The 144,179-nt window shown below is 34.7% G+C and overlaps 1 long non-coding RNA gene across 1 annotated transcript; it reads left to right on the forward strand.

Annotated features, from left to right (window-relative positions):
- The first annotated feature begins 9,335 nt into the window (after positions 1 to 9,335).
- On the forward strand, positions 9,336 to 115,218 carry LOC129529876 (uncharacterized). Its single transcript, XR_010133661.1, has 5 exons — positions 9,336 to 9,626; positions 11,081 to 11,130; positions 35,264 to 35,456; positions 113,263 to 113,370; positions 114,383 to 115,218. It is a non-coding gene; the product is annotated as an uncharacterized lncRNA (long non-coding RNA).
- Positions 115,219 to 144,179: the final 28,961 nt, after the last annotated feature.

The raw sequence follows: 144,179 nt of genomic DNA on the forward strand, positions 1-144,179 counted from the left end.
TCATGAGATTAGTTCTCATAAAGTTATTACATATATATATAAAAGAGGCAAAAATATAAATACTATTTTGAACATTTGTCCTTTTTACATATCTAAATCATTATTGATTTTGACTGGCTTTAATTTTATTGTTTAAAACTGTCATGATATATTTTAGCACTTCTCTTCTACGGGACATTTAATTTTCCAGTATTCTTACCTATTTATAAAAATGCTGCAATGAAATGTTATTACACATATCCAGGGTACTTGTTTGAATACTTAATGGCAAATCCTAGAGATTTACTTCTGTTATAAAAGAGATAACACTGTTTTTTTTTTTTTTTTTTGAGACAGATTCTCACTCTGTTGCCCAAGCTGGAGTGCAGTGGCAGTGATCTCTACACTCTGCAGCCTCGGCCTCAAAAACTCAAGCAATCCTTTGACCTCAGCCTCCCAAGTAGCTAGGACTACAGGCACGTGTCACCATGCCTGGGTAAATATACATATACTTTTTTTTTTTTTTTTTTTTTTTTTTTTTGAGAAGGAGTTTCACTCTTTTTGCCCAGGCTGCAATGCAATGGCGCAATCTCGGCTCACTGCAACCTCCGCCTCCCAGGTTCAAGTGATTCTCCTGCCTCAGCCTTCCGAGTAGCTGGGATTGCAGGCATGAACCACCACGGCTGGCTAATTTTGTATTTTTAGTAGAGTCGGGGTTTCGCCATATTGGCCAGGCTGGTCTTGAACTCCTGACCTCAGGTGATCTGCCCGCTTCAGCCTCCCAAAGTGCTAGGATTACGGGCGCTAGCCACCGTTCCCAGCCAAGTATACACAGTGTTTTAATGATTTAATATATACATACGTTTTCCTGGCCAGGCGTGGTAGCTCACGCCTGTAATCCCAGCACTTTGGGAGGCCAAGGTGAGTGGATCACCTGAGGTCAGGAGTGCCCAGACCAGCCTGGTCAGCATGGCGAAACCCCATTTCTACTAAAAATACAAAAATTAGCTGGGCATGGTGGCGGGCGCCTGTAACCCCAGCTACTCTGAAGGCTAAGGTAGGAGAATCACTTGATCCTGGGAAGCAAGGTTGCAGTGAGCCGAGATCAGCACCACTGCACTCCAGCCTGGGTGACAGAGGGAGGCTTTGTCTCAAGAAAAATAATAAATAAATAAATAAATAAATAAATAAATAAATAAATAAAATAAAATATACATACATTTTGCCAAAAGACGCTGGAATAAAGTTCCAAAGGAGTATAAATATTTATAGATGTGCATTAGACAAGACTCCCCATATAACAGTGCTAGGAATACTCATCAATATTACATATTGTCCTTTTTTTAAATAATGGTTTATCAACTATTCTGGATAAGATCTTGTAACACAAAAATGCATTGCAAATATTTTTTCTTGTTGTATGGTTTTTATTTTCTCACCTTTAGTGGTGTCTTTCTATAAACAAAATTTGTTTATAAGTTATTCTTGTATTTTTTAGAGACAGGGTCCCACTCTGTCAGCCAGACTGGAGTACAGTGGCACAGTCACAGCTTGCTGTAGCCTCGAGCTCCTGGGCTCAAAAAATCCTCCTGCCTTGGCCTCCCAATGTGCTTACAAGCATGAACTACCATACATGGCCTTATAACTATTTTAAGAGCTTAACAGAGGTATAATTGGTATACAACAAAATGAGTGTATCTAAAGTCTACTATTTGATAAGTCTTGGCATATGCATATACTCAGGAAAATACTTCCAAAATTAAAATAATGAATATGTTCATTACCCCTAGAAGTTTCTTTACGACTATTTGTAATCTTTCTTGCCATTGTTCCCAAACCCCCAGTTCAGCACATCTACAGGCAGACACTAATTTCCTTTCTGCACTATAGACTAGTTTGTATTTTCTAGAATTTTCAATAAATAACATCATAAAATAGACATCCATGTTTTTTGTCTTGCTTCTTTCTCTCACAAGAATTATACTGAAATTTTTCCATGCTGTGTATATTAATAATCTACTCCTTTTTAGTGCTGAATGGTATTACATGAATGAACATATCGGAGGTTGTTAATCCATTTCCTTGTTGATGGATATTTGAATTATTTCCAATTTAATTATTATAAATAAATGTTTTAGGAATATTTGTGTACATGTTCTTTATGAACTTATGCTTGGGTAAATATCTAAAAATAGAATGACTGGAAAAATATAGTAAGTAGATGATTCAATGTTAATAATCTGCTGTCTTGTTTTTCATCAGGGTTGTACCACTTGCCTTCTCATCAGAAGTTAAAGAGAATTCCAAGTCCTCAGCACATTTTATAGTGAGTTTTTTTTTAATGTTGAGTACTCTAAGCCATATGCAGTGGTATGTCATTGTGGTTTTAGTTTGCATTTCTCTAACGACTAAAAGATGTTGAGGATCTTTTTATGTATTTATTTACAATCACCTGCAGTATTCAAATATTTTGCTCCTTTCTTTATTGGATTTTTTTTTATTATTGGCTATAATAGGCTGATAATGGCGGCCCAAATATGTCTATATTCTAATCTGTAGGACCTATGAATATGTGATTTACATGGTGAAAAGAATATTGCAGAAGTTATGAAATTAAAGATCTTAAAATGGGAGATTATTCTGGATTATCTGGGTGCTCCTAATGTAATTACAAATGTTCTAAAAAGTGAGTGGCAGGAGAATCAGAATGTGAGAGAACAGATGTAAAGACAGAATCAAAGGGCAGAGAAGATTTTTTTTTGTTTCTAGCTTTGAAGATGGAGGAAGGCACCAAGAAACAAGGAATGTTGGCAGCTTCCAGAACTGGGAAAGGCAAGAGAATGGATTCTGTTTTTGAGCTTCCAATAGGAACCAGCCCTGGTGAAATCTTGATTTTATTCCAGTGAAACTGATTTCAAGTTTTTGGTTGTCAGAATTTAAGAGCATACATTTGTTTGTTTTAAGTCACTAAATTTGCAGTAATTTGTTACAGCAGTAAGAAGAAACTAATACAGATTATGAAACAAGGAATAGGTTGCTGCCCTAAAAAATACATAAGACATGGAACTTATTTTTGGATTAGACAAATTGGAAGAAGCTGGAACAATTTTAGGAGTATCACATTAACAGCCTAGATTGCTTTCAACAGACTCTGAATACAAGTTTGGAAGTAAATGACTCTGCTAGGAAGGCCTCAGAAAGAAGGGTGGAACATGGTAGTAAAAAAATTATCTTAGATAATATTTAAATAATAAACACATTGTAAAAACATGCACATTAAAGGTGCTTCTGCTAAGGGATCAGAAGGATGTTAGGAACATGGAAGCAAAAACATATATGGTCTGAGAGAATACATAAGTCACCTTTAACAGGCTATTTATAAAAGTAAATATATCAAAGGGGTGTTAGGGAGGACTTAGATGAATATGAGGAATATGTTACTAGAAAATGGAAAATAGATACTTCTTGATCTGTAGCGGTAAAATGTTTAGCTTAATTGTTTTCTGTAATTGTGTAAAAAGCAAACTTTGTAGATAACGAATTCTGATATTTAGCTCAGGAAATTTCTAAGTAATGTGTTAAAGATGGAATTGATTATTTCTGGCTGATTATAGTAAGATAAAAGTGGAAAGAGATGAATTAAAGAAATAATTATTAAGCAAAAAAAAAGAAGCAAGACTTGATGATTTAGGAAATCATTTACTATCCTATCCATTTGGTAAAAAATTAGGAGATTCACTGTTAAGAAAACCTGCTTCTGAGAGAAAGCCAAGGGTGTGGCTGGACAACCTTTTGTGCAAGATGGAAGGATGGAAGCAGAGGTCAGAGAGAACAAAAGATGCCTAACTATTGGTTTTGAAGATGAAATAAGGAACATGAGCCAAACAATGCAGGTGGCCTCTACAGACTGGAAAAAGAAAGGAATTTAGACCTTAGTGCTGCCTGAAGGAACACAGTCCTGCCTATACTTTTACTTTACAGCCAGTGAAATTGATTTTGGATTTCTCTACTGCAGAACTGTAAACATTTTTTTAATTGTTTTAAGTCACTAAGTTTACAGCAATTTGTCAGAGTGGAAATAGGAAATTAATCCACTAGTTTTGGAAAACTATTTGTTCTGAATACAAGCTTTTTATCCAATATATGCTTTACAAATGTTTTCTTCTGTCTAAGGCTAGACTCTTTTCTTGCTTTCAACAGCATGTTTTGAAGACCAGGTATTTTTAATTTTGATTAAATCCAACTCAACATACTTGTTTTTTGAATAAGTCCTGTTTTTGATGTAATTTTAAGAAACACTAACCTAACTCAAAATTATGAATGTACTACCTTTAAAACTATATAATTTGGGTGGTTACATTTAGGTCTATGAACCACTTTTAGTTAATTTTTGAAAAAGATAGTATCAATATATAAGACAGTATGAGGGAAAATACCATGACTAGTATATCCCTTTCCCCATTATTTAGTACTTAAACATTTTTTTCTAAACAATGTTTCCAAATTTCCCATGAAAAAGTCTTATACATCTTTTGCTAGAACATACATTTTATGACTTTTCAATGTATTGCAACTTGTTTTATGGCTCAGAATATGGACTATCTTAAAAAGGCTTGAGTGCTTATGAAAATCATATGTATTCTGCTTTTTTTTTTTTTTGAGGTGATTATTCCATAAATGCCATTAGGTTAGGCTTTGGTTGATAGCATTATTCAAACTTTCTGTATCCTTACTTATTTTCTGTATATTCCATCGACTAAAAGTATTTAAATCTCTTATAACTTTTATTTCACTTATTATATGTATTCTGAATTTCTGTTATTAGGTTTGTTAACACTTATAATTATATTGATAGATTCACATTTTATCATTAAGAAACAACCCTTTATATCCCTGATATTTGTTGCTCTGAAATCTTAGTCTGATATTAATATAGTCATTCCAGTTTTTTTGACTAGTGTTAGCATTTAATATATTTTATAATTATTTTACTTTTAATCTATTTGTATCTTTAAATTTATTTATTACCAGAAAAGTAGAGTTCTTTCTTTTTTACTTAATGTGCTATGCACTACTTTACCACTTTTATTTGAGTTATTACATCGTGTTTATTCTGTGGTTTCATTGATTGTGTTTTGATTGTGTTCAGGTTTAAATCTATCACCTTACTATTTCTTTTCTGCGTGCAACATTTTTGCCTTATTGAGATTATTTGAATATTTATTTTATTATTTTTGTATGGCCACTATAACATATAAAAACAAATAGTGGCTTAAAACAGAACAAATTCATTATATGACAGTTATGAAGGTTAGTAGTTGAAATTGTGTAGCAGTTGGCTAAAATGAAAGTGCTACCATAGCTGCGTTCCTTTCTGGAAGCTCTTAGAAGCCATTTTCTTGACTTTTTTTTTAACTTCTAAAGTCTTCCCTCAGTTTTTGGCTCATGACCCCTTCCATCTTCAAAGCCACAAATAGTTGATTCTTTCTCATATCATATCACTCTGGCTGGCATTGACTTGCTGCTGCTTCTCTCTTCCATATTTACGGACCATAATAACTGCAATGGGACACCCAGATATCTAGAATAATTGCCATGTCTTAAGGTCAAGTGATTAGCAATCTTGATTTTATATGACACTTTAATTTTCCTCCATCGTGTAACATAACATATTCACGACTTCCCAAGTTTAGGACATGGGCAGCTTAAAAAGGATATTACTTGGCCTACCACAGATTCCATAGTTTCTTATTTTTGGCTTATGCTGTAAACCTGTTTGTTTTGTTATAAAGTCATAACCTTGGATTTATAGTGTATATATTTAACTTACAGTTCGCCATCAAGTGATATTATATCACTACATAGAGATTATAATAAACTCATAATAACAGAATTCAATTTACCCCTTTGGGACCTTTGTATAACTGTTGATATCCATATATTTACTATTTAATTTTTATTTTTATATTTGTTAAAAACCTCATCTACATTGTTATATTTTGTTTAAACTTTCAATTTTTTTTATTTTTAATTTCTGTGAATACATAGTAGGCATATATATTTATGGGATACATGAAATATTTTCATACAGGCATACAAATAATTTTTAGCTCCCACAATAAGCGAGAACATGTGCTGTTTGCCTTTCTGTGCCTGGCTTATATTATTTCCCATAATGTCCTCCAGTTCCAACCATTATGTTGCAAATGACAGGAGCTCATTCATTTTTAGGCCTGAATAGTTCTCCATTGTGTATCATATCTTTTGATTGGAGAGTTTAGTTCATTAATTTTAAATGTTATTATTGATAAGTAAAGACTTACTTCTGCTATTTTGTTTGTTATTTGTCTTCTGTTTGTTTTGTGATTTTCTCCTCCTTCTTTCCTTCCTTCTTGCCCTCCTTTTAGTGAAGGTGATTTTCTCTGGTGGTATGTTTTAATTTCTGGGTTTTTTTTAAATTTTTTTTTGTGTGTATCTGTTGTATATTTTTCGATTTGAGGTAACCATGAAGCTTGCAAATAATATCTTATAACTCATTATCTTAAACTGATGAAAACTTAACACTGATTGCATAAACACACAAGCAAGCGAAGAGAAAACTAATAAAAACTCTACTCTTTAACTTCTTCCCCTTAACTTGATTTAACCTTTTGTTGTTGCTATTTATATCTTATTGTATTGTCTATGTCTTAAAAAGTCGTTGTAGTTATTATGTTTTATTGACTATCTTGCTGTCTTTCTACTCAAAAAATAAGCAGTTTACACAACACTTTTCCAATATTATAAAATTCTGTCTTTTTCTGTGTACTTACTATTACCAGCGATTTTTATACCTTCTGATAATTTATTAGGCTCATTAATGTCTTTTTCTTTCAATTTGAAAAACTCCATTTAGCATTTCTTGTAGGACAGGACTGGGATTGATAACATCTCTCAGCTTTTGCTTGTGTGGAAAAGTGTTTATTTCTTCTTTATGTTTGAAGTATATTTTCACCAGATATAATAGTCTAGCATAAAAGTTTTTTTTTTCTGTAGCACTTTATGTCATCCCAATGTTTCCTCATCTGTAAGTTTTCCACTGAAAAGTCTAGTGCCAAATGTATTGAGCTCCGTTGTATTTTTTTAAAATTTATCTTGCTATTTGTGGGATCGTTTCTTTATTCTTGAAATGTGGGAGTTTGATTATTGAATGTCTTGAGACAGTCTTCTTCAGGTTGAATCTGCTTGGTGTTCTATAACCTTCTGGTATCTGTATATTGACATCATTCTCTAGGTTTGGGAAGTCTTTGTTATTATTCCTTTGAACAAACTTTCTACTGTATCTCTTTCTACCTCCTCTTTAAGGCCAATAACTTATATTTGCCCTTTTGATGCTATTTTCTAGATCTTATGGGCATGATTCGTTCTTTCTTATGCTTTTTTTTTTCTGCCTCGTCTTACTGTGTATTTTAAAACGGCCTATCTTTAAGTCCTCTAATTCTTTCTTCTGCCTAATCCATTCTCTTTTTAAGTGACTCATGTATTCTTCCCTATGTCAACTGCATTTTTTATCTCCAGAATTTCTGCTTGATTCTTCTTAATTATCTCAATCTCTAGTTTAAATTTATCTGATAGTATTATGAATTCTCTCTCTCTGTTATTCCAAACTTCATTGAGCTTCCTCAAGACAGCTATATCAAATTCTTTGTCTGAAAAGTCACATATCTCTGTTTCTCTAGGATTGGTCCCTGATAAATTATTACATTTATTTAGTAAGGTCATGCTTTCCTGGATAGTCTTGAAGTTTTTGGAGGTTTATTTGTGACTGGAATTTGAAGAGTTATGTATTTATTGTAGTCTTTGAAATCTGAGCCCATTTGTACCCATCCTTCTTGGGAAGGCATTATAAGTTTTCTAAGGGACTTCGGTGTTGTGATCTAAGTTTTTGGTCATGCAGCCATATCTGCATTAGGGGGCACCCCAAGCCCATTAATGCTATTGCTCATAGAGGTACTGCCTTGGTGGTCTTGGATAAGATTCAGAGGAACTCTCTCGATTACCAGACAGAGACTTTTGATCTCTTCATCATATAGAGTCTTTCTCTATGTGCTGAGCTCCCTGAATCTGGGGAAGTGGTGACAGTGGTCCCCTGTAGCTACCACCACTGGGACTGCACTGAGTCAAAGTGGAAGCCAGCACAGCTCTGGGTCTTGCTCAAGGCCCGCAGTAACCACTGCCTGGCTACTGCTTATGTTCCCTCAAGGCCCTGGGGCTCTACAATCAGCAGTCAATGAAGTCATCGCCACTTGTGTCCTTCACTTCAGGGTAACATGTTCTCTCCAGGTTCAGGAAGGTCCAGAGTTGCCATTCAAAAGCCAGGGCCTGGAGTCAGAAATCTTAGGAATCTACGTAGAGCTTAATTCAACTGTAGCTGAGCTGGCACTCAACCATAAGACAAAGTTCTCATTCTTCCCTCCCTTTTCCACAAGCAGAAGAGTCTATTCCCAAAGACACCACTGTCCCAGGCCTGTGGCAAGTAGTGCCAGGCTACCACTGAGCTTTACTCAAGGACCAAGTACTCCTCAGTCAGATTGTGGTGAATGCTACCAGGCCTGGGACTTTCTCTTCAAAGTAATGGGCTCCCCTCTGGCCCAGTCCAGGTACAGAAATGCCATCTAAGAGCCAAGGCCTGGAATGCAAGACCCCAAGAGGCTGCTTGTCGCTCTACCCCAATGTGGCCAAGCTGGTACCTAAGCTGCAAAACAAAGTCCCCTTTTCTGTTCTTTCTCTTTTTCTCAAAAAGAAGCAATCTCTCCCTGTAGCCACCATACCTGGTAATGTGCTGAATCACACCTGAAGCCAGCACTTCTCTGAGTCTCATTCAAGTCCCATGAGAAGTAATGCCTAGTTACCACTACTGATTATTTGGGGCCCAAAAGCTTTTTACTTGGCAGGTGATGAATCCTGCCAGAACTTAGCCCTTCCTTTCGAAGCAGTGGGTTCCCTTCTGGCCCAAGATGTGTAGAGAAATGTTTTCCAGGAGATAAGGCTTGGAATGGGGAACTCAGGTCTCTGGTGCCCTATCCCACTGTGGCTGAGTTAGTATCTAAATTGCCATACAAAGTCTTTTTTAGTCTTCCTTCACTTTTTCTCAAGCTGAAGGAAGGTCTCTCCCAAAGCTGTGAGTTGCTGCCTGGGGTTGTGGGAGGGGTGACACAAGTACTCCCTTTGCTACCCCAGCTGGTGTGTCACCAAGTCACATGTCCTCCAAGTCCACTGGCTGTAAGCCCAGCACAGCACCAACTATTGCCCCCAAACTGCTGCTCTTTCAAAGGACTCCAGAGCAATTTAGCCCTTTTGATGAGCCTTGCCAGAACTCAGGTTCTGACCGCTGGAATGGGCAATTTCCCTCTGGCTAAGGCTGGTCTATATGTTCCTTCTGTAAGTGCCAGTTGATTTCTACCCAGTGTTGCTTTCTGCTGTGACAGGGCAGCACTGAGCTGCAATGCAAAGCTCCACAGTCACTAGGCTCTCCTTCCCCCAAGAAAACAGATTCTCTCTCCATGCCATGCAGCTGCTGCCAGAGAATGAAGGATGGTGTTAGCAATTCAAGACTGTCTTTTCTACCCTCTTCCGTTCTGCTTTCAGTGATATGAAGTTAAAACCAGGTACTGTGATTGTTCATCTGATTTTTGGTTTTTATGAAAGTGCTTTTTCTGTGTAGATAGTTGTTCGACTGGATGTGCGTGTGGATAGGGCAATTAAGGAGGGCTTCTGTTCAGCCAGCTTGCTCGAACTTCTTCTTCTCTATTTTTTTAAAGTGATGTAAATAATGAGAAGAATTTGTCTGTGCAAATTTATATATCCATCTGGTAAAATTTTATTATTGCCTGAAAAACTTCCTTCAACATATCATGTAGAGTGGATCTACTGGTAAGTTATTTAAGCTTTTGTCTGCATGGAAAGATTTTTACTTTGCCTTCATTTTCAAAAGATATTTTACCAATTATGGAATTCTGGATGGAGAATTGTTTTGCATGCTTTTTTGTTTGTTTTCTTTCAGTACTTGGGAAATGTTGCCCAACTCTCTTCAGACTTGCATTGTTTAAGATATTTGTTCCTCTGTCCATAACATGCCTTTTTGTTTTGACTGATTTCAAGATTGTGTTTTTATCATTGGTTTTCAATGATTTCATTATGACGTTCTTTGGTGTAGCTTTGTTTATAATTCTTGTGCTTGGAGTTTGTCGAGTTTCTTGGATCTTGTGAATGGCACTTTTATTCAAACTTGTAAACATTCTGGCCCATGTTAGATATTTCCTGTTTTCTGTTCTTCCTTCTTTTCATCTTTCATCTTCTATGAATTCTATTTGCGTATGTATTAGGCAGCTTGAATTTGTCTCACCATTCACTGGTGCTCTGCATATGTATTCTATAATTCTATTTATTCTCTGTTTATAGATAGATAGATTTTTTTCTATTGCTATATCTTCAAGTTTACTAATATTTTCCTCTGGAAAGTGTAATTTCCATTCTGCGTTTTTTTTTTCAGCATTATATTTTACACTTCTACAACTCTGACTTAAAATATATCTTTCATATCTCCACCTAAATTTTGAGTATGGAGAAAACATTTATGGGGGGGAAGGAATGCCTATGACTATGATAGCTTTTTAGATATCCCTGTATAGCAGTTATACCGTTTGTGCCACTTTTGAGTGTCTTTCAAGTTGTTTGTTGTTCTCCTTATTAGTTATTTCTATTTTTGGCATGCATAGTAATTTTTGCTTAGCTACCAAGCATTTTTTTATCTTGTTGAGTACTGGATATTTACATATTTCTATAAATACTGGCTTGCAATCTAGTTTAACTACTTAGAAAATGTTTACTGGGAAGGGGAGTCCCGTTTGTAAGAACTGTTTGATAGGAGTAGTGTAGTGTTTCATCCAAGATTAATTATACCCCACTACTGACTCAAGACCTTCTGAATACCCTACCCAATGCCCTGTGAATTATGAGAAATTCACTGTGGTTTCTGAGAACAGACACTATTTTTGGCCATGTGTTGGTACCTAATCTATTCAGGTGGTTGTTATTCTGACCTAGGATGTTTTCCTTACAGGTACGGACTTATCTGTACTCAGCCAACTGTAGAAGAACAACCCTTCAGAGGTATCGAGAAATTTTTCCCTTTGTAGAATTTTTTTTCCTTAGCATTCTGTTCTGAACTCTCTTGATGTTTAATCTCCCTGGACTCTCAGCTTCATCTCCTAACTGCAAGTTTTATTAGGACATTCCTGAATTTCTCCCTCCAATGTCCTGCTGCCAGGAAACTCATACAAGGAAGTGAATTAAAACAAACCCAGCGCTCACTTTATTTGTTCCCAGAATCTCAGGGACCATGGTCTTCATTGTCTGATGTCCATTGCCTTTAAACTATTTCATATGTTTTATTCATTATTTTTTTTAGAAAGGAGTGTACATCTGATCCCTATTACTAAATGTTGATTAAAAGATCAAGATTTTTTTAATTTATTTTCAATTATTTATTTTTATTATTTATTTTTAAAATTTTATTATTTTTAAAATTTAATATCTTGTTAAAGATATCTTTGTTTACTTAAACTACATTAGAGATACTACTAAAATATTCAAAATATTTTTGAGAGAAATAAGTAATCTAAATAAAAGGAAGGATAATGACAACGGTCATTAACTGGAGGACTCTAGCTAAAAACAAAAATTATAAAACTTTTTGAGGAAAACATATCAACTATCTTTAAGATATTGGTAAAAACATATAGCCTTACCACTGGCTTTTCAAATAACTTGTTAATACTCTACTCTTACACATCATGTTGCTAGCTTTTTCTCTGCTTTCAGCCGGCAATCCAAACAACTATTTCTTTAAAAGGCCTTACCTAAATATGTTAGCATACAAATTGTCATTTAAATCTGTTTATTTCTTTAACACTAACTCTACTTGATAATAATATACTTGTTATTTATATGGTTTTCTCTTGTTTACTCACTGACAGGAGGTTCTGTGAAGTCAAGACTAAGATATATCTTCTTTACCATGGTGTCCCAGAGACCTAAAACAATTCCTGGAATAAAGTACCACTTTTAATTATGAGTCCAATCATTTATTAAATACTCAGTACTGAGTAATACTTTTACATTTTTGATACATCTTGAGCTTTCCTTTGAGCTGTTTTCCATTTTCAGCCCATAAGTGCCTTCCTACCAGGCACTTTTCTTTCTCTAGCTTGGCTTTATTTGCCAATATATGTTGATGATTTCCAACTTATTACTGCCAACTCATCATTTTTTTAAAGACCATAAAAACATATCTGTTTATTTGAAATTTTAATTTGAAATATTGGTTATTCTACTAAATATTAGAATTAAATATGACTAAAATTAATCTAATTATCTTTCATTCCCTTACCATAAACTTCGTTTACCTCTTGTAATCTGTTGCTTTCAGTGTATGAAATATATTGCTTCTTAGGTGTCATTCAGAAATCATATCACTCTGGCCTACCCTTTCTTTGACCACCTCCATACAATCAATCATAGACAATATGATGTTTCTGAGGAACAAATATGATTGGCCACAACTCTTCTCAAAACTTTGCTCATCCTTTTCTATAGCTTAAAGGCCAACTCAATCTGTAGTGTTAGAACTAACAGTCTGCTCCTCATTGTCTATCTGGCTGCTTTTTTTCTGCTGTTCCCCTTTTTTTCTATTCCACAGACATATAGAATTACTCTCCCAATTACAGAAAAAAATTGATGATGTTTTTTCTCTTAAAATGTTGACCATAATGTTTGTAGTGTCTATGATGCTCAACTTGTACTCCCAATACTACCACTTGTCTTCTCCAATCAGTTCTTTATCTCAGGAGGCTAAGACTGTAGTTTGTACCAATGAGTTCTTTTGCACTTTATCTTGTTGGATTTGGCCAATAGGAGATATTTTCAGGAGAACAGAGAAGTGGAGGAAAGATAATTCAGGATATTGTTTCTCCTGATTATCTTTCCGACAGGTTAACTTCAGTGGTCTGTGTCTTTCCTACAGCTCCTGAGAGTTGGTCCTCTTCATACAGCTACTCTGGATTTAGATAAGTGGTCCCTCCTCTTGCCCAGAGGTGCCCAGTGGTACCTATCATGTAAACTCAGGAGTGCTGTATTCTTCCTATTTTGTTTTCTTTGGTGAATATTTCTTTTATTAAACTTTCTGAAATGTACTCCTTCTAGGATCCTGACTAATCTCAGTACTAACATGCACGTAATTGTCAAATAATTTTAAGTGGAAGCAGCAAGTTTAAAAAGTGGTAAAAGTTATGAATCTAAATAATCCTGAACATATTGTAGGTCCTGGGAGCCAAGTTTGGTTGTACAAATTCCCAAAATATTTTGAATATATAGAATTCTACATACTTATTTAAAAATTAACCTACTTTGTTAAAAGTTTAAGTGTGAAGCTCCTTTTCTACTAAGAATAAGGCAAATCTTTCCTTAATTTGGAATTATATAATGTTAATGTCATTTTTTATCTATATCATTAAGCCACAGTGCCCTAATTAAATATACTATTAGATGATTGACAAAATAAATTATCAGAGAAAATAGAAACAAAGATATGAGATAGAAACTGTTACTCAACACTATCAAATTTCAAAATATATTACAAAAATTTATGGTTTCATAGATATTATTTAGGAAAAATATAATAAGTATTTTAATAGATTTGTTATATATCAAATGAAATTTTATAGTAAAATGCAGTTTGACTAGCCATAAATTGTTTAATTTAATGTAAAATGTGGGAATTAATTTGTATCCATTTTAGAAAAGATACCGGCATGATTATTATAGTTCCCATTAAATTCATTACCTGTACATTACAATCCTAAAGATAAATTTAAAATACAATGCATGATTAATATTATTACTACTAATACACTATTAACACATTGCATTTTAAGTTAATCTTTTGATGTAAAAGTTAACACAAAGAAATGTTAATAAAAATGGTCACTGTCTCATTAATAAAGCATACATTTTACCAAAATAAGATACAGCAAAATGTTATTTATAGAAAACTAAGTATATATTTTTTGTGAAGACTTACATTCATCTGTGTAAAGAGTACTCTGCTTACATAATACTAAGGATTTATTTCTTTATGGTTCATATTTTCAATGGGGTTTAGTCTCTCTTGTATAATTTTATCGTAGCTTTTCTTCTGTTTTCTCCTTTTGCAGTAACACATAAAATTAGGTCTGTTTCCACAGGGTTGTAAAGATAATTTCAAGTCTTTTCCTTTCAAATTGATTTTTACCTTAGCTGTTTTTCTTGTTTAATAAGGTGATGAAATCATATTAATAATATATTTACCAAACTGAGACCTGCATGTACATGTTAATGTTGTTTCTAGCTAAAGTAGAATAAATTTAGGCAATGTAGAGTCAAACATAGTTAAGTAATTATTACCATATTGTATTGTGATATTTTTCTTCAGAGGACATTTCTCCCTTTACAAGTTGGTGATAAATGTTTCCCGCGTTTTTTGCTCTCTAGTTTCTTTGCAGTGACTCATTGCTCTTAGAATATTTAGAAAAATTATCTTTCAGTCAAACTATCAAAGACATTACACCACGTCTTGCTGTACCTTATTTTAAGTGGCAATTATGAGACATTATCACACAGCAATATCAAATAACAATTAACATCCTACAGGTTCCTATTACACTTTTAGCATTGTGTCTTGATTTTCATTCTCATTGCATCCTTTGAAAGAAAATAGACGCAACTTTTTTTATTACTTAGAGTGGTATGAATATACTGAGTAAGGTACAAATAAATTTATATACAAAGGAAAAGAGAGTGTGTTTTATAGTTTTGTTATATTTTTAAAAAGTGTTTTCAGGATATCTGAAAATATGCATAAACCTGTAAAATTCAAGCCCAGTATATTCTCTAGTGTAGTCCACTGTACTGTAGAAAATAGCAGCGTCAAAATGCAATAAAAATATTAAATCATATAAAAAGAATTAACCTATAATGTAGTAAGCTCAGTAATGAAAATATGGAATGAACATAGAAACAGGTTGTAACTCCCTATCCCCCAAGATGCAAAATTAAATTGAAAGATAATATTATTTTCTTTGACCCAAATATATTCTTCGTTACTCTTATCTAAATTCTCTTCATTATAATTTTAAGGGTAAAATACTTTATGGCAGAGAACAGATATTCTTTGGTTCTTTGTTTTGTTCACGTTTTTCTTTATGTAAATAATATTTTTGTAATCATGAGAGTAAGATATAGGGGCATCATTTTAATTATTTTTTTCTTTTTGTTAGATATTTTTATTCAATTCTGCAAAACTGAGAGGAGAGAATGTATCATTAAACCCAGTTGGACGAGCATATTTTTTGACATGACAGCACTAAAAAGCAAACAAATACCATGAAACAGAGACAAGCAAGCAAACCCAGTATAATAGAAATAAAAGCATACTGAAAAGTCAATAAAACCTTAGAAAATATAAAGAAGATAGACAAAATAGCTTAACGTATCAATTTAAAATGTGTTTAAAAATGAAAATTAACTGTTCTCACATTCTAAATAAAAAGCAATGCCCTGTTGAGATTCCTGACAGATAATTAAAGTTTTGGGTAATTTTAAACAATAATCTGAAAAAGAAGTAACTGGTTAAGTAGAAGGTTAATCCCCAGATTCACTCTTCCAAGCCTATTATCAAGTGACTGGGCCTCACAAATGTAATGTTTACTTCCTGGTTCTAAAAGAGACAGGTGCTAGAACATAAATACCAGACACAACTGAGAATGAAAGTGAGGTGCCACACTGAAAACAGGTAGATTATATGCAAATTGGCAGGATGAATTTGAACAACCTCAATTTGTTTTTTTGTTTCTATTAGATTGCTATCAGAATACTAGAATCTAAGTTTGCAATCCCCCAGAAAGGATACTGAAAATTGCCTTCTTGAGAAACTAATTTGACCAGGAGAAAAAAATGTATATATATATATCTGTGTGTGTGTATATATAATATGTGTATATATACATATATGTATACACATACATATGTGTATATACATTTTCATATATCACATGTCTTACATGCATTTTCATGTATCATATTTTCATATATCACATGTATGTCTATATATATGTGTATATATATATGAATTTTAGTAAATTCTCCAAAAAAGACCCAGTTTTCTGACTTATCAGTCTCTATGGTAAGAATGACCAATGCTCAGAGAGCTTCCAAACAACTTATTAGTACCTCATTCATAAACATTCACAATTACCACAAAAAAGAATAAAATTCCTAGAAATACAGCTAACAAGGAAAGTGAGGGACCTCTACAAGAGAAACTACAAACCACTGCTCAAAGAAATTAGAGACAACACAAACAAATGGAAAAATATTCCATGCTCATGGATAGGAAGAATCAATATCGTGAAAATGCCCATACTACCCAAAGGAATTTATAGATTCAATTCTATTCCCATTAAACTACCATTGACAGTCTTTGCAGAACTAGAAAAAAAAAACTATTTTAAAATTCGTATGTAACCAAAAAAGAGGCTCAATAACCAAGGAAATCCTAACAAAAAGAACAAAGCCAGAAGCATCATGCTACCCAACTTCAAACTCTACTGTAAGGCTATAGTAACCAAAACACCTTGATACTGGTACAAGAACAGACACATAGACCAATGGAACCGAATAGAAAACCCAGGAATAAGACCGCACACCTACAATCATCTTATCTTTGACAAACCTGACAAAAACAAGCAATAGGGAAAGAACTCCTTATATAATAAATGGTTCTGGGAAAATTGGCTAGCCATATGCAGAAAACTGAAACCGGGCCCCTTCCTTATGTCATACACAAAAATCAACTCAACATGGGTTAAAGACTGAAATGTAAAACCTAAAACTATAAAAACCCTGGAAAAAATCCTAGGCAATACCATTCAGGACATAGGCATGGGCAAATATTTTATGATGAAGATGCCAAAAGCAATTGCAACAAAAGCAAAATTTGACAAATGGGATCTAATTAAGAGCTTCTGCATAGCAAAATAAGCTATCAACAGAGTAAACAGACAACCTGCACAATGGGGGGAAATTTTTGCAAACTATGCATTTGACATATCCAGGATCTATAAGCAACTAAAACAAATTTACAAGAACAAAACGAACAACCCTAGTAAAAAGTGCAATAAGGACATGAACAGGCACTTCTCAAAAAAAAGACATATGCAAATATCAACATCACTGATCATTAGTAACATGCAAATCAAAACCACAATGAGATACCATCTCACACCAGTCAGAATGGCTACTATTAAAAAGTCAAAAGACGCTTTTCATTCATGCTCTGTAAGCCAGCTAGCAGTCCATGGTCAGTACTCGTTTATCAGGAAGGAATGCTCTGTAAGCTCGCCAGCTGTCATGTGGAAATCCTGAAAACGGAGGGGAACCTGGTAGTGGTGTCATGAGGTTGGTGAAGTTGAAGTCGCTGTAGGAGTCTTACATTCTTTGTTTTCCAGGGCTGGATTCTGTTTAACTATTAGGAAAAATATTCTGTTAATGGTTAGTGAGGAAGAGGGTACCCTGAGGTGCAACTGACCTCTTGTCCTGTCATGGATGGGAAACTTTTGAAAGTTATTCTGTGGTCTCCTTGGCCAAGAGGGATCTGTTCAGTCAGTCAGAGGGATAAGAATTTTACTTTTATGTTATAAATCTAGGATATTTTCAGAGTCAGCCTATACCAGACATGTGATATATGAAAATGCATGTAAGACTATGTATCAGACTAATTCCTGAGATTCAGCAAAGGATAACTTTCATTGATGCAATGAAGGAATTCCAGATAATGGGGGTAATAACATTTCTGAGGGAGCTGAGTGAATTGCAGGTGACATTTAGTTACATGCATTGTGTGAATTTTGTGGCTAACTAGGTATCAATGCTTAAATAGCCCTGAAACCACCATTGCAAAATTGTAATTGGGACAGTGAAAGAGATATTACCTATACAACTCTGTCTTGCTTCTAAACTCCAAGCTGTCCTTTTTTATTCCTGGGCGTAGGACAAACTAACTTTGGGAGGAACTTAGTTTATAGTGTAAAACAAAGATGATAACAGCTTTTTCCCAAGACAAACCTCCTTCTTGCCTGGGGACTAGACTGCCTTTGTAGGACTAACAAATTAGCCACAAGATTAGAAATTATGTTTTAGGAATCACGCAGCTACCAAGGGAGGCTGTAAACTGGCTCATCTGATCTTGTGTGCCTCCCAACTGCCCCCCACCCCCCGCCCCAGGAACTGACTCAGCACAGGAGGACAGGTTCATCTCCCTGTGATTTCATCTCTGACCGGACCAATCTGCACTCCTGGCTCACTGGCTTCTCTCCACCCACCAAGTTGTCCTTAAAATCTCTGACTCCCAAATGCTCGGGGAGACTGATTTGAGTAAAAATGAAACTCTGGTCTCCCGCACAGCCAGCTCTGCATGAATTACTCTTTCTGTATTGCAGCTCCCCTGTCTTGATAAATCAGCTCTGTCTAGGCAGCAGGCAAGGTGAACCCATTGGACAGTTACAACCCCAGAGCTAATTATTTCCCTGAATGGAAGTACCTATATGATGTGATTTGAATATTTGTCTCCTCCAAATCTCATTTTGAAATATAATCCCCATTGTTGGAGGTGGGGTCTGGTGGGAGGTGTTTGGATCATGAGATGGATACCTCATAAATGGCTTAGCACCATTTCCTTGGTGATGAGTCAGTTCACGCGAGATCTGGTTGTTTAAAGTGTGTGGCACCCCTTCCCTCTCTTTCTTGCTCACACTCTCACCATGTGAGACACCTGCTTCCCTTTAACGTTCCACCATGACTGTAAGCTATCTGAGACCCTCACCAGAAACAAATGCCAGCCAGCACAGTGTTTCTTCTACCGTCTGCAGAAATCTGAGCCAATTAAATCTCTTTTCTTTATAAATTACCCAGTCTCAGGTATTTCTTTATAGCAACACAAGAATGGCCTAATAAACCATGCACATTCACATCATTTTATGATCAAGGAAAGTTGTACCTTAAAGACATGACATATGAATTATACCATGAATGCTATGTTATTTCTTAACCTGCACGCTTTTTAATTAATTTATTTATATTTATATTTTTACTTTATAAAAGTCAGGATCTTGCTATGTTGCTCAGGTTGGTCTCGAACTCTTGTGCTCAAATGAACCACCTGCCTTAGCCTCCTAAAGTGTTGAAATTACAGTCATGAGCCACCATGCCTTGTCCCTGCACACTTTTTTAAACCTAAATAAAATTGTGCTGGGTGAAGCTCATGAATTTGAATTTTACTCAGTCCCCAGGAACTCTACTAGTAGAGTGAACACTTTAGAATAGAACATTAATCTCAATAAATAAGTAGCAGCCCTGACAAATTTGGAAGTTGTCATCCTATCCTTACAAAAAAGACCAAGCTGAACAAACCAAAGTAAATGACTTCTTGGACTCATCAGAGATGGGAGCTTGCAAAGCAAACCACCACACCCAAACTTGGAGAGACTGCCAAAGGAAAAAAAGTAAAAACACAGCCAACATCTGCTTACCTGGAAGTAGATCTGCTCCGGCAGCTTCTGAGTTTTTGAGCTGCTGGAACAATAAACTGGTAACACTTTAATAGTGATTTCGATGAATTGCTGGAGGCTGAGTATAAAATAGCTTCAGGGTTGGAGCCTTATTTATTTTCCCCACACCAAAATGAATACAGTGAATGAATGATACCTCCAGGAACATTACCAGATTCTCATCATAAAAAGCCAAGAAAGAGTCCCTGTTACCTCTGGCATAGGAAAGAAGAAAATGACCATGATGAAATGCATCCAGAGAGTTAGCCATAAGAAAACAGGGGGAAAGACTTTATCGGGAGAAGAAATATTACCAAAACCCAGATCTTCTTGCTCTCCTGTGTAACCTAAGGAGAGAAATTGGAGATAAGAAATGCTTGAGAATATCACAGCCTAGGGACACTTACCTACTAAAACATTGAGATAAACACATATAATTATCTTATAAAATCATTGAATATTTCCCCTTCCCTACACTTTACCACCATATAAACAGGGCTCCACTATAGTGGATTATAGTTTTAAAAGATGCAAAATAGCAAGAACAATACTTGACAGAAGTTCTTAGGAAAACCCATACACAAGGGAGACAAAAATACTAGACATTAGAATAATTTTAAGCACTTACAGCTACAGAAAATATGAAATAGAACACAACTTCTAGCCATATTAGCATAAAATCACAGTAAAGATCTATTTTTCTCAGTTCCTATTACTCAATACATCATGCTTATCTTTAAACAAAAATGCTAAAGGAAAGACAAAAATACTGTCTGAATAGACAAAGCAAGAATCCCAACCAAACTCAAACATGAAACATTATAGAATTATCTCACAGTAATATAAAATACCTATGGTTAACCTGTTGAAGGCTTTAATGGAAAAAGTAGACAGCATGCAAGAATAGATAGACAAGTAAGCAAAGGGATGGAAATGATAAGACAGAATCAAAAGGAAATGCTAGAAATCAAAAACACTGAAATGGAAACTAATTATGCTTTTGATGGGCTCATCAGTAAACTGGCAGACCAGAGAAAAATATTAGTAAGAATCATAGAAATCTCCCGACCTGAACTGCGCAGAGAAAAAGGAATGAAGAAAAGCTGAATGTGAGACAATTTCAAAGGGCATAACTTGTGCAAAAATAGAAAACCAGAAGAGAGAAAAGAGCAGAAGAATAGCTTGAGATAATAGTGGTCAAAAAATTGAAAAAATCAATTACACTAAAAAAAGTCAATTACAGACAAAAAAAAAAAAAAAAAAAACCAGATCAGAAAGCTCAGAGAACACAATGCAGGATAAGTCCTCAAGCATCTATACCTAGGTATAGCATATAAAAAGTAGAAAATCAAAGACAAGGAGGAAAATCTCAAAAATAAAAAACCTAGATGGAGCAGGGGCAGAGGACACATCTTACATGTAAAGAAACAAGGATAAGAATTACATTGTACTTTTTCTTAGAACCGTGCACACAAGGAGAGAATAGAGTAAAATATTTATGTGGAAAGAAAAAAAAAACTCTATGAGCCTAGAATTCTATATCAGGCAAAATTATCCTGTAAATGTGAATAGAAAAGCCTTTCTTAAACAAACAAAAATCAGGAAAATCTATTGCCAGCAGGCATGCCCAGAAAGAAATGTTAAAAGAAGTTCTTCAGGCAGCAACAATCAAAGTCAGAAACTCAGATTGACATAAAGAAAGAGTGTTGAGAAGGGATAAATAAAGGCTGAGTAAAATAATTTACTTATTCTGTCTTTAATTGATCTACATGATAATTGTTTTTAAAGTAATACTAAAACAGTTATTCACACAGCTTTGTGTGATTATAACATAAGAATAAATGAATGACAACAGTGTTGTAATGTATGGGAGGGAAGTATTGAGAATGATCTGCGTTAAGACAACTGCAGTATATGTGAAGTGGAATAGTGTTATTTTAAGAGAGGTTTAGATTAGTTTAAGATGCTTTTGAAAACTCTAGAAAAAAACTAAAAATATTACAAAGTAATTTATATTATTGATATAACTGAATAGGGGTTAAAATGAAACTATATAATATACCCAATTAAAACCAGAGAAGGTAGAAAAAGAAGGAAAAAAAAAACAAAGAATAAGTGAAATGAATGGAAAACAGTTGTAAATGTGATTGATATTAATCAAATGTATCAATGCTCACTTTGATAGTAATATGACTTAACTGCTGAAAAATAAAATAAAATAAATTGATAGTATTGGCATTTATCCATATGTAAGGCAATTAATGTAGCTCTATAGTTCATACAATAAAATACAAATATCTGTATGTGATATAAATTTAAAAACCAAAGAAAGCCAGGCACGGTGGCTCATGCCTGTAATCCCAGCACTTTGGGAGCCTGAGGCAGGTGGATCAACTGAAATCGGGAGTTCAAGACGAGCCTAATCAACATGGAGAAACCCCGTCTCTACTAAGTAAATTACAAAATTAGCCGGGCACGGTGGCGCATGCCTGTAATCCCAGCTACTCGAGAGTCTGAGGCAAGAGAATTGCTTGAACCCAGGAGGTGGAGGGTGCAGTGAGCCGAGATTGCGCCATTGCACTCCAGCCTGGGCAACAGAGTGAGACTCCAGCTCCAAAAAAAAAAAAGGCAAACAAGAAAGAGTAAAGACATTGTTTTTAGAAAAAGTACAATAAGTGCAATCTAGGGATCACGGAGCACAACCTTACCAGGATCAGTGGATATCTCATTCACCACCAATAAAAATGTAAAATAATGCAGACATTCTAGAAAATAATTTGACAGTTTCCTTTTGTTTTGCTCCATTTGTTCCAGCCTTGGCCACTTGGAGCTCTTTCGGTAGGCACATGTATTTGCTTGACATATCATTTTCTTTTCTTTTTTGACAGAGCCTCACTCTTTTTGCCCAGGCAGAAGTGCAGTGGCTCAATCTCAGCTCACTGCAACCTCCACCTCCCGGGTTCAAGCAATTCTGCTGCCTCAGCTGCCCAAGTAGCTGGGATTACAGGCACACACTACCACACCTGGCTAATTTTTGTATTTTTAGACAAGGTTTCGCCATGTTGACCAGGGTGGTCTCAAGCTCCTGACCTCAAGTGATCCACCCACTTCAGCCTCCCAAAGGGGTGGTATTACATGAGTAAGCCACCACAGCTGGCTGACATACCATTTTCATTACATTTTGCTCATATGTATTGCATGAGAAAATTTATAAGACAGTGGTTTCTTAATAGGCCCTAAAGGGCAAATTACTTAAATAATTTTCACTTCAAAATAATTTAATCTAAGTTTAAAGAATTACTATATATATACTTATAGCAAATGTAAGACATACAGATGAAGACATAGATGGGCATTTAGATATAGATAGATGATAGATAGGTAGATAGATAGATATCGATCTAGATATACAAAATATATAATATACGTGTGTGTGTGTGTGTGTGTGTGTGTGTGTGTATAAAGGATGCTTTTCCAATGTTAAATGATAGACATATCAGTTAGCACTTGAAGAAGTACTCAAGGACGGTGTGGTAGCCAAGATAGGAAAATGCTTGGTCAAAATAGGAGAATGCTTGATATGTGTTCAGAATAGTGAAAAACTGAAGTTTTTTGATAAGGGGTAGAGCAATAGGTGACAACGTCACAAAGATAATGAGAGAATAGATGTCTTGCAGGAACTTTTGCTTTTATTTTAAGTGTGAAGCCTTTAAGGAGGTTGGAACAATGGTATGGCATTATAAGACCTGCCTTTCTAAAAGATCACTTTGTCTGCCTTTGGATAGGAGAGAGTAATATGACAAGGTCAAAAGGTGACCAGTTAGGCTATTGTAAAAATTATGAGAAATTATGGTGCTTAAGCAAAAGTAATGAAGACTGTGAGAAGTGATCAAATTCTACAAACATATTTCAAGTAGAGTCCACAGAATATATGGAGAGATTCAACATATTCAATTAGAGTCCACAGAATATATTGAGAGATTGTATGAAGTAGAAAGAATGGGTCAACTATAGCATTTGGGTTCCATTTGTGCAACCAAACTAATTAAATAACCATAACTATTTAGTAAAAATGAGGAAATCTGACAGGTTTTGGGGGAATGTGCAGAGCATCTAAGTGGAGATCCATATTAAATCATTAGGTTTACCTGTATGGAGTTTAGGAGAGGAGACTTGACTAAGGATGTATATCTAGGAGTTTTCATTGTGTAGATGGCATTGAATCTGATGAGACCACCAATCAGGGAGAGAGAGAGAGAGACCTATTTAGAGTTCAGAGTTAGAATCATTCGTAGGCACTATAAAAATAATAACAATGAGGGTTCATACTATCTTATCGATAATCTTCTTTTCCTACTTTTTACAACTATTAAATGACTCTGGTTGACAGGTTGTTGTGTACAGATTTAGAGTTGTTAGAAAGTAAAAGTGTGGAGAAGTGCAAGCTTAAAAAATACAAATATAACACATCCTTTGGGTATCTCAAAACATTATGGAACAATTCTTGTCAAATATTATATTGCTTTTCAAAGGCTCTTTTTTATACTTGAGAGTGCTGAAAATTAGTCTTTATGCTATTATGTACACACCTGTTTAAAATAGCAATACTTTCAGGTTTTCTATCAGAATCAAGTGTTTAAATCAACACTTTATAGGGAAAGTGTTGGTAGGGCAGGGGGAGAAAAGTTAACGTTGCGTGTGGAATAATGTATTGGTAAAAGTAACTAATGTTTGTTATGTCTGTAATTATGTGTAGTTTTTTTTCAATTTTCTTTGGATATTCTTTGGCCTTTATAGGAAAGTTTGTTGTTACTTTTCTGATGGAATTTTTTTTCAATATTAGATCAGATGTTTAAAGAGATTTAGATTTGAGGAAATGGCCTTTTCTGTATGCCACATCTAGTTTGCATTTATATGAGGAGATCTGCAACTTTCAATCTTGTAAAACACAAAGTTCCTCTTGGAAAGAGCAAGATATTAGAACTTTAAAAATTATTTTTAGCCTATTCAAATTTTCTTATAAAATTATCAGTTTTATAAGTGAATTACATTTATAACCCCTAACTTCTTGTCATTATATAACTCAATGATTTAGAAAGCTTGAAGAATTTCTTAAAAGAAAGAAATGTGATTAAAAATATATATTTGTATCATCAAGCATGAAAAAAAATTCTGTGGAAAACATGGATTTGGCATGATGTGAATTAAATATCTACATAACATTTGTATTTATTTAATTGGTTAATTATTTATGATCTCAGGTATAAAGTTGAATTATGCATAGTTTTTGTTTTATGAGAACAATTCCAATATTTTTAATGCCTGGACATTTACTCATGCAGATATGTAAACACTGTCAAACAAAAGTAGAGTATATCCAAAAATGTATTACATAGGTAATAACATCTTATTTATTTGCTTGTTCTCTTTCCTTCCACCAATTTTTTATTTTGTTTTTATTTTTGAGTTTTAATATTCTCATTCTTTAAAAAATATTTATCATACACTCACATACATTTATAAAGTTTTATCGTATCTTTTTTTTCCCCCTTAGTGACTGAGTTTTACTCTGTTGCCAAGGTTGGTGTACAGTGGCACAATCATAGCTCACTGTAACAAAACTTCCTGGGCTCAAGCAATCATCCTGCCCCAGCCTCCCAAGTACCTAGGACTACAGGTACACGCCACCACACTCGGCTAATTTTTAAATTTTTATAGAGAAGGGAATCTTACTTGCTCTGGCTGATATCAAACTCCTGGCCTCAAGTGATTCTCCTGCCTAGGCCTCATGTAGGCCACCATACCCCCCAACCCCATTATCTATTTCTGTCTATATACTTATCAATTTGTATTACTTGCTGAATTTTATGAAACACTCTCATATTATATTTTTATTTCTGGGGCTTGCTTTTTTGACTTCATGATATGATATTAAAATTTTATTCTTGTCATAGCTTATAGTTGAGATTCATTCCCTATCATGACATAGTATTTCATTTTGTGGCTATTACACAATTTACTGATCCATTCTTAAATCTATGATTACTTTCATTGCTTTTCTTTTTCTTTTCTTTCTACTAAATGGTTCTGTAGACATTTTACTATGGTTATCCTAGTAACTGTGTTCTGAAATTCATGTTGAATTTGTTATAGCTAGTAGATTGCTGGCTTATTAAGTATGTGATATTCAAATTCAAACACTAATGTCAAAAGCCAGAAATAGCAAAAGGAGACTAAAATTCATTATGAAGCCTTAATAACTTAGATAGTATGATATTAGTATAAGAATAGATAAATAAAACAACGGAACTGAATAGATAACCTAAAGGGGTACATGAATATATGTTTATCTGAATTATGAAAAACAAAGTTGCAGTGGCAATGGAATCATCTTTTCATTAAGTTGTGCTGGATCACTGGTTACCTACTGGAAAAAATTACTTAGAAATTTACCTCATAGCACACTAAGTCTACATAAATTTTAAATCTAAATGTGAAAGCCAAATGATAAAGTGCTTTGAAAAAAAAACAGACTATAATATTTTCATGACCATGGAAGTTAGGCAAAAGTTTCTTAACCAAGGTGTGAAGGATAAAAGTGATAAAACTAATAACCTCTATTTATCAGTAAGCACCTTTAATGGATTGAAAAGCAAGCCAAAATGAGAAAAGTTGTAAAAGAAATTTTATATCCGTATCACACAAATCAATTATAAAAATTAACAGCCAACTAAATACTTACTTTATAAATACACAAAAGACCCATTCAGATATTTTAAACAATGTTTTAAAAACCAGTGATATTAATGAGAACATGTTCACATTCGTTAGTTATTGAAAAATTGCCAACTAAACCACAAAAACTTATTCCTACATATTAATCAGAACGTCATTTCGTGTATCTCTGTGTATCTCTGCAGGGATGGCCTGCTTCTTTTGTCCTTCTCTAGTACCTGACCTTCTTTCTATAATCCATGATTGACAGCAGAGTTAAGTCATATAACAGTTTTCTAACCAAAAATACATTTTAAGCTTCTACATAGCACCAAGCTGAGCATATATCAAACGTTTTCTGATGTATTAATATGGAAATTTCCACGATTATGAAATAGGTTTGAATTTGTCTCCTAAAACTAAGAGCTCATACCTGGGTTGCCAGAAGACAGTCTTCTTATTTCTGGTTAATTTTTTTTTATATATAATATAATAACGTCATGCCGCACATTCTTAAGTAAAAATATGTAGGCCCCGTGTTGTTTTTTAGAGACTTGCCAACTCCTACACTGTATTATCATAGTCATCGGGATTTTTGTTGTTATATGTTCCATAACTGTTTTCTCAAACCATTTCCAGATGATTTTACTGGAAATTTTTTTAAAACTGGCAATAAATTTTGGCATAAAAATTTTAATCTTTTCTGACACTCATTCTATTCTTCATTTAAATCAGAGATCTAAAATTATGCTCTGACAAAGTACATGTAAAATTAAATGAATATTCTAGTGTATTAATACTATTTTATAAATAAAGTAGGATCAACGGTATATTGATATGAATGATTATTGATGTGTTTGCAATAGTTCTTGGATTTCATCTGAGGAACTACTCCCTTCAGTAGGTGATATAAATAATAATGTATATTAAATATAGGAGCAAGGATATTAATCAACAAGTCAAAGTCCTGTTAATTAATTAGTTATAAACTAGCTTACAAATTAATTTATAGATAAATATTTTCTTTGGGGGAGGCAAGCCAAACACATTCTCTATTATTAGATAAAAATTTTCTTAAAAAATGAGAGAATGTTTGTGTTAATGCTTTAATACTGTATAATCAAAACACATAGTTAATAATCATGAGATTCTGTGCTTATTTATGGTAAATTCACTCTGCTCTACACAAGCACATGATATTTTCCTATATCTATGGCCAACTCTATGTCTTAGTATTCCATATTACTTTGTCTTATTGTTTTCTTTTAAAACGTGTTAGAAATATCATATATGACAGTATCTTTTCTTACATTTTATGTTATGGTATAATGCATTTTTAAAGCTTAATTATAGACTTTCTTCTTTGTTTCCATATGTCAATGGGGGAAAATTTCCTTGCTAAAAAAAAATACTCTGGCACTTGCTAAAACAGTAGGGAAAACTTTAGTCAAGACTACTGCGATAGGGATATTGCAATAGGAAATAAAGGTGAGGCTCAGCTTTGAATACGGCAAAAAAAAAAAAACAATGTGACTGACAAGCAGGATGCAGGATGAGGGAATCAATGGATGGAAATTACTAAAAGGAGACATCAAGGAGAGAGGATTTTTGATAAACCCACTTAGAATCTTTGCTTAAAGCAGGCCAGGATGATCAGATATCAACAGTGACGATTTCTTGTTAAACTGGCTTAGGATTCTTGCTATCAATGAATTTGACAAAGATGAAGACAGAAGCCCAAGGTTGAGACCTAGTGGAGCAGAGGGCTCACAGTTACCTGACTAAATTTTGGTCAAAGAGGAAGTCTTTGTCACAGTGAAGGCAGAGTTCTTTCAACCACACTAATATACTTTTAACAACGAGGCCTAGAGTTTTACTCTTCAGCACCAGGCCTGGAGGTATTCCGTCAGAAATAGCATGATGCTGTTGAATACAAGAAACTATAGTAAGGTTAAGATCTTCTGATCCAATAATTTGCCTTTTCTGACTGCATGTGTGAGACATACTGCTTATAAAAAATACGCAGAATAAAATCTTATGTTAGATCTCCCTGGTTTAAAAATCTTTGTTATTCATTTAGTAAACAAATGCAATGTTTTCCTATGCATGGATTAAAATGATCACCTTGGTGTACTTTTCAAGTATCCATGGAGAATAGTTTACACATTTCAGAAGATACTCTACTAAGCAGATGACAGAATAATAAGTAGTCTTTTTTCTCTCTTAAATTTCTGTAGTGTTTTAACTTAATGGGTTGTGTCTTTCAAGATAATTTTCCCTCCCTGAAGTCAGTGATTATTTGGTTATGTATTTTAAGAGTGAAAAGAGATATCTCGAAACATAAAGCTACAACTAGATCTATCATTTTCTAGTGGAAATATAGGCTTTACATCCTTTTTGTAACCAAGAATTTTGTATAAAGTTGTTAGTATCTGCTGCTTGATTTCATTAAAACTTAACTTGATCAATTGCTTTCTTAGCCTGGGAAAAAATTATATCCACTCTCTAGAATATCTAACTCTTAAATTGGTATTTTATCAAGTAGATATAAAAAAGAGAAAGACAAAAACGGTTATTTTTTTTTTTTTTTTTTGAGACGGAGTCTTGCTTTGTCGCCCAGGCTGGAGTGCAGTGGCGCGATCTCGGCTCACTGCAAGCTCCACCTCCCGGGTTCACGCCATTCTCCTGCCTCAGCCTCCCGAGTAGCTGGGACTACAGGCGCCCACTACCACGCCCGGCTAATTTTTTGTATTTTTAGTAGAGACGGGGTTTCACCGTGTTAGCCAGGATGGTCTCGATCTCCTGACCTCGTGATCCGCCCGCCTCGGCCTCCCAAAGTGCTGGGATTACAGGCGTGAGCCACCGCGCCCGGCCCAAAAACGGTTATTTTTAAAAATAAATAATCTGTTTCGATACATTAATTGAAGCACAACATTTCTGTGTAAGAAGCATGAAAAAGGATGACAATAAAATACATTATCCTTGGCTTAATATGATAATAACCTACAAAGCACAGAAAGCAAACATGTTCATATGATCAAGGTGATCATATAGTGTAATATTTTCTTTATTAGTACCTATTATTTAAATAATCAAAGGAAATATTTTATCTTAAAGACAGCATTTTAAGTTTACCTGTTTATCTCATTTTGCATTATGAAGCACGTTAGAATTTATTTTGTATTTATGTTGTAATTTAATCAATTTGCCAAGAGTTAAATGGAGATGTTTTGCAAATGACCTTGTCAAAATATTCAACTATATCTAATTACGGACAAACTGTATGAAACAGAGATTAACAACCTTACCCAAATAATTATTTTCATTTAATTATAAGAGAATAATGTTTCTTAAAAAGGCAGTATTGAAGAATACCTTGAATATAAATTACATAATATACTAATACTTTGCCTTTATCCTTGATTATAAGTCTCTCTGAACTTTTTACACCCATTATTTTAAGAACTAATTATCATTAATTGATATATTAATTTATTAAGCATTTATTTATTCATCATTTATCATGTGCAAAGCTCCTAATCTTGGGACATTCACATAAATGTTAAAATGTTTAGTGGGTCTGTATTTCACAACTGTATGAAAAATAATGTATCATTTAAAGTCTCTCCAAAACATATTCCCTTTTCCAGCTATGCCTCAGGTTGTCTGCTGATACTTTATAACTTTTATAAATTGCTACAGGGGGCCTTGGTATTATCCAAAATTGGCATTCTCTCAATAAACTACTAATTGCAAGAGTGGCCCATCTGGTGCAGCCACTGTGAAAATGCGGGCTGCAGCGGGGGGTTAGGTGCTACTCAGAGCCAGCGGGAACTGAGAAAAGTCAGGAGCCCTGCCCTCTACTGAGTTGGTGGAGCAGAAACCCTGCACTCCTGGGCGCAGCTGCAGCTGCCCAGTGGTGGCTCTGGACCAGGGCATAACTGCCCTCTTAGAGACCCTGGAAGCACCCTGCTCTGGTGCACTCGGAAGTCCCTGCTCCTGCTCACTGGCCTCTCCCCACTCTCAGTGCTTGCTCTGGGGGCACAGTGATGTTGTGGCTCAGCCTGAGTGCTGTTGCAACCTGGCAGGGTGTGTGCATGCTCAGGTTGGTGCTGACATGCCAGCCCCCTGCCTTATTGGCCCTCTCTGGACTTGGGCATTGACAAGCATGGGAGGGAGCCTCAGGTGGGGCTGAGAGTGGTTTGGCATGGGCCTTCAGGCGCTTCTTGACACAAACGCATGGGCACCGTGGATGGCATGTTTATGGTGGCAGGAGGCAGACAGGGTTCTGGGTCGAAAGGGACAGGTTTGTGGTAAAACTGCACCTTCAAACCAGGGACAGCCTGAAGCCTTGGGTCCAAGCTGCCAGTTCCAGGTTGAGTCCATGGCCCAGAGTGAGAACTTATGGTGCTTTTTCCAGGCCCACCCATGATCACCCATGTATCAATCCACATGCACTTCCTCCCTTCTGAGCCCATAAAAGCCCCCGACTCAGCCAGACTAGGACAGACATTGGGATACCCTGCTTGCAGAAAGGAGCTACCCACTGAGGGTCTCCTCTCTGCTGAGAACTGGACACTCACTGGGACGACTTGCCTGTGGAAAGAAGCTACCCACTATGGATATGCTCTCCACCGAAAGCTGGACACTCATCAGAACAACCTGCCTGTGGAAAAGAGCTACCCACTGTGAGTTTCCTCTCTGCTGAGAGCTGGACACTTACTGGCATGACCTGCCTGCGGAAAGGAGCTACCCACTACAGGTCTCCTGAAAGCTGTTTCATCACTCAGTGATGTTCCTCTCTACCTTGTTCACTCTCCAGTTGTTTGCACACCTCAATCTTCCTGGATGCAGGCTAAGAATTCGGGTTCCACTGAATGGCAGGACTGAAAGAGTTGTAACACAAACAGGGCTGAAACATGCCCTCTCACCCCCAACTGCTCTCCATCTTGCAGGCAATAAGAAGGAGAGAAGACCTTTTGGAGAGCCCACACCTAGAGGATCCTAAAGCCAAGGTTGTGATGCCCTCTTCAGTGCTCTGTGGTTCCTGGTGTTTCCAAGCTTTTAGGAACCATCACATTCCCCTTGTCCAGATGCAGATGCAGATGCCTGCAGCAGATGCAGATGCAGATGCCTGCAGCAGAAGCCTCATGCAGTACATCTTGTCCAGCCACAACCTTCAGAAGCCTCATGCAGTACATCTTCTCCAGCCACAACCTTGCAAAGAGCCTGCACCTGTGCTGGCACCCGGAGCTGGCCTGCCCTGCTGCAGCAGTGACATGCCTGGCTGTGTGCAGTGGCCAGACCCTGCACTTGCTCGGCCACACACCCCTTGCCACACTGTGCCTAGCTCCACCTTGGCAGGTATGGAATCTGGGTCAGTAGTTCAAGCTGAGCGCAGTCTGCTTGGCTGTGTGGGAGGAACAAGCCCAGCAGGTGTGAGCAACACTCAGGCAGAAGGTGCCACCAGCCACAAAAGTTCCCAGCTGGTGAAGCTACACTCCAAGGATCCTGTGACACTAATATATGTCCATATCAGCAGTAGAGGTGCTACTTTTCAATATCATGAGTATTTCCTTCTGATGGATTACATCTCCAAATTTTTTAGGTACTACTTTTTATGCAGAATACCTGCTGCATAACCTGCTCCCCCTTGAACCAACTTCATAATTTTCTGGCTTAGTCATAAACCCTAATAAATAGCAAAAGATAGATGTAATTTGCTTGTTTTTAGATTATGTGAAGTTGCAAGACTTTATTTATTTTCAAAATGTTGTTGACACTATTAAATTATACTAGCTACTAAATATTTTACGAAATTACTTCTGAAGAGCTGCAAAATTTTAATATGTAAAGTTGTTAATGGAAGTAATATTGTTTTTCATAAATTAATAATTTTAAAAATATTATTTTGAGCTCAGGATGAATGTTTGTTTCTTCATTTAACAATTACAGTGTGCCTTTCTGTGCTTCTCTCTTCTTTTCTCAAGACTGTTTAGAACATATAAAACTCTTGCGGAAAAATACTTATTAATCTCAAGGTGCATTATTACTTATCTATTGGATAAAGCACAAACTTGAGAATATTGTTTATGCCTCTGCAAGTTTCGGTTTGTGTGTGACCTTTGTAACAACTCATTCTTGGAGGCTGCTTGGATAAATTACAGATAAATTACTAAATTTTCAATTTGATTTTTTACATATGCAAAATTGCATATATACATTCAATGCAATACATAGAACTGCAGAATTATGTCATACCAATGATTGTCTTTCTCATAATTTTTCAGATATATTTCCTTAAAGAGAAAATTAAAATATGAAATTTAGACTTATAAGATGGTTTAATTTGTAGAAATATTAAATTGGGGAGATATTTAAAATATGAATATTGCTGCTATTTTCTAGAATCACATTGCACCAGTTAATTTGATAACCAAGGTGTTGAAGATACATTAAGAATTGAAATATAACCCCAAAATACAACCTCCAAAAACATAAATATAAATACCTGATACTTGGAAGCACTGAATAAACTAGAGTTCTCTTGCAGCCAAACTTGGGCACATTTATGCCTATCTCCAAAGATGTCTAGAAGTCTTGTATTGGCTCTTGGTCAACATAGGATGAAACAGGATAATTTCATAGTCTTAGTCTTGACCTAGCACCGAGTTTAGAGGAAAGGTAGTTTTTTAGGTTTAAAAAAGGTAGAATACAGGAACAGCATGCCAGAGGTCTCACAATTCCCAGGCAAAGCTACCAATACTTCTAGACACACACACACACATATACACGCACACCAGAACCACAAGAAGTAAGCTTAAATGGGTGCAGTCCACATTATAACTTGCTAGTCAAATAACCCCCTCAGAGATATATGACTAGCTTGTACTTGTTGATTCAGCTATAGGTCATCAATTATAAATTAGTACACTGAACAATGTCGACAAAAAGTAGAGTATTATATACAACATAAATTCCTGACAGTCCCATATTGATCCATATTTTCATTCCTGTAAATGAATTCAGTACAGCTAATTAAGACTCTTTCATTTTCCTTAAATTAAATAGAAAGCAGTTCAAACAAGGGTCAAATCCTAAAGATCTCTGTAGCTGAAAAAATATTATACTTCATTATGTAACCATTTTCTTACAATAAGAAAAAAATAGCAACATAACTTCAAAGAGAAAAGTAGGAGAATATATCACCCTTTGTAGATAAAGATTTCTTAAACTGAACATAAGAGCACAATTGTAAAGAAAGTTTCAATTTAAGTTATATTAAAATTGTAAACTTCTAATTATCAAAATATTCTTTTAAGCATTTGATAAGATTTCTACACATTGTGTGCCTGTATCAAACTATCTCATGTTCCCCATACACACCTACTATGTATCCACAAATTTTTAAATCAATTTTAACCTCCCACAAAAATACATTGATAAGGAAAGACATAATGTAAAAATGTATTGTCAATACATAACTTAAAAGATACATATGTACAATAAATAAATACTAATAGAAACTGTGAAAAAGACAGAAAAAATAAATGTGGAAGAGTCTTAAACATATTTCCTGTAAACGATATCCAAATGGTCACTAAACCTATGAAAAAATGTTCAAAATATGCTTAAAATTTGGTAATTAAGCTAATATATACTATTTTAATTATATACTATAATCTGCCTTCAATAGTTGGAAAATATTATGAGAAAAACAGTACCAAGTGTTGTCAATAGTGTTCACTAACTAAACCTTTCATACACTGCAGATGGAAGTAGAAATTGACAAAAATATTTTGAAAATTGATTAGCAGTATCACTAAAGTTGAATGTTGACATAGTTTATGACGTAGGGGTTCTATTTATAGGTCTGTACCCCAGGGAAATGTACACATAAGTACACCAAATTATCTTTACAGTTGGCAGCATTACTCAAAATATTCCAAACCTAGAAACAGTCCATATATCCATAAATGCTATAATAGATACTTAAAACTACACTATATTCTGACAAAGAGAGTATTACACAGTAATGGAACAAACAAGCTAGTAAGTACAACATCAAAAGAGATCCTAGAGACAAAATGTTAACCAAAAGAATTAAAAAAAAAACTTTAGTCCTTTGATGATAATAATTTTTCTAGAACAATATTAACAGTTTATGGAAATGAAAAATAATTTTATCAGTCAATAAAAAAAATTGCCCTTGTGTCTCCATAGTCATATGTTTAATTTAATGCTATTCATTAAGTTAATAACCTATCTTCATTATTAGATTTTATTCTTAATGGGTACTGACAGTTTCTAATATATAAAATATACCTTATAAAAATTATTATAATTTGACATGAATATTTATAATTTGATAAATATTCTTTTATCTCCAAAAGCAATTCTAATGGAAAAATTTCCAAAATATTTCAGGAAATATTATCATCAAAGGACTAAAGTATTATTCTCATCTAGACATATATTTAAGGATATTTGTTAAAATAAAAAGAGAGGGGAGGAGTGCAATTCTTTCTGATCAGAAAGCATGCATCAATTTTGTAGCAACTGTCCCACATAAGAAGAAAACATTTTATCAATAAAAATATTTCTGTATACCACAATTTTATTTCATGAAATTGATTTTATCAAATTTTCATAAATACGCTGTTTTTATTGCTTTGATAAAATACATTTAGTCTGATTTTATTTTGATGGTTATGAATAACTTTATGAGTAAAACATTCTTCCAATTGAAAGCAAATTTCAAAAGGAATAGAAATTGTAAAGAAAATTCTGTTGTGTCATTATTAGTAGAATTGTGTTGTGGAAAGGATTAACTGAATGAGTGCATTTTGTCAAGAGCTATGGATAATTAGAGATTTTATCAAACTTTCTAGCTAATAACTTGGCCTGCCACAGTCTCATGGATCTGGCAGAAGACATGAAACTCCTGGGTCAGAAGAAAAGGATTTTATGACTCACAGTACAACAGGCAGCTCTTACTTCGTCTTCACATCAGTTACCTTTCTCATCTAAGTCCCGCAAGGGTGATGCTGAGGTCATCCCAGATGGATGCTAAACACAAAACATGTGAGTGTCATAGCTGAGGAACCCTAAGCTTAAGAAAACCCTAATTTGATAACAATGCTCCTAGCTTACCTGCTAGACTCTTGCCCTGAAAACACATTTTTTTTTTTTTTTTTTTTTTTTTTTTTTTTTTTTTTTTTACTATGTCTATCAGGAAACAAAGCTACACTCTGCCCTGGTAGTGTTTTCTTATAGGAAAACACTACTGCTATCTTTCAGGATTGCTTGCTACACAAATGTTCTTTGAAAGATAGCCCTGGAACAAACACAGAAACAAGACTTGCAGAAATGACACGATGAAGTGTTTCCCAGCATATGTTTGTACAGTGTTCTTCCTGCTGAGATGTGACACCAAGTTTTAGGAATATTCTCTCCTTTTTCCAGTGTCCCAGGTACAATGACTGAAGCTAAGTTCATAAACATTACCTCATATATCATCCAAGTTGAGCTAATAATGGCCCTCTGCCCAAATTTGCTCTATGCTTTGGTAAACAGGGAGAACTGTACACCACAAAAACTAATATGCAACTGTACACCACAAAAACTAATATGTATATTAGGAAGTTGCAAGTACCATTTTTAAGTCAAATATCAAAGGTTAACATACAGGCATAAGAATGAAAGAGATAGGCAGGGTAGAGAATAAATAAGAGATAAAAACAGGAAACTAGGACTTGAGCCTTGAGCATTGGCCCCAAATAGGTTCTGAGTCCCAACTGCTTGCTTGACTTTGAGTATAACTTCCCGATGAGGTTCTCCTTTTTGCCTAAATTAACTCAAATACATTATTTTATTACATATGCATATGAAAAAAGAGATAACTAAGACAAACATAGTATCATTTATCCTTGGAACATTTTCGAGCTCCTTATCTGTGCTAGACATGAGAATAGGTGCTGAGATGGGAAGACTATTCCCTCTTTCAAGTGCCTCAAAGTCTAGATGTTACTTGCAGGACAATGTGGCCAGTTCTGTGAGAGAGATGTAGTCAGATTGTATTTGGAACAAAGAACAAGGATAATTAACACAAACTGGAATTGGATATTGAATTCCAGGTTTAATATGTTAATTGAGAATTTGTGGGTTGAACCATTTCACTAGGCATGCTTGGCCTTTGGAATAGTTTGTAATTAATTATTTTATTATAATACTAGCTTAGTGTCAGAAGAATTATATATAATTCAACACCCTTTATAGAAAGTAAAATTAATCTGAGATTACAGAAAAGTTTAAATACTAAACTGAGTACATTATTTATCCTAATATAAGAAACTGTGTTTTATCATTTTACTAATTTAGTTTACACTTCCAAATGTATTCAGTCTTTATACCCATTTACGGGTGTGTGTATTGAGGTTTTTTTTACAATTTTACACGTCAAGAGTTTTGTCCTTCATGGAGCCAATTCCCAGGCTCCTGAGCTATTAAAAAAGAAAATTCCTCATGGGAATTAAACCAGGTAGGGTTGGTCTTATCTAGAGGCAAACTTAGACGCTATTAAATGTGTATCAGTGAATAGACAAAGGGTTAACTAGGATAGTTAGCCAGGTAACAACAAGACGAACGGGTACATTAGACTTTTTGATGGCATTAACTCAAGTGGCACTTGAATATCAAGTTGGAGGTGGCCGAGGTCCCATGAAACTCTTGGAAAACAGATGATGCTTGAACATTTTCTTGATTCCGCCACCTTCATATAAGTGACATTTCCTTTTCTGAGAATTACCTGTTAAGACATTTTGCCTTTTTTCTTATCATATTTCTTTATATTTTTATATTGTTTTACAAATGTCTTTCAATATACTTATTAATGACCCCTTTACATTTATGTCTTGCAGTATATTCTAATTGTAAATTTGTTACTTTTTAAAAAACCACATTTAATATCTCTTGATGTATAGAATTTTGAAAATATAATTTAATAAAACATATCTACATTTTTCTTTATGGTTTTTGCTTTCCATTTATATGTATATATTATTTATAAAATCTGTTTAATTTGAGATCTTAAAAATATACACTGATACTTAACTTAAAATGTTTTAAAATTCTAAAATGCCAACTTTTATATAGAGGATTTCTGTATAAATGTATGTCTCAGTTCTAGTCTTTTTATTCTATTATTTTGATCTATCTCACCAAACATGACCACCCTATTATAGTGCTATAATTTTAAAATGTAAATTAATATGTATGAGAAACCATTTTTTCTACATTTTTATTCTATTTAAGTTTTGATGAAATCGTTGCTATTTATCTTCTCACATTATTTTTACATAAAGTTTTAGATACAATGTATCAATTTGTATCAAAAATTGGGATTTTAAAAACTGACATTGATTTAAATGCATATGTTGATTTGGTGAACATTAATATTTTTATGTTATTATATACCTTTTGCATAAACATGGATTATTTCTCCATTTATTAAAGATGTCTTTATTGTCTTTCTTTCTTTTTTTTTTTTTTTTTTTGAGACGGAATCTTGCTCTGTCACCCAGGCTAGAGTGCAGTGGAGCCATCTCGGCTCACTGCAAGCTCTGCCTCCTGGGTTCCTGCCATTCTCCTGCCTCAGCCTCCCGAGTAGCTGGAACTACAGGCGCCCACCACCACGCCCAGCTAATTTTTTTTTTTTTTTGTATTTTTAGAAGAGATGGGGTTTTACCGTGTTAGCCAGGATGGTCTTTCAATAGCTTTGTCATATTTTTCGTAAAACCCTGCAAATCTTTAAATACATTTAATCATATATACTTTTTCTAACTTTAATTTTAAATTGTATCTTTAAAATTCACTTATTAAACTCTTCTGCTCATCTTGACATAGATATTTCAAATTTGAACATACGTTACTTTGATAAAACTAAAAATCATTTTAAAGGTTTAAACAAGTTATATCTTAATACCATTAAATTATAAATGGTGATGAAATCCATGGCTATGACATGTGGTCTCACGTAAAGAATAAATATAAATCTCATAATTGAGCCCCTAATCCAGCCTGTGGTGTTTTTGTTTTTGTTGTTGTTATTGCTGTGGTTTGTTGTTTTCCTTTATTTGCCTGGTGTCTGTTTTACTTTTGATTTTATTTTCCGAACTGAATTTTTACTCAACTTTTTCTAACAGTACAATGAATACTTTGTGCAGTGTGTGATATATGTTTCAAATTATAACAGATATATGGCTTTAATCTAAATTATGACACTATTTTATCACTCTTTTTTAAGGTAAAGCTCTTCCACAAATCTAGTTGATCTGGTGAGTGACAGAAATTCAAATACTTAGGCTTCTAGAATTCCATAAATATTCTCTTTCTGCCAATGGAATTATGTTCTGCCATATTTTCATAAAATTTTTGCTGCTTCAAGGCTGAGACACACCACTAAAATTAAAAAGATGGTGATTTTTTCTTTATATTCTTAAATACTGTAAATTTAAAAAATGATAGTTTACTTTATGTATACCAAAACAATGTCTTAAAATTAAAAATTACCATAAAAACAAGCACACATATACATATACATGCATATTTGTGTATGTATATATATGTGTATGTATATATATGTAGAAATATATTCCTTTTTGTTACATCTATGGGGATTAATAAATAATGCTGCTGTTGATAAGCCATGTAAATATTTATTTTCTATGGTCATATATTTATTTAAAATGCTCTCCTTAAAATAAGCATTCATGATAAGGTAGTTGGTAAATTTTTAATGCTGTACGATTTGACTGTTATTGACAATTCTTTCATCAATGTGCATTGGCAGTGCCTTCTGTCTTCTGCCTTCAATGTTCAACACTCTGAGGTATGTTGAATCACAAAGAGGTACAAATGGAACTGCATTATCTCCATATTGATGCACATTGGGCTGTGGTTGAAGGTAAAGGTGAAACCATGTGTTCCAGCAAGAAGCCAGATGCCCCTGTGAGAGCAGATGTATTTGTTCCTACACATTTGGGGACATTTGCCAATTCATAAATATAACGTTAATTAGATTAAACACAACACTTGAACTAAAATTCTTATAGTACAATACTGCAAACTCCAGAGCCTGCAACTCAATAACTGTAATGATCAAACTTCTACTTGAATAATGTTTTCTTAGTACATTTTCATTTGAAATTCTGACTGCAAATCCAAAACTTAGAAACTACTTTTCCTTTGAGGAGGTCAAGTGGATTTTTGTTTAATCTCAGAATGATTTTAAGAATCGTTAGTGAGACAATCAAGTTGTATATTAATATAAATGTTCAGGGTACACTATAAAACATCAAGAAGTAAGAACACAATTTACTCAGTATTTCAAGGTAATACTGCTAGGATACAAGGGAATTGGGTTTCTCATTGTTCTTGTACAGTATCCTAATCTCTTAAGACTATATATATGTATATATAAAAATATATCTGTGTATATATACTGTAAAATTAGTGACTGTTTGCTTTGACTTCTCCTAGAACATGTATACATACCATAAAGTTCAGATTTGCAGTTATTTTTTTTTTTTACATTTTTCTTATCTCCCCAAGAGCCAAATAATTATATCTTGGGATATGTAGCTAAGTTAGTGCAGAAGGTAACTGGGAGACTGGGGAATTGTCTTCCTACACATGCAAATTCCAGGGAGACATCTAGTGAAAGTACTTGGGGCTCTGTTGTTCCTGAGGATATTTTATTTACGTTTTACCTACAAAAGAACTGGAGTCAGAAAGAGATCCCTTCTGGAGAGTGGGGGTATAGGTGTCTCCTATACCTTAATAAACAGAAAAAAATTGTTTCCTCTTTTCTAGCCTGTGGAGTGTCTTGCAACTTGCCTTGGACAATTGACTAGTCTCTCATCACATCGCCATAGGAGTAACTCCCAGGGCAAAGGGAAACAGATGCACTCATCATTTACTGTGTAGTATTTAAAAACAGCCCTGTCTCTGACCCAGAACACCTAATGGACCCATTTAGGATAAAAAAATAGAAATACAGAAAATTAAAAAAACAACACAAATAAATATTTGGGTTCAAATAATTTCAACAAAGGGATTATAATTTACTGAGTGTCAGTCATTCAAAGATATTCAAATAGAATTTGAATAATGGTAATAATTACAAAAATAATATAATATCCCCAAATTTTAGTATTTATGCCAAGAACTGTGCTATACTTATTATTAGAACCTTTTATCATATGTACAACAAATCTCTATTTCGCAGAAGCAGTAACTTTTAATTTTTGGATCTAACGTGAGTCTTCAACTCCCTCAAAATGTTTTAGCTAAACATTCTTTTACATAGTGCACTACAGCTTTTTTTCTATAATGATATTCTATCTCTTCTCTTTGCTAATACTTACCAAAGTTTACCGTTATTTCATTAAAAGGTTGATTTTTAATTGAACGTCAATACCTCCCCCAAAATAATGCAAGGTCCAATAAGTAAAAACCTTATATGACTTTTATAACATTTTATTTTCATAGCTAGCACTGTGGCTTTGTCCATTCTACACTCATTATCCTTTTTGAATGAATGAATGAATATATAAACGAGACCTACAGGTATTAAATAACCTTCTCATATTCCCACAACTACCAAGAGACAAAGCAGGAATGCGAGCCTGTCTCACTACAAAGCCTGCTTCTTCATCATTTTACAAAATGGTTTTGCCCAAACATTTTGTAATCTTGGGTTTCAAATATGAGTACCATCTTAAACTCTTACTCTTTTGGCTTTCTTAGGGAGTCTAAATGACTCCCTCACTTTTTTTCTGGCAGTTTTCTATGCTAGCTATGATGTAAAAGTGTCCCATACCACCTCAGCTACTCACACATACATTTCAAGATTTTCTCCACTGGGATAGCTGACTGGAACATCAGAGGCATTCTTTGAGAATTGCAGTAGAGTTGAAGTTTTCTTCATTGGCAGTGAAGTGACAAACTGGTAATTTACATGTCTTCTGTTTTTTTCTTTCTTTTTCCTTTTTTTAAATTTCCATTTTATTGCCAAGTTTTTACTCTAAGACAGTGCAGGGGTAACATATGCTGGGCCTTGCATGTGACTTTCCCTTGGGTGTTTTCTGTTTGATTTTGCATGATGACATGGAGTTCTGGCAATGAATGACAGTGGTCCTTGGAAATATGAGAAAATGGTACAAATACTTTGCAACTAACTAAAAATCTGTGGTGTTGACATCTGCTTAATATAGGTAGTAATTTCACAAGTTGGTAGCAGACCACCTCTAAGCAGCAAGGGCATGGTGCTGCCTCTTTAAATAATTATGAAGTGTAGTGGCAAGGATATAAACTTGGAGGTTATCCAAATAGAGTCATAAAATGTGCTAATTGGTATTGAGGATTAGAATGCAGTAAAACAAAATTTACAGTGCTATTTTACAATGGAATTAACTTTTCTACTCCAAAGCCTAAAAATGCCCCTGAATATTAGGAGAAAAACGTTACTAGGTTTCAATTATTCTTGCAACTTTAAAATATTATAGGTTGTATTCATATTTAGGAATGTTATATAAGTGACTTTTAATTCACATATTTAGTTAACAGATACAAAGGAATAGTATCATTGTACAATTATTAACTATTTGAGGATTCTATCTAAATATGGAATAGTGACTTATGAAAACACTCAGAAATTACATTGAACCACTGTCATATAAATCAAAATACTGGCATAATAAATATTACAACTTTTATGTGTACATGCATACATTTTTGTCCCCCATAAAAAATGACAAAAAGATTTTAACAGATCAATAAATAGTGAATGTAATGTTAATATAATTGTAATTATATTTGTTTGCACTACATCATAGAAAAGTCTATGAGCTGAGGTTTTAAAATTATTATTAGGGTAAATTAACAAAAAACGAGAGTTAATTTTATTGTTTCACAACACATACAATTTTGAATCCATGAAATCCTGTGTTTAAAGGGAAGTTGAGAAAGATGTTTAATTAAGTATAATTTTTAAAAAGATAAGCTAAATTAAAACTGATGATAGAAAATCAATATGATTTTCATGGAATTCTACTAGATACTAATGAGAATTTAATACTTCAAATTGTCATACTAAAAATCTAATTTTACATTTGAATTAGCAATAAAAATCAAGATGATTAAAATTATAAAATCTGTGCTTCTGTAAAAAATTGAATATATTACTTCAGAAGTAATAGTAATGGGATACTTTATTCATAAATCTTAAAAGAAATACTTATTTTCAGACTGTTAGAGTTTCTGATACATAATAAACATTATATAAAACTAATTATTCATTCATTAGTAGATGGAAATTTGGGTTGTGTTCACTTTTGAGCTACTGTGAATAATGGTGCCATTAATATTTGTGAGAATATTTTTATATGGACCTATGTTTTCATTTCACTTGAGTATATAACTACGAGTGGAATTGATGGTTCATGTGGTATCTCCATATTTCACATTTTGAGAAAGTGCCAAATTGTTTTCCATTTCACAATTTTACCTTATAAAGGTTACCAGAAATTTATGAGGGCATCAAATTTTCCACATTCTCACTGGTTATCATTTGTATTTGAGTTTTAGTCATCATAGTGAGCATGAAATGATAATGTATTGTTGTTATGATTTGCATTTGCCCAATAAATAATGATGTTCATGTGATTGTCAGCTATTTATGTATTTTATTTGAGAAATGACTATTCAAACCTTTTGCTCATTTTTAAATGAGTTATTTGGCTTTTTATTATCCAGTTATAGAGTCCTTAACCTATTCTGGATAACAGTTTCTCATCAGATATCTGATTTGCAAATATTTTCTTCCACTCTATGGTTGATTTTTCACTTTCTTTATAGTATCATTTACAGCAAAAAGGTTTTAAATTTTTGATAACGTCTCTACTTTTTTCTTTGTCGTTATGACTTTGGTATCATGTCTAAGAAATCATTGCCTAATTCAAGTTCACAAATGTTTACTGCTATGCTTTCTCCTGAGAGTTTTATACATTTAGATCTCTGATCCATTTTGAGTTTATTTTTGTGCATTGTGTAAGGTATAGTTCCCACATCAGTCTTTTGCTTGTGATACCAGTTGTCCCAAGACCAGCACCTGAAAATACTACTATTTCTCCAATTGAATTTTCTTGTGAAACCAAAAGACTGGCAGCTGGTGTACATCTTTTTTCTTCAAGGCTCAAGGGTTAGCTTTTTAGAGAGAAGGGCAATCCTAATCATAAACCTGACGGAATTTGTACAAAACCTTAAAGGTAACCAATCTCTGCCTGCGTTAAATCATAGTACTTACTTTTCTTCCTTACTAATACATGACTTTTGTGGCATATTTTTTCCAGATTAGGGCACTTTTGTTTGCATTAAATACTCATTCAGGCAAATATCCTATCTTCTCAATGACTTTCTTAATGACATATGGAAACTCGTCTGTTACTCTTGGTTAGCAGGAACTGCTTCTCCTGTTATATTGACATTTTTTTCAGCCAAACCTCTTTCTAAAATTATCAAACCATCCTCTGGGATTAAATTCTCCAGCTTTAGATTCATCTTCTTTTGCTTTAACTTGTCACAGAATGACTTTGCTTTTTCTGGAATTATACTAGAGTTTATAGGTATACATTTCTTATAGCAATACTGCATCCACATTATAGCTGCAATTTTAATACAAAATAAAAAGGTATTTAGCAAAAAGAGCAAGATTTTTGTGTCTGCTAGCATAGCTGCAATGACAGCTACAAAAATTGTTTTCTTTTCCTTTTTTTTTTTTAAGTAGTCCTTATGTTGAATTCATTTCTCTTGAAAAGGTGGGCAAGTGCGTTTGTAGGCTTCAATCTACAGTACATATTAAGGAATTCAACCTTTTTTTTGTAATGTCATGACTTTTCTCTGCTTCTTGGGAGCACTTTCATCATCGCTCGTGGCACTTTATCTAGTTCTCATGGTGTTATTCAAGGTTTACAGTACTGGATTAAATAGGATGAAAGATACGTGAGAACTGTGAGAGATCACTTTTTATTGTGATAGATAATTTACTAGAGAGAGACTGATCATGCAGAGATGATTAGTGTCACGTGGTGTTTAAAGTGAATCGTCAGAGCACTTGAGCTCACTGCAGTAGCAACAGAAGTGACTATAAAATCATAGTAGTACAGGATGTACTGTAGTTAATTTATGCAGTTATAATTCAATACTGCATCTTTATGCTTGTTTACATTTCTTCTCAACCAAGAATGGTACCATGCATGATCTGTGTTTGTGTGTATAATTTTTAATAAATTATAACTTTATATAATATCTATATTTTATATTACATAAGAAAATAGACTAGTATTTACATATATTTTATGCATTCATGACATCTCAAACTTCTCAATTTTTTTGATATTTCTATGACACATGATTTTTCTATAAAAATTTTTCAAACAGCTGAAATCTCCAAAAATTTTTCTACACTTTTAAAATTTGCATATAAGTAAACCTAAATATAATAAGCTCAAGCCCCCACCTTTTGTTGCCATAGCCATAATCTCTTCCCTAATTTTTTTGATTGGCCTGTCATAAATCCTGCGAAGGCCTGCACAACATCTGGACACAGGTTTCTTTAGCAGAAGTTTATTGTTTTGGGCGTGATGGCTTTCACAGCTTTCCTGTAACAATGGCCTCTTCAACTGTGTAATGTTTCCTGAATTTCAGGTTCAAGAGTCAACTGTATACTGTATTTTGCTGTATTTTAAGTTCAACAATATAAATATAAATATATATTGCAATACTAATGCAAGTAAATATGTAATTTATTTTAAAATCATTTAAGAAAAAAGATATGTATGTATTAAAATACTGTATCTGTGATTAGTGACATAATTTTTATTGTGTGATATTTCTAAGGTTCTTTTTCCTCCATGTGTGTATATGTGTGTGAGCGTGTGCACACACATGCATATGTGTATGTAATCAAACTACTGTCTGGTGTCACTTGGTTTTAACCTGAATAAATTATTTCAGTATTCCTTATCTCTAACACTTCTAATACCAGGCTATTTCACCTTTCGATTAATTAGGGATTTCTTTATTTTGGCTTCATTTTTGAAGATAGTTTGGTAGATGAAGTATTCTTGCTAGGCATTGTTTTTTGTTAGTTTGTTTGATTGTTTTGAACTTTTTAGCACTTTGAGTATGTTATCCCTTTGCCTATTGGTCTCAATTATTTATGTGGAAATATCAGCTATGGATTTTATTTAGCACTCCTTGTATGTGGTGACTAATTTTTCTCTTTCTGCTTTCAAGATTTTCTCTTTGGCTTTTAACATTTTGACTACAGTATAATGTAGATGTTGACATATTTGCATGTGCCTTATTGAAGGCCATTGGTCTTCTTGGATGTGCAGATTAATATTTTTTATTCTATTAGAGGGTTTAGAGAAATTAATTTGAATTTTTTTCTCTAATCTTTTCTTTCTGTCTTTCCTTTTGGCGTACCATGTGTGTTGGTTCCCTTAACAGTGTTTTACATTAATCAGAGGATGTATTCATCTTTCTTAACTTGTTTACTCTGTTCTTTGGATTGTATAGTTGTTCTATATCATATTTGGTGACTTTCCTGTCAGTTCTAAACTAATTTTAAGACACTATCAAAATTTTTATTTTTGTTATCATACTTTTCAATGGTAAAATTTTCATTCCGTTCTTTCTTATAATTTATGTTTGTATTTATATTCTTTTTTACATAAGATATTGTCATCATATATTTTTACTTATACATGGTCTATTTTAGTTTTCTGATTATACTAATATGTATAAAGTCTACTTTAAAAATCTTCTTCTACCAAGCTCAACATCTGGGCCTCATCTAAAGCAACTTTTATTACCTGCTTTTTTCTGTGTATGAATCACACTTTCCTCCTTTTCATAATTTTTTGGTTGTTAAAAATCTTTACATTTTTATATTTTGTATCATTACTGTTCTGGATACTTCTCCTCCCCCTCCCCATGAAGGTTAATGTTTTTGCTGCTACAGTTTTTGTTTGCTTTGCCTTTTATTTATTTGCTTAATGGTTTTGCATAACTCAGTATGCAAAATTTGTTCTTCCACAAATACGAAGTCCTTGATACCTCTGTTTAAATTCTGTTTTTGTTTTATGTTTTACCTAGCAGTCACTGTGGGTCAATGTAAGATACATATTGATGAAGGGTTATATCTAAGACCCTTTGGTTCATTCTTTCCATTTTATTTTTACTAGTTGTACTGTATCTACACTGTTAGAGTATATAGCCATCATATTCTTTATTGTATTCCCCATAACCTTTAATTTTCTTAGATCTGTGGGAAAATGTGTATTTAATTCTCACTATTAGTATTTTGTGCTTAAGTATTTCCAGGCCTTATATGTTTCTCTAGTAGATTAGTGATGAAAGACCCATGGAAAGAATACTTCCTGAGCTCTTGTATGGTCATCACATATATTTTTAGTAATGTTTATACACAAAGCTTATCATGAGGATTAAAATTCTTGTTCTACATTAATTTATCCACGGATGTATAAATAGTGCTACATTGTCTTGTAGCACAAAATATTGCTATGAAAAACTATAATGAATTAAATTTACTTATCTTTTAATGGCCTGACTGTAATCCCCGAACATCGAAAATAATTGTCTTTTTTATTATTTAAGAGTATTTTAGATAATTAAAATAATAATTTTTAAAACTTAAGTTTTCAAAACTAATTTTTATACAAATATTAATATTTTTATCACAAAATATTCAGACTGATTTTCCCCTCATATGTTCTTCCAATTGGTAGTTTCAGGTTCTTCTCATTTCAGTAAAATTTTTCAATTGTTGCCTTTATGTTTGCTCATATTGTATTGCTTTTGGCATCTTTGTTTTTCCAGAGGTGTGTGATCTTCTCTATGATTCCCACCTCCTAGTATTCATTTTCTTATTTAATCCTATCTGCTTGAGTATGGGTGAGGTTTGTGATGTACATCTAACAAATACATGGCAAAGGTGATGAGATATCATTCCCATCATTTTATTTATTATATTATATTAATTGTATTGTATTATATTTCTATTCTATTCTATTGCAATAAGGATGAAATGTCATTACATTATATAAGGAACCCTCTTACTAGTAGATTTACCTTGGAATCTTTGAAGAAGCAAGTTTCTTTGAATCCTACAGCCACAAGGAAATAAATTCTACAAACAGCTTGAGTGAGCTTGGAAACAGACCCTTTCCCAGCCAATCCTTTAATTGAGAAACTAGCTACATCTAATACCTTGATTGGATTCTTGCACAAGTCCTGCACAGGACCAGCTGAGCAATGCCCACACTTCTGACACAAAAAAAAACTGTAAGATAGTAAGTGTATGTTGTTTCAATTCTCTAAATTTGTTATGCAGTATAGATTACTTTCGGCAGGATAGGTAAGAAGCTTTTATTAAACATATGCTGTGTTAATTCTGCCTGCCTTCAGTAACTTCGTCTTTTTAAAAAATGTTTTAAATATCTAGAAACATCTTATATATATATATATATATATATCTTAAATCATTATTCATTGTTTCATTATTTGCTATTGCATTTCTTATAACTTGGTGTTTATTTATGAAATATATCTATTACTTTAGATATAAATATTTTCTCTTCTAACAATTCTTGCAAAAATCTTTCATTTTTTCAAATGATCTCATTAATCCTTTTTTCTAATTATGATTTATACTGTTTTGATTTTTCATAGCTTCTATGAATTATTTTATGTAATTAATTATTTTTAACTTGCTTTAAAATATCAAAACAAAGTTCTGTTTATTTGCAGGCATCTTATTTGGCATGTATTTATGGTCTGAATTGACATTAGTCTGCACTTATTTCATTTTTTAAAATAATGTTTATGGGATTCATTTCAATCTATGTTGCTCAGGATGAACTAAGAGTTTTCCAGTACTTTTGAAATAGTATTTAGGGCAGCTTTTCTAATTTCAAAAATCTACAACTCTCTCTTCTATTGTTTTCTCGAAGTGTTGATGAATACAGTGTTCTCTTCTCTGAGTTCACTGACTGTATCACTTATAAATTTTCATCTTGACGTTCTCCTTTTAATGCTTCTATTGTGCTGTCTTGCTCAATCTATATTCTATTTTTAGCAGTTTCTCCTCCATGTAGATCTTTGTCCTGGAAGGGAGGCTTAGTTGGTTAGGTAGATTCTGTGCTCCTGTGGTCCTCTGCTCATCTGCACCTGTTCTCATTGGGAAATCCTTGCCCAAGTTTTGCTGCCATTCCCAGATTGGTGTGCCAAAGTTTCCTGTGGGTATGTGTTGAAATATATGTCATTTTAGGACATTCAGGACTGTTGAAAATTCCTTTCTCTTGCTTTATCTTTGACTTCTTCCTGCGCAGTTGCTGATCACACACAGTACACAGAGCTGTCAGTTTGCCCACTGACTCTTGACTCTTATTTTTGGCTTTGTGGTCATTATGTTCCTGATACATGTTTTCCGTTTCTGTGAAAGTTTGTGTCTGAGCATGTTTCACTTGCTATCTTAGTTTCTCTGTCTGTTACACATTTGATCTAACAAATTACTTCAAACTTGGTGACTTAAAACAAGAGAAATTTATTATCTCACAGATATGAAAGGAAAGCCACAAATCCAAAATCAATGTGTGAGTGAGGTTGTGTTCCCTCCAGAGGCTCTATGGAAAATTGAATTGTTTGCCTTTTCCAGCTTCTGGTCACTGTCTGTGTTCCTTGACTTGTGACTGCTCACCAACCTCATTTTACAGAATCTTCTAAATTATGTTATTTGAGAACATAAATCATATGTTATGATTTTTACTCTTTTGCAGGTTTAATAGCTTCAACATATTCATCACTCAGGGGATAATGTTTAATAAATAATCATTAAGCTCTACGAATGTAATTGTCAATGAGTTCTTATAAAATATCGAGCTAGAACCCATGGAGTTTTCAAATTAAGAAAGAATGCCTTATTTCTGTGTCATAGTTGTTTCTCTTATTAACCTAATTTCCTAAATTCCTTGGATATGAATATCAATCAATACAGTTCATATGGTTTCAAAAATTGTGGGTAGTGGGAATTAGGGTGCATGTCATGCTTAAGTACAGGCCTATGCAAAATTCCTAAGGGCTTCCTCATCTATTCCTCTAGGAATATGGAGAGTTTCTAAATGAGACAAGGTACAAGTAGAGCTCACAGTCATTCATAAATTACCCTACTTTATCAAAGTGAATATCGATTTTCCTGTGTTTATATTTGAACTCGATCCCAAAGTTATCATGGCTGTTTGAAAACTTAAAATATTATATTGTATTTGCTAGTGTAGCTTCAATACATTTGAAATGTTAGTCTCTGGTTTTCAGGGTATAGCGAACAGATATAATTTATTTAACTTTCTCCCATTTTTCCCACCTGCCTATAAAAAAATGGGAAGGGAGGCTCCAAGAGTTTCTTCTTAAAGTGAATGTGTTACAAAGATCATTTGGATTAGAGACTATGATTTTGAAATTAATATCGTATAAATATTTTGTGTCATACACTTCTTTATATCAGATTTCCTGCCAAGATGGCTAGTAAAATATTCTATAAGAGAAACACTGTATGTTAATTACATAATGATTATTACAAACATAAACATGCATTGCTTATACTTAGTTTTATTAATCTTTTCTTTTTTTTCCTGTGTTTTATTCATGAGCTAGGTTATCGCTAAGGGCAATAAATACTAACAGAATAAAAGTAATTAATTGAAGGTATTATCTTGAATACATATAATGTCTTTGTCTAAGTAAATGTTTAAAGTGAATCTTATCAAATTCATTTTAATTAATTTAATATTTATGTACTTCCATTGTGCTATAAGTACCTACAAAACACTTGATAAGAAAAAAGTAACAGATTTGGCACTTGTTCTTGTGGTATCAAAATTATGTAACTATTTGAGGCTATTACCTCTATTGCTTGTACATATGTCTAATTTACTAAAGGAAATAATTAAAATCAATAGGTAATATAATACACCCAATTCTTAAGGAATATATTTTAGGAATAACAAACAAAAATCAGTAGCAATTTATGTATGTCAAGACCAAACAAACTTAAAAGAAATCAAGAAAGCAACCTCAACTACAATAGCTATAAAAATAAAAAATACCTGGAAATAAATGTAACCTAAGTAGTAAAAGATCTCTGCAAGGAAAACTATGAAACACCAATGAAAGAAATTTAAAAAGATGCAAAAAAATGGAAAGTTATCCCATGCTCATGGATTTGAAAAATTAATGTTATTAAATAATGTCAATACTGGCCAGGCACCGTGGCTCACACCTGTAATTCCAGCACTTTGGGAGGCCAAGGTGGGTGGATCTCCTGACGTCAGGAGTTTGAGACCAGCCTGGCTAACATTGCGAAACCCCATGTCTACTAAAAACACAAAAATTAGCCAGACATGGTGGTGGGTGCCTGTAATCCCAGCTACTTGAGCAGCTGAGGCAGGAGAATCGCTTGAACCTAGGAGGCGGAGGTTGCAGTGAGTCAAGATTGCAGCATTTGCACTCCAGCCTGGGTGACAAGAGTGAAACTCCTTCTCAAAAGAAAAAAAAGTCAATACTACACAAAATGATCTAGCATCAGTGGGATCCCTGCTGTATTATCAATTATAATTTTTAATATTAATATTCAATATTCTTCACAGAAATAAAAAAGCCAAATTTCACATGAAACCACAAAAGACCCCAAATAGACATAGCAATCATATGCAAAAAAAAAAAAAAAAAAAAAAAAAGCTAGAGGCATCACACTACCTGACTTCAAAATATACTAAAAAGCTATGGTAACCAAAACAGCATGGCATTGACATTAAAAGAGATACACAGAGAAGCAGAACATAATGGAGAACCTAGAAATAAACCCACATATTCACAGCCAGCTCATTTTCAACAAAGACACCAAAAACATACTTAAGCAAAAGCGTAGTATTTTCAATAAATGATGCTTAAAAAAACTGGATAACCATATGCCAAAAAAAAATGAAGCAAGACACCTATCTCTCATCATACACAAAAATTAACTTAAAATGGATGAAACACTTAAATATAGGACTTGAAACTATTAAAGTACTAGAAGAAAACATTGGTAAAACATTTTAGGATATTGTAAGTAAAGAATTTGTGTAAGACCTCAAAAGGACAGACAAAAAAATAGACAAATGACATTACTTTGAGCTAAAATGCTCAGGACAGCAAAGGAAACAATCAATAATGTTAAGAAACAACATCACAGAATGGGAGAAAATGTTTGCAAGTTACCCATCTGAAGTGGCATTAATAACTAGAATATATAAGGAATTCAACCAACTCACTAGGAAGTAATAATAATAATAATTCTGTTTTAAAATGGGTAAAGTGTATGAATAGATATTTCTTAAAAGAAAACATACAAATAGTCAGCAGGTATATGAAAACTGTTCAACATCACTCATCATCAGGAAAATGCAGGTCAAAATCACAGTGAGATATTATTTCACTTCAGTTGAAATGGCTTTTATCAAAATGTTTTATGTAATAGATATCTCAATTAGCCTGATTTGGTAATTATGAAGTGCACTCACATATCAAAATATCACAATTACCCCAAATTATGTGCAATTATTATGCATCAATGAAAAACTATATTCTGTTAATATTAGATGGTTAAATGCAGCAGATGAGAAGCTATTTAAGAGTATATATAGGTTTTCCCATTCCTACTCTTGATGTATTTCTAACATTAATGGAGAAATGACAGAGGTAGAGAATTGTTAGGCAATACAAACTGTGTTACTTCAGTGACATTTTCAAATGCATTAGTTGTGGGTAAATTTATTAAATGACCTAATATTTGTATTAGTCCATTCTCACACTGCTGATAAGACATATTTGAGACTGGGCAATTTACAAAAGAATGAGAGGTTTAATGGACTTAAGTTCCACATGGCTGGGGAGGCTTCACAATCATGGTGGAAGGCAAGGAGGAACAAGTCCCATCTTACATGGATGACAGCAGGCAAAGAGAGAGAGCTTGTAAAGGGAAACTCCCCTTATTTAAAACCACCAGACCTGGTGAGACTTATTTACTATCATGAGAACAGCACAGGACAGACCCACCCCCATTAGTCAATTATCCCCCACTGGATCCCTCCCACAACACATAGAAATTCAAGATGAGATTTGAGTGGGAACACAGCCAAACCGTACAAGTATTCAATGTCAGTTATCACTGCCTCATAAGCAAAATAGGGATATTTTTGGAACTTGATAGAGCTATAGAATTCTAATTATTTACAATGTATCTTATTATTTCCTTGTTTTTAGGAACAAAACACATTTAATTTTTTAGCTGAAAGTTTGCTAGTTAGAAGTAATAATCACTAACACAAGAGTAATGGCAGTAACATAATCACTTGAAAAATAAAGAAGATTTGGAGAACTAAGTGAAAACAAAGTGTTATTAACTCAGAGAGAAAATGATTTTAATATCCCTGTAGTGAGCATATGGTTTAATTATATGCCTTTGAATCATTCAGATGCTGATACTACAATCTCACAATAAATAAAATATAGATGTATTTTATTTTATATTTATTTAGGTTTTACTTAAAATATGGATATAGAAAATCAAGTTCTGAAAAAAAATCCCAAATGTGTCTCAGTATAATAAATTTATTCCAACTTAAGAAAATATAAAATATTGTTCAAGATTATGACAGACACAGGTGGTATTTAATTCCAGTTAAATTATTCTCTCTATAAGAAATAAAGTCTTCCAAAGCTAAATTTCCCATAGGGTTTTCTTGAAAGAAGATTTGTACAAGGTATATATAGTTAAAAATATTACTAGTTGAACGTGTAAAGTAATGATTTATTTGCTGAGAAAAAAACACATTAGTTTTTATTATGACTTAAATGGTGAAATGAGATTTGGAAGCCCTTTGCGTTTCTATTAGACAGATTGATATAAAGTTGGTTATGAAGTAACTTATTCATATTTTAATCTCATTTTCATATACTTAATTGTACCTTAAAGTTACAATCTAGTACTATTGATAAATCTGGCAATTTAGTCAATTGTGGAGAGTATTATTTTTAACCATTCTAAATGAAAACGCAGATCTTGGAGTTAGACCAAATCTAAAACCTATTCCATTACTTTAAGGGACATCTATATTGTCACATTCGGAATTTATCTATACATCTTACAAAACCGTCTTTGAGGGAATTGCTTTTTTCCAACTTAAGCTACAGGATTCTAGTGGGGACTGCTAATTAGTTTACATTACATCTCTGGACACATGAGTAGCCGTATGATTTGATTGGGGCCACCCAAAATTCTTATCCAGTACCTTTCAATTCTTATCCATACTAAACTAAAGAAAAAAGAATTCATCCACTTGTTAGTGAAGCTGGAAAAATGTAAGTCTGGCAGCCATCAGTGCCCATGATTCAGGCTTAGGTTAAAAAGACAGCATGATAAAAACCAAACCAGGGGAAAACAGAAAAGAAATGAAAATAAGAGAATCATATTTTATTTATTTATTTATCTATTTATTTACTTATTTATTTATTTTGAGACAAAGTCTTGCTCTGTCACCCAGGCTGTAGAGCAGTGGCATGATCTTGGCTCACTGCAAGCTCTGCCTTCCGGGTTCAAGAAAGTCTCCTACCTCAGCCTCCCGAGTAGCTGGGATTACAGGTGCATGCCACCATGCCCGGCTAATTTCTGTAGTTTTTTAGTGGAGACAGGGTTTCACCATGTTGGCCAGGCTAGTCTTGAACTCCTTGCCTTGTGATCCGCCCACCTCAGCCTCCCAAAGTTCTGGGATTACAGGCGTGAGCCACCGTTCCCTGCCAAGAATCATATTTTAATTCCACTGAGCAAAGGAATCTATGCCCCTACCCTTCCTCCCATTGATTATGCAAGTTAATAATTGTTTCCGAATGTATTTTTTGTTTTAAGTTGGTTAAAGTTTAGTTTCTTTCTCTTTACAACATGTGACTTCTGACAAAAAACTTAATGTCTCACTCTTTCACTTATACAATTATTGTAATATTTGAATCAGTAAACCTGTTTTCCTTTTTTTTCATCTGTTTCGGCTCTCAGAAAACTTGATTCTTTGAAGTAACAGAAAATTTGGCTCAAACTGGCCCAAATAATTGGAGTGTCTTTGGATCACTGCAGATTCCAGAGGAGGGCTGCTTCAAATAGATAATCCAGCAGCTCAATTACATCATTGAAATTCCATTTTCTTCTTTTTTCTACTCCAATCTTCATAGGGTCAGTTTCATCCAAAAAAAAAAATCTTGTTACTGGTTGTAGCATTCTTTTTTTTCATGTGCAGTAGAGAAAAAAAATGTATCATCATCTGTGAATTTTCTTAATAAAGGTCTGAAAGTCCTATCTCTACTTTTGTAATTCATTTTTCTCATATTAAGTTATTCTGTATACATAAAATATCCTTTTCACATGAATTAAAAAAAATAGTTAAAAATCAGTTTTCCGGCCGGGCGCGGTGGCTCACGCCTGTAATCCCAGCACTTTGGGAGGCCGAGGCGGGCGGATCACGAGGTCAGGAGATCGAGACCATCCTGGCTAACACAGTGAAACCCCGTCTCTACTAAAAAATACAAAAAATTAGCCTGGCGTGGTGGCGGGTGCCTGTAGTCCCAGCTACGCGGGAGGCTGAGGCAGGAGAATGGCGGGAATCCGGGAGGCGGAGCTTGCAGTGAGCCGAGATCGGGCCACTGCACTCCAGCCTGGGCGACAGAGCGAGACTCCGTCTCAAAAAAAAAAAAAAAAAAAAAAAAAAAAAAATCAGTTTTCCACCACAGATTATTTCTTTAGGTCACAAACTAAATTCAGAAAACCAAGCTCTGAGGTAGAGTGGATGAGATGTGCTGTTGTTTTGTCCTTCATCATCTGCCTCACTTACGTGCTTTCATAATTTTTTGAAGGGGGAGTAAAATACTGTAATAATGGAAATTTTTTAGCCTTTAAAACATGTAACTTTTTGTTAGTTACCTCAATTGCTATAGCAGTCAACAATATGCTCAATAAATTGCCAAATCATCTGGTCAAAAATATAAAATTGCCAGTTGACTTTTTCTTTGTTTCTAAAGCATTAGTATGCTTTTCTCAATTGTTTAAGTTATCTCAATATTTTGATATCATATTTAGTTCAATGTGTGGTGAAGAGAAAGATGCATCATCCAAATAACCCTTTAAGAGAGACTTGCTGTTCCAGCTATCAGCAGACTGCTTTCAGATCTCAGCTCTTCAGGCCTTGCCTCAGGTAAAGAAAATTACCTTGTAGAAGGGCACACCCTCATCCAATGACCAATTAAGGTGGATACATAAAGGGTTAATAATTTCGGTGAAACATGGGACATCTCTAATGGCCACATATTTTTCAAAGCTGTCTGTGATGTTGGCTGAATCTGCACTGAGCCTGTACTGATCAAGGGAACCATAACAAAAGTTTGGATAGAAAAATATTTACTGATATGTGAACTTTCTCCCAAAATACATGATTTAAATAGCTGGTAAAGACTCCTGGAGATAATGAAAACTGACTACATAAAAACATGATGGTTCTTGGGCCAGTTTCTGTACTCCATTCACTTTCCAAATTCAGAATCTACTGACAGAAAAGGAGCTAGGTCCCCTGGAAGAAGAATGCAGCACCACCATTGAGAGTATGCCACTAATGAATACCCAGTGCTTGCACAAACATATCTATGGTTATTTACTTGAGTGCCTTCACAGGGCAAAATAAAATAAATATTTGGAGGCCTGTTGGACACACAGACAGACCTAATCATTGCTTTAGTATTAGTGGCACATACTAAGTATGGCAATCCCAATTATACATTTAGGGATTGTAAAAATGACCACCAGGTAGGCTGATGGCTTTAGTAGATCCACAATAAGCTGAAGCTTAAGCAGAAATCAATTGAGTCATGAATCCACCTAGTGGTCAATTTCACAATCCCTAAATAATAATTGGTATTGGCATACTTAGTATTTGCCATATCTCCCAAATTGATGACTTGATCTGTTGGGTAAGATCTCTCACAGTCCAGAAAGTAAAATGAAGGCATGGAAAACGCTACTCTGCCAATATAGTAAATAGAAACCAATAATGCATCCTGGGACAGACAACATAAATTAATACGGATTTGAAGGATTTAGAGATGATGGTTTCCATCATATCTCCATTTGATTCACAGGTCTGGCCCATCCAGAAACCAGATGGATCCTGGAGGTTATCACCAACTCAGACAGGCAGCAGCACTCACTGCTGGGATAGCTAGGTATTGTTTGCTAGAACAGATTGTTAAGGACTTGGGTGTGGAAAAGCAGCTTTGATTTGGTGAGTGCATTTGTTTGTATTATTATCAGAAAGGAGAATAATTAGAAACAATTCTTATTTACATGGAATATGTAATAATGCAGATGTACAGTTTTGTCCCAGGGCTGTATTATCTCTTTCGATCTCCATCATTTTAGAGTACCAAGAAATCTGGACAATATGGTTATTCCACACAGTGTCAGATTGAACAACTATATCATATTACTAAAGTTGAGTAATCAAGAAATACCAGCTGGGCACAGTGGCTCATGTCTGTAATCCCAGCACTTTGGGAGGCTGAGGTGGGCGGGTCACAAGCTCAGGAGTTCGAGACCAGCCTGACCAACATAGAGAAACCCCGTCTCTACTAAAAATACAAAATTAGCCATGAGTGGTGACACAGGCTTGTAATCCCAGCACTTTGGGAGGCCGAGGAAGGAGTATCGCTTGAACCCGGGTGGTGGAGGTTGCGTGAGCCAGGATGCACCACTGCACTCCAGCCTGGGCAACAAGAATGAAACTCGGTCTCAAAAAAAAAAAAAAAAAAGAAAAAGAAAAGAAAGAAATACATAGCACAATAGAGGCCCTAGTAATGCAAATTAATTCACAGAGAGTGAGATAAACTATATGAAGATCAGCATCCTGACACATCGCATTTAGTGGAAGTAAACAGCATTTTTTTCAAGCTCCATAATCATATAGATGATAAACAGACATCCTTAAATTTGAATGTAATGCACATATATTTGAAAAATTAAGTTTCAAGAGAGAATGCTTTGTAAGGGAGCAAAAATAACTTGAAATAACAATATTTGCATAATTTGCTATTGTTGTTCTAAACAGAACATTAAGATCTGATCTCTTTGGTTCTTAAATGAGTCTCTATTGAATTACACATTCTAATGACTTAGAAACATAGATTCTTTTAGCAGTTGAATTTGATTGCTTGTGGTATTAATCAATGTATGAAATCAACTTTAAATTTTATATAATTAGAATTGCTTGAAGGAATAGCATTGTTAGAATTAAAGATTTTCCAAAAAGAAAATAATTAAACTGTTAAAATATTTGGCAAAAAAATTAACATAGTGAATTATTCTAACTTTGCTGGTATTATATGATTTGATGACAGCTTTTGTGCATGATAGAAATAATAGACTAATATATGTAGAATATACACTTTTAAAAACGTAATTATTGTCAGTTTGATTAGCTAGGCTAATCTCAGAAAACAATAAGGTTGATAATTTAAATGAAAACAATTCCCAAATAATTAATATTTTGCTTTCCAAAGTAGCTTTTCCTTGCAGATTTAACATTCCAATTATTCTTTCTACCCTTAAGGTAAAATTAAAACTAATTTATAATTGAGTTCAAATGACTTCACCATTAACCTATTTTTAACTTATTTATTTGAAAATATTTTTCTGTTTATTTTATTTTTACCTATCTTCAAACATACAGCATATCCCACTTTTTGCCATACTTATTAACACAAAAATGTATTTTTATCTTACTGTTAAAAAATGTTCTAATGACCTCAATATTCTTCCATTATTCCATTGGTGGGCAAAACTATCATTTTTTAAAAAAACTTTACACGTAACTAAAAAGAAAGCAAGTAAATTATAAGATTAAAATTTCAAGAGTATTTTTTTTCAATTATATGAAAATATTCAAGTTTAAGTATTTCCTCTTAAAAGCGAATGCTACTGGGATTATTTTCTTTTCTTTTCTTTTTTTTTTTTTTTTTTGAGATGGAGTCTCGCTCTGTCACCCAGACTGGAGTGCAATGGCACCATCTCAGCTCACTGTAACCTCCACCTCCTGGGTTCAAGCGATTCTCTTGCTTCAGCCTCCCCGAGTAGCTGGGATAACAGGTGCCCACCACCACACCTGGCTAATTTTTGTATTTTTAGTAGAGACGGAGTTTCACCATGCTGGCCGGGCTGGTCTCAAACTCCTGACCTTGTGATCTGCCTGCCTTGGCCTCCCAAAGTGCTGGGATTACAGCTATGAGCCAGCACATCTGGCCACTACTGGGATTTTTTATGCATTATATTTTTCAGAATATACTTTGGCAATTTCTTATAGAATTGAGAGCATCAAAAGTATTTTTTTGAAGAGTGTTTACCACATATTACATATTATAAAAATGTAAAGTAATATAAATGTGCATTCTAATTGCTATATAGTTTTCTAAATTGATAGCAATTAAGTAAAACATATTTTCATTATCTAATTTGAGTTGTACTTAATGTGTGATCTTTAAATTATGAAGCATTTATTTGAAAAGAGAAGAGACATAATCTAAGAAATTTTTCTGAACACATGAAATGCTTTTCTTAATAATTTATTTTAAGAAAGGGAAACAACAAAAACAAAAACAAAAAAAAACCCTACAAATACAGAGTTAAGATCAGATTTCCTTTACGGTTTCCTAGAAACTCCAAGGGTCTATAATTGAAACTGTTAGTGGTATTAATTTTATTGTATTTATATATATAATTATATATGGTACAATAAATTTTTATATATATATAAAATGCCCAATGAATTTTATATATATATATAAAATGCCAATAAAATAAATAAGAAAATTTATTTTCTTAAATAATTTAATTTCAAGAAAATATAACTTTACAAAAATAATGGCAATTCTAGTGTTTCATAGTCTTTAATTTTCTTCTATTTTCCTACTGTAGGTGGATTAAAACTCCAATTAAGTACTTTGCAGTGTGTAGTGCAAAAAGTCATGGGTGAACGGATTTTTAAAAATTTTCATTTTGTCTACAATTAATTATGACTTTTATTTACAAATTTATTATTTTTGCACTTCAAGAAAATCATTTTAGAATTTTTATGTTTTGCATGATATAAATTTTGTTTATTTTTATTATGGGACAACAATAATTTGTAAGTATCGTATCACTCCCATTTGTGGATGGCTGATTACTTTTTTTTTTTTGAGGCTGAGTTTCGCTTTTGTGGCCCAGGCTGGAATGCAATGGCAGGAGCTCCACTCACTGCAACCTCCATCTCCCGGGCTCCAGCAATTCTCCTGCCTCAGCCTCCCGAGTAGCTGGGATTACAGGCGCCTGCCACCAAGCCTGGCTAATTTTTGTATTTTTAGTGGAGACAGAATTTCACCATGTTGGCCAGGCTAGACTTGAACTCCTGGCCTCAAGTGATCTGCCGGTCTCCAAAGTGCTGAGATTACAAGTGTGAGCCACCATGCCTGGCCAGCTGACTACTTTCTAAAGAAACAATGTAACCTGGATCTATTCTCAACTAATTTTAACCTGTTGTACTTAAGAAGCAGGGGAAAGGACAACCCTACAAACCTGGAACAAGGTTTTTAGCAAAAGTGAGCTTACAGCTAGCTATCTTTTTAAAGTACTTGTTGGAAACTCAGAATTTAAACAACTATTGAATGTTGTCATTGGGCATTTTATATATATATATATATATATAAAATTTATTGTACCATATATAATTATATATATAAATACAATAAAATTAATACCACTAACAGTTTCAATTATAGACCCTTGGAGTTTCTAGGAAATCGTAAAGGAAATCTGATCTTAACTCTGTATTTGTAGGGTTTTTTTTTTGTTTTTGTTTTTGTTGTTTCCCTTTCTTCACATTCTAATAGAACACCTTCCATTATAACAAAAGCACCCTTTGAACAATCTTTCTATTATAATTTGGACCATTATGACTCATAAAGATGCTACTAATTGACCTACAAATTAAGCAAAATAAAATATTTTCAAATAACGATCTGCAAATAGTTTAAAAATCATATTTTATATTTATTTCCTTAAAAGTGAGTAAACTGAAGTTTGGTTTCCTAGAATAAAATAATTTAGAAAGAAAAATGTGAGGTATCTGTGATATAGTAATCATCTTTTTGTTTCATTTGAATTGCATGTCATAATTATTTAAATACTTCAATTCAACTATATGCCTAAAATAACTTTCAGTCAAATTAAATACACAGATTATCAGATATATATTGCTAAAAATAGCAGTTTTAAAAACAATAATGTACAGGCTTTGTGGGAAAGCAGGAAATTTGTTTTTCAAAGGTATTTATGTTTATCATAAATATTCTGCCAGTTTGAAAAAATTAGAATTCTAATCAGAAAAACAAGGTAAATATTTTAGAAATTGAATAATTAAAGTTGACTGCAGTAATGAGCTAGCCTTTACCCTTGTAGAGCAAATTAAATGAAAGGAGAATACACAGCTTCTTGCATTTTGGTGCTACATTAAGTATTTCCTTATACTCTTTGAGAGCAGCTTGAAATCAAATAAATAGGTCACTTGCTGTGTGGCTGAGCTTCTGGTTCTCAAGCCACTAGGTTTTCTGACAACATCATCCTGTCAAATGTTGTCTTTTTATTGACAAGTATATTGATTTTCTGATTAATGTACAACTCCTTCTCTGGCATTTGCTACAGGAGACACAATTTTAATGTTTGTATGATCAATAGCTCCATCAACACTAAGAACTCCTACTGTTAGTTTGAATGGCTTTAACTGTAGGGAATTGTGTGTTTCTTGATAAATAGAGGAAATACATTGTAAATATTATCAAAGCAAATAAAATGGATGTTCTATATGGGGTTCTATTATATCTTACTCCCAAAGTAAAGGGAAAATATTAAAAACAAAACAAAATTTTTAAAGTAATTCTGTATAAAGGAAGCAACCTAGCAGCTGTTATTTGTTTGGGATTTAAGAGAATATATGAACAGAAAGTATTTATATAATTTTCTTCTAGTCCTTTAAATGCAGAATGTGTAAATACATGTTACAAAAAATATTGTAAATGTGTAAATGATCATAGTAGGTTTCATCTGAGTAATGGAATTCAATGATGGTAACAGCATTTTCAGATGTATAACATCTACATATTAAATGAGGTACATCAGAGTGATTGTCTAAAACATTATAAAGTTGTATTTAAAATTGTAATAGATGCTACAATTACCTGAATTTAACTGAATATATATTTTTCTTTATCATGTTTAAAACTAAATAAGTCATCAAATCAAATGGGAATTTATTCCAGGTAAGCAAGATTGGTAAATCAGTGTAATTGATATTATCAGTAGGTTAAAGAGTAAAGTGTCATATGATCCTATCAATGGATGCTGAAAAAGTACTTGAGAAAATTCAATTATCTCTTTATGTAAATAACATGGAAGGAAAACTATGTCTTTAATTTTCAATATTTCGAGAAGACCTCAGATACCGTTATTTATCAATTAAATATATTTAAGTGTATATACATACTGGGGTAAAATCAGGGCCAAGATAGCCATGACAATCATACTACAGGAGACAAAAATATATGAATAATAAGAACTCAGATAAGTTCTGAGTTTATTGTTTGCTTATAATAATAAGCAAAAACACAGTTTAGAGAGAAAAAGGAATTACTGTTGGAGAAAATGAGAGAATATTTTCTTATCCCTTTCATTACTGACAATTATGTTATCTGGAAGGGTCCAAAAAGTGTTTTTTTATATAAAATGAGTAGTTGTTATTTACTTTTAACATAAAAGACCTTAAGCAAAATAATTAATATGCTTTTAATCCAAATGTCTTGAATATTTTAACTTTTATGATTTCTTTCTGTTTTATTAACCATTGAATATCCAGCAGTTAGAACAGCACTTAGTATATAATATTAGCTTAAAAAGATCATTGTTAATCTGGAACAAATTTCTTCAATTAATGAAATTAATTAGTAATAAATTTTTTTTCCCATTCAAAAATGTTAGACATCAGGAGAAAAAGTATTCATGTAAGCGAAAAGCTGGGGAGGAAAATGGCTACTATTTTTTCCCCCTGTCTCCTGAGGTATTGTCGGTAAGCAATTCTCTAATTAGATTTCATCTAAGGCTTTTCTGTTCTGGCAATGATTTAACTGAGTTAGCTGGGTTACTGTGGTAGAAAGACTCTAAATTTGCCCTTAGTTATTTTTGTATTCTGATATTCATGGCTTCATCTCCTTCTCTTGGATAGTGGGTGATGCTTGTGATTTATTTCTTACCAAAGAAAAACACAAAAAGGTGATGGAATGTCCCTTTTGAGAATAAATTATGTAAGATTGTAACTTCTCGCTATCCAATTCTGTTGATGCTCTTCCTTGCTGGTTGCCAAAATGTAAGTTGCCACATACAGAGACCCTTGTTTCAGTAAGGTGAAGGACGCTTCTTTCCACCCCAGTGGACATCAGTTTAACAGGAACAGACTCCTGCCAACATCTTCATGAGCTTAGAAGCAGATCATCTCCTGCATGAGTCTCAGATGACACACCCCTTTTTGACACCTTGATTTGTACCCTTGTGAGAAACCTAAAGTAGTCACATTTCTGATCCAGAAAATTGTGAGTTACTAAATGTGTGCTGTTTTTAGTTACTACTTTTGTGTTAATATTGGTACACAGCAATAACTACCTAGGTGTGTGAGACTAGTCAAACTTTCATTTCTTATTGTCAATTTATTTTACAATTAGATTATTGATAAAGATCCAAATTTAATGAGGGAAGAATTAATTTACTTAGTTAAAATATATGCCACAGATATGTTTTCATACTCTTTAAAGTTTCAGATTACAAGTCTCTCAATCGTGTTTAAATTAAAAAAAAAAATGTTTAAACAATACCAGAGAGCTATCCAATTTGGTCTAAAAATCTATTTTAACATTGTACAAACAAAACAATGAATCAACAGTTTTCTTCCATTTAAGCTTTTGAAAAGATCAAGGGACTGAACATAATTAGTGTTCCGTTATATTTACACATGAAAGTGAATGTTTCTCATTTCCCTTCAAAGAAAATTATTAATAAAGCAAGTTGAACCTCAAATGTCATTATACCTTATGAAGGAAAAATGAAAGCTTTAGAAGCTCGACATACTAGCAAGTTTGTTTTTAAAATAAGTATGCGTGTATGTACAAATTTGAAATACGTATGTGTATGTACAAACATATAAATGCATACATATTTGTATACATATTTATATGCTTCCAGGAAAATCAATAGTATATATCAAACACAAATCCCAAGCATATATAGGACAAAAATAGCATAGTTTGTATTATGCTTTTCATTACAAGCCTGCCTTAAGAAAATATTAGGAATACATATTTATAGAAAAAAAGTTTATTCTAATTAACTTGTTTGAATTTCTTGTATTATTAATTGATGCCCTTATCTTATAAATATAACATGTTCCTCATAGAACTATGTTAGATTCTTTTTTGTGTGGGTAACATTTTCTCATTTACTCTGTCAGATAAAATCTGAATTACACTAGTGGCAGCAATGTGAGAACTAAATTTCATGAGCAAAGAGGAGCTTCTTTGTCAGAGTCAAAATATTGAACAAGCAAATTACAACTGCCTTAATAATGGATGAATGGAAAATATTAGCAAGAGTTTGTGGGTGATGAATTAAAAGAATAGCTGAAATGGGCACACATGGAAAGTCAGTGTGAGAAAACATTACACTGGTGCCATCTGCTTAGAAATATTCAGATATTTTTAACAATTCTCATCCTAATTTTTCTATATTTTCTCCTCAGTGTAAATAGCATTTACAAGTTCCTGAAAGAGCATAATCTGAAAGTGAAATTGAAAAGAAGTTTGTGTTTTATCTAAAGTTAGTAATGATTATTATAAAAATTATGCATTTTATTACTGTAAATATTGTTTATATGGAATCAAGTACCAATAGTTCCTCATAAGAGATGCTAGATTTTTGAACTTTCTTTTTTTTAAATTTTATTACAACATCCAAGTGTGAGAAAAGTGAATAAAATATTTTTATTTATACTTTTTAAATTTTATTTTTCCCATTTATCATAAAATTGTCATGTCATAAAATTGCAAAATTAAGCATATTGTAAGTTTAAGTGTTAGCAAATAAGATAATCAGTAGTGTCTTTTGCCCTATTGATAAATCATACATATGAGTTTTTAAAATATTTTAGATTAATATTTTATAAAATTCTGTGTCTTCATTATTAAGATTATTAAGATATGAAAAAATTACACTGCATTTCACTTAGTTAATTGTGATTTCATTAAAAAATTCAGAGTATAACTTTTCTAAAGAATCTGATCTTGTTTCAAGTAGTATAACAAAAATAATACTTTCGGTAATTTGTGAAATACGTATTAACCCTATATTCACAGAAACAAATAAATTAGATAGGAATTAGGTTACAATAATTACAATCAATCATTACTAAAATCGTAACTTTGATATATTTTAGAATAATTTTAATTGATTTAATAGATAAGGTAAGGATATAAACAGAAGCAATCCTATTTTATATGAAGAAACTGGGATAAAAATAAAATTATTTATTAAATGAATTAAGTAACATTTATAATTGAATTTAAAAATATTAGTGAGAATTTTCTATGTTCCTAATTAGGATATATTGTTTTTGACACGTTTTTACAAAATCACGTCATTTGCCTTAATTATTCCATGATAAAATACATTGCTTTCTGTATAAAAGTAAAAAATTCTTTCTTTAATAGTTGGCCCACAATGACTTTTCTGTGCTGAATTATAATCTAAATCTATTTTCTAAGAGACTTGTTAAAAACAGTAGGAGATTGTACTTTATAGACATAAAAATTCTGTATTTGCAACCAGCTAGATTCATCGTTTTTATGATTATGAAGTCACATATTCTCTCTAAATAGAAGTTGAATAAGAAATCTAAGGGTTAGATGAGGTAATATTGTGTTTAGTAAAATAACTGATTAATAGTAGACATAAATGTTAGCTATTATCAGTATAATGACCTGATTAATTAAATAAATAAATTCTACTAATGTATATTGAGCACACCTGCAATACGGTGTGAATACAGAACTAAATAATACATACTGACTTCTTTCAGACTTGAGGTTTACCTTCTGGGATACAAGGACATAAAAGAATACAAAATCAAGCTGTTAATATTTCATATATTACAGGGGCTGTGAAAAGCATTTAAAACATTAAAAAATGTGTTAGGCAATGATAGTGACTAGTTTGGTAGCATGTTGTAGAGAATCAGATTGGGAGATCAGATATTCCATATGAAGTTTATGAAATTTGGAAATAATGATACCAAAATACCAGCTGTATAAAGATAGAAAGCAGAATGTTCAGAATGTTAGAATAGGAAGAAAATTTTAAATCTGAGAAATAGTGATGTGATGTGTTTTAGGACTGGCTAGCTTGAATAATTACAGTGGATTCCAGGGTGTAAGGGCATCGTCTAGTTGTCTGAGGCCTGATATCAGGGTGATTAGGGCAGACGAATAATGTCTCAAAAGTGCAAGAGACCATAAAACGGGCTGGTGGTGGGGGGTTTGTCTTTGAATTGCGTAATTTTCATACAGAAGACACATTCTACAGAGAGTTCTTTGTTATCTGTAGGAATCTTCTAACCTTGGGATGGGCAGTCGTTTCCTAGTCTTCAAAGCTCCAGATGTCAATATATTATACACAGAAACTGAACAACTGGATTAGTCCAGCGACCTTCTTTTCTCCCTAATTTAAAAAGTAATATACCTGAATCAGTGACGTAGAAGATGAGTCAATAGAAACATCTCATAGTGAAATGCAATAAATGAGTAAAGAGAATGTAAAAAAAGAACAAAAGCAAAACATCCAAAAATTGTGTGACATTTGAAAAGTCTTAACACATGTCTACTAGGTATATCAGAGAGAAAAGAAAAAGAAAATGTACCAGAAAAAAATAGTAGTAATAATTGTGAGAAAAACACACTCACCCTTCCAAACCCAAAGAATGGACTCAGAGACACAAAGAACAGCGGAAGCGAGACTTTTAATGGTGGTCTTTCAAGATCGAGTGTCTGATAGGCAGACACACCCAGGGCAGTTACAACAGGTAATTTATCTCCTACCACGCAAGTCCCTACCCCCATTTCCTCATTGGTTGAGTACTATGGGGTTACAATCATCCCAGACGTTACCTAAGTTTCATTATCCCCCTGATAATGTTATAGCCCAGTCCCCTTCCCCACTAAAGTTTCTATTTCCCAGTAACAAAACTTTCTTCCCTTTTACGGGCTGACCCCTCCTCTACATTCTGTTCACTTATCGTGACCTTCTAGGTGCGTGAGCCGTGCAGTTTGTAACATCCACAGCCTGGCTGCCAGTACTTAGATTTATCATGCCTTGAAAATGGACAATTTAAAATGTTTCCTCACAATAATGACCAAGATCTTCCCAAATTAATGATTGACACCAAACTACAGATTCAGAAAATTCAGTGAGCACCACAACCACTTAATGCACAACAAAAGAAAGCAAACAAATAAGCACACAACACTAACATATTATCTTCAAATGGAAAGGCAAAGAAAAAGAAAACAAAAATCTTAAAATCAAAGGGGAAAGGGAGTCACTCTACCTATAGAATTAAAGTATACATTTCCTCAGAAGCCATACAAGCAGGAAAAGATAGGGTGATATATTTAATATGCTAAAAGAAAAAAAAATGCATCAATCTACAATTCTCTGTTTATTAAAACTATCTTTTAAAAGTGAATTAAACATACAGAAATTCTCAAAGAAAACAGAGGGAATTTATCCACAACAGAATTACCCTGCAAGAAATGTTAAAAAAAAAAAAAAGTCTCAGGGCATGTTTTCACTTATAAGTAGGAGCTGAACAATGGGAATACATGAACACAGGCTGGGGATCAATACACACCTGGGGCCTTTTGGAGGGGTTGTGGGAGGGAGAACATCATGGTAAATAGCTAATGCATGCAGGGGTTAATACATAGTTGATGTGTTGATAGGTGCATCAAACCACCATGGCACATGTTTACCTATGTAACAAACCTGCACATCCTGCACTTGTATCCCAGAACTTAAAATAAAATAAAATAAATTTAAAAAAAAAATCTCAGGGGAAGAGGGAAAATGATACAGAGGAAAATATTTATCTGTATAAAGAAAGCTAGACAATTGGAGAAAGACAATGTGATGATATAATATTTTTTCTTTTCATTATTGATTTCAATGATAACTAACTCTTTGTGTTAAGAAATAATAGCAAGAGTATATTGGGTAATTATAACGTATGGATAATGAAAGGAATGATGCAATTTCAGAAGGGATGGGAAGAGAAACTTGGGTGACCCTGTATCTGCACTACAAATAAAGTTGTATAGAGTTATTGGAAGGTGAGTTTAGATTATTTAAGAGTATGTTGTAAACTCTTCAACAAACACTGAAATTTCTTAAAAGAAGTATAATTAACACAGTAGGGAGAAGATGAAATACAATCCTGTAAAATGTTCAATTAAAACCAAAGAAGGCAGAAAAAGAGGAGGAAAAGAAACAAATAACAAATGTGACAGTTAATAGTTATAAAGATAAAAGATTGTAATAAAAATGTTTCAATAATCACTTTAAATATGAATCATCTAAATACAAAATTAAAATAGATTGGTTAGGTGCAGTAGAACACACCTGTAATCTCAGCACTTTGGGAGGCTGAGGCAGGAAGATTGCTTGAGCCAGGAGTTCAAGACCAGCCTAGGCAAGGTAGCAAGACCTTATCTTCACAAAAAATTAAAAGTTAGCTGGGTGCATTGACACACATCTGTACTCCCTGCTACTTGGGAGATTGAGACAGGAGGAAGGCTTTAGCCCAGGAGGTTGGGGCTAGTGTGCCATGATTGTGCCACTGTACTCTTTATCCTGGGTGTCAGAGCAAGACTCTGTCTGAGAAAAGAAACACACACAGATTTTCAGAGAGGACTTTTTAAAACTTCTAAATATATGCTGCCTACAAAAAAAAATACAACTTTAAATACAAAGACTCTTAACAGTTTAAAGGTAAATATATGAAGAGAGATGTATCATGCTAACATTAATCAAAAGGAAACTGAAGCAACTGGGTAAATCATCGGGAATAATGGGCTATTTATAAAGACATAATAGTTCTAAATGTATGCACCTCACAGAGTATCAAAATAATACTGAAAGGAGAAATAGACAAATTCACTATTACCATTTGAAGATCTCAGCACTGCTCTCTCAGTAATTGACAGATCAAGTGAGTAGATAAGCAACAAAGATGTAGTTGACCTAAACAACACTCAATCAACTTTATCTAATTGACAATTACAGACTACCCCATTCAATAGCAGAAAACACATTCTTCTCATGACCACATAGAACATTCACCAAGATCAACCATACTGTGTACTATAAAAAGACTGTAACAAGTTAGAAAAAGAGAAGTCATTGTGGAATTAAATTAAAAATCAATAATTTAAAGATAGATGGTAAATTACCAAATATTTGAAATAGCACACTTCTAAATAATACAAATATTGTGAACTAAGTTAAATTAAAATACAGAGTTTTATTTTTAAAATAAAGTTAAAATTGTGAAAATTTGTGAAATGCATTGAAAACAGTTATCAGAGGGAAATTTATAGCACTGAATGCATATATTAGAAAACATGAAAGAGCTTAACTCATCAACATAATGTTCTATCTTAAGAATTAATGAAAGAAGAACAGTTTAAATCTAAATCAAGCACAGAAAAGCTGTAATAACAATTAGAGCAAATAATCAATCCAATTCAACATAGAAAAGCAATTTAAAACCATGTTACCTTGACAGATTCAGAAAAGGCCTTTGATAAAATTCAACCTCCTTTCACATTAAAAGTTCTTAATAAACTAGATATTGAATAATACTATTCAACTGAATATTGAATTGATATTGATATTCAATTGAATATTCAATTGATATTGATATTCAATTGAATATTCAATTGATATTGAATAGATATTGATATTCAATTGAATATTCAATTGATATTGAATATTGAAGGAACATACCTCAAAATAATAAGAGCCATTTATGACAAACCCACAGCCAATATCATACCGAATGAGCAAAAGCTGGAAGCATTCCCTTGAAAACCAGCACAAGATAGGGATGCCCTCTCCCTGTTGCATATATCCAGTGTAATCACCATATAGAATATGAAAGAAATTTGTGAATATGGTGGAACAATTACTTTCCTGGTTATATTACATTATATAAGATTCCACTGTAGTAGACTGGAGAGAGACACTTTTGCTGGCTTTAACTAATTTTAGCTGGTATGCTGTGAATAGGACATATATCTAGGTACCTGACATAGCTTCAAGGAGCTGAAAGTATTCCCAAGTTTCCCAAGGTCCAATTTTCTTTCTGAGTTGTTGGCAGAATTCAGTCCCTTGTGGTTGTATGAATGAATGAGGTCCAGTGGAAGGGAAGAGAAGGGAAGGGAAGGGAAGGGAAGAGGGAAGAGGGAAGAGGGGAAGAGGGAAGAGAAAGGAAAAAGAAAGAAAAGAAGAAAGGAAGGAAGGAAGGATGGAAGGAAGGAAGGAAGGAAAAAGAAAGAAAGAAAGAAAGAAAGAAAGAAAAAGAAAGAAAGAAAGAAAGAAAGAAAAGAAAGAAAGAAAGGAAAGGAAGGAAGGAAGGAAGGAAGGAAGGAAGGAAGGAAGGAAGGGAGGGAAAGAAAGAAAGAAACAAAGAAAAAGAAAAAGAAAGAAAAAGAGAAAGAAAGAAAGAAAGAAAGAAAGAAAGAAAGAAAGAAAGAAAGAAAGAGAAAGAAAGAAAGAAAGAAAGGAAGGAAGGAGGCAGGAAGGGAGGGAGGTGGAGGGAGGGAGGGAATGAAAAAGGAAGGAAGGAAGGAAGGAAGGAAGGAAGGAAGGAAGGAAGGAAGGAAGGAAGGAAACTGACCCTCACTCATACAACCACAAGGGACTGAATTCTGCCAACAACTAGTGAACTTGGAAGACAATCTGAAGCATCAGATGATATCACGGTCCATGTAGAGAACTTGATTCAGTGACATGAGATCCTGAGTATAAGACCCAGTTAACCTGTACCCAGACTTCAGACCCAAATGTAAGAGCATATATTCACATTGTTTTAAAATGCTAAATTTTTACACAATGATATACAACAAATACAGATATATTATTCTGAAAATATATTAAATTAATTAAAATCCAATAATTGTGTGTTACACAATTAATATATAGTCATTATATAATATATATTTCTTGATTATATTAATATCCTCTCTCTCATAGTTGCCTGTTTTGATAATACATTATGGTTAATCTATGCATGCTGCACATCCAATTTACTAATTGTTGTTAGTTCTGTAACGTCCAGACTTTCACTACCATATATACTTACCTGCAACATTTGCATCTATGGAAGTCTACCCTCCTCAAATTTCAATTACTTTTTTCACTTTTAATGAGCTAAGTTACTGTCATTCTTCAGTTGGATTACTCCAAAAGACTCATAATATGTGTCTAATCTCATCCACCTCATTCACTTGCATATGTCTATAATGGTCCTCAACACAGATACCAAACAAAAGTTAGATCTTGTCATTCTTGTGCTCAAAATTCTGCAGTAACCTCGTATTTCAGTCAGAGTAAAAGCCAAAGTCCTTGCAATATATATCAAGGCCTTACATGGTCTAGTATACTTTCTCTGTAGCCGCCCCCAGTTCTTGAACACACTAGGTTTACTTAGACCTTTGAGCCTTTGTTCTGTTTTTTTTTTTTTTTTTTTTTTCCTACCTGGAATGCTCCAGGTAGATATTTGCATGGCTAACTCTTCCTCAAAACTTGGTTCAAATCTGACCTTCAGTGATGTCTGTCTTGGCCAAGCTTTTGAATGTTAAAAGTTACTATCCCACCATCTCTGGTGTACCTTATCATGCTTCTCACCTGATTTACTTTCCCCTGCTCCATCCCTTTTTAATAACATGTATTGTTTTCTAGCACATAATAGCATTTATCTATTAATTTTTCTTCTTTTTCTCTCACTGCTAGAATATAATTTCCATGACTACATGGAATACTAATTGTTTTGTATCATTACTGCTTATCAAATACCTAGAAATGTGTATTGGACCCTAGTATATATTCAATGAACATGATTTAAATAAATACATTGATACAGCAAAAGTTTCCTCTCTGGTTCTTTCTTGTCTGCAGAAACCCCCTCACATTTGCACCCACTTGAACTAACTCCTTCCCTTTCTGAATGCTTTCAGAGATCATATCACAAAACCTTTATAATTTTATGTTAAATTTAAAACACATAAAAGTAATTATTTACTGCTATTAGACAGGTTTTCTTGATAATGTATTAAATTGGTCTATGAAGGACCTTACCTTTCCCAACATTTGGCACATACTTGTGCAGATGGCGGATAGTCAATTTTTAAATTGTAAGATTTTCAGGGATGACATCAGTGAAAACAGTGGTGATTCCTTAGGAAATTTTTAAAAATTTGCTTAAAATGTTCATTTAGAAAACTTTGAAAAAGTAGTGGGTAGGATCATATTAGGTGCAAATGAATTGGATTAAAAAATTAACTGTCTTATTTTGGTAATTAATCAAATGAATAATTCACACATGTATAATTGGAAATTGATTTTACTAATATGTATTCTAATTAGTTTGACTGAGAAATAAAATAAACTTTAAATGATTTCTCACTATTTATAGACAAAAGAAATGCCATAAGTATATTTTGACATACTTCTCCAACTTTTTGTATCAGAATACAATAATATGCATCTTTTTTCATTCTATGGAGATTGATTTGGTCTTAAGAAAAGGCCTCGTGGTTTGAACTTCTAAAGGAGATGAAAGAACTTGGTATATATGAATCTGCTATTTATTTTGTTCATTTGACATTTGTAGTTTGCGGTTTTTCATGCAAAAAAAAAAAAAAATCCAATGGGCTGCATTGTTTTTCAGACTGATCCCTCTGTAAATTAGAATTGTGCTATATAAAAGCACAACGTAACACCTATAATTACCGTACTCATACTGAATCTTTTCTAGATAAATTAATTTAGATGGGTTTTGTTTTGTTTTGTTTTTGAGATGGAGTCTTGCTCTGTCGCCCAGGCAAGAATGCAATAGCACAATCTTGGCTCACTGCAACCTCCGCCTCCTGAGTTGAAGCGATTCTCCTGCCTCAGCCTCCCATGTAGCTGAGACTACAGGCATGCACTACCATGCCCGGCTACTTTTTGCATTTCTAGTAGAGACGAGATTTCTCCATGTTGGCCAGGCTGGTCTCAAACCCCTGACCTCAGGAAGATCTGCCCCCCTTGGCCTCCCACAGTGATAGGATTACAGGCATGAGCCACCACACCCTGCTATTTTTATTATTTTAAAATAGTAATATGATGTTATTATCAGACTTACTTTGCTAAGTTATTTTAACATAAGTAATACTTTGTGAATCGCTTATTGGATATAAAACAATAAGTGAGTCAGATGACAAAAAAGTGTTAAGCTATCTTATCTGTCAGAGATATATTATTGACTATATTTCAATGGAACTATAATAAATATAAAGTTAAGGGTAACTGAGCTCTGTGGGGTTTATGTTTCTACGGGAAATAATGGACAAACCAAAGCACACCAATCTTAGTATCATTAAATAAGTCTTCACTAAAGGGAATAGTGATGAGGCAACAGAGAAGAAAAAAGTCATTGCAAATTCAAATATTAGCCTCTATATATTAAAAAAGAAGAAGAAAAAAAGCAAATAAAATGCAAACCTGAAAAATGTCAGAAGTGTTTATAACTTGGAGTTCAAATTCAACCTAAAAAATCCAATATAATATGATATAACCTATGGAAGAGTTGGGAGATAGAGAAAGTGAGGGTGGTTCCAGTTGGGGCAGATGGCATGGGGTTGCTACAGGCAAGGAATATTATTTCAGCCTTAAGCATTTTGAACTGACAGCTGGGTAAGGAGAGAAAATCTAAGGTCATTTTGGTATCTTATTAAAGTTATGAGAATCAGCCAGTAAAAGTTTCTATTGACTTGGGTGTCAAGAAACTCTGACTGGCTAATACTTTTATAAAAATTATTGGTATTGTAAAATGCAGGCTATATCTCAATATATGATCACATGCAAAGTTGTTGTCACGAGAGTGAACAATAAGTATATTAAATAAACACTTTTTAACTATATAAACAAATCAAGTAACTCTAGGTCTAGCAGGGAAATGTCATAAATTAACATTATTATGTATAGTTTCAAGATTATCTGGTAACTATCTTTGAAGTAAATTGAGGACAAATGAATGATTATGTGATAATTTCCTCGGCACATTTGTTTAAATTCTTGACATACATATCAACCCTCCCTCCCAACCTTCTGTGAAATTTTCATAATAATGTATACACAGGAAATACTATAAAGGTAATTTATATCACAAGTGTTTAAATATTAATAAATGAAATTTAAAGCAAAATCAGTTTGTAAGAATAGTCTTTTTTTTAAAACCAATGTCAGTTTGTAAAATGCTAACTCTTCTAATAATAACTTTAACAAAAGAAGCTAAACCGAATTTCTACTGGATTTTACAATAGGTAAAAAATGTAATAGAAAATACAATTATAAATATTGAACTGAAACTATCCTGTATATCTTTTTTTTTTTTTTTTTTTTTTGAGACGGAGTCTTGCTTTGTCGCCCAGGCTGGAGTGCAGTGGCGCGATCTCGGCTCACTGCAAGCTCCACCTCCCGGGTTCACGCCATTCTCCTGCCTCAGCCTCCCTAGTAGCTGGGACTACAGGCGCCCACTACCACGCCCGGCTAATTTTTTGTATTTTTAGTAGAGACGGGGTTTCACCGTGTTAGCCAGGATGGTCTCGATCTCCTGACCTCGTGATCCGCCCGCCTCGGCCTCCCAAAGTGCTGGGATTACAGGCGTGAGCCACCGCGCCCGGCCTATCCTGTATATTATTAAAACATTTCCAAACTTCTACTTGGGAAATAATCTCCAAACTTAAACTTAAATTTTTAGTCAAGATGATGAGTTTACATATGGAAATCTAACTCTTTGTGCCAAAGCGATGACAGAATACATGTACACAGACACACACACACATGTGCACACACAGAAATGTAATGTTCATAAATAATAGGGAATGATGAAATAAATATAGCCAGGTCTGAATAAAAAACTGTTGTATACGGGAATAGTAAATCTGTGTGTGTGTGTGTGTGTGTGTGTGTGTGTGTAGAAATAGATATACGTGGATCACTATGTATACATTCAGACATAATTATTTAAAAATATCCTCAAAACTGGGATATACTTTGGGTAAACCATAGCAGATAAATAAAGGTATATAACAAAAAAGTTCAGAGATACAGAAGTTCAATTGTGGAGTTCCATCTCCCATCTATCAAGAAAATAGTGAAGGGCAGAATTTATAGGGAATTCCTAATATCCTGGATAACATGGATTTTTTTTTTTTACAAATTGATAAGAAATAAATGATTTTTTTGTCTTCCTCAGATGGAGAGCACACCAAATCACAGAGTTATATCATAGTGAAATTACACAACACCAAGATAAAAAGACAAATTTTAAAAGCTAAGAGAAAAACTATTATACAGCAACAACATTAGAATAATTGAAGAGTATTAATTAGCAAATATAAGATTCAGCTAACAAAATAGAGCTAAATATAGATATTTAAGAAAATTTAAAATGTGGGCTATTATCACCCATACGGAATGTCATAGTTGTCTCTGAGCAGGGAAGAAATGAGACCTCACAAGAGTAAAAGCAACACTTGTCAACTTTATCTGTAGTCCTTTTTGTTTATTGTGGTAAGAAAATTTAAAATCTACTCTCTTAAATTTTTATTTGCACAATACACTTTTGTGTGCACTATGGGCACAATACTATACAGAAAATCTCTAGAAATTATTCATCTTGGACAACTAAAACTTTATAGCTATTGGATAGCAAACCCTCCATTTCTAACTCTTCCATCCCTTTTAACTGCTACTCTACCATTTCTTCCCATGAGTTTGACTATTTTAATGACCTCATATAAGTGAGATTATGTAGTATTCGTCTTTCTGTAAATGGCTGTTTTTCACTTGACATAGTGTGTACAAGGTGCATCCGTATTGCTGTATATAACAAAATTTCCTTCATTTATTTTAATAGAGCAGTTTTAGGATCACAGTAAAATTCAGTGAAAGGCACAGAGATTTTTCATATATTCCTTGCTCCCACACATGGATAGCCTTCCCCATTATCAACATCCTCCACCAGAGTGGTACAACTGTTACAATTGATAAGCCTACACAGACACCTCACAATCAAGCAGAGTCCACAGTTTACATTAGGGCTTACTCTTGATATTACACATTCTATGGGTTTGGAAAAATGTGTAATGCCATGTAGCCATCATTATAGTATCATACAGAATAGTGTCACTGTCCTAAATATACTCTGTAATCAACCTTTTCATTCCTCTCACCTTCGTAACCATTATCAACCACTGATCTTTTCATTGTCTCCATAGTTTTACCTTTTTCAGAATGTAATACAGTTGGAATCATAGAGTATGTAGCCTTTTCAGATTGGCTTGTGTCACTTAAGAGTACACATTTAAGGTTCTTCCATGACTTTTCATAGCTTGCTAGCCCATTTCTTTTGCGTGAAGAATAATATTCCATTGTTGGATTGTACTACAGTTTATCCGCTCATCTACTAAATAACAGCTCGTTGCTTGCAAACTTTGTCAATTACAAAGAACGCTGCTCTAAACATTTATGTGCAGGTTTTGTGTGGACATAAGCTTTCAATTCCTTTGAGTAACCACCAAGAAGCTTAACTGCCACATTGTATATAAAGTAAGAATATGCTTAGCTTCTTAAGAAACTGCCAAATTGTCTTCCAAAGTGGTTGTACTATTTTCCATTCCCATCAGCAATAAATAAGTTTGTGTTAATCCATGTCCTTGCAGGATTTGGTGTTGTCAGTGTTCTGGATTTTGGCCATTCTAATAGGCATGTAGTGGTTCTTCATTTTTAAGGCTAAATATTTATTTGTACATATATTCTACATTTGCTTTTTCTTTTCATCCATTGATGTACACTTTTGTTGCTCCCATATCTTTACTATTGCAAATAATACTGCAGTGACTATGAGAATGCAGATATCTCTGAGATCCTGATTTCAACATTTCTGAATAAATACCCCAAAGTGGAATTTCTGGATCACATGGTAGCTTTATTTTTAATCTTTTGAGAAATCACCATACCGTTTCCATAACAGCTGCACCATTTTACATTCCTACCAACAGTGTAAAAAGATTTCTTAGTTTTCACAGGCTCACTACTGCTTTTTTTTTTCAATACCCATTCTAACAGGTGTAAGGTGATATTGTGGAGTTTATTTGCATTTCTCTGCTAATTAATGATGTTAAGCATCCTTTTTATATACCCATTATCAATTCGTATGTCTTCTTTGGAAAAATGTCTATTGAAGCCCTTTGTTTCCCCACCCCTTTTTTTTGCTATTGAGTTGTAGAAATGTCTTATATATCTCGGATATTAACCCTTTATCAGATATATGGCTTCTAAATGTTTTTCTTTCTGACTCTGTAGGTTGTCTTATTACTCTGTTGATTATTACCTTTGCTGTGAAAAGACATTTTAGTTTGATGTAGTCCCATTTGTCTGTTTTGCTGTTGTTTTCTATGTTTTTGGTGTCATATCTAAGACATCATTGCAAAGACCAATGTCATGAAGATTTTTCTCTTCTTTTCTTCTGGAAACTTAACAGTTTCAGCTTTTATGTTTAAGCCTTTAATCTATTTTTGGGATAATTTTTGTGTATTATGTGAGATAAGAATACAAATTTATTCATTTGCACATTGATATACAGTTTACCCAACACCATTTGTTGAGGACACTATCTTTTCTTTATTATGTGTTCTTGCCATACTGTCAAAAATTAGCTAACTGTATATGCATGGGTTTATTTCTCAGCTCTATATTCTATATCATTGGTCAGTATGTCTGTTTTCATGCTAGTGTCATATTGTTTTAATTACTGTAGCTTTGTAATGTATTTTGAAATGAGAAAGTGGTATGCTTGAATATTTGTGGTCTTTTGTAGTTTCATATGAATTTCAAAATTATTCTTTCTAATTTCGTAAAAAATGCCACCAAATTTTTGATAGGGATTTCACTGAATCTGTAGATCAAGTAGTATAAATATTTGAACAATATTAAATTTTCTAGCTCATGAGTGTAAAATATATTTTTATATATTTGTGTCTTCTTTAATTTCTTCCATTAAAATTTTGTAATTTTCAGTATACAAATGAAGGGTGGAGTTGCCAGAACATATAGAGAGCAATAGCTAAAGTTAGATAGAGAAAAGGACCACTAGAAAGGAGCTGATGCCTTGCAACAGAGCCGCTAACAATCTGTATAATTGTAGGGAAGGATGTGGGGAAATAAATGTTCTCGTCCTTTCCTTTATACAATATCATACAGGTACCTACCATTGGCTGAATCAAATCAGATGATGGAGGGCAAGAGGATAAGAGGGTTACTTTGGTATAGACCATAAGACAGACTTCTGTAACAGAGAAACATGAGTACTGAATAAATCTATGGTGGCTAATTGAGAAGATCCAGCACACTACAGTTAAGCAGTGGAGAGGGAGAATAGTGAACATAGAAATGCTTAGTCCAACTATAAAAGTTTATGGGTGAGAGGTCATTGATTAATGTGTTCAGAGTCTTCAATGTGTTAAACACAGGTAAAATAATCAAATGTGTAAAAACATAACTGAAGAAAATATTAAAATTAAACATTTCCAAGGGATCCTAAGATATTGTGGGCTATAGACACTGTGGCAATTGTGTGTGATGAATAAGTTAACCTTAGTGGGCAGACTAAATTTCCCATGTAGTACAAAATCCTGAGTTTTCTAATATAAGGCCAGTTTAGTAATATGCAGCATAGATGCCTCAAAATAGCAAACAAAAAACTACACAACAAAATGGAATTCAAAGAGAAACAAAATTTTATATAACATAAGCTCTCAAACAAAAATTGGAGCACTTATAACTTATCAAGCAAAAATTACTTTTTTTCAACAGAAAATGTGAATTAAGGAGAATACTTATTAACACATAGAGATATAATGAGAAATTCCAAGAGGACCATGAAAATAGTAGTTACAAATGTCTAAAAATATAAAGAATAGCAACCATGACATGAATAAAGGAATTTATTAAATAATATGGTAAACACATTATACACAATCCCCAGTCAATCACACTTTTGTGTACCTCCTTCTTTTGAGCACACGTGGAATCTGTGACTTGCTTCTAGTCACTAAAATATGAAAAAAATATGGAATGTCACTACCATACATATTTGTTATATAAGACTGTAATCACTGGAAGAACAGATTCTTCTGCTGGCACTGGAGAAGTAATTTACATGCTGTTAAAGGGTCTGTGGGAAGACCACATGACAGGGAAATGTGGGCAGCATCTAGAACCTCAGGGCAGTCTCAAGCTAACCATCAATAAGAATCAGAGGACCTCAGTTATGCAGTCACAAGGGGATGAATTTTGACAACCAGCTAAATTAACTTGGAAGCGTATTCTCTCCCAGTCAATTCACCTGATTAAAATGCAGCCCAGTAATTATGCTTCTACCCTCAATTATTATGCATTCATTGCATGCCTGTATCAAGATTTCTCATGTACCCTATAAATATATACATCTACTATGTACCCCCAAAAATTAGAAATTAAAATAATGATAATGAAATATATAATAATAATTATTATTATTATTATTTGAGACGGTTTCTCTCGTGTTGCCCAGGCTGGAGTGCAATGGCACGATAACGGCTCACTGCAATTTCCGCCTCCCAGGTTTAAGCGATTCTCCTGCCTCAGCCTCCCAAGTAGCTGGTATGCACCACCCCGCCTGGCTAATTTTGTCATTTTAGTAGAGACAGGGTTTCTCCATGTTGGTCAGGCTGGTCTCGAACTCCCGACCTCAGATGATCTGCCGCCTCGGCAAAGTGCTGGGATTACAGGTGTGAGTCACTGCACCCGGCCTAAAATATATACATTTTTAATGCAGCCTGACCCACACTTTGACTGTAGTATTGTAATATGTCAAGCAGAGTCTAAGTACGCCATGCCAGGACTTCTGGTGCACAGCACAGCACAGAAAATAAATATGGATTGTTTTAAGCCGGTAAGCTCTGATAATTTATTACACAGCAGTAGAAAACTAATACAAATAAGAAATAAAAGGTATGAAATAAAACTGATTTGGGAAATAAAAATATTCAGATACTTAAATAAAATTCACTCACACTCTATTGTATGTAGATTAAATATTAGACACATTTCAGCAAAAAGTAGAATAAATTGGGGGAATAAATATAAATAAATATCCCCAAATAAAGTATCTAGAGATGTAAGTGAAAAACATTTTTTTAAAGTTCAGAAATAGCATGACTAGAATGAGTAGTTCCATCCTATATTTAATCTTTTTTTTTTTAGGAAATGAATAAAATTTAACAAGAAAAAAAGTAACATTTGAAGACTATTTGGGGATGAATGAATATTGTGGCTGAATATCCTCTCATACCAATTAATATTTTGAGTGTTTGGGCCAGAAGTATTATCAAGTTAAGAGCAGAGCTAAGAAATTTTAGAAAATAATCACGATTTTACCATTGCATATTGAAATTGCAGAACATCATATATAGACACAAAATCTGAAAATCAATCAAAAAGAAATGACAGATCTCTTTCAAAAGTACAGGAGTCAAATTAATAGAGATGTTTTATGAACAGAAAGGAATACATAAACTTTGAAGTAATTGCTGTAAAGCGAAGTAGAAAATAGCAATAAATTGGAATTAAGTTATTCTCTACTCTTCAAAAGAAAGGGTATACAGTAGTCCCCCAGTATTCACAGTTTCAGTTACCCACAGTAAACTGCATCCTAAAATATTAAATGGAAAGTTCCTGAAATCTACATTGCTTTAAGTTGTATGCCATTGTGGGTAGCATAATGAAATCTTTTGCTGTCTTATTTTGTCTTGCCAGGAATGTGAATTATCCGTTTGTCAAGTGTATCCACTGTATACACTGGCCTTCCCATTAGTCCCAGAGTTGCTGTCTCAGTTAAATCAACTGTCATGGTATTGCAGTATGTTCAGATAGCCTTTATTTTATTTAATAATGGCTCCAAAGTACAGCAGTAGTGATACCAGCATATTGTTATAGTTATTCTATTTCATAAGTCACTGTTAATTTCTTCTGTGCTTAAATTTATAAACTAAATTTTATCATGGGTATGTATGTATGTATACATGTATATAAAGGAAAACAACATAGGAAATACAGGGTTTGGCACTACATGCAGTTTCAGGCATCCACTGAGTTATTGGAATGTACATCCAGAGATAAAGCGAAACAACTGTACTATCAACATTTTAGGAAAATGATGCAGAAATTTACTACTTATAGACCCTATGTGAAAGAACTACTAAATTCTATCCTTCATTAAAAAGAAAAATTAATTCCGTAGAAAAATAATCCAAAATAAAACAAAAAAGTGGAAAAAGCTATGGAGATCAAAGAAATTTATAGAATAAATCTAAAGGTATGCAATACCTTTACAATAAATAAGAATTTATTGTAAACAATAGATGATAATAAATAAATAATAAAAATAATACTAAAAATATGACATTCAAAGCAAACTGGAATTAAAAGTGCAGATAAAAATACAGAAAAAACGAAATTCAAAGGAAAATTTAATGACTAATATTCTTTCTCATTCTACAAGGGGTCATAGTTTCTAATAAATTTCGGACTTAGAAAAAATATTTATGCTAAAATGTTGTGTGCTAGTGAAAAAATAAAATTTGTATTTTATAAACCATTAAATTTAAAAAGCCTATATGAAAAGGACTTTATCAATCCTACAAAAATCAAGAGGTTGTAGAAAAGTCAAAGAACAAGCATGGTGAATAAAAAGCACAATTTAAGATGATAATAAATGCAAAGTATGTTCATAATCACTAATGTTAAACTCATCTGTCAAAAGTGAGGGAGCTTTGTTTGAAACTATGAACTATTTCAAATAATTAAACTAAGGACAAGTTTACAGAATAAGTGGAAATAAATTGTTGGGGGGCTATACACCTCAAAAAGAGTAACCCCCCTTCTCTAAATAGATTGTGCCTCAGTATTTATATTAAAAATGAGCCTAAGGCCTAGTTATTATGTGAGAAAATTCTTATTAATAAAAGTAAATATATAAGTAATATTTTAACAAGTTATATTATTGAGATATAAATTACATGGAAAAAATACAGATAAACCCCACATATTTATAAGAAATTCAGAACTGCAATAAGAAATTATAACACACTTTTCTTAAAAACTGATCTTCAAGCAGTCAAAAAAATATTTAATTTATAAAGATTGGTATAATATAATTTAAAGGCTATCATATGCATATAGAACACATTAGTATTTTTAGAAACATAGTGTGCAACAGTACTCTTTTTTTTTTTTTTTTTTTTTTTTTGATACGGTCTTGCTCTGTCGCCCAGGCTTAGAGTGCAGTGCCCTGATCTCAGCTCAATGCAGCCTACGCCTCCTAGGTTCAAGCAATTCTCCTGCCTCAGCCTCCCAAGTAGCTGGGATTACAGGCGCCTGCCACCATGCTCAGCTAATTTTTATATTTTTAGTAGAGACGAGATTTCACCATGTTGGCCAAGCTGGTCTTGAATTCCTGACCTCAAGTGATCCACCTGCCTCAGCCTCCCAAAGTTCTGAGATTACAGGCATGAGCCACTGCACCCGGCCTGCAATAGTACTCTTGAGGCCCAACTTTATTTGCTGATGAGGATGTGCCATCTAGAAAGTTCTTCTTGCATTTCACAGGGTTGAGAAGTAAATATATGTTTTACAAATATATTTAGAGAAACAACAATGTTTTAACATTAACCAGTATCAAGCTATCATATACTGTATCTATAATTTAGAAAGAACAGGATGAGCTTAGTTAAGATAAATCTGAATATAAGACAATATTTATTGTCTAATATCCTTCTCAAGATATTCTTAATTAAAATAATTTATTGCTTTATGATCTGCTTTTAAAGGCAAACATAGTAGTGTTTTAGTCGGCTATAATCCTGCTATTGATTAAACTCAACTTTTCAATGATGATTTAGAATTTTAGGAAAATGCCAAGTTATAAATAAAGCCCATGTGATAGATTTTGAGGTACAAATTAAATTTCTAGTGGGACCGTAAAAATACCAATATCTTTATGTCCTATTTGAATAGTCAACACTAGAGACAGAAGAGATCTTTGTGGGTGATACAAACCTCACTAACCAACTGCTTATATATATTTTTCAGCAATGTCAATATAAAAAAAAACTGGTTAGGGCTTTCATTACACACAGTGAAATTTATAGATATGCCTGGAAGGCACAACACTTGAATTCCTACTATTTGATTGATCCAGAAAGCATCTATTTTGAAGCAAACATCACAGCACCTAGGAAAGAGGTGACATCACTTCATATCATTTATTAACGTATTTCCAACAAACTAGTCACACAATATAAATAGGTATATTTCAAGCAAAGTGGGTATATTCATTTTAATGTGAGAGAGGCGGTAGTGAAATTGTCATGTTATATGGATGCCAAGCCATAAAGAGATTTGTAAACAATCCACGGTAAGGAAGCTTCTTAATTAAATATTTGACTAAAGCCAAGAAATGACTCATTATTCTTTGAAGTAAAAATGTTGCTGAAATGAAAGTGATAAAAAGAAAGACAGCAAAAGTATTATGTATTATTTTTGAATGTTAACTTCTATTCGGTGATTAATTTATTATTGGTAACTACTACTTAATCTTTAAGCAAGTTATTCTTTACTTCAAATTCTGATTGAAGAAATTCAAGCTCACATACTATTGCCAGTGATTATACAGATGGAAATTTAGAAAACAGATTCTAATCCAGTATTGAAGAAATTCAAGCTCACTTACTATTGCCAGTGATTATACAGATGGAAATTAGAAAACTGATTCTAATCCAGTTAGACTTGAATTAAAAGCCTGAACTGTTTATAAGGATACTTGATACCTCCATGAAGAAATAGATATTGAATATAACATAACATACAATCTAGTTTTTGTATTTGAAAATAGACTAAGAAGAATTTATTTTCAGGTCTTATGAACTGTGTTAGCTTGATAAGAAATTGCTGTTTTTTTTTTCAAATCCTTCTCTTAAAAATAAATGTTTTCTAACTGAAGGAATAAGAAAAGAGATAATTAATATTAAATATTTTTTCAAAAATTAATTGAAGATGTTTATTTTGGTTTGTATAATTAATTTGCTAAGTATTCTATTTTAAAGGAGAAGAAAGAAAAAATATACAGGAGAGAATACCTTACAGAAACTATCAATTAGAGCTAAATTATTGGTAGATTAGTTGAGTACATTGATTACTGTAAATTCAAGTTCCTATAGTTACCAGTAAGGGCTAGACTGATCCTTCGTGAGACTCCTAATTTCTAAATGTTCAGTTATTCTTAATTGTACTATAATGAACTATTTAATAGGTAGAGAATATTTGTTAAAGTGTTGAGTATAGTAGTACGTGTGTGTGTTTCTATATATACAGTTCTTAACATTTCAACAGAAACTGTGTGATATACCTACTCAGCAAGAATAATTCACAGGTGGAATATATGTCTATTTTATTTGTGTTTGTCCAACTATTCAGTTGACTTGGTGACACTAAGAAGTTAATATGGAAAGGCCCTGGGGTCTCAGTTGCTCCTCTCAGGACGGAGACCCTTCTAACTTTAAAGGACAATGCATTCATCTAGAATTCCTCCTATTTATTATTTAAATGCTCCCTGGAACAATTCATATATATGTTTACTTGATTAAATATCAGATTAAAAATAACTAGGGAGTAATTTTTTACTTCAGCTTGAATAATTGTGGAAAGACAGTGTGGCAGTAGAAGTTTAAATGATCCATCTGAATTATTATCCTTTAGAGAACTGCAGCAAGGAATTTAAATTATAAAACAGCTAACAATCTAAATATTGTCAGCTAAGCAGAAGCCTCACTCCATTCAGTTGATCACCTACACCTACTGAGAATTGTCTTGTTATGTGTCTCTTGCTAGTTTTCCAATGACAAACTTCAGATTTTAAACTATATTATTCTTTTTTTATATAATTACATTACTCTACAGGACTGTTAGAATAATTAAAAGGACAAATGAATTATGCGCCGTGAAGCAAAAAGAAGGTAGTTTAGTTCGTTAAATGAAAATTCATGATAATGTAGAAATTAGGTGTGTATGCAGCCAGAAAAAGCACAGTATTACATATGGTAAATACTGCAAATTTTAAAAAATCAAAACAATCAATTTATGTATACGGTGCATTCTTAGTGCAGTAAGGTAACTGTTAAGAAAAGAAAGTAAACCATAGCATCTTTCTCTGGTTCCACATCCTTTCATTATCTTTATTACTCTCTAATTTTTTTTCTGTTGCATCCATTCAGATTTACTGAGATTACTTGCAATCTTGGCTCAGGCTCATAGCCTACTTGATTAGAAAATTATTAACAAACTGCCGGAAAACCATAGAGTTCCCAAATAGCAAATCAAAGGCCTTTATCTTGTACTGTGTAATTTAATTTACTTTAATGTTTAATGTCTTCATTTTGTACCATGTAACTTAATTTACTTTAATGCCTTTTCTGCACTTATACTCCACCTCCTCATTCTCTTTCTCCTCTTCCTTCTCTACCTCCGTTTGCTTTCTGGTTTGGGTATGATGTACCAGAATTAATCAACATCGAATAGAAGGGAATAGAAATGTGAAGTTGACGCTGTTTCAACAGAGTGATAGAAAGAAAATAGGCATTGGCAAACAAACATACAGTCGCTACTTTTCTTGGACACAGTCTATAATTTACATATAAACAAAGCTGCTAAACACACGTTACCACCAAACACAGTCATTATCAGAAGTGGTACCCAATTACCTACACTTTATAATCTTTATGACATTTGTGGTGTGAGCTTCAACTTCTATCCTGGCCAAGGACTATTATTTAAGTCTCAGACTTGTCTACTTTTCTCAGGTAATTTTTCTCTTGATTCATGGCAATAAACACATACCTACATATTCTGTCACCAAGCCATAGAATAAATGCAGTTCCTAGGAAAGGAGACCCTAGACAGAGCGCAAGCACTGGAATCAATAGAAGTCAGTTGCTGGATACTAAAGGAAGGTAAATGGTGGTTGTAGATCCCCCTAAGTTTGGCGGGGGAGAAAATATCTTAAACATCAAACCTAGTAAAGGGTATACAATTGCTATTAACAATATCAATAATTTTCAAGGCTAAAGGGTATACAATTGCTATTAACAATATCATTAATTTTTCTTCTTTTTTTTTTTTTTTTGAGACGGAGTCTTGCACTGTTGTGCAATGGGGCGATTTTGGCTAACTGCAACCTCTGCCTCCCGGTTTCATGCGATTCTCCTGCCTCAGCCTCCGGAGTAGCTGGGATTATAGACTAATTTTTTGTATATTTAGTAGAGACGGGGTTTCCCTGTGTTGGACAGACTGATATAGAACTCCTTACCTTGTGATCCGCCCACCTCTGCCTCCCAAAGTGCTGGGATTACAGGCGTCAGCCACTGTGCCTGGCTGAATTTTCCTTTTTATAAGACTTAATGTGTGTAGTGGTCAATAGCAAAAGTATTCAGCTGATTTACATTTCTACTTGAAGCAATCATGATTATTCAGTTATAAAACAAATTTTACATCATCCTTGCTATTTCTTTTACTTTTTTAAGGGTATATTTTACGGAAAAAAATTATCTTCCCACACTTTGTCTTCACAATCTTGTTTCCTTGTATTCATTCTTAAAGCTAACCACTTTTATGAATTTGGATGTATATGGCCCTTTAAAATAGCTTAATACATATATGTCTATATAGTGTGCAATGTTTTAATTATTTAATTAAATTTTCAAAAATGGTATATTATGGAAGCTTGTTTGTTATGAAATACTATTAATTTTCAGAACAGTCCAGAAAGAATTTAGCTTCAGTTCTTATATTTTAACCACTAAAGAATAGTCCTCTAAATAAATATCCAAAATGTATTTATTCCCATAATAATGGATACTTAAATTATTAACAAATTTATAAAATTACCACAAAAAGCTATGACAAATATCCCTGTAAATTTATTTAATTTAACCCACCAATGTCTCCCACATCTATTTGTAATTGGAATTAGTGTGTATGGGTTTTCACAGTGTAAAATAGAACTCCAATGTGAATTCACCAACAACTTACTCTCTCAAGCAAAGTTCAAAAGTTTTTATTTTTGGAAGGTTTTCAAAAAATAACCATGGATTTTCTACATTTTCCTTTGCCTGTTTTTTTATTGTGCTATTGATTTTTCCTTAGATATTTTATTGGCTATTTTTGTAACTGTGGATGCTAATCCTTTGGCTGATATGTGAAAATATTACTTAAAATATTAAATATTTTTGTTTTCTGTACTTATTTTTGATCAATGTTGCTGTATTTTTACATTATTTGTTGTATCCTAAAATAGTTTTTTGATATTTTGATTCCTATTTTATTCCTTTTTAATAGTTTTTATTACTTTTATAAGGTTAATATTGCTATTATTTTATAGCCTCTGATTTAAACACTGAGCTTATTTCAAATATTATTGATTATTTTCCATAAACGGATTTAAAATTTTAATTTAGAATTTATTTTAAGTTTCACTTATATTGTAATACATGTTTATATGTAGTGCTTCCTTTGTCAATCATTGCTGAGTACTTCAAACAAGTTAGTATGGCTTTCTATTAATCCATGAGTTATTTAGGCTTTGTTTAATAGTTACTTTTCAATTATACTGCATTTTTAGTCAGGCTCATATATCTTAACTATAATGTACGTTATTTTATGGCCTATTTTATGGCTTGATTTTATCAATGTTCAATTTGTAGCATGTTGCAGGTGAAAGTTTCTAAAACATATTTTAGATAAATTTTATTCATTGAATATGCTTAAGTCCTATGAATCCTTAAAAATACTTTGCCAGTTTTATCTTTCAGTTTCTAATTGAGAACTTTAAAAATCTGTTACCACCTTTTTGTAGTTCTTTTAGTTTGTGGGATGTGGCTTATATATTCCAAGTCATTGTTTAAGTGAATGGAAGTTTGTAACAGTTATACTTTTTTTTATTGGCCGTATTATTTTGTAGTACTCCTATGCAGCCCCATTAATTATTTTCCACTTAAGTGGCAATTACCTTTTGATTATTTTGACATGATTTTTTAAATATAGACTTTTTATAGGTGGAGCAGAGTCATAAGATTTTTCACGTTAGTTATGTTTCAGAAGATATTTTTATTCAAAAAGTACTTATAAAATTATGTCTTTATGAGAACAATATAATATTGTTCCCCTCAATTCCACCTCTCTCTCCTCTAATCTTATTTACTTGCAACACTAGAAGTTTTGTTATTTAGTTATCAATGAAGAAAAATAACTTCTAATCATAATACTGTCTATGAAGGCAAAGGGAGCTCCAACAGCCTTGGGAAACTCTGCCCTTGTGGCTTTGCAGGGTACAACCCCTATCAGGGAATCTGCCGATATTCACATAGGTTCTTTTCTATTTTCCTTAAGCGTTGGCCAGCTTGAAAAATAAAAGGACAGAGTACAAAAGAGAGAAATTTTAAAGCTGGGTGTCCGGGGGAGACATCACATGTCGGTAGATTCCGTGATGCCCCACAAGCAGCAAAAACCAGCAAGTTTTTATTAGGGATTTTCAAAGGGGAGGGAGTGTGCAAATAGGTGTGGGTCACAGACATCAAGTACTTTACAAGGTAATAGAATATCACAAGGCAAATGGAGGCAGGGTGAGATCACAGGACCACAGGACCGAGGCAAAATTAAAATTGCTAATAAAGTTTCAGGCACCATTGTCATTGATAACATCTTATCAGGAGACAGCATTTTGAGATCAACCGGTCTGACCAAAATTTATTAGGCAGGAATTTCCTCTTCCTAATAAGCCCGGGAGCGCTATGGGAGACTGGGGTCTATTTCACCCCTGCAGTCTCTACCATAAGACAGGCACGCCTGGGGAGGCCGTTTATAGGCCTATACCTCCAGGCTCGTATTCTCTTTCCCAGGGATGTTCCTTGCTAAGAAAAAGAATTCAGTGGTATTTCTCCCATTTGCTTTTGAAAGAAGAGAAATATGGCTCTGTTCTGCCCAGTTCACCGGCAGTCAGAGTTTAAGGTTATCTCTCTTATTCCCCAAACAATTGCTGTTATCCTGTCCTTTTTTCAAGGTGCCCAGATTTCATATTGCTGAAACACACATGCTGTACAATTTGTGCAGTTAATGCAATTATTACAGAGTCCTGAGGTGACATACATCCTCCGCAGCTGACAGGATTAAGAGATTAAAGTAAAGACAGGCATAGGAAATCACAAGGGTATTGATTGGGGAAGTGATAAGTGTCCATGAAATCTTTACAATTTATGTTTAGAGACTGCAGTAAAGACAGGCATAAGAAATTACAAAAGTCTTAATTTGGGGAACTAATAAATGTCCATGAAATCTTCACAATCTACGTTCTTCTGCCATGGCTTCAGCCGGTCCCTCCGTTTGGGGTCCCTGACTTCCCACAACAAGCCCCCTTCTGGCTGCTTTTCTAGAGTGTCTGTGGCTTTTCCAGGCACACAGTGCAAGCTGTTGGTGGAGCTACCATTCTTGGGTCTGGAGGTCAGTGGCCGTCCTCTCACTAGGAAATGCCTTAGTGTAAGCTCTGTGTGTGGGCTCTGAACCCACATTTCCCTTTCACACTGTTGTGGCAGAGGTTGTCCAGGAGGACTCCACCCCTGCTTCAAAATTCCTGGACATCCAGGCATTACCTTACATCCTCTAAAATCTAGGTGGAGGTTTCCAAACCTTGGTTCTTGACTTCTGTGCACCCACAGGCTCAACACCACACCATGGAAGTCATCAGGGCTTGGGGCTTGCACCCTCTGAAGCAATAGTCTGAGCTATACCTTGGCCCCTTTTAGCCACAGGTGGAGTGATGCAGCTGGGACACAGAAAACCATGTCCCTAGGCTGCACAAAGCAAGGAGGCTTTGGGCCCGGCCCACAAAACCATAATTCCCTTGTAGGCCTCAGGGACTGTGATGGGAAATGCTGTTGTGAAGGTCTCTGACATGCCCAGGAGACATTTTCCCCATTGTCTTGGCTAGTTTCTTGTTACTTACTCAAATTTCTGCCTGTGGCCTCCACAATTTCTGATGAGAAATTGGCTCTGCTTAAGGATCTTTTGTGTATGATGAATCGCTTCTTTCTCATTGCTTTCAAGATTCTCTCTTTGTCTTTGGCTTCTAACATTGTGAATATTGTGTATCTTGGGGTGGATCTTTGAGTTTATCCTTCCTGTAGTTTATTGAGCTTATTGGGTATGTAGATACATGTTATCAAAATTGGAAGATTTTAACCATTTTCTCTTTCTTTGTCCTTCTTTTATTTCTGACTTTTTTGTGTGTGGGTCGGGGGATTCCCACATTGCGTGTATCGGTATGCTTAATGTGTCTGGTAGTTTCCTTAGGCTCTCTTTATTTACTCATTTTATCTTTTTTTTTTTTTATTTTTTATTTTTTGAGGGGAGTCTTGCTCTGTAACCCAGGCCGGGATGCAGAGGCACAATCTCAGCTTATTGCAACTTCTGCTGCCTGGGTTCAAGCAATTCTCCTGGCTCAGCCTCCCGAGTAGCTGGGATTACAGGCAGGCACCACCATGCCTGGCTAATTTTTGTAGTTTTAGTAGAGACAGGGTTACTCCATGTTGGTCAGGCTGGTCTCGAACTCCTGACCTTGTGATCCGCACCCCCCCCACCCCGGCTGCCAGGCCTCCCAAAGTGCTGGGATTACAGGCATGAGCCACTACGCCCAGCCCATTTTTCTTTTTTCTTTCTCCTTTCTGCTCCTCATACTAGGTAATTTTAATTATTCTGTCATCAAGTTCACTGATTCTTCTGCCTGTTCAAACCTGCTGTTAAATCCATTTGATTTTTTTATTTTAGCTATTGTGCTTTTTAGCATCAGAATTTATATTAAAATACATTTTCTACTTTCTATCTCTTTGTTGATATTCTCTACTTGTTCTTACATCATTCTCCTGATTTTCTTTAGTTTTGTCCACAGTTTCTTTTAGTTTTTTGCGCACTTTAAAAGCAGCTGAAATCTTTGTCTATGAAGACCCATGTCTAGGCTTTCTCTTGGTATTTGTAAATTTCTTTTCTTTCACCTATGAATAGGCTTTACTTTATTGTTTCTTTGTATGCTTTGTAATTGTTTTGTTTATTAAGTGACCTTCTAAATAAGTAATGTAATTCTGAAAATAATTGCTATTGTTATTTGTTGCAGGCTCCAGTGGTCCATTAATTTACAGACTTCTCTACACTATTTTATTTCAAGAACTACATTTCTTGTCATATGTTGTCACTGAGGTCACTGTGCCATTATCTCCATGGTCAGCCAGTGATCTCACAGAGATTTAACTTTAATGCCTGTATCCATTAAAAAAAAATGAAAAAATGTGCTCTGTGTCTTTAAATTCCTTGGAATTTAAAGGAATTTTAATTCCTCTGAGGAAGCTGATTCAGTTCATAGAGGTGTAAACAACGGTGCTGGTTTCTCAGTGATCAAAAATAGAGAATAAAATAAGCAAGCCTTATTTTTGGAGGACAAAATGCCTATTGTGCACCCTGGCATCAAGCAGCCATGTGATGAACATGGGACACCATCTTCATGGCTGACTGCCCCATGGGGATGGCAGCAAGTACACAAAAAAGCCAAAATTCACTCAAATTTACCAGCCTCTTTCTTCATCAAGTAGACCCCCAAATGGTACAATGTTTGCCTAGGCTCAAGTTTTCTTAAATAGTTGATCAAACAGTTCTTGGCAGCTCAATAGTTGTTTTGTAGAGGGACTGATTCCTGGAACTTCCTATTCTACTATCTTTCATGATGTCATCTCATGTTATCTTTCTTTTTCCTTTGATAACGAAAACCTTATTTTAAATGTTCAATGTCATTCTCATATATCTAGTTGTTTTATTAGCTGTTTTTAATAGTATGAAGTTTGAAAGAAAAAACATTTTGCTATTTGTTGAATATTCAATAATTTTATAGAAGCAATTGCTATCTTAATTGCAAAATGCTCTCTTTTACTTTTATTTACCACTGTTTTGATTGCTTCTCAAAAACCTATGAAAAAAAGTTAATTATACATTATCATGGCCAGAAAAACCTCTAGGTCTTAGTTGTAAAGAAAAAAATAAAAAAGAACAAATTTTATTTTTAAAACTACTCCTGGCCAGAGGTCTTAGATGGATTACACTTCTTGATGATTCAAACAAGCCCTGTAGCTATTCCTGTATTTCTGTTGCTAATTTCAAAAACTTCTCCTAACCAACATGGAGAGATTTACATATATAAAATTTCTACTGATGGGCATTGGCCTATGTTTTGTTCTTTTTATCTTTTATTTTCAATCATTCGGGTCATATAAATCTTGTGTATGTCTACATCTATGCTCTTCATATCATATAAACTGAAAACAGAAAACATTTTAGATCTTAAGAAGTCAACAGTTTTTACATTATTTTAAAGCAGTGAAAACTTTTCTATTCCAGAAAATTTATCTATATATATACATATTTGAATAGTGTGTGTCTGTGTGTGTGTGTGTGTAAATGCAAGGATATCTGATTGCAAAAGAGCCCCACCAATTTACTCCCTGTTACCCCAAATTAGCCTCTTTAGGCAATATTTAAGAAATCACTATGTGCCTTTCTGACAAGGCTAAACAAAATTCACATAACTTATATGGCTTAATATCTACAGGAACAGTTTAGAAAACTAGAAAACGAACACACAAAAAGTGGTAAGGGACTTATTCTCTGAATGTTGGCTATCCTGGTTTTGTTGGCTGTTGTCTTTACTATACTTTTACTTCGGACTGATTAACTAAAATCTACTTTGGGGCACAATGCTAAGTTAGCTGAAATGATGGAAACAGTATACATATGAACAGACATGCGCTAAATAATGACGCTTTAATGACGGACAATATAAACCATGGTAGTCCCATAATTATAATACCATATATTATTGTATATTTTAATGGTTACATAGACAAATACCATTGTGTTACAATTAACTACAGTATCCAGTGCAGTAACATATTGTACATATTAGTAGACTGAGAGGAACAGTCTATACCATATAGCTTAGTTTTGTAGTAGGCTATACCATCCAGGTGTGTGGAAGTACACTCCGGGATGTTCACACAATGACAAAATTTTGTAAAGCTACATTTCTCAGAATGTGTTCTCTTCCATTAGTGATGCATGACTGTGTATGTGTATATGTGTGTGCATGTATGTACAGCTAATCAAAATATTAGCTTCAGTGAAAGTTTTGTAGAATAAAAACAAGAGAACCAAAGCTAATGTAAGGGAGGAAAACATATGCTTAAATATCTCATCTAATTGAAATACAGCAGATTCTCACAAATGACAGAAACTAGAAAATCATCAGAAACCTAGAACCCAGACTATTTTTTCTTATGTATTTTATTTTCTCCGTCTGCTTCATTTCTCCCATTATCCATAATTTTGTGGTTTTTTGTTTGTTTGTTTTCTTTTTCTTTCACAAAGGAAAATCATAAATGAGCCAGATGTAGTATCTGGTAACTACCCCACTAGGTTTTATCCTCTGCTCCTGCAATGCGTCCCAAACCAATTCCAGATCCCCTCCCCCTCCTCCCCCCAAAAAAACTCTGATTGAACTTGTTTAGATGATGTAACTTCCCCTAGCCAAACAAGTATAAACTAAGGAATTTGCTAAATAAGATAGTTCATTGAAAATTCCTAGTTCAAGGTTTGTTGAAAAATAATGCATCTTTGTTATTATCTTTATTGCCACCATGATGTGCACACTTATGGTAAAGGACAACCACTCTAACTCTAATTCACATGTTTATTCTAAGGTATATGTGCAATCTCAATATTCTAAATGATCTGTTATAGGAAAATACAAAAGATATTAGTCCAATACAATACTCCAAAAAGCAAACATGAAAATATGTTCAGAGGAGAAAAATTTCAATAATGATAATATATAGATCATTTCAGTTTCTCAAATGTATGTTAGGATACATTAGAGAAAGGATAATTAGAGCTAGGATAATACGTAATAAATAATATCCATACTCCCTGCAAAATTACATACAGGAGTTCAGTCTTGCTTTATTTTTATTTTCTTATTTCTTGGATTTTGGATTCTGGCTCATTACAGTCTTTTGAAAAGCCTCAGCAGAAGTGTTTATATGTGACCCAAAACAAGATCTGCATATGTTATGTGTCATAGGCAACATGCTATTTAAAAGTTTAGAAATTGCTAATTATTGGAGACGCTCAGATGGTTGAGCCTGAAAAGAAGAGCCAATGCTGCTGCTCAACAAAGCATTGAGGCAGTTTGAACAATTTTGAAGGATAAAACTGAAGGACTCAGAGTATTCTGAGCCTAAGGCTATGGCACGGAGCAGCCACAATATTACCTTGCCTAGAAACCACAAAACAGTTTAAAATATCATTGTGGGAATAGAAAAAAAAAGTGCTTAGAAGTGTTTGATTTTTAATATTTCTGAGTACACAAAAGATAAAAAGTATTGAAATGCAACATTACCATATCTGAACCTATTTAATGTCTGTATTACAAAATCTCTTTGCGTTTTTATAAGAAAAACAGTGGTGGAAACATCAAGGGAAAATAGTACCACTTTTCCCACATTAGAATATTCTGAGACTTTACAACTGAATATGTTTTTTCACTGTCATTTAGAGACACATAGATATAGGGAGAAAGACTGGCTAATGGCTTGCTTTCAAATTTAATGACATAGTTAATAGACTCACACATAATAAAACAAGCTGTGAAGTTTTGTTCTTCTGAATTGCATTTGTGTATCTCATTAATCCATAGGGCTCAGTTGCACTTTTTTGTATTTGTGGCTTTAGTTTTTTCAATGAGTTTCTGGCACCACAGGCTCTGTCACCCGGGAAGCTTTCTTAAAATGATTGTTGCCTAATAGTCGTCACGGTGAAGTTGTTTACTGCCAATGGTTAAAATTAACTGTAGTGCCTGTTTGCCCAAGAGAAACAAAAATTTGAAATGAGAGCCTCAGCACTTTTGATTTCTCATGGAGTCCTTACACCAAACATATTCACAAACAGCTAGTAGAAAGCAATAAACAATTCAAATGACAGTCAAGTTTTAATATGATATATTGCTGTATCCTTTCTGTAAGTCTAACTTAAATAATAACAGCAAGAACATCAAAACCCAATCCTCCTTGTGTTAATATTCAATCTGGTTGGTAATCTTGAGCCTCACAAGGCAGAATAGCTGTTTTAATTTGTTTTTTAAATAAGAAAACAATGCTAGCATTTTTTCGCATACAGTGAGAAAATTATTATAAAAGATGGGAGAAGGATATTAGATCTATCTCCACGTTTATTAGAGGGAAAAATAAAACAAACATTGATGTGGATTCAAAAATCCAGTTATATTTTCCTAGCTGCCAAAATATCTCTGACAGATCTTATACTGTTTACTGAATCCTTACTATTTCCCACAAAAGATGTGATGTGTTTTACGTATCTTATCTCATTTGGCTTATTTCAACAATGTGAGATGGGCATAATATTTTCAATTTATAGATGAATAAATTAGGATGCAGAGAATTTAAATATAGTTCAAGCTTATATAGCCAATAAATAGTGAAGCAGTGCTTTGAACCTAAAGCCACAAACCAAGTATTCTCTTTTTATATCACATTATTTTACATCAAATTTCTTTAGCAAAATAACCATGCTTAGAAAATGCAAAAACTATGATTAGAGTTATTATTTTATAGAATTATTTTGAATTATGTTATATATTGATCTTAGAAATAAATGCACTTAAACTTTATTATATTTTATTACTTTAGGGTTTCCAATGTCTGTTTTAATTGTTGTATTTTAGATAAACTCTCTATCCTGATCTTCAGTCTACTATCAAATATTTATAACTAAACTTCCCTAAACAATTTCAGTAGCTTTACTGAGATATATTTTATATCTCACACAATTTATTAATCCATTTTAAATGTACAACTCAATAAATTCAGTATATTCATAGAATTCTATAACACATCATCACACAATACCTGAATCTAATTTTAGAACATTCCAATCACCCTAAAAAGAAACCTTGTGCCCATTTACAGTCACTCTGTATTCTCATCCCTCTTCCTAGGTGACCACTAATCTACTTTCTGCCTCTTCAGATTTGCTTTTTCTTGTCAGTTCATACAAGCGAAATTATGTATGTATTCTTTTGTGTCTGGCTTCTTTTATCGAGCATAGTGATCTAAGAATAATTGAAGGCTAATTTATTATTAATATTATTACTGTCCAAATATCTCAAAGAGCCATACTCAATATTGAGTTCAAAGAACATTACAGCCACAGTCCTTCATATATATACATATACAATTTAGTCTATGTGGGAATATAAAATAATGTGTACCATTACAATTTAAAGATAGGGTTTACTTATTTCTTCTCATATTACAAGCCTATACTCATATTTAGTTGGTAATAGATTTGAGTGAAGTGTATTAAACACCAATGAATCCCTAAAAAAATTAGATAGTTCTAATTTTTACAGGTTAATACAGGTTAGAATGGGCAGAAATTACATAAGACAATACTTTGAATACTCCCATTACTATAACTCAAGTGAAGGTCCTTTCAAATTCTAAAATTCTACATTTTTCCAAAAGGCCTTTCTTTTATTATCAATTTCTCAACTTAGAAAATTTAGAGGGGGGAGGAGCCAAGATGGCCGAATAGGAACAGCTCCGGTCTACAGCTCCCAACGTGAGCGATGCAGAAGACAGGTGATTTCCGCATTTCCATCTGAGGTACTGGGTTCATCTCACTAGGGAGTGCCAGACAGTGGGCGCAGGTCAGTGGGTGCGCGCACCGTGCACGAGCCGAAGCAGGGGAGGCATTGCCTCACTCGGGAAGCGCAAGGGGTCAGGGAGTTCCCTCTCCTAGTCAAAGAAAGTGGTGACAGACGGCACCTGGAAAATCGGGTCACTCCCACCCAAATATTGCGCTTTTCCGACGGGCTTAAAAAATGGTGCACCAGGAGATTACATCCCGCACCTGGCTCAGAGGGTCCTATGCCCACGGAATCTCACTGATTGCTAGCACAGCAGTCTGAGATGAAACTGCAAGGTGGCAGCGAGGCTGCGGGAGGGGCGGCCGCCATTGCCCAGGCTCGCTTAGGAAAACAAAGCAGCCAGGAAGCTCGAACTGGGTGGAGCTCAACACAGCTCAAGGAGGCCTGCCTGCCTCTGTAGGCTCCACCTCTGGGGGCAGGACACAGACAAACAAAAAGACAGCAGTAACCTCTGCAGTCTTAAATGTCCTTGTCTGACAGCTTTGAAGAGAGCAGTGGTTCTCCCAGCACGCAGCTGGAGATCTGAGAATGGGCAGACTGCCTCCTCAAGTGGGTCCCTGACCCCTGACCCCTGAGCAGCCTAACTGGGAGGCACCCCCAAGCAGGGGCAGAATGAAACCTCACATGGCCGGGTACTCCAACAGACCTGCAACTGAGGGTCCTGTCTGTTAGAAGGAAAACTATCAAACAGAAAGGACATCCACACCAAAAACCCATCTGTACATCACCATCATCAAAGACCAAAAGTAGATAAAACCACAAAGATGGGGAAAAAACAGAGCAGAAAAACTGGAAACTCTAAAAAGCAGAGCACCTCTCCTCCTCCAATGGAATGCAGTTCCTCACCAGCAACGGAACAAAGCTGGACGGGGAATGACTTTGACCAGCTGAGAGAAGAAGGCTTCAGATGATCAAATTACTCCGAGCTACAGGAGGAAATTCAAACCAAAGGCAAAGAAGTTGAAAACTTTGAAAAAAAAATTAGAAGAATGTATAACTAGAATAACCAGTACAGAGAAGTGCTTAAAGGAGCTGATGGAGCTGAAAGCCAAGGCTCAAGAACTACATGAAGAATGCAGAAGCCTAAGGAGCCGATGCGATCAACTGGAAGAAAGGGTATCAGCGATGGAAGATGAAATGAATGAAATGAAGCGAGAAGGGAAGTTTAGAGAAAAAAGAATAAAAAGAAACGAGCAAAGCCTCCAAGAAGTATGGGACTATGTGAAAAGACCAAATCTACGTCTGATTGGTGTACCTGAAAGTGACGGGGAGAATGGAACCAAGTTGGAAAACACTCTGCAGGATATTATCCAGGAGAACTTCCCCAATCTAGCAAGGCAGGCCAACATTCAGATTCAGGAAATACAGAGAATGCCACAAAGATACTCCTCGAGAAGTGCAACACCAAGACACATAATTGTCAGATTCACCAAAGTTGAAATGAAGGAAAAAATGTTAAGGGCAGCCAGAGAGAAAGGTCGGGTTAACCTCAAAGAGAAGCCCATCAGACTAACAGCAGATCTCTTGGCAGAAACTCTACAAGCCGGAAGAGAGTGGGGGCCAATATTCAACATTCTTCAAGAAAAGAATTTTCAACCCAGAATTTCATATCCAGCCAAACTAAGCTTCATAAGTGAAGGAGAAATAAAATACTTTACAGACAAGCAAATGCTGAGAGATTTCTTCATCACCAGGCCTGCCCTAAAAGAGCTCCTGAAGGAAGCGCTAAACATGGCAAGGAACAACCGGTACCAGCCGCTGCAAAATCATGCCAAAATGTAAAGACCATCGAGACTAGGAAGAAACTGCATCAACTAATGAGCAAAATAACCAGCTAACATCATAATGACAGGATAAAATTCACACATAACAATATTAACTTTAAATGTCAATGGACTAAATGCTCCAATTAAAAGACACAGACTGGCAAATTGGACAAAGAGTCAAGACCCATCAGTGGGCTGTATTCAGGAAACACATCTCATGGGCAGAGACACACATAGGCTCAAAATAGAAGGATGGAGGAAGATCTACCAAGCAAATGGAAAACAAAAAAAGGCAGGGGTTGCAATCCTAGTCTCTGATAAAACAGACTTTAAACCAACAAAAATCAAAAGAGACAAAGAAGGCCATTACTTAACGGTAAAGGGATCAATTCAACAAAAAGAGCTAACTATCCTAAATATATATGCACCCAATACAGGAGCGCCCAGATTCATAAAGAAAGTCCTGAGTGACCTACAAAGAGACTTAGACTCCCACACTTTAATAATGGGAGACTTTAACACCCCACTGTCAACATTAGACAGATCAACGAGACAGAAAGTTAACAAGGATACCCAGGAATTGAACTCAGCTCTGCACCAAGTGAACCTAATAGACATCTACAGAACTCTCCACCCCAAATCAACAGAATATACATTTTTTTCAGCACCACACCACACCTATTCCAAAATTGACCACATAGTTGGAAGTAAAGCACTCCTCAGCAAATGTAAAAGAACAGAAATTATAACAAACTATCTCTCAGACCACAGTGCAATCAAACTAGAACTCAGGATTAAGAATCTCACTCAAAACCGCTCAACTACATGGAAACTGAACAACCTGCTCCTGAATGATTACTGGGTACATAACGAAATGAAGGCAAAAATAAAGATGTTCTTTGAAACCAACAAGAACAAAGACACAACATACCAGAATCTCTAGGACACATTCAAAGCAGTGTGTAGAGGGAAATTTATAGCACTAAATGCCCACGAGAGAAAGCAGGAAAGATCCAAAATTGACACCCTGACATCACAATTAAAAGAACTAGAAAAGCAAGAGCAAACACATTCAAAAGCTAGCAGAAGGCAAGAAATAACTAAAATAAGAGCAGAACTGAAGGAAATAGAGACACAAAAAACCCTTCAAAACATTAACGAATCCAGGAGCTGGTTTTTTGAAAGGATCAACAAAATTGATAGGCCGCTAGCAAGACTAATAAAGAAAAAAAGAGAGAATAATCAAATAGACACAGTAAAAAATGATAAAGGGGATATCACCACCGATCCCACAGAAATACAAACTACCATCAGAGAATACTACAAACACCTCTACGCAAATAAACTAGAAAATCTAGAAGAAATGGATACATTCCTGGACACATACACTCTCCCAAGACTAAACCAGGAAGAAGTTGAATCTCTGAATAGACCAATAACAGGATCTGAAATTGTGGCAATAATCAATAGCTTACCAACCAAAAAGAGTCCAGGACCAGATGGATTCACAGCCGAATTCTACCAGAGGTACAAGGAGGAACTGATACCATTCCTTCTGAAACTATTCCAATCAATAGAAAAAGAGGGAATCCTCCCTAACTCATTTTATGAGGCCAGCATCATCCTGATACCAAAGCCAGGCAGAGACACAACCAAAAAAGAGAATTTTAGACCAATATCCTTGATGAACATTGATACAAAAATCCTCAATAAAATACTGGCAAAGTGAATCCAGCAGCACATCAAAAAGCTTATCCACCATGATCAAGTGGGCTTCATCCCTGGGATGCAAGGCTGGTTCAGTATATGCAAATCAATAAATGTAATCCAGCATATAAACAGAACCAAAGACAAAAACCACATGATTATCTCAATAGACGCAGAAAAGGCCTTTGACAAAATTCAACAACCCTTCATGCTAAAAACTCTCAATAAATTAGGTATTGATGGGACGTATCTCAAAATAATAAGAGCTATCTATGACAAACCCACAGCCAATATCATACTGAATGGGCAAAAACTGGAAGCATTCCCTTTGAAAACTGGCACAAGACAGGGATGCCCTCTCACCACTCCTATTCAACATAGTGTTGGAAGTTCTGGCCAGGGCAATTAGGCAGGAGAAGGAAATAAAGGGTTTTCAATTAGGAAAAGAGGAAGTCAAATTGTCCCTGTTTGCAGACGACATGATTGCATATCTAGAAAACCCCATTGTCTCAGCCCAAAATCTCCTTAAGCTGATAAGCAACTTCAGCAAAGTCTCAGGATACAAAATCAATGTACAAAAATCACGAGAATTACTATACACCAATAACAGACAGAGAGCCAAATCATGAGTGAACTCCCATTGACAATTGCTTCAAAGAGAATAAAATAACCTAGGAACCCAACTTACAAGGGATGTGAAGGACCTCTTTAAGGAGAATTACAAACCACTGCTCAAGGTAATAAAAGAGGATACAAACAAATGGAAGAACATTCCATGCTCATGGGTAGGAAGAATCAATATCGTGAAAATGGCCATACTGCCCAAGGTAATTTATAGATTTAATGCCATCCCCATCAAGCTACCAATGCCTTTCTTCACAGAATTGGAAAAAAGTACTTGAAAGTTCATATGGAACCAAAAAAGAGCCCGCATCACCAAGTCAATCCTGAGCCAAAAGAACAAAGCTGGAGGCATCACACTACCTGACTTCAAACTATACTACTAGGCTACAGTAAACAAAACAGTATGGTACTGGTACCAAAACAGAGATATAGATCAATGGAACAGAACAGAGCCCTCAGAAATTACGCCGCATATCGACAACTATCTGATCTTTGACAAACCTGAGAAAAACAAGCAATGGGGAAAGGATTCCCTATTTAATAAATGGTGCTGGGAAAACTGGCTAGCCATATATAGAAAGCTGAAACTGGATCCCTTCCTTACACCTTATACAAAAATCAATTCAAGATGGATTAAAGACTTAAACGTTAAACCTAAAACCATAAAAACCCTAGAAGAAAACCTAGGCATTACCATTCAGGACATAGGCACGGGCAAGGACTTCATGTCTAAAACACCAAAAGCAATGGAAACAAAAGCCAAAATTGACAAATGGGATCTAATTAAACTAAAGAGCTTCTGCACAGCAAAAGAAACTACCATCAGAGTGAACAGGCAACCTACAACATGGGAGAAAAATTTCACAACCTACTCATCTGACAAAGGGCTAATATCCAGAATCTACAATGAACTCAAACAAATTTACAAGAAAAAAACAAACAACCCCATCAAAAAGTGGGCGAAGGACATGAACAGACACTTCTCAAAAGAAGACATTTATGCAGCCAAAAAACACGAAAAAATGCTCACCATCACTGGCCATCAGAGAAATGCAAATCAAAACCACAATGAGATACCATGTCACACCAGTTAGAATGGCAATCATTAAAAAAGTCAGGAAACAACAGGTGCTGGAGAGGATGTGGAGAAATAGGAACACTATTACACTGTTGGTGGGACTGTAAACTAGTTCAACCATTGTGGAAGTCAGTGTGGTGATTCCTTAGGAATCTAGAACTAGAAATACCATTTGATCCAGACATCCCATTACTGGGTATATACCCAAAGGACTATAAATCATGCTGCTATAAAGACACATGCACACGTATGTTTATTGCGGCACTATTCACAATAGCAAAGACTTGGAACCAACCCAAATGTCCAACAATGATAGACTGGATTAAGAAAATGTGGCACATATCCACCATGGAATACTATGCAGCCATAAAAAATGATGAGTTCATGTCCTTTGTAGGGACATGGATGAAATTGGAAATCATCATTCTCAGTTAACTATCGCAAGAACAAAAAACCAAACACTGCATATTCTAACTGATAGGTGGGAATTGAACAATGAGAACACATGGACACAGGAAGGGGAACATCACATTGTGGGTACTGTTGTGGGGTGGGGAGAGGGAGGAGGGATAGCATTGGGAGATATACCTAATGCTAGATGACAAGTTAGTGGGTGCAGCGCACCAGCATGGCACATGTATACATATGTAACTAACCTGCACATTGGGCACATGTACCCTAAAACTTAAAGTGTAATAAAAAAAAAATTTAGAAAGATATACTTGAATAATGACAGCTTATAATCAAAATTTCATGAATTTATTTGAAATGTAGGTGCATGGGATTGAAAATATGTAGGGGATGGTATTGAAAATTGACCTTTATAATCATGGAATCTGAAAAAAGGACACATTTGTTTTTAGGCAAAAATATTGGTTAGTTGTTTTTCATAAAAAAAAGTGTATAAATCTCAGTTCCTTCTAATTCTCCATTTACAACACTTCAATTGTATGGAGGTTGTATTTCTGATAATTACTGACAAAAATAATCATTATTAAATATAAAAAGATAAAAAATTACTGACAAGAAAAAAAATCAATGGAAAACAAAATATGAGAGAAGATTTAAAAAAATTCATTTTTAAAATAAAAAAATCTGCTAAATGCATAAAGAAACACAAAATAATAAACAGAAATGCCTAGAAGTTTTATATTTCAGGTCTGTCTTAGTCCAGGCTGCTATAACAGAGTACCACACACTGGGTCAATTATAATGAACAGAAACGTATTGGTTCACAGTTCTGGAGGCTGGGAAGTGTAATATCAAGGTGCCAGCATCTAGCAAGTGCCTTCTTACCATGTTTTAATATGGTGGGAAGCATCACATGGCAAAGGGCAAAAAGAGTGCCACAGAGATAGCAAGAGGAGGTGAACCTGCACTCACAAAAAGGAAGCCACTCCCTTCACAGTGCTATTAGTCCACTCATGCAGGCAAAGTTCTCACACCTAAACACATTTTGAAGGTCCTGTCCCTCAATACCATTAAAATGGCAATTAAACTTCAGCATGAATTTTGGCCAGGACAAGCAGTCAAACCATGGAAAGGTTCTAAAGCAAACAGAGGTAGCCAAATGCTAGATTCCTTTTTTAAAATATGCCCCCAGCTAACAGAAGAAAATGGACTGCCCATGGCTTACTGACGTGCTTATTAATGTCTTATTAATGTCTTACTGATGTGCTTATTAACAGGATCCGTAGGGTGTCACTTCACCAGCTGGAAACCTCTTAGGTCCGCAGTGCCTCTGCCTGGGTTTTGCTCCTGCCCATTGGGCTTGTTCTACTCACTCGGCCCAGCAGGCTGTGCTCAGCTCATGCTACCAGCTTGGATCCTACACCTGCCGATGGCGAGCCAGGCACTGAATAGCGAGAGGTGTATGAGCGAGCAAGTATGGAGTCTGGCCAACGCACATAGCCAGGCACAATGGCTGCTGTAGTGGGGAGGCAGCTCTAGCCACTGGCACAGGCATTGGCTCCATGTGAGGCTGCAGCTGGACCAGATCTGCTGCAAGCAGCTTCCACTATGGGCACTGGTGTGTGGATGAGGGGAATGTGGTGGTGCCAGAAAGCTTAGAGATGCCAGGAACTGCAGAGTCCCAAAGAGGGGGTTAGAGTGTGTCATAGCCCTGGCTTGGGGAGCCCCGAGGTCTGAGCTCCCAGAAGGTGGCCACAGCTCTTCTCCCCTTCTCGTCACCTGCAGCATGGTGAGCAGGGAGGAAGGTGTGTTTCAGGGGAGGCATGTTTCAGCCCATTTGTGTTACAGCTCTTTTAGTTCCACTGCCCTGCTCTGGCTCATGGCTCCTAGGCTGGCCCAGCCTTGCTGCTGCTTTCTATTGCGTGGGGCAGCTGCCCCGTGCTGGCAGAGTGTTACAGCAGCTGTGGCTTGGGGAAGTCTCGAAGTCTGGGCCCCCAGAAGGGTTGCTGCTCTTCACCCTTGCAGTCCAGGAGCGTGTCACCACCCAAAATTTGCTGAGCTGGCCAGGAACGTGTAACGGTTCCTTTAGTTCCTGCCGTTTGGCAGGTCCCGAGTTCTTGTCCGGAGTCCAGGAAAAACGAGGTTACATAGACAACTGGAGGGTGAGCAAGGCAGAAAGGAGCTTTATTGACTGACAGAACAGCTCCCAGCAGAGACTAGACCTGCAGTTGGTAGTTTGTATCCACAGGCAGGTCGCTCCAAGGAGAGTATGAGTGTGGTTAAGTCTGGGGTTTTTAAGGGCTCAGAAAGGAGGAAGTGCATGCTGATTGGTCCATGGGTGGCCCTGGGTGGTCCTGATAAAAGCACTACTCAATTGACTGAAAGATATCCAGAAAGTTGCCACTCTGGGTCACAGACTTCACCCTGAATTTTCAGCCCAGGCTCCATGCTTCAGGTCTCCCTGGCTTGAAGGCTGGGTTTCACCAGGGACCTGCTCCTTCCCTCCTGCTCCTTCCCTCCTAGGCTGCCTCCCACAGCCATTATCATGCTGTCCACAATGCCCAGGTTGTCAGCACCAAGGGGCATCTGCAGGCCCACACTGAGCTGCCTTCAGCCCCCTGGCCTCCCTTCTGTGCTCAATGATGCCCAAAGTCAGGAGGGGGCCAAGGCAGCATGGATGGGGCTGGCGTGTCAGCACCACCCCAAGTAAGCGCACACCGGTCCAGGTTGCAACAGCACCCGGGCTCGACCACAACCTTGCTCTGCCCTGGAGCAGGTGCACAGAGTGAGAAGAGGCCAGGAAGCAGCAGGCACTTGTGAGCATGTGGGGGCAGGGGGCTTCTTGGGCCCCCAAGAGTACAGGGATGCCTGGGTCCGGAGCCACAGCTGGGTGGTTGCAGCTGTGCCCAGGAGCACGGGTTCCTGCACTGCCAGATTGGTAGACACGGTGTTCCTGCTTGGATAAACTATTCCCGGACCCCGCTTGCTCCATGGGGCTTGAAGCCCCGCCACGTCTCCCCTACTGAAGCCGGCAGCCGCCCCAGATGGGCTGTCACCGCCATCTAGGCATTAAAACAGACAGAACTAGGCAGCCACAGCTGAATAAGAGAATGAGCATATATTCTGTATTCTCAGAAAAATGTAGAGATGTTACAGGACCTCCCTTGGGACAAGCCAAACTAGTTCCTGTTTTCTGTGCCAAGATAGACTGCAGCTGGAAATTCCCCAACTGACCACCAACAGACCACCTGAAGCCAGCCAGTAAATATAATTGTGATGTCTTGTTTAAAGGCCATCCAATCCAACTTAGCAACTGATTCGCTCATTCTGTGGTTTTTGCATTTATAATCTTCTACTTTCCTACTCCTGCTCAGGGCACACTTAAAAGACTGCATCCTCCCAATCTGTAGATTGCTTTTAGAAAACAAAATTTCCCTTTTGTCTCTGCACATCTCAGGTATTTTATTAACATTTCATGGTGACAAGGATTGGATCTGAAGCAGCCCTAAGCTCATTCCCAATGCCAACCAGACCAATACATTGACCCCTACGTGAGCTCTTCAGTTGTTTCCCTGCTGCGTTGGGGAGGAATCAGGAATCAGGTAGACCCTCTCAGATCCAAGATGTTTTAAGCTGAGGTCTCAGCGACTTTATTTTCTTCAGACAGCCTTCCCATCTGGCTCCACAGGGTACCCGTTTATGGACTACACTTGCACTTTGCAGGGTTTGCTCACCCTTTTGGGGGTACACTCAGGCTTTATGGGGTAAGCTAGTCAAAACTTCAGTTTTGTGAGGATGCTCACACTTTGTTTGGACTTGAAGGGACATCTACATAAGTTGAGTGCTCTGGGTAACCTGGGTTCTAAGGGAAAGGTCTGTAACCAGCTGCCATTTCGGTGGCTCAGTCTCTGACCAACCACCATCAGGTACTCTGGCAGTTTTTAAAATGTAAAACTTTAAAATCAAATGAAAACAAAGAGGAGTCTGCACCTCTCAAAGATAATAAGGGGATTTCAGCACTTCTGAAAGCTCCAGTTACAACTGGGAATCTGTCCAAGTTTTTTTTTGTTGGTTTGTTTTTGTTTTTGTTTTTTTTGAGACGGAGTCTTGCTCTGTCACCCAGGCTGGGGTACAGCAGCGTGATCTCACCTCACTGCAAGCTCTGCCTCCTGGGTTCACACCATTCTCCTGCCTCAGCCTCCCGAGTAGCTGGGACTACAGGCGGCCACCACCACGCCTGGCTAATTTTTTGTATTTTTAGTAGAGATGACGTTTCACCGTGTTAGCCAGGATGGTCTCGATCTCCCGACCTCGTGATCTGCCTGCCTCGGCCTCCCAAAGTGCCAGGATTACAGGTGTGAGCCACCAAGCCTGGCCTCTGTACAAGTTTTTAAAGGAGACTAATCTAAAGACAAGTAATATCTCCAAATACTTGAAAGGCTCCCAGACACTAAGATGGAGAGCCCTATACCTCCCTGCCCCACCCACACCCTGCATTCCACTTCCACTTTTTTCTTCTCACCACCACCTTCATCATCTGGAACACTGTGGGAACTCAATGCCCCAGTTACAGCATAGGCCCTTTGAGCCCTTCTGACTCCTCCATGGTTGCAAACAACTGGGTGAGTCTTTCCTCAATTTCAGAACTCCCACTTCTTTGATGGTCCTGAGTTTTATTCAACTACCTGCTCTCCTTGGCAAAAGGGTAAGTTTTCCTTGAGATGTTTTGTTTTCTAAGAAGGGGATAATTGCTCTGCGGTTCTCCCCCATAAGCACATTAATACATTTATATGCTATTTCCCCCATAAATCTTCTTTGTGAGTTGGATTTTTCATTGAATCTTCAGAGAGCAAGGGGGAAGCTTTCCCTCGGCCTTTACAGTTTTGGCACTGTAATCAGGATGAACAAAGCCACTCCGTTTTTCCTAAAGCCACAGTGAAGGGAACTCAGGACCTGACAAGCCAGCAGAAGATTAAGATTTTCTTACTAGTCAGGCTCCCAGACTCTAACACTCTGGGATCTAGTCAAGCAGAAGGTAAAAGTCAGTATGTCTTCTCTACAGTATCTTAATTAGTGGGAGAAAAGGATTGGTGTGAATAATCATGGGTATAGCAGCACTTGTGTTTTTTAGTAAGTTTTGTTATGAATATTCATATTGTCTAATCCCTTTGAATCTCAGACATAGTCTATCCCATTGTCTTTGTCTTCCTGTTTTGTCCTGTCATAATGAGGTATACCACAGCATAGAACATGAGAGTACAACTATTATAAGACCATTTTTCAAGCCAGCCCTGAAGAATGATCAGTTTGCAGACTTGATCAGACTGGTGTACAAACTTTGCTTTGGGTCCTCAAAAAAAAAAAAAATTAGATGAGGTTCTTCTCTTTTCTTGATTTATGTCCTTGAGGGCTTGACTTGTGGCCAAGTAGGAGCACTTTCTTTCAGTGTCTGCCATCAGGGGGAGGGAATTATTTTCAGGTTATGTCAGGTGGCCAGTCTGAAAATGGCTGGGAAGCCAGGGCATGTAAGATTCTAAGCAACATGCTTTTTGTTCTGAACGTGTCATACTTTGGGGGCAGCCTGTCCTAAGAAACCCCATCCTTGAGGGCTTTTGTCATCTCAACATTTTTTGCCCAGTTAGTCCTGGGAAAGTCCAATCCCAAAAGGACCTACATGGTGTCACAGATTAGTGGATCTGTGACTGGCAGCCCCAACCCCCCTTTCGGGTTGCAAGAGGTAATATAGTTTGGATATTTGTCCTCCCACCCACCCACCCAACACTCTCTTGTTTCCGCTTTCACAAAATGATGTGCCTGCTCCTTTTTTGTCTTCCAACATGATTATAAGCCTCCTGAGGCCTCACCAGAAGGAAATGCCAATGCTTCGTGTACAGCCTGCAGAACCATGAGCCAATTCAACCTCTTTTCTTACAAATTACTCAGCCTTAGACATTTCTTTATAGCAATGCAAGAATGGACTAGTACAATAGGTAATGTATGCATAAATGCCATTCTTAACCATGTGTGCCAACAGGAGCTTTTTGCCATTTTAGCTATTTTGGGGAGTAAGTTTTCATGGGGGAGATCTTTGGAAATGCCACTTCTATGCCCTCTCAAGGAAATACCTTATCTCAACTTGCAAGAACTTATTCTAAAACTGGAAAATTACATCCTGGGCTTTTCATGAAGAAAGTATTGGAGTCTTCATTGAAATAAATATACCATTGAAAATTCCATTGTCAATGGCTAGAAGATTCTTTAGACTCTTAATAAAAAGATTTTAGAGCTCTCTCATAGTAAACAGCTCATTTATTTGTATTTATATAAAGTCTAAGTTGAATAAAAGGCACATAAATGTTATAGCTTGCCTTAGAAATTGTCTTGGCAAAATTAAAGAGCAAAAATTTGACCTAAAACAAAGTTAAAATCTTTTATATGCTTAAACTCCTTGCCTTGTATTCTCTGCAGGATTTATTAGAAAGCACTCCATCCTATAGTCTAGTCACCAAGATTCTCTACTCTTATTGCTGTGGTCTTAGTTTGAGTCCCCATCAGGGTACCGATCCCATTTATTTTAAATTATTTGCATGACCCTTAAACTTTTGGGGTATCCATTTGTTTTTCTTTTCCCTTCTGTGGACAGCTTTTGATTTCTTATCTTTTACTTTCTGTAAGGCATGTGGGGACTTGGGGCCTTTATGATTAGACACTCAGCTGAGAAGCTGAGATGCTAGAAAATATGGTTGGACAGAAACGTGGGTTAGAATTCATCTGTGGAAGAAGAATTTTATTTCTTTGAACTGCCTTTAGGGTGGTTCTGGATCTTGTGAGGACTGTTTTGCACATCTTTAGAGATGACTAGTTTGTCATAACGTTAGTTGAGGCTTATTAATTTTCATGAATCACTTGAAAAGGTATTTTTGGTTTAAAAGAAAAAAGCCAAAGAAAGTGTTTATAAAAGGCCCTCAGGTAAAGTAGTCGTGCTTAGTTTTCAGAGCTATTCATGCTAAGTTGAGGCATGAAAAATACCTTTTCTACAGTGAAATAAAACCAGTGAACCAGTTCCTGTTGTCCACGCTGAGATAGACTGTAGCTGGAAATTTTTCAAATGAACACCAAGAAATCACCTGAGGTCAGCCAATAAAAAGAGACTTGTAATGTCTCTCAAAAAACCATCCAATCCAGTCCTAGAACCTGATTCCCCTCCACATACCCATCCATCCTGTAGTTTTTGCCTTTATAATAATCTACTTTCCAACCCCTCCTCAGAGCACACAGTTTTTGCACTAAAGGCTGTGACTTATTTCCAATCTGTAGATTGCTTTTGAAAAATAAAATTTTCCTTTTGTCTCCATTGTCTTTTCTTAACACCTTTATCATAAAAACAACAAGAAATGTTTAACATATTATAGAGGCTTACTGAAAGAAATTGTAACAAGACTTCTTACCAATGAAAGGAGGCTGAATAAAGCTGTGACCATTGCCCCGGATTATGGGGTATATAATACTGCCGTTAGAGAGAGTGAAATAAACCAGATTGAATGTCAAAACAGGAACTCAAATATTCCTAATAGTTTTCAGGTGTTCTGGATCTCTCTGCAAGACACTGAACATGTTGCAGTAATGAGTAGATCAAACTGTCGAAGAACTTGATAGGATGGAAATGCCTTGCTTATTCTGTAGCAGTGTGTGAATGTAAAATAAGACAAAATAGTTTGGGACTTAGCACCAAGGAGGTACTCAATATCTGTGTGATTGGTATCAGGAGTCACCTGAGCTGGGAGAGAGCTGAGCTGCCGAATATTAGAATAGCCAATCAAAGCAACAAGCCAATTAATGACTTACTGCAATGTCACAGGCAAGAATTTAGAACTGAAAAAATGCCAACTCCCCTGTCCCATTTCCTTCATGGAATGTGAGGCTGGTCCAGGGTCAAGTGGGTCAGCGCAGACACGGAGGCTGCCTCACTTTTGAGGAAGTCTCAACAAAAGACTCCAGCAGTTCTATGGAATCTGAGTTGAGGGTAGGCTAAGAGGGAGATATAAGAGTAGAAAAGTACTAACTGCTGGGGAAAGTGTCCTCAAGGTTTCCTCCCTCCTCCTCCTATTAACAGACTTTGGGAGATACCTGAAAATATTTTTGTGCAAGGCCTCAGATAAAGAGACCTATAAACGAAAGAGGCATGTAAATATGTGAAAGAGCATGACCTACCAGGGGGTTCAGAGTCCTTGACTGCAACTCCTTTCAGAGATTATAGTGCACTGGCTGTTTACCCCAGCTGGTGAAGGAGGGCAGGGTTTCCTGAGGAGGGACCCTGCAGTAAAGCCTTCATCATTGCCTAATGTCAGGCCTGAAAAATCACGCCTAGGTTTTTGTTGTTGGCGTTGTTGTTTTTTTTAACTTTTATTTTATTTTAGGTGAGATACCATCTCATACCAGTCAGAATGGCTATTATTAAAAAGTCAAAAAAATAACAGATACTGGCGAGGTTGTGGAGAAAAGGGAAGAAAAAGGACACTTACACACTGTTGGTGGGAATGTAAATTAGTTCAACCTTTGTGGAAAGAGTGTGGTGATTCCTCAAAAACCTAAAAACAGCACTACCATTCAACGCAGCAATCCCATTACTGGGTATATACCCAAAGGAATATAAATTATTCTATCTTAAAGACAAATGCACGTGTATGTTCACTGCAGCACTATTCACAATAGCAAAGACATGGAATAAACCTAAATGTCCATCAATGGTAGACTGGATGAAGAAAATATGGCACATACACACACCAAGGTTTTTAACCAGAAGCCAGAGTGCTCAACTATATAAGGAGGATGGGGAAATCTTAATAATGCTAGCTTTTACTTGTGGAATAAAATAGTTACTCTTGTAGGTAATAGGAGCACGCAAGGTGTGCTCTTGAAAGGTAGGATAATAAAATAATCCATTGGATTAAGTTTTTAAGGGACTCATAATGCTGTCTCATTATATATAAATTAGGTAGTTATATAATGAAAAGGGAACATCAAAATGTGGAGGCAGCACATGTATTTTAAATCTCAAAATCAAGAAGACTGTGAATATATAAGTAAGAAAATGATATGGTGGCAGGAATAATAGGAAGATATGAGGTAAGCTATTTATTATTATAAGGTTACTAATGTGTTGTGGGTTTGTGGAAGAGATAAATACATGGAATAAGTCATAATCAGAGAGTATAGGACATGGAATGAATTTGCAGAGAAAGTAAATAAAATAGAACAAGCTCATTAGAGAAGAGAGTCTAAAGGAGAGAAATGATACTTTTCTGTCTAAGATGGAAGAGATGAAGCAAGAGGGAGAAAGAGGAAATTGAGTGAAAGATGTATCCAGTGGCCTCATATTTTTTGAAATAATAAATACTATTTGCAAGAATAAAGGAAGCAAGTTGGAGATGCAAGGCTAAGGAGATTTAACAACAAAGTTAAGAGGATTACTTCAGGAAATGGGATTGACAATCAATTATAGACAAATAGGATTATTGATCATCAATTGGGAAAAAGTGAGACTCACATATACTATTAATGCATTGCATATAGAAATTATAAAAGTGGAATTTTTATTAAAAGCTGGGGCAGAGGCCTGGCGCAGTGGCTCATGCCTGTATTCCCAGCACTTTGGGAGGCCGAGGCAGGCGGATTACGACGTCAGGAGATCGAGACCATCCTGGCTAACACAGTGAAACCCCATCTCTACTAAAAATACAAAAAAAAAAAAAATTAGCCAGGCGTGGTGGCAGGCACCTGTAGTCCCAGCTACTCGGGAGGCTGAGGCAGGAGAATGGTGTGAACCTGGGAGCGGGAGCTTGCAGTGAGCAGAGAGAGCGCCACTGCACTCCAGCCTGGGTGACAGAGGGAGACTACCATCTAAAAAAAAAAAAAAAAAAAAAAGCTGGGGCAGAGAGTAGGATACAGTTTTGAGACTTTCCCAAAATAGCATTGAAATCGAAAATTTTTCATTTTTGTAATATATGAGAAAGTATGCATATTTGAAATAAAAGAATAAAGTCAAATTATTTTGCATACAAGGCAATTTTTCTTTAAGTTTAGGGTTTCTTCAGAAAAGTTGTATTTTCTTTATATATATAGAAATGTGCAATCATTTAGAACAAAAATAAACCTATTTTTTATTTTATGTAGATTCAGTCATCTATTGAATATTTGTATGTTTGTTTATGTATTTTATGCACTTTGAACATTTATTTCTCTGAGGATGTTACAAGGATGGTTTGTTAAAAATGTGAATTTTTGAATGCTAATAATAGCAAACATTTACTGTGGTTACAATGTGCCTTATGATGCAGTTACTTTTTTTATTCCCATTATAAATCTGGAGAAACGGAGATTTAGAGTGTGTTTATGCCATATGCTAGTAATTATAATTCTGACTTCATCAGGAGTTTTGTTTTTATTATTTAGTCATCTCACAAATGTTTTAGAAAAAAATATGTAGTTTACTTTTAAATATCTTTTTCTCAGTGTAACAAAACTGAAATGGTACATGTGGGACTCAAATTAAGAACCATTTTCCTCTCTTTGTATTTTTAACAAACATAATAGTTTCCTCTTATGTGGCAATAGTCTTTGTACTACATCGTAGCTTTTTGCATAATTGCTGATTCCCTTCCTTTTTTTTCCCACAGGACATTTCACCCACAACTATAAACTGGGCAGAGAATGGGAGAAGAGCATGAGGAATCATATAACAGCAATGGATGCCAAAGAAAAATAATCCTCTGCAGAGATTTATGGTGGGCACCAAAACCAGCACAATGGGGGAACTCATTTATTCATTCATTCCTTCTCGACTACTCCTTAGATATATACTGAGCCTCATCTTGAAGGTCAGAAAAGTGTAGAAAGTGACTAAGACTGAACTTATTCCAGATGCTTCTCAAAATATTTAAAGCAGTACATGTCTATCAATTGCTTTCTTCTAATGTTCAGGCAATTTTTCTATATAATCAACTTTTAAAGAAAAAAATATATATATAAGTTTTTTTAAAAAACTGAAGAGAAGAGAGTGTTACAAGAGGTGTCACGTCTAGATAAACACAGCATGCTAGTGTTTTGGTAAAAATAAATGTCATTAAAAGAGAAAATAATTTGCTACAGAACACTGAGTGTTGCAATTCTATTAAACAAGGTTTTCCCTGTTACCTTAAAGTGTCATAAAATAATTTGGATGCTTCCAATCTTAAAAGATGTGTATGCTATCTCATAAGAATCATGTGCATTGTTTCTTTAAAAGATATATATCTTCATTCTACATTTGTAGAGAAAAATGTTCATAGTTAACACAGTGTTTTATAATTTTCTCTACATAGAGGAGAGAGGATAAAGTCTAGTGAAACTCAACAAGTACAAAACAAAGAAAATCCTCAAACAGCTCCTAAATAATTATTTGTAGGTTTTATTTATTTTTATTGACAAATAATAATTGTATATATTTATGAGATATAATGTGTTTTATTATATGTATATGCTGTAGAATGATTACATCAAGCTAATCAACATATCCATCACCTGACCAACTTTTTTTGTAGCAAGAACATTTAACATTCATTATGTTAGCAATCGTGAAATACAATCTCACTTATGTCTGGGATCTAAAAATGTCAATTTCATAGAATCAGACTAGAAAGGTGATTACCAGAGGTTGAGAGGTGAGTGTGGAAATAGGGGAAGGGTAGATGTTGATCAAATGGCACAGATTTCAGTGATACGAGAAGAATTAATTTTTTTGTTTTGTTTTGTTTGTAGGGGGAACAGGGTCTCGCTGACTTACTGTCGCCCAGATTGGAGTGCACTGGAGCAACCACAGCTCACTGCAGCCTCAAACTCCTGGGCTCAAGTGATCCTCCCACCTCACCCTCTGGAATAGCTGGGACTACAGGCATGCACCACCACCATGCCTACTAATTTTTGTATTTTTGGCAGACGAGGTTTTGCCATGTTGCCTAGGATGGTCTCAAACTCCTGGGCTCAAGAGGTCTACCCAACTCCCTCTCTCAAAGTTCTGCGATTATAGGTGTGAGCCACAGCACCCGACAAATTTTAATGATCTATTACATTGCATGGAGACCACAATTAACATTTGCAGACTTTACATAGTTCATGTTAAGTTTGAGAAATCTGGCTCCTGGTTAAAAAATCTACAGATGATTTCTTACTTCTGGCCATAGACAATTACAAAGGCTTTATTTAACTGACAGGCCTGATGGGGAAAACCCATCCTCACATCCCCATACCAGACACGGTGAACAGACGATACCTTCCAGTGTCAAAGGGGAGCTGCAGTCAAACACTCAAGCCCCTCTGTGTGTCTGCCTTACACATATTCGCACTTTCAGCCCAGACACTTCCAGCCCTAGGTATCTTTATTTGGGGTCTCCAGAGACCTTTTTATAAAATTCGAGTAAGGAAGGGGAAAAGTTGAAGATACTTTTCCTCACTCTAACTCAGTACTTTTCTACTCTTTGCCCTTTGCTTTTCTCTCATCCTGTCCCAGGTCCATAAAACTGCAGGATTTTTTTTGTGGGGGAGCTCCCTGGGCATTGAGATGACCCCATTGTCTGTGCTGAGCCCCCTGACCTTCAACAGGTGTCCTTGGGGAGAAAATGGAATAGGGGTGGGGCTGGGGGTTCAGCATAATCTCTGGTATTAGCCTTTTGCTTATACTATCTCAATCAGAAATTAAAGGTTTGTTTGTTACTTTTATTTTGGGTTTGTTGCTTTGATTGGCTACTTGAGCATCTGAGATTTCAGCTCTCCTCAGCTCAGCGGAGCTCCTGACACAGTTACATAAGTTTTCTTCAGAGTTTTCAAAAAATAATTCTTAGTGTGTTAGTCACTCATTTAGATTCTGTCTCTTCACTTAGCAGATATTTAAGGAGCAAACCCACCACCCTGCACTAAGCTAAGGTGCTAAGTGGTGTGCTACAAAACAGGAGAAACCAACATTTTTACCCTTGAGGAAGTGTAGAAAGTGGGGAAAAGACTTCACAAAGGAGGAGATGCTTACTAACCCCATAGAAATGTAAAATAAATTATAATGGAGAAGTAAAGTCAGAAATGTAATGAAGGGGAATGCAGTGTTATCCCACAATCAGAATTGGGATACTTAGCCCAGAGAATGTGTTACTTGTACACAAAATAGGTGATGGCTTACCAGGCTAAAAAAGTCACATCACACTATCTCCACGTTCTGACATGGAGAGAAGAGTATCTGGGCAAAGAGTGAACTGATTGTAGAAGGCTTGCTTAGATAGAGAAGTCTTGGAAAAAAATGGGCAAGGGAGCTGGCACTAGACCCCAGTATTTTGAAAACAGTCAGGATGCAACAGGAAAAACACGGGAGGCAGGCATCCATGGGGAAGAGACAGAAACCAAAGGAAATTCAATGCCCTACCATTTTAGTAGGTCTTGCGTTGTTTGCAGCAAAGAAAATGTATGAAAAATGTCAGTTATTACAGAGCTGAAATCTGAAAAGCTGCACTATTCTCATAGCAGTTAAATATTCAGTGTTAAGTTTGCTTATATGCTACATACAAACGTGTATTATATATCTATATGTGTATATACATATACATATTTAATATGTGCATATAAATATTTATGTACATTTGATGTATGTATATACATATACATAAATATTTAATTATGAGTAGTCATAGGCTTACAATGAGATCCACTCAAAATAGCAGTATCATACTGGTGCTTGTTTTCCTATAAAGCAAATCTCTAATCGATGAGTCATAACTGACTGAAATTCTCAGACTATTGTGATCCAAGGAAATTTTCTGGAGTTATGTGTTTGAAGGCTCATGTGGCCAATATTTATAACTCCTGTAACATCTGCTGTATTTCAGCTCTCCCAGACACACTGTCAAAATAATGAGATGGTGAAAATGTGAATACATCTCAATGTTCAAGACCCAAATCTGGCAATTCAGCTTTGCACATGTCAAAGGGAAGATAGGTCTATGGGATGATTTTGATTTGGCAGAAATCTCCTACCTGCTTATCTATCACAATTTAAAAAATGTGAGTCCACTCTACGATATTTAAAACTTCTAGGTCATAGAACACAATTTGAGCATATTCCTGGACTCTAAATAAATATCTACAATTTTATTTAATTGCCAATGCACCTTTTTAAAAATTTAATTTTTATTTATTTACTTTTTTTTATTATACATTAAGTTCCAGGATACCTGTGCAGAACGTGAAGGTTTGTTACATAGGTATACACGTGCCATGGTGGTTTGCTGCACCCATCAACCTGTCACCTACAATAGGTATTTCTCCTAATGCTATCACTCCCCTAGCCCCCCATTCCTGGACCAGCCCCAGTGTGTGATGTTCCCCTCCCTGTGTCCATGTGTTCTCATTGTTCAACTCCCACTTACGAGTGAGAACATGCAGTGTTTGGTTTTCTGTTCCTGTGTTAGTTTGCTGAGAATGATGGTTTCCAGCTTCATCCATGTCCCTGCAAAAGACATGAACTCATCCTTTTTTACACCATATTTTCTTTATCCAGTCAAGCATTGATAGGCATTTGGGTTGGTTCCAAGTTTTTGCTATTGTGAATAGTGCTACAATAAACATAGATGTGCATGTGTCTTTATAGTAGAATGATGTATAATCCCTTGGGTATATACCCAGTAGTGGGATTGCTGGGTCAAATGGTATTTCTAGTTCTAGATACTTAAGGAATTGCCACACTGTCTTCCACAATGGTTGAACTAATTTACCCTCCCACCAACAGTGTAAAAGTGTTCCTATTTCTCCACATCCTCTCCAGCATCTGTTGTTTCCTGAGTTTTAATGAGCACCATTCTAACTGGTGTTAGATGGTATCTCATTGTGGTTTTGATTTGCATTTCTGTAATGACCAGTGATGACTAATGTTTATTGGCTGCATAAATGTCTTCTTTTGGGAAGTGTCTGTTCATATCCTTCACCCACTTTTTGATGGGGTTGTTTTTTTCTTGTAAGTTTGTTTAATTTCCTTGTAGATTCTGGATATTAGCCCTTTGTCAGATGGATAGATGGCAAAAATTTTCTCCCATTCTGTAGGTTGCCTGTTCGCTCCTATGGTAATTTCTTTTGCTGTGCAGAAAGCACATTAATTAAATCTAAAATTTAGTTTAATTAGATCCCATTTGTCAATTTGGCTTTTGTTGCCATTACTTTTGGTGTTTTAGTCATGAAGTCTTTGCCCATGCCTATGTCCTGAATGGTATTGCCTAGGTTTTCTTCTAGGGTTTTTATGGTTTTAGGTCTTACGTTTAAGTATGTACTCCACCTTGTGTTAATTTTTGTATAAGGCGTAAGGAAGGGATCCAGTTTCAGTTTTCTGCATATGGCTACCCAGTTTTCCAAACACCATTTATTAAATAGGGAATCCTTTTCCCGTTGCTTGTTTTTGTCAGGTTTGTCAAAGATCAGTTGGTTGTAGATGTGTGGCATTACATCTGAGGTCTCTGTTCTGTTGCATTGGTCTATATATCTCTTTTGGTACCAGTACCATGATGTTTTGGTTACTGTAGCCTTGTCGCATAGTTTGAAGTCAGGTAGCATGATGCCTCCAGCTTTGTTCTTTTTGTTTAGCATTGTTTGGCTATACGGGCTTTTTGTTTCCATATGAAATTTAAAGTAGTTTTTTCTAATTCTATGAAGAAAGTCAATGGTAGCTTGATGGGGATAGCATTGAAACTATAAATTACTTTGGGCAGTATGCCCATTTTCACGATAATGATTCTTTCTATCCATGAGCATGGAATGTTTTTCCATTTGTTTGTGTCCTCTCTCATTTCCTTGAGCAGTGATTTGTAGTTCTCCTTGAAGAGGTCCTTCACATCCCATGTAAGTTGTATTCCCAGGGATTTTATTCTCATTGTAGCAATTTTGAATGGGAGTTCATTCATGATTCGGCTGTTTGTCTATTACTTGTGTATAGGAATGCTTGTGATTTTTGCACATTGTTTTTTTATCCTGAGACTTTGCTGAAGTTGCTTATCAGCTTAAGGAGATTTGGGGCTGAGAGAATGGGGTTTTCTGAATATACCATCATGTCATCTGCAAACAGAGACAATTTGACTTCCTCTCTTCCTATTTGAATGCCCTTTATTTCCTTCTCTCTCCTGATTGCCCTGGCAAGAACTTCCAATACTATGTTGCACAGGATTGGTGAGAGAGGGCATACTTCTCTTGTGCTGGTTTTCAAAGGGAACGCTTCCAGATTTTGCCCCTTCAGTGTGATATTGGCTGTGAGTTTGTCATAAATAGCTCTTCTTATTTTGTACCTCTGGTAGAATTCGGCTGTAAATCGATCTGATCCTGGGCTTTTTTTGGTTCGTAGGCTATTAATTATTGCCTCAATTTTAGAACTTGTCATTGGTCTATTCAGGGATTCAGCTTCTTCCTGGTTTAGTCTTGAGAGGGTGTATGTGTCCAGGAATTTATCCATTTCTTCTAGATTTTCTAATTTATTTGTGTAGAGGTGTTTATAGTATTCTCTGATGGTAGTTTGTATTTCTGTGGGATCAGTGGTGATCTCACCTTTATCATATTTTATTGTGTCTATTTGATTCTTCTCTCTTCTTCTTTATTAGTCTGGCTAGTGATCTATCAATTTTGTTAATCTTTTAAAAAAAACACCTCCTGGATTCATTGATTCTTTTGAAGGATTTTTTGTGTCTCTATCTTCTTCTTTTCTGCTCTGATCTTAATTATTTCTTGTCTTCTGCTATCTTTTGAATTTGTTTGCTCTTGCTTCTCTAGTTCTTTAATTGTGATGTTAGGGTGTCGATTTTAGATTTTTCCCGCTTTCTCCTGTGGGCATTTAGTACTATAAATTTCCCTCTAAACACTGCTTTAGCTTTGTCCCAGAGATTCTGGCACGTTGTATCTTTGTTCTCATTGGTTTCAAATAACATCTTTATTTCTGCCTTCATTTCGTTATTTACCCCATAGTCATTCAGCAGCAGGTTGTTCAGTTTCCATGCAGTTGTGTGGTTTTGAGTGAGTTTCTTAATCCTGAGTTCTAATTTGATTGCACTGTGGTCTGAGAGCCTGTTTGTTATGATTTCCATTCTTTTGCATTTGCTGAGGAGTGTTTTATTTCCAATAATGTGGTCAATTTTAGGATAAGTGTGATGTGGTGCTGAGAAGAATGTATATTCTGTTGATTTGGGGTGGAGAGTTCTGTAGATGTCTATTAGGTCCACTTGGTCCAGAGCTGAGTTCAAGTCCTGAATATCTTTGTTAATTTTCTGTCTTGTTGATCTGTCTGATATTGAGAGTGTGGTGTTAAAGTCTCCCACTATTATTGTGTGGGAGTCTAAGCCTCTTTGTAGATCTCTAAGAACTTGCTTTATCAATCTGGATGCTCCTGCATTAGGTGCAAATATGTTTAGGATAGTTAGCTCTTCTTGTTGCATTCATCCCTTTACCATTATGTAATGGCCTTCTTTGTTTCTTTTGATCTTTGTTGGTTTGAAGTCTGTTTTATCAGAGACCAGGATTGCAATTCCTGCTTTGTTTTCTTTCCATTTGCTTGGTAAATATTTCTCCATCCCTTTATTTTGAGCCTATGTGTGTCTTTGCATGTGAGATGGGTCTTCTGAATACAGCACACTGATGGGTCTTGACTCTATCCAATTTGCCAGTCTGTATCTTGTAATTGGGGCATTTAGCCCATTTACATTTAAGGTTAATATTGTTATGTGTGAATTTGATCCTATCATTTTGCTGCTAGCTAGTTATTTTGCTTGTTAGTTGATGCAGTTTCTTCATAGTTTCGATGGTCTTTACAATTTGGCATGTTTTTGCAGTGGCTGGTACCGGTTATTCCTTTCCATATTTAGTGCTTCCTTCAGGAGTTTTTGTAAGGCAGTCTTGGTGGTGACAACATTTCTCAGTATTTGCTTCTCTGTAAAGGATTTTATTTCTCCTTCGCTTATGAAGCTTAGTTTGACTGGATATGAAATTCTGGGTTGAAAATTCTTTTCTTTAAGAATGTTCAATATTGGTCCCCACTCTCTTCTGGCTTGTATGGTTTCTGCAGAGAGATTTGCTGTTAGTCTGATGGGCTTCCCTTTGTAGGTAACCCGACCTTTCTCTCTGGTTGCACTTAACATTTTTTACTTCATTTCAACCTTGGTGATTCTGACGATTATGTGCCTTGTGGTCGCTCTAGTTCAGGAGTATCTTTGTGGTGTTCTCTGTATTTCCTGAATTTGAATGTTGGTCTGTCTTTCTAGGTTGGGGAAGTTCTCCTGGATAATATCCTGAAGAGTGTTTTCCAACTTGGTTCCATTCTCCCCACCACTTTTAGGTACACCAACCAAAAGTAAGTTTGGTCTTTTCACATAGTCCCATATTTTTTGAAGGCTTTGTTTGTTCCTTTTTATTCTTTTTTCTCTAATCTTGTTTTCATGGTTTATTTCAGTTATGTAAGTTGATCTGCCTCCTCAAAGGGGTCCCTGACCCCTATGCCTCCTGACTGGGAGATACCTCCCTGCAAGGGTAGAGAGACACCTCAAACAGGAGAGCTCCAGCTGGCTTCTGGCAAGTCCCCCTCTGGGACGAAGCTTCCAGAGGATAGAACAGGCAGCAATCCTTGCTGTTCTGCAGCCTCATTGGTGATACCCAGGCAAAAAGTGTCTGGAGTGGACCACCAGCAAACTCCAGCAGATCTGCAGCAGAGGAACCCCACTGTTAGAAGGAAAACTAACAGAAAGGGAGAGCATCAACATCAACAAAAAGGACGTCCACACAATAACCTCATCCGAAGGTCACCAACATCAAAGACCAAAGGTAGATAAATCCACAAAGATGAGAAAAAAACAGCACAAAAGGCTGAAAATTACAAAAACCAGAATTCCTCTTCTCCAAAGTATCACAACTCCTTGCCAGCAAGGGAACAAAACTGGACGGAGAATGAATTTGACGAACTGACAGAAGTAGACTTCAGAGGTGGGTAATAACAAACTCCTCAGAGCTAAAGGCGCATATTCTAACCCAGTGCAAAGAAGCTAAGAACCTTGAAAAAAGGTTACAGGAATTGTTAACTAGAATATCCAGTTTAGAGAAGAACATAAATGACCTGATGGAGCTGAAAACAAACAAACAAACAAAAAACTGCACGAGAACTTCATGAAGCATACACAAGTATCAATAGCTGAATTGATCAAGTGGAAGAAAGAATGCCAATGCACCTTTACATAACAGTAACACATAGAAGAAAATTTTCAGCAATTATTGTACACTTTGGAAAGTATTACAAACCGTAATACTGCAGGCCAAATTATTTTGAATGCCTCAGGTTTTTATTTTCAAGAAATACGTTTTCATATACATAAAAATATTTAGGTTAATGCAGACATAGTCATTTTTATATTGAAGATCAGTGCATAACATTTCGTTTAATAAGCAGTCAAAATTGTCCTTATTTCTTAATTACTTTTCTAAACAATTTTAACGAAGCACAGTAGCTTGCGCTGCTTTTCCTTTATTTTTTTATAAAAACTAAAATTGTCTCTCACCCTTGCTTTAGTTATTCCTGCACCTGTGTTCTCATTTTAAACAACCACAATTTTCATTATTTTCTTTCTTAATATTATTTCACACTCACATCTTTATAACTTACAGTAATACTTATATAAAAACACAAAACTCCTTCAGTAGTTCTTTCAAAATTGGCTTGTATCTTCCCATATTCTTTGAGACAGGAAATCTATTTACTCTCAGTCTACATTTATTACTGGCCTCTTTCCAGATTCTTCCTTTAAACTTTGAATTTTATTCATAGTACTTTGACTTCCTGATAGTTACCCTGTCATATCTCCTTAAAGACAAATTTCTCACACTTTTTAGCTTTTCTCTGATATATCATAACATTATAGTACATCCAATTCTTTTGAAAATAATATTTATTTTTTACTTTCTCCTCTTTATCACATTATGCTGCTTCTCCCATCTTTTAGGTAAACTGTCCCTTATTTCTAATTAGTACAGGGTTAGCGCATTGTTACCACTCTAACTCTGACTGTTAAAATGAATCTGTTTTTCTATACATTACACTTCAGTAAAACACACACACACTGTGACCCTTCAGAGGTTGGAGCATGTGAGGAGGGAGAGGATCAGGAAAAGTAAGTAATGGGTACCAGGCTTAATACCCGGGTGATGAAATAATCTGCACAACAAACCTCCATGACAAGTTTACCAATGTCACAAAACTGGATTTGTACCCCTGAACTTAAAAGTTAAAAGAAACAAAAAAAATTAAAATATAAATATATATTTTTATATTTATATATAAAATTATGTATTAAAATATAAAATATAATATATATTATGAATATATTTACATATACATATATAAATATATCTTTATATAAATAAATATATTTTTATATATATACACACACACTGATAGTTAAAAGTATCATAATGAAAATAAAAATAATTCACTCCAGTGGCTAAATAGCAAACTTAAGCTAGCAGAAGAAAAAAAATCAGCACATTTAAAGACACATCAAAAGAGATTTTCAATCTGAAGAACAAGAAAAAAATAAACAGTGTCTCAGAGACATGTTGTACACCATTAAGCATGGCAACATAATGAATATATCTGAAGGAGAAAAGACAAAGAGAGGAGCAAAAGAATATTTGAGAATATAATGACTAAAAACTAAATGTGAAGAAAACATTAATTCACATATCTAAGAAGGCCAAGAAACACCACATAGAATAAACATGAGATCCACAACTAGAGATCACAGTCGAACAGTTGAAAACCAAAAATAAAGAGAAGAATCATTATTGTCGTTATCGTACTTTTATATTCAGAATTTTCATTTGAATCTTTTTAATGTAATTTTTACATCTTATTGATATTCTCTGTTTCCAAGAGTTCTGTTATCAAAATAACTTTTAAATTTTAAACGTGGTTTTCTTCGTACTTTGAACTTTTAAAATAATAGCTGCTTGAATCTTTTTGTTTGTTCGTTTATTTGTTTTTGAGACAGGGTCTGTCTTTTTTGCCCAAGTTGGTGGGGCAATCTTGGCTCACTGCAACCTCTACCTCCAGGTTCAAGTGATTCTCCTACCTCAGCCTCAAGAGTAGCTAGGATTACAGGCATGCACCACCATGCCTGATTAATTTTGGTATTTTTAGTAGATAGAGGGTTTTGCAACATGGGCCAAACTGGTCTCAAAGTCCTTGTCTCAAGTTATCTGCTCATCTAGGACTCCCAAAGTACTGGGATTACAGGCATGAGCCACTTTGCCCAACCACTGCTTTGAATCTTTTTTGCTAAGTTAAACATCAGCGCTTACTCTGGGCAGCTTCTCAAGTACAAAAAAACTATCTCAAAAAGTCATTTTAGAGATACCTAAATGAACATAAAGTCATCTATGCTAAAATTAGAGATAATAGGAGTAGTATATTTGTGGGACAATCTTTTAAAAACAATTTTAGGGATTCTTTCTCAGCATATTTTATGTATAGAGTCTCTCTTTTCTCCTACTAATAAAATAAAGAAAAAGAAATAGAAATTATCTTCTGTAATCTTCAATCTCCTTCTCAAAACTTTTCTCAATGACTCCCTCTACTCTTTTGCAATCTTATTTTGCAAATGATTCTATGATCAAATATTACACTGATTTTTATATGTCAATAGTTTCCAGACATTTTACTTCGGATCAAGCAAATATACAACTGAAAATAAGAAACAAGTTTTCAAAGTCCAAGATGTATAATGTCTACATATAGGAATGCTTTGTGTATTTCAGATAATTAAGCATAAGCCATGCAACACTCTTGGCTGCAGTTCAGGGAACCAACAGTATTCAATTTTGCTTCATTATGAACAACTGGATAGCACTACATTCCACCCTCTAGTCCTAGACACACCTTCAAGTAAAAAAGTTAGAGTCTATTTTCAGAATTATTTTCCCTAGTAGGGCCAAAGTTTCTGTTTGTGCCTTAGTTCATCTATGATAAGTACATTATTATAAGTACTCTTGTACGGATTTTATCATAAATTCATTTTTGACAAGTAAGCCCTAGAGTTGCTTTTTCTAAAGAATTGTATCCAAGGAGTGGATCTATCTTCAAATTCCAATTTTGCACCATCTAAGTCTTATTATTGTGTTATCCTGTTTGACCTTTTTTTTCCCTCACTCTCGAGGTTGACAGTATGATTTTACACTTTTTAAATGTAATACTGTGAATGTTTTTGATGCGTCCTTTATTTTTCCATCCTTTAGATATTTGCAGTATCTAAGGAATTTAAGAGTATTTTAAATTACAGGAGTATAGGGAGTGGGTGAATTTTTGAACATCGTGGATTTATTCACTAGCTAAATTGAATACTTAACATATTTGTATTTTAAAAATTAATTTAAAAAACTACCTTACACTATAATGAACATTTGTGTACATATTGCCATGTCATGTATTTTTATACATATATGCATATACATATGTATATATGTTTATACTTATATACAACTATAGATTTAAATTTATGGAATTGAGAATAAACTGACATATACAGTTTTATTTCTCTGCATTTTCATATGATTTGTACTTTTGACAATTTGCTTATCATAAATTATTATCCATAACCTGATTTCTACTTAATACCTATATAATCATTTGAATATGTGTATTTTAGTCAAACATTTCCTTAGTGTTCACTATTAGTTTCTTTCCTCCAGAATTTGCATTCACAAATTACACGCAGATAAACAGCCTTGAACACAACCCTTACCTTGTATCTCTGATTATTTTTAGCAGTAGTTCTAGGAAAAATAGTTGATTGGCTGTTAAAATAAATTATTATATATAATTTGAATTTTGGTCAGGTAGTATTTTATACTCCTAGTGGAAGATTATGTGAGAACTATTTTCCTTTCCTGGTTTTCCAAGATGTTTGGGTTTTATATAATACAAAAATAAAACAGTAGAACAGATCTACTTATTAATACTTTACACTACAATTAACTCTGCTTTCTCAAAAGAACTCCATATTCTCAAAGAAATGCACTTCAGTCAAACAGGAGAAAAGTAAGAAATGAAAGCTCAAATTACTAATATTTCTTTTCCAAAAGGCATGTAAAATTCTCTGCTGTTGTAAATGATGTAATTACATCTATTATAATCAGCAGTGGTTTATTAATTACACCAGGGATGCTGTCAAAGGGATAGCAGAACAATTGGGGCCCACTGGCCAGATGGCCTGGGAAAAGAGAATAGCCCTAGATATGATATTAGCTGAAAAAGCTGGTGTTTGTGTTATGATTAAAACTCAGTGTTGTGTCTTTATCCCAAACAACACTGCCCCCAGTGGGAGCATAACAAGGGCCTTACAAAGACTTACCACCTTATCCAATGAGTTAGCTAAAAATTCTGAAGTCGATAACCCTTTCTCAGGGTGGCTAGAAAGGTCGTTCAGTAAATGGAAAGAAATAATAGCCTCAATTCTTACTTCTCTTGCAGCCATAATAGGTGTTTATTACTCAACATTCTTGCTGAGTGTTGTGTCATACCATGCATCCGTGGGCTAGTATAAAGACTTACAAGCAGCACTTACTAAAACCTCCCTTAGCTCTCCTCCACCTTACTCGGATCAATTTTTTTTCTTTTAGAGAATTAAGTCAAGCAGCAAAGCCAAGGTATGTTAGAAAAGTTTGAAGAGGAAGTACTATGAAAATTGAAAGGGGCGAAATTGTAGGATATAATAAATTCCTCTTCAAAGGTTTTAGCCTGTAAATTGTTCTGTACAATTTACAGAATTCTGTACAATTCTGTAAACTGTTAAGTACAATGAGTTCTGAGATCCTCTCCAAAGAACCAGTGTATCAGTATGTTCAGCTCTCCTGTTCTTTGTTGTTCCTTTTAAAGTTTAACTTCCTCATTCCTAACATTTCCTTGCCCCTAGTTTCAGTAAACAACCCCATCCTAGCCTCTATCACTTGCTCTGACCTTGGTCACTCTTGGTCACTAGCTCTGACCTTAGTTATCCTTGGTCACCTGCTCTGTTCTTAGCCATCCTGAGTCACCTGTTCTGTAACCATCCTTCCCACCAAACTAGTCCCCCCGCTACTCCTGCTCGTACCCCTTTTCTCTTTAAAATAGCCAATCAGAATTAGTTTAGACTGTGTGGTCCAACCCTAGCCAGTAGGGGAATGACACAGCAGTAGAAGCTACCTGAGTCAGATACAGAACCTCTTCCCCTCCCTTGTTCAGGTGTGCTCTTGCCATTGCTCCACCCATGAGACACACCCTTCTATAGAAGTAAAATTGCCTTGCTAAGAAAAATAAAAATTATCTGCTATTTGTGTTTAGATTAGAAAACATCCATCTTAAATGTCAGTGAGCATGCCTGTCAATTGCATTTACTTAAGAATTCTTATTAATATTTCTAGTGTTAGTTTAATAAAACATACTTAATGTATTTTATATTTAACATAAATATTCTAGACAAATCAGAATATACTGTCACATACAAGCTTTCAGAAAATTAGAAATTGTAGAGGTACATAACTATCAATTTATTGAGATATGTCAGCCACCAAAATAAGCACGTAATTGAGATCAGGTAAAATAACTATTCTAGGTAAATTTTAGTTCTATTTTAAAAATTATTGTGTAGAAAAGTAAACATACACAACTGTGACAAACTAATCTTTTTAAGTAGAGCAGTCTCAGATGTGTTTAAAATATTTACATTTTGCTTAAAATTATATTTATACTTCTTTATAAAAAGCAAATCTTAAAATACATTTTGGTTCCATTGTCAAAGGAAAACAACCATCAGGTGAGATTATTTATCATTCTATGTTTCTGTTAAAATGGCAGAGACACATTGAGGCTAACAAATACTGTAAAAGAGTTCATCCTTTTTTAGTAACTAAAGATATTTTTGAGTTCTGTTTTTTTTCCTTGGGTGGTAGTGAGATGTCACTTTTGGGAAGCAATTTCTAACTACATAGAAATATTTATTATGTATGATTTAGTATTTAGTAATAATTTACATTATACATTTATATATTAGTATATTATTACTATATAATAAATATCTATATTACTAAGCACTTGTATATAATGTAATTATATGTATTTTATTTGCATAGATTTGTTTTAACCTCATTGAAATATAACTTCCTCTGCCATTTATTGAACTGAAGAAAGTAGTAAAAATATTGAAAATATTGACTGAAGGCAAATTACAGAATCTAATTTAATACCTCTACTTTATGACCTGAATATTTTAAGTTTTAATTAAATTGATACTAAATAATGTGTTCTTTACCATATTGAGCTGAGCATACTCTAACTTAATATATTGCCTAGAAAACACACATTATTCACCCTTATAAATCTGATTGTGGAAAAATGAGAAAATAGGTGTGATTATTTAGATATAAAACCAAATAAATATGACTCATTCATTTGTTGATTGTAGATTTACTATGTGAGGTGATTAGGGCTAGAATTATAAAAGACACAATCCATATTTTATCTTGCAAAATATTATCTAATCTAGAAGATGGGGTACATAATAAGAACATTTGCATAAAGATTATAAAATGATTTCAACTAATATTATTGAGTATATATATGTATTGAAAGGGGATATATATATAAAGTAGCTATAATATATATGTTTTATATATTTGTTTTCTGGTGATATAAAGGTGAATATGAAAGAAGAGAAAGAATGATTTCAGAAACGTACATTAAGAATCATAAATTGCTCATTCATAAAATTCTCATTTTTTTACCTCTTCTCAATTCCATCTATTCCCCTGCCATTATGATTAATTGTGCAGACACACTAGATTGACAATTAATTAGCTACATTCTTAGGTCTGTCAGTTGCACAGAAAATAAATTAGACATTGCTTAAGCAACACTCCAACAATGCACCAGACCAAACAATAAAACAAAAGTATGTATCGACTGCTTTGGTATCAAGTTGACCAAATAAAATTGTTAATTAGTTGAGTTTTTCACTTATTTGTTAATTGGTTTTTCCTTTGTTTATTACAAAATTATAATTTTATAATATAGTTGTATGATCAAATAACATGAATCTTTTGAGTATTCACAATGATAACTAAATAAACCCTAACAGCATGTTGTTTGTAGCAATTTCAAGTTTTAAACATCTTTATGCATTTTATACATTTCATAGTTTCTCAAAACCTTGCAAAATTAGCTTAAAATTAATTTTCAAAAATATGAGATGCAAAGATGTTTATTTTATTAGATACAGTCAAATTAATATACATTATGATGAACCCAGAAAATCTCTAAGACATGACACTGGACAACACCTTTCATAAGTGTACAGGTAATTCTGAAGACACCTTTCTAAAATACATCATTTTCTTACCAGGTGCTAGGCACTCTTATGTACACTTTGTATAATATACATAGGAGAAAAAAACTATGAAATTTTTGAAGTTTTTTGAAAGTATGCGTTAAATTAAGTGATAAAAACAACAAAGAGTGTTTTGAAGAAATGGATAATTTGGGTTGGAGTAGGGAAGTCTTGGTGGAAGGGGGAGGCCCCCAATTTTATAAGAATGTCTGGTGATGTGCGAAAGTAAAGATCAGTGAAGATATCAAACCTCTGTACATATAAATGTAAAAAGTACCATTGAACACATGAGGAAGTCAGAAGAAAGAACTAGATTGGAACATATTGGCTGTGGAGTAGTGAAAGAAAATATAGGTTAATAAACTCACGACTCGGTTGAAATGTTCTCATGATACAAATAAAATGTATCTGCAAATAAAAGGTATTATTATTTTATATATAATGAAGATTTGATATCAAGATCAGCCTACACATGCTGGATAGAGTAAAAGGGAGCATTAGAAATACATAATTTCAGTCTAATCTATTAAGCATATTGAGTTTAAAGGTTGATCTAGACAATGTTTATTCTCTCAGAATTATGACTCAATCTTTATTCCTCTCCACAGTAATATCTTCGTGTATGGAATGTTGACTTTATGTTCTGCTAGCAGCAGAAAAAAAAAAAGAGAATCTCAAACTCACACACAGTCCTCATGTTGCCTGTTCTTTGCTGTGGAGTCACTGATCTAATATGGTCTGTAAACTGGTAACCCCTTTGATGAAATTAGTCTTGACCACAAGTCTTTTGCATGGGTTTTGCTATTGCGCCACTGCACTCCAGCCTGGGCGACAGAGCAAGACTCCGTCTCAAAAAAAAAAAAAAAAAAAAAGGAAATTCTGACACAAGCTACAACATGCATGAACATTGAGGACATTATTATAAGTAAAATAAGCAGTCACAAAAATATAAATACTACATTATTCCACTTATATGAGGTATCTAGAAAAGTTAAATTGATAGAAACAAAAAATAGAATGGTGGTTGTCAGATGCTGATGGGAGTGAGAATGGAGAATTATTTTATGGGTATAGAGTTTCAGATCTGCAAGATAAAAAACGTTCTGCAGTGGCTATACAACTATGTGAACACTATTAACAATTACTAAACCATACGCTTCAAATAGTCAAAATAATAAATCATATGTTCTATTTATTTTATCACTAATTAAGTACAAAATATTTTAGAAATAAATTTAAAAATCTGAACATAAATGGAAGAACATACCATGTTTATGGATTTGGAAGCCTCTATCCTATAATCATGTCAATTCTTCATAAATAAATTTAAATACAAGGCAATCTCAACCTTAATCTCACTAATGCCCTTGTGGGTGCCTAACAAACTTTTCAAATTTTCAAATTTTCAAACTTTTGAAAATTTGTAAAAAACCTGAGGAGCTATGAATAGTCAATATATATATTAGAAAATGAACAAAAAGATCATGATAATACTGTATTATTGCCACAGCATAAGTAAATGATACAGTGGAATAGAGAGATCAAAAAGAGAGCTACATGTGTATGAACAACAAAGAAGGTAATATATTAGTTTGTTGCAAAAGTAATTGAGGTTTACTTTTATGGCAAAAACCACAATTACTTTGCACCAACCTAATAGATTAGTGAGAAATAGTTAAACATTTGTTTTTGTTGAAACAAAAAATAACAATTCACAACTTATAGAAAAATATATATGAAGTGAACCATAGAAATGCAGTTAGCTCCTAGTTAATTATATAAGAAATTGCTTCTCAGTTTCCAACCTAATAGTAAAGAAAAATTTGAAAAACAGGATTTAAAAAGTACTAAGTATAATACAAAATGAATAAAGCAGAGTGCACTAAAATTAAGTTTATCTTCATAAGAAAAAAAAAAACACTATTGAGAGGAAAACTCCAAGCCACCAAGTCAAAGAAGGATTTGCATAACAGAAATAATCACAAAAGCTTTTATCCGTAATAATAATATAGGTCAAGAAGAAAAAATAGAGCCTGTAAAAGAAGAATGAGATACTTGAAAATGTACTACACAAACTACTATATTCATATGGGCAATAAACGTATGAAAATGTGGTAAATGCTATTATCATTTGAATTATGGACTTTTACTATAACACACCTTTATTATCCAGCAGAAAGGCTAAAATTTAAGCAGTGAAAATAGAAATTGTTCACAAAGTTGTTGTTGTAGTCCATTTGTGCTGTTATACAGAATACTAAAGAGTGGGTAATTTATAATAAACAGAAATCTATTGGTTGGCAGTTCTGGAGGCTGGGAAGTCCAATATCAAGGTGCTTGCATCTGTTGAGGGCCTTCTTGCTTCACCTTGTGGCAGAACAAAAAAGAAGTAAAAGGAGGCTGAACTCGTTCTTTTATAACGGCATTAATCCTACCAAGCAGGGCAGAACCATCATTCTTTCAAAGGCCTCACCTCCTAATACTGATAAAATGGCAATAAATGTTAAATATGAGTTGGAAAGAACAAACATTCTAACCATAGCAGTTGTTGAGCTACCAAATCCTGAATCATTGCTGGTCATCATGTACATCGGTATCACAATTTTGAAAAATGTTTTGGCATTAACTATTATAGTTGAACTCAACCATAGAGTCTATATCATAGAACAGGGGTTAGCAAACTGTAACCCACAGCCTTTTTTTGAAAATAAATGATTTTTTGGCACACAACTTTACTCATTTGTTTATGTATTGCCTATGGTTACTATGACACTACAACAGGAAGTTTGTGTAGTTGCTACAGAGCATGTATCATGTAAAGCTTAAAGCACTTACTATCTTATACTTTAGAGAAAGTGTAATAACGTCTATCATAGATATAAATCAGAAAATAAAATATTGTGTAAACATCAAACAATTGCAAAAACTAAGGAATACATACAGCAATAATCAGAGCAGTATTGTTTATAAAATAAAAAACTGAAGAGGATCAAAAGATCATTCATAATAATCAAAATCTGAAAATATATATAATAGTGGTATGTTCATATAATAGAATGTTATTGAGTAATGAATAATGAACAACTATCTGTTGCACAACAATATGCTTTTCTTCTGTTAATTTGCCTTATTTCAATTAAATCCTCAGGCTTAGCTGGGATCTCTAAGAGGGTAAAGTTTTCTTCCCCTATGCTGTCAATGTTTCATTCATATATACACACATAGATATTTATATATATAGATAGATAGATAGATAGATATAGATAGATATAGATATAGATATATATAGATATAGATATATATAGATATAGATATATATAGATATAGATAGATATATATGTGTCTCTATATATATTCTGAGTGGTGCTTACATTTGTGATTCATTTATGATTTGCTGCTTACCTAAGTGAACATTTACATTTTGCATTATGTTCTGTGCATTTGTTTCTCTTGAATGGTCTGTTGGCAATTCACCATCACTTTGGTCCCCTCTAAATTTTGTCAAAGAGAAGTAGTCACAAAATTTGGAAGATGAGAGAGAAAATAAGAAGTGGCTATTGAGGCAATAACAGATGTGAAACTCACAGTTGGCTACCAAAACAAAAGCACACTTTTGTGGTCCAAACTAAAAAATTGGTGAAGACTGGTCAGAGATTCTTGTAAACTGCAGCGACTTTCTAGAGAATGATTGACAACCATCTGCCTTCATACTGCAGGGTGAAATTTTTATTGGTGGCTCCTCTGACCTTTATTCCTGAAGTCATTCAATTGATTACACAAATTTCTATTAAAATGTTTATACTAGGAATATACAAAGTGGCTTCTGTATTCTTAAAGAAATCTGGACTGATTATATTTATATCTACATATATCAGATATTGATATGGTTTTGCTGTGTCCCTACCCAAATCTCATCTTGAATTGTAACTCCCATAATCCCACCAGTCCTGGGAAGGACACAGTGGGAGGTAATTGAATCATAGGGGTGGGTTTTTCCCATGCTATTCGCATGATGGTGAATATGTCCCAAAAGATCTGATGGTTTTATACAGGGCAGTTCCCCTCATATACTCTTGTCTGCTACCATGTGAGATGTGACTGTGCTCCTCCTTCACCTTCCACCATGATTGTGAGGCCTCCCTAGCCATGTGGAACTGTGATTCCATTAAACTTCTTTTCCTTCATAAATTACCCAGTCTCAGGTATGTTTTCATAAGCAGTGTGAGAACAGACTAATATGGTAAATTTGTACTGGTAGAGTAAGGTACTGCTATTAAGATACCCCAAAATTTGGAAGAGACTTTGGAACTGTGTAACAGGGAGAGATTGGAACAGTTTAAAGGGCTCAGGATAAGACAGGAAAATGTAGGAAAACTTGGAGCTTTGTAGACACTTACTGAATGGGTTTTACTAAAATACTGATAGTGGTATGGACAGTGAAGTCCAGGCTGAGGTGGTGGTCTCAGATGGAGATACAGAACTTACTGGGAACTGAAGCAAAGGTGATTCTTACTATGCTTTAGCAAAGAGACTGGAAGCATTTTGTCCCTGTCCTAGAGATTTGTGAAATTTTGAGCTTGAGGGAGATGATTTAGGGTATCTGGTGGAATAAATTTCTAAGCAGCAAAGCATTCAAGAGTTGACTTGGATGCTCTTAAAAGAATTCAGTTTTATTAATTCACAAAGATATGGTTTGGAATTGCAACTTATGTTTAAAAGGGAAGCAGAGCAAAATCATTTGGAAACTTTACAGCCTGATGATGTGATAGAAAAGAAAAACCCATTTTCTGAGAAGAAATTCAAACCAGCTGCAGAAATTTGCATAAGTAAAAAGGAGGAAAATGATGAACAAGACAATGAGGAAAATGTCTCCAGGGTATGTCAAAGGTCTTCACACCAGACCCTTTCATCACAGGCCTAGCGGCCAAGAAGGAGAAATATAGTTTCACAGGCCAGGCCCAGAGCCCTACTGCTTTGTGCAGTCTCAGGACTTGGTACCCTGTGCCCCAGCCAGGACTAAAAGGGACCAACATATAGCTCAGGCCACTGCTTCAGAAGGTGCAAGCCCTAAGCCTTGGTGGCTTACATGTGGTGTTGTGCCTGCAGGTGCAAAGAGGTCAAGAATTGAGGTTTGGGAACCTCTGTTTAGATTTCAAAGGATGTCAGGAAATGCCTGGATGTCCGGAAATGCCTGGATGTCCAGGCAGAGGTGTGCTGCACAGGCAGAGCCCTCATGGAGAGCCTCTGCTAGGACAGTGCAGAAGGGAAATGTGGGGTTGGAGTCCCCAATCAGAGTCTCCACTGGGCCACTGCCTAGTGGAGCTGTGAGAAGATGGCCACTGTCCTATAGACCCCAGAATGGAAGATCCACTGGCAGCTTGCACTGTGCACCTGGAAAAGCTGTAGACACCCAATGCCAGGCCATGAAAGCAGCCAGTAGGGGGGCTGTACCCTTTAAGGCCACATGGGTGAAGCTGCCCAAGTTCATGGGAGCCCACCTCTTGCAGCAGTGTGACCTGGATATGAGACATGGAGTAAATGGAGATCATTTGGGAGTTTTTAGATTTGACTGCCACACTGGATTTTTGACTTTCATGGGGCCTGTAGTCCCTTTGATTTGGCCAATTTCTCCCAATTGGAATGGGTGTATTTACCCAATGCCTGTACACCCATTGTATCTAGGAAGTAACTAACTTGCTTTTAATTTTACAGGCTCATAGGCAGAAGGGACTTGCCTTGTCTCAGATGAGACTTTGGACTGTGAACATTTCAGTTAATTCTGAAATGTGTGAAAACTTTGGATGACTGTAGGGGAGGCATGATTGGTTTTGAAATGTGAGGACATGAGATTTGGGAGGAAGAAGGGATAGAGTAATATGGTTTGGCTGTGTCCCCACCTAAATCTCATTTTGAATTGTAGCTCCCCCAATCCCCATATGTCATGGGAGGGACTCAGTTAGAGGTAACTGAATCATGGGGCTGAGTTTTCCCCTGTTGTTCTAATAATAGTGAATAAGTCTTATGAGAGCTGATGGTTTTGTAAAAGACAGTTCCCCTGCACATGCTTTTGCCTGCTGCCATGTAAGATGTGCCTTTGCCCCTCCTTCACCTTCCACCATGATTGTGAGACCTCCCCAGCCATGCGCATCTGTGAGTTTATCAAACCACTTCTTCTTTATAAATTACCCAGTCTTGCGTATTTCTTCATAGCAGTATGAAAATGGACTAACACAAACATATACCTATTTCTCTACATATATAATATACAGTCTATTGTGTCCCCCTAAATTCATGTTCAAATCCAATCTCCATTGTGGTGATAATAAGAGGTGGGATCTTTAAGAATTTAGTAAATCATGAGAGCACCACCTTTACAAATGGGATTAATGCCCTTGTAAAAGAGGTTGAAGAAAGCTATCTTGCCCCTTCCGTTATATGGGGGCACAACATTCACCATTCTGCTATGTGAGGAAACAGGGAATGAGCTCTTGCCAGACACTGAATCTCCTAGCACCTTGTATTAGTCAGGGTTCTCTAAAGGGACAGAATATGATAGAGGTATATATAAAGGTGAATTTATTAAGGAGTATTAACTCACACAATCACAAGGTGAGGTCCCACAATAGGCCATCTGCAAGCCGAGGAGCAAGGAAGCCCATCCAAGTCCCAAAGCTGAAAAACTTGGAGTCTGATATTAAAGGACAGGAAGCATCCATCATGGGAGAAAGATGTAGGCTTGGAGACTAAGCCAGTCTAATCTTTCCAGTTCTTCTGCTTGCTTTTATTCCTGCCACACTGGTAGCTGATTAGATTGTGCCTACCCAGATTGATGGTGAGTCTGCCTTTCCCAGTCCACTGAATCAAATGTTAATCTCCTTTGGCAACCTCAAAGACATGCCAGGAACAATAATTTGCATCCTTCATTCCAATCAAGTTGACATTCAATATTAAGTATCACACACCTTGATCTTAGACTTCTCAGCCTCCAGGCCTACGAGATATCAATTTATGTTGTTTACATATTACTCAGTCTAAGATATTTTGTTATAGCAGCAGGAATGGACTAATACATTCAGGATTATATACGAGTTATACATCAGTATAAAACGTGAAAATATTTGTAGCCTGTTGTTTATTTGGAAATCATGGAAATTACTGAGAAAGTGAAAAAGCAAAAGTAATTCACACACATGGTTCTTTATACAGTCTTTCCTGTTATATTGTACTTATTTTCTCATGTGGTAAGAAAAATACATGCATATAGGCAGTACAGTCTATTTATTTATTTATGTAAATAATAAATAAATATCTAAAATACATATGTATGTTAAAACAATTTTAGGTTCACAGAAAAATTGGATGGGATATACATGGAGCTCCCATGTGCCCCTTACCCCATGTATCCCCTACCCCCATGTATCCCCTTCCTCCATTATCAATATCTTTCACCAGAGTGGCACATTTCCTACAATTGATAAACCTGCATTGACAAATCATTATCATTTAAAGTACATATTTTACATTAAGCTTCACTTTTGATGTTTTATATTCCTTGATTTTTTAAACCACTGTATTCTGTATTCTAATTAATTATGCAATCTTTGCTAGTTGTTTCAAACGCTGGTGAAAAAGTGGGTTCTTTCTGAATTGTCTAAACCAGATAATATAAATTGGTAATCTATGATATTTATTTAACTGTCACATTGTTCTGCATGTCTTACATACCACTAGAAAACTGTTATAAAGTGAGGTCTTGTACGAGAATTTAAGAAATTATTGATTATACATACCAATCCAGAGATTGTTTCTCTGAGGGGGAAAAAAGAGATAAAGAGGAAAAGTCTATAAGCACTGCACCCACATTGCCACAGGTTAGTAATATATTGGAGCTGAATGTTTACAGTTTAAATGGCACCTATATTCTTTAATTCACTGTGGTCTGCGCCATTTGCTACCGTCTCTCTGTTATTTTCTCTATTAATATTTATTTAATCCTATTTCTATTGAAAGAAAAAAAATTAAACACTACCATGATTTTTCTAGTATGCAAATATCTTAAGTCATTTTGATCACCTTCCTGTACATGGTGGGTAAATGTTATATAATGTCACTTCTAGAAATAAAAAAAGTAGTTTGAAACTTGCTAATTTAAACAGAAGAGGTATGTAGTCTTTTTCTATTAAAAGAACCCATGAAATAGAGCATGTACTATACTTTTTAAAAAGTTATTTCTGTTTTGAGAAAATGTAGCTTGAAGATATTCACTTTGGAAGTCTTTTTTTTTTAACACGTTAATGGTGGCAAGGACTCTTATTATAGCACAACTGAATTGCAACCACAGAAATAAAATATTTTAGTCAGTATTTGGTATACAAGCCAAGCACATAGTGCAAGATTATGTGGGTGTCCTTACTGACTTCTGAGAACTCTTTCAAAGGCTATTTCTTTGTTTCTGGTATGTTACTGCTGAGAATCTGCTGTCCTAATGCTTTCGACCCTGAACTAAAGACCAATATTACAAGAAATTGAACACATCTTTGATCAATAGTTAGCATTAGTTTAAATAAAAAGTCACCAGGTATTTGCTGTAAATATATAAAAGGTTACAGTTGAAAATATGATAATTATCTTCTCTTTTACTCATTGAGACTTCCACACTATAATTAATTAATAAAAACAGTTGTAATATTCTATTACACTGCTTAGAAAACCAAAAAGTCCAGGAATCTAAGGGAACTATGTTATTGACATAAAACTTTAATTCAGAAAATATAATGTTGGGTTAATATTTTCAGTTTTATAAAATGAACTGATCAAGTTGATGCTCATTTTAATGTGGTAAAACTAATTTTTCTGTTTTATTGCAATCCTGGGAATGAGATCCTAAATGAATTCATTAATTTCTAAAAGAAAATTCAATTAACAGAACTGTGTATTTCCAGGTGATATATATATAGTGACACTTAATAAAAATAATAGATGAATAAACAAAATTGTGTAAGATATATATACATCTATATTTTATTTATTTTATATATTTTTCTATATGTATACATATCAAAAAACTTTATTCTAGGTTAGGAAGATTGATAAAATGGAGAAAAGTGTTTTAATTTTGAATGTAAGAAATATTTTCTACTAATCATTTTTTATTTCTATTTTAGTAAGGCAGACATTTGTTATAGAGTGTTATGGGTTATATTTCAACTTTCTAATCCTGTTTACTTTTGGTTATAGAGCTCCTTGAATTATAATCAAAACTATTACTCCATTTCAATTCAGGCTGTATCCTTGACTTTCTCACCTGAGGAAACAACAACAACAGTAACAGAACCAACTGCTATATACTTATGGGATAACCTGAGTTTTTCTTCCTTTTGAATTTTTTTTCATGAATTTTACAAAATCTTGTGAAGTAGCTGTCATATGAATAAAAACTTTTTAATCCTTCGGTATTAGCGCCTGGAGGAAAAACTTCAAAACCTCTTAAAAAATAAAAGATTCTTCCAAAGATTTGATATTTTTAAATAGATCCAGTTCTTTTAAGTCTACAAATCTAGTTCCAAGATGCAGCCATTTTCTTCTAGTCTCATAATTATTCTCAAGCATTGGGATATTGAATTCAAATGGAAAGTTTCCAGTTGTGTCTTAATTTTTTCTCAATTAATTTGTATGGACTATGGCTTAGTGTGTGTATGTAGTAGCTACTTACATTTTAGAGTTTTTAAATTAAATGTTGAAATTATATTTATTTAGTGAAAGAGATGTGTTTGGTAGTTCAGTGGTGCTTATAAACAACTTGCTATGTTAAAGTGAGAGAATAATGATTAATATATTGTAATGTTTTACTATGTCTTCATCCTCAAATTGATAAATCTAATTAAAGCAATTGATCACTAGCAAAATAACAATCTTAAGCATATACAAATAATCATTTAAATACATTTAATCTAGCCCAAGCAATTAGGCAAGAAAGAAATAAAGAACATCCACATTGGAAAGGAAGATGTCAAGTTGCCCTGTTGGCAGACACAATCTTACATATAGAAAAATCTGAAGACTCTACCAAAACAAATTCAGTAATGTTGCAGAATACAAAATCACATGCAAACATTCTAGAATTTCTATACAAGAACAGCAAAATAGCTAAAAAAAAAAAAAAAGAAGAAAAGAAATCAAGAAGGCAATCCCATTCACAATATCTACAAAAGAAAAAAATCACCTAAGAACAAATATAACCAAGGGGATAAAAGACTTCTATAAGCAAAGATACAAAATGCTAATGCTCATGAAAGAAATTCAAAAGGATACAAACCAATGGAATGGCATCCCATGCTCATGGATCAGAAGAGTTAATATCATTAAAAAGACAATATTACACAAAGTAATATATAGATTCAATGCAATCCCTATCAAAATATCAGTGACATTATTCACAGAAGTAGAAAAAATATTTAAAATTTTTATAGAACCACCAAAGACTCTAAACAGCCAAATAAATCTTGACCAAAAGGAATAAAGCTGGAAGCAACACACTATCAGATTTCAAACTATACTAACAAGCCATGCTAACCAATACAGCATGGTACTCACATAGAAATAGATCAACTAAAGGAACTGGATAGAGAGCCCAGAAATTAATCTATATATCTATAGCTAACTGATTCCTGACAAAGTGGCCAAGAACATCCACTGGGGAAAGGATTGTCTCTCTAACAAAGGGTGTTGGGAAAACTAGATATCTATATGCAGAAGAATTAAACTAGACCTGCATCTCTCATCTTATGCAAAAATCAACTTAAAATGGATCAAAGACCTACATATAAGACCTAAAACAATATAATTCTTATAAGAAAACACAGGGAAAACATTTCAGAACATTGGTCTTGGCAAATATTTTGGGGGTAAGACCTCACAACTATAGGCAATAAAAACAAAAACAAACGAACGTGATTTTATCAAACTAAAAAGCTCTTCACGGCAAAGGAAACAATGGAGTGAAAAAAAAAACCCTACAGAATAGGAGAAAATATTTGCCAGCTATTCATTTGACAGGGGATTCATGTCCAGAATATACAAAGGACCAAAACATTGCAATAGCCAAAAAAGGAATAATCTGATTAAAAAATGGCAAATAATCTGAATAGACATTTCTCAAAAGAGATACAAATGATCATCAAATATATGAAAAAAATGTTCAACATCACTAATCATCAGGTAAATGCAAATCAAAACAACAATGAGGTACCATCTCTCCCAAGTTAGAATGGCTATGATCAAAGAACCAAAAATAACAAATGCTGATGAGCGTGAGGTGAAAAGTAAACTCTTATACACTGTTGGTGGGAAGGTAAACTAGTAAAGCTACTATGGAGAACAATAGGGAGGTTCTTCAGAAAACTACCAATGGAACTACCATATGATCTAGCACTCCCGCTATTGAACATTTATCCACAGGAAAAGAAATCAGTATATCAAAGAGACATCTGCCCTCACCCCCATGTTTGTTGCAGCACTATTCATAATAGCCAAGATATGGAATCATTTCAGCTGTCCAATGAAAGATGAATGGATACAGAAAATACGGTGTATATGTAAAATGGAATACTCTTCAGTCATTAAAAAAATGAAATCCTGTCATTTGCAGCAATATGGATGGAACTAGGGGACATTATTTTAAGTGAAATAAGCCAGGAACAGAAAGTTAAACACTGCATATTCTCACATATATGGAAGTAAAAAATGTTGATCTCATAGAAGTAAAAAGCAGAACAGAGGATACTGTAGGCTGGGGATGGTAGGGGGAAGGAAAGAATAGTGAGAGATCTGTTAGAGGACATAAAATTACAGATAGGAGGAATAAATTCTAGTTTTCTATACCACTGAGGGTGTAGAACTATGACCATAGTTTATAATAATATATAGTTTTAAATAGCTATAAGGAGAATATTGAATGTTCCCAACATAAAGAAATAGTAAATGTTTGAGATGATGGATAGGCTAATTACTCTGACCTAGTCACTATGCCTTATATGTATAAAAACATCACTATATACCCCATATGTATGTAGAATTATTATATGTCAATCTAAAAACATAAAAATATGTTAAATCATTTTCATTAACTCAAACACCTTCAGGATTCAGGTAGGTAAAAACTAGGTACAGGAATTATTTATTATAAAAGCAGTGATAATTAATAGTGTCACTCACTGAGGGTCTCACATTAGCAGTGAGTCCAGTGACATAGGGGAGTCCAAGGTTTCATACAACCAACAGCAGTGGTGTTGTCTATACTGGCTTGTGGTATAATGTTTCTTTGTTTTCAGCGACTTAAAAAATTTTCTTGGTTTCTCTTTATTCTCTGAGCTTCTCTAAGTTTTCACTTATTCTGAGAACTATCTCTGAAATAAGATCCTTTTATCCAAAATTATTAATTTTCTTATTGACTGCCAAAGACAATGTCAAAAAAGAAACATTCCACCGGATAATCAAAGCTTTATATTCTTCCATTTATAATACTGATTTCATTATGTAAAAAATACATATCAGTGCAAAGATTACAAAGATTATGAAAATAATTCCTTAGGGTGGCAAATGAGAGTCAAAGAAAAAGAGAAGATTGATAAATCTGGGTGGATATTTCAAGTTATTTTTAATAGAGTACCATATGAACATAAATTTTTTTGGAAGTCTGCAGTGTTTAAGTTTGCACTACTGTATTCTTCTTTGAATTAATCAACTACAGGTATGAGAGTTAGCAGAAAGCTTCTTTATCTTTACTGTGATACTGGAAAGAGAGTGGGAAGAGACTTGTGTATGTTGTTAAAGGTAGGAGTGGAGACAGCCAGCACACTGAGCAAATAAAAGATTTACAAAGTCTTTGTTTAGTTTTGTTTTGGCAGTCAATGTAAAATCCACATAACATAAAATTAACAATTTTAAAGTGAATACTTCAGTGTAAATTAATCCATTCAAAATGTTTTATCATCATGACCTGTATCTAATTCCAAAATATTTTTATCACCCAAAAGGAAATATATCCATGAAGCAGTTGCTCTCCATTCCCCCTTTTCCCACTGGGTGGCAACCACCAGTCTACATTAATTCTTTATGCTTATACCTATTCTAGTTATTTCATATAAATGGAATCGTACAATATGTGAACTTGTGTGTCTTCCTTCTTTCACTTAGCTTGATATTTTCTGGGTTCATCTATATTGTAGCAGGTAATCTTGTAAAATAGTTCAATTACTATGGAAAGACAGTTTGGGGATTCCTCAGTTAAACATAGAATTACATGTAACTCTGCAGTTCCACTCCGAGGAATATACTTTAGAGAATTAAAAACTGGTAGTCAAACAAATACATGCACAAACATATTCATATCATCACTATTAATAATAGTCAAAATGTGGAAACAGTTCAAATTTCCATCAGTGTACGAGTGGGTAAACAAACTGTGGTGTGTATACATACAATAGAAGTAAATGACTTTATTTTATGATTTTTTGTCAGGTGATGAAGGTTTTCTTACTATTTGTTGGAGACCCTTGCATAATATCAACTGGAATCCAATCTCAGTTCTTAGAAAGTTCTTATGGTTCTTTGTGTCTTAGGGTCTCTCAAAAAGGTCACTTGTTTTCTCAAAATCAGCAAAAGACAGAGGAGAGGAGCTCCAGGAAGATGGACACTACAATCTTATTTAATGTAAGCACATAATCACCTACATGAAATCACATACCAGATCATCTCTGACATATTCTATTTGTTAGAAGCAAGCGACAAGTCTTACACCCACTGAAGGAGGGGATCACACAAGAGCATGAATGCCAGGAGGCAAAGATGACGGGGCCACCCTAAGAATCTGTTCACTGCACAACTGAATGCCAGTAGCTCTGTGAAGTTCAAAAATGTAGCTCTGCTGGAGAGCAGGGCTCTGAACTCAGATTTGAGCTCTGTCAGGAACCTGATGGATGACACTAGGGAATTTTTTTCTTTTTTTTTTTAACTTTCCCTAATTTCCTAAGTTTTATCGCTTATAAGAATAAAAATATAGAAACAGATTTCAAAATGTTAACATACAAATACATTTTTCAACGTAAATTACATCTAATAAAGGAAATAGTGTGAAAATGTTTATCAGGCAAATTGTATTTCAGGTAAATCTGAAGTCTGCCATCCTTCTTTTTGTTTTCTGTATGTCTTATGTATTTTTGGTTCCTCTGTTCATCTTTGCTGGCTTTTCTTGCATTAGTGAACATTTTCTAGTGTAGTTTTTTTAATGATTTTTGTCATTAAATATTTTTAGTTATTTTCTTCATGTTGTTCTAAGGTTTCTTCTCATAGACAACAGAATTGACTTCAGATTTATCATACCTTAATTCAGTGATTAACGGATTAAATTAGTGATTTTTACATAGAAAAGTTACACCTATATATCCTTATTAGCTCTTCACCCTTTTTGTGAAAAGAACCCCACAATATTATATATGTTTATATGTATACATGTTTAAAGAAGCTGAGAGAAGAAAGTAGAGCAAGAATATATTTATAGTTTGCTAAAATAATCTTCTTTTAAGTATTAACCTTAATATTAACATTAATGGTTCTCTACTCTCTATGCAGTGTCTTTGGCAGAGCAAAATTTTTAATTTTAATAAAATCCAATGTATTTTTTGTTTGTTTGTTTTTGGTGGCTTATTTAAAAATGTATGCCTGGCTGGGTGTAGTGACTCACTCCTGTAATCCCAGCATTTTGGAAAGATGCAGCAGAAGGGCTGCTTGAACCCAGGAGTTAGAGACCAGACTGAGCAACATAGGGAGACTCCATATCTACAAAGAAAAAAAATTAAAAATTAGCCAGATGTGATGATACACACTGTGGTCCCAGATACTTAGGAGGCTGAAGTGGGAGGATCACTTGGGCCCAGGAGATCGAGGCCTCAGAGAGTCATGATTGCACCACTTCAGTCCAGCCTGGGTGATAGAATGAGACCCTGTCTCGAAAAAAAAAAAAAGTATTGCTAATCCCAAGGTTACTTTGATTTTCTCTGTTATCTTCCAGAAATAACAAAATTTTGCATTTTACATGTTGGACTAGGATCCATTTGAGGTTAATTCTTGTGAAAGAGGTAAGGACTGTGTCTAGA

The sequence above is a fragment of the Gorilla gorilla genome, chromosome 1 (assembly GCF_029281585.2).
Source record: "Gorilla gorilla gorilla isolate KB3781 chromosome 1, NHGRI_mGorGor1-v2.1_pri, whole genome shotgun sequence".
NCBI lineage: Eukaryota > Metazoa > Chordata > Mammalia > Primates > Hominidae > Gorilla > Gorilla gorilla.